Source organism: Podarcis cretensis, assembly GCF_951804945.1.
Source record: "Podarcis cretensis genome assembly, chromosome: 13".
Taxonomy (NCBI): Eukaryota; Metazoa; Chordata; class Lepidosauria; order Squamata; family Lacertidae; genus Podarcis; species Podarcis cretensis.
The window spans coordinates 20,929,194-21,073,372 of NC_137182.1; the positions used below are offsets into that span (position 1 = coordinate 20,929,194).

Genomic DNA, 144,179 nt, shown 5'->3' on the forward strand with positions numbered 1-144,179 from the left:
CAACATCAGGGTCTTTTCCAGCGAGTCTTCTCTTCTCATGAGGTGGCCAAAGTATTGGAGCCTCAGCTTCAGGATCTATCCTTCCAGTGAGCACTCAGGGCTGATTTCCTTCAGAATGGATGCGTTTGATCTTCTTGCAGTCCATGAGAGTCTCCTCCAGCACCATAATTCAAAAGCATCAATTCTTCAGCGATCAGCCTTCTTTATGGTCCAGCTCTCACTTCCATACATCACTACTGGGAAAACATAGCTTTAACTATACGGACCTTCGTTGACTTTGTTGGCAAGGTGATGTCTCTGCTTTAACCCAAACCCTGCTTTTGCACAAATAAAGGCTGGTGGGACCCAGAGAAATCACGTTTGCCGGGAGCGTCGCCCTTTTAAGGAGGCGCTGCCCCCTAGAGGCCACTCCGAGGAGCGACGCGAGACAGTCCTGTCCCTCGCCTCGCCAGATCCAGAGCCGCGGGAATTCGCAGCGGCTTCGGAGCGCAGCGACTCCATCCATTCATCCATCCATCCATCCATCGCATCCCAGCCTCGCTCGCTCCTCCGGCGTCTCCGTCGTCTGTGCACCGAAGCAGGTGAGCGGCGGCCGCGTTCCTTTCCCTCTTTGCCTCCATTCACGCCGTTTCCCCTTCCTACACGCCATGGAGCGTGTTTAATCACAGCGCGCCTAACAACGTGGGAGTTCCCCCCCCCCCGCCGGGTCTTTGATCTTCCTCCTCCCCTCTTCTCCATTCTACCCCCGCCGCCTCCTCCTCTAAACATACGGGTCAGTTCCAACGCTATCAATCCCAGGCTTGCATTACGCGACCCCGACACCCAAGTCGGATTTTAACACCCCCCTCTTCTTGCGTGAAATAGAGACCTTCGTCTTTGATGGCGAAGACGCGCCTCTTCATTTTCAAGCTCTCGCCGACCACCCCACCCCCTAATTCTTGCCGCTAGGTCGCAGGGGCGCCTTTCACACAGCCCCCCCAACCCCTTTATGATCTGAATATTTGCAGTGGGTCCCTTTCCTCTTCATTGCATCCTCCCCTCCGCCCCCTACTCTTGCCTTACTCCTTTGCTTTTGATGATGGCTGCTTCGCGCGTGGAAATCCGGCGTTGCAATTCATTCCCCACCCCGGAACAGGAGGAGGGTGATGCCCTGGGTGCTACTGTCGGCTTTTAATTCGGTTTCTCTTTAATGATTTTTATTTTAACTATTTAATTAATTTTTATTTTAATTATTTAATTATTTTTATTTTTAATTAAATTTGTATACTGCCCTATACCCCACCCCCCACCCCACGGGTCATATTGATTGATGGATTGCATTTGATCCCATCCTTTTTCTCTCCACGGAGCTCAAAGGGGGCATACATGGTTCTTCTGTCTCCCCTCATTTAATCCCCACAACAACCATGCGAGGGAGGCTGCCAGTGAGCGAGTTTCACGGCCGAGTGGGGATTATAAACCTGGCCTCCTAGTCCAACGCTCTTAACCCATTTTAATGTATTTTTAATCTTTTTTGGAAGCCGCCCAGAGTGGTTGGGGAAACCCAGCCAGAAGGGCGGGGTGCAAATAATAAATTACTATCACTGTGCCACGCTGGCTCCTAGTGCCATAGACCTGCCCTTACCCCAGAAGTAAGTCCCACATGGTTTACTCCCAAGCAAGCTGGTAGAGCATTGCAGCCTCCGTTTTTCGGTTTCCTTCTATCTTCCAATCACGTTTTTTATTTTGGTTGCTTTTGGGTGAGGCTTGCAAAGTGGGGTCCCTCTTCTCATTCTGTTCTGGCAGAGAGGAAGGGGATAATTGTCACAGACATTGTACAGTGGAACCTCGGGTTAAGTGTTTAATTTGTTCCGGAGGTCCGTACTTAACCTGAAACTGTTCTTAACCTGAAGCACCACTTTAGCTAATGGGGCCTCCTGCTGCTGCTGCGCCTCCAGAGCACGATTTCTGTTCTCATCCTGAAGCAAAGTTCCTAACCTGAAGCACTATTTCTGGGTTAGCGGAGTCTGTAACCTGAAGCGTATGTAACTTGAAGCGTCGTAACCTGAGGTACCACTGTAGAGTTAAAAGGGACCACAAGGGTCATCTGAGGGATGTGGGTGGCGCTGTGGGTTAAACCACAGAGCCCAGGACTTGCCGATCAGAAGGTCAGTGGTTCGAATCCCCGCAACGGGGTGAGGTCCCGTTGCTCGGTCCCTGCTCCTGCCAACCTAGCAGTTCAAAAGCATGTCAAAGTGCAAGTAGATAAATAGGTACCGCTCCGGCGGGAAGGTAAACGGCGTTTCTGTGCGCTCTCTGGTTTGCCAGAAGCGGCTTAGTCATGCTGGCCACATGACCTGGAAGCTGTACGCCGGCTCCCTTGGCCAATAAAGCGAGATGAGCGCCGCAACCCCAGAGTCGGCCACGACTGGACCTAATGGTCAGGGGTCCCTTTACCTTTACAAGGGTCATCTAGTCCAGCCCCTGCAATGCAGGACTACTTTTGCCCTATGTGGGACTTGAACCCGCAACCCTGAGATGAAGAGTCTCATGCTTTACCAGCCGAGCTATCCCAGGGTATATACATCACCACAGCCTGTTGGTTTAGAGTTGTACACCCTGGAATATCAAAGGACCTGAAATGCTATACAACCCTAAACCAGGCGGGGCAATAAATATATATATTAAATATATATTAATATATATATTAAAAGCCCTACCCTGTCTTGGGAGATGTGGAAGGTTAAAGGTCAACCATTTTAGGAAACGGAGTACCACTTGAGAGCCATAATGCCTAAGAGTGCTCCTTTTTATCCCCCCCCCCCGATTAATGTTATTGTCATCGTAACAGTTACAATAAAGAAACATGTTATCTGTCATCTTTAGCTGAGATTCCTGCATTGTAGGGGGTTGGGCTAGATGACCTCTGAGGTCCCTTCCAGCTTTATAATTCTATGTCCAATGTGACATTCTGGTGAGTCTTTCAGCTCAGAAACTGTTCTATAGAATACAGTTCCGTTGAGTTCAGTTGTGCTCCTTTTAATTTTTAATCCTATCCTTATCCAATGAAATTATTATTATTATTATTATTATTATTATTATTATTATTATTCGTTTCATTTCTATACCATCATGTATTTTAAAGAAAAAAGGGTGATGTATTCAGTTCTCTCCTCCCTGGTTTATCCTTGCAACAACCCTGGGAGGTAGGTTAGGCAGAGAGAAAGGGAGGGACAAAGAGGCAGAAAGAGATACTGGCCCAGGAATGTGGATGCTGTTGGGTTGGAGCTTCCCCGAGATCTGGCTCTTAATACTAAAGACTATCAAAAAGACTGGCAGAGGGGACACGAAAGAGATTTAAGAGCCTCGGATTTAAGATCTCCGGGTTGATGGTTTTATGAGATTGATGGACTTATGCTGGGGACCGAAACCGGGGAGGGGGTCTGGTGGAATGGAAATTGGGAACTCAAAGTGTATATAACAAAATTTGTTTTTTGTTTTTTTAATGAGAGTTGGGAAATTCGTGGAATGGAGTCTTTTTTGACCTTAGGGAAACGTCTTAAGAACAAGTACAGATATTTAGGCTTGGATGAGAGTTAAGATTGGATAAAGTAAAAGTGGTCTTTAAAAACATTGTAAAATTAAGGATTTTGTTAGAAAGATGTTTGAAAAAGAAAATTATGTGGTTTGGCAGAAATGACATAAAGGATTAAGTAAAAATGAATTGATGAAAGAGAGAATGTAAAATTACAGTATTTTAAAACAAACTAATTAAGATAAAAACAAGGTTGGAAGGATTTGCTGAATTAACAATTTGAATTAGAATACAAAAACGGGAGGTGTGAGGAGGTCAAGGAAATAAGTTAAAGAAAGAAAAATATGTAAAGGTTTGATTTGTTCTTTTTTAAATCTTTTTTTAAATGATTGTATTTTTTTTTGTCTTCTTTATTTTTCTTTTTTCTCTTTTTTCTTTTTGTAACCTTTAAAATTCTGAATAAATATTATTAAAAAATAAATAAATACTGGCCCAATGTCTCCTAGTGAACTTAAATGACTGAATGAGGATTTGAACCCAGGTCTTGCCAGTCCTAGGGCAGATTCACACCATGCATCAGGATAATCATAAAACAAAACAGGAATACCATGAATTGCAATTGGGTATAACAGAGACAATACAGATATAGCGGCAGTTAAAAATATATATTAAATCCTGATCACTAAAATATAACCTAAAATTGTCATTTAAAACCTTAATCATTTTGGTAGTACAGCTTGTTCACAAAGTTTTATGGCACCATACATCTAAAGCCCATGAACAACCCTCCACCCCCCCCCAAAAAAAATCTTAGGAACGGGGCGGGTGTGTGTGTGAAACTTTTTTTTTTTTTTAAAAAAATAATATTTATTAAGTTTTCAACAAGAAAAAGGTTACAAGACAATAAAAGACAAACACAAAAAGTACAAAAACCAAAAGTAGACATAAAAAGAAAGAAAAGAAAAGAAAAGAAAAAAAATCCCTCTTTCTGATATCTTACCACTCATTTACTTATTTTCATGACTTCCTCACACCTCCCTTTTTTGTATTCCATTTAAAAAATTTGTTCAGCAAATCCGTACCCTCTTAGTTTACCCTTAATTGTTTATCCTCACATATTATAATTTCAAATTTTCATCTAATCAATCGATTCTTACATATTCTTATTTTGCCTTATTGCTAGAACCACTTCGTTTCATTCCAACGTCATTAACATTCATTAATTTTACAATATTTCTGTAGATAGATTTTAAATTTCTTCCAATCTTCTTCCACCGACTCTTCTCCCTGGTCTCGTGTGTGGAACTTTGGTAACACAACATCCTGAGCAAGGACACAATTTGGTGCCCTCCCCTCTCTCACCTTCCATTCTGCGCATGCTCTCAGTGCCCTGTGCGGGTGAACTGAATCCGGCACTGCTGAGAACTACAGTTCCCTGAATTCTTGAGGGGTAGCCATCTGCTTTAAACGTGTGTTGGATGTGCTTTAAGTGCAAGGTGTAAATCGGCCTCTAGTCTGTCACCCAAACCACTCTGCTGCCCTGGTTCTTGCTGGTGAGGGTGCCATCATATCAGTATCATACTTACTATCTGGGTCTCGACAGGAACCTGTTGTCCACTAGATGCCCTTATTCTGCAACTCCAGGGGTCAGCAAACTTTTTCAGCAGGGGGCTGGTCCACTGTCCCTCAGACCTTGTGGGGGGCCGGACTATATTTTGAAAAAAATAAAATAAAAATGAATGAATTCCTATGCCCCACAAATAACCCAGAGATGCATTTTAAATAAAAGGGCACATTCTACTCATGTAAAAACACGCTGATTCCTGGACTGTCCATGGGCTGGATTTAGAAGGCGATAGGGCCAGATCCAGCCCCCAGATTTGCTTACCCATGTCCAATTCCCATCTGCCCCAGTGAGCATGCTCATTGGTCAGGGATGACTGAAAACAATAGTGTGCGGACATATGGGTGAATTAGCACACCTTCGCCAGGTAGATGCAAGAGAGGCAAAGAGGGATAATAATAATAATAATAATAATAATAATAATAATAATAATAATAATAATATATTTATACCCCGCCCATCTGGCTGGGTTTCCCCAGCCACTCTGGGCGGCTTCCAACAGAACACTAAAATACAATAACCTTTTAACCATTAAAAGCTTCCCTAAACAGGGCTGCCTTCAGATGTCTTCTAAAAGTCAGGTAGTTGTTTATCTCTTTGACAACTGATGGGAGGGCGTTCCACAGGGTGGGTGCCACTACCGAGAAGGCCCTCTGCCTGGTTCCCCGTAACCTGGCTTCTTGTAGGTAGTGAGGGAACCGCCAGAAGGCCCTTGGCGCTGGACCTCAGTGTCCGGGCAGAACGATGGGGGTGGAGATGCTCCTTCAGGTATACTGGACCGAGGCCGTTTAGGGCTTTAAAGGTCAGCACCAACACTTTGAATTGTGCTCGGAAACGTACTGGGAGCCAATGTAGGTCTTTCAAGACCGGTGTTATGTGGTCCCGGCGGCCACTCCCAGTCACCAGTCTAGCTGCCGCATTCTGGATTAGTTGTAGTTTCCGGGTCACCTTCAAAGGTAGCCCCACATAGAGCGCATTGCAGTAGTCCAAGCGGGAGATAACTAGAACATGCACCACTCTGGCGAGACAGTCCGTGGGCAGGTAGGGTCTCAGCCTGCGTACCAGATGGAGCTGATAAACAGCTGCCCTGGACACAGAATGGACCTGCGCCTCCATGGACAGCTGTGAGTCCAGAATGACTCCCAGGCTGCGCACCTGGTCCTTCAGGGGCACAGTTACCCCATTCCGGACCAGGAAACTGGATTGGTGCTACTCTATAGCAGGAGAGGGGAACCTGTGGCCCACCAGCGCTCTCTAGGTGGCCCTCAGATCTCCCCCCCCTCAGGTTACACCCATCACTGGTCCTGATTTGCACCCCCAAATATTTTTGCCTAGTTAGTATGAAAGAGGTGCATGCGAAGATGTGTAGAAATAAGCCTACTTACATGAGTAAAATTTGCAATTATTACTCCACCCACTTTTGGCCCTGGCCCCGCCCACCACTGACAACGTGGCCCTCAAACGGTTGCCCAGAAGAGGCACATGGCCCTTCAGCTGAAATCGGTTCCCCACCTCTGGCCTTGACACAACAAGTTTCACCTGCCAATATTCCCTCTTCTGCACAATTTTCAAAGTTGCAGATCCAGGCACAGACATTGTGTACTTTTAGAAAGTTGATTAGCGAAACGCGGTGTTACTAGGAACCACCCTCAGTATTTCGTGTCTATTTTTTATTTGTTGGGGTTCTAATACGGTAGAAAATAAAGTGCCTTTTGGCTTGCCTTGTGGGCCGAAAGTCTTTAGTTTTTAAGCAAAAAAAGGTAAAGGACCCCTGACAGTTAAGTCCAGTCACAGATGACTCTGGGGTTGCAGCGTTCATCTTGCTTTAAAGGCCGAGGAAGCTGGCGTTTGTCTGCAGACAGTTTTTCCGGGTCATGTGGCCAGCATGACTAAGCCGCTTCTGGCGAAACCAGAGCAGCACACGGAAACGCTGTTTACCTTCCCGCCAGAGAGGTACCTATTTATCCACTTGCACTGGCATGCTTTCGAACTGCTAGGTTGGCAGGAGCTGAGACCGAGCAATGGGAGCTCACCCCATCACAGGGATTTGAACCACCGACCTTCTGATCGGCAAGCCCAAGAGGCTCAGTGGTTTAGACCACAGCGCCATCCGCGTCCCATGCTTTTAAATAAATAGTTTTTAAGAACTATTATTTAATTCATAATAGCTTATATAGCTTCGTATATAACTCAGTTGGTAAAACATGGGACTCTTAATTTCAGGGTTGTGGGTTTGAGAACCATGTTGGGGTTGGACTAGATGACTCCAATTTTACAATTCTATGATTCTATAATAAACAAAAGTGATTTACCATGATTTCGGCATTCTAGAGGTGAAAATGGTTGGAGCGGGGCAGCGGCAGTGGCGGCACAAACTCCCCTCCCCTCCAGGTTTCTTGCAAATCAAAGCTCATATTCTAATTGCAGTTTCAAGATTTATAGTTCTAGGAATGGTTGGACTGGATGGGGGGTTGTGGCGGGGGAGGGATGAGTTGCACGCTGACACCTAAAACGATTACTTAAGAATTCCCAAGGACAAGAGGACTTTAAAAAGAGAAAAAAAGCAACCATTTAAATGTGGTGTTGACAAAAGTGGAAAAATAATGGAAACTAAATCTCATTGCTTCTTTTAAAAATGCGTATGAAATTTTATTTCAGCTGCTCTCTGCTCACCCTCAAAATGGCTCTCTCCGTGGTACCGCTTCGGCCTGTTTCGAAAACCGCTGACAATAAAGAGGGCATTTGTGTGTTTTCTTTGAAAACAAAGAGCTGCAAACATTGGAGCTTTCCATCAGCCTGAGTGGAGCAGGGTCTTACATAAGGGGGAATGTGGTGATAGGCTGGCAGCACAGAGCAGCTCAGCAGCCTACGATTTCCCCCTTTCCCCTCCCTCAGCCCCATGGCAGGTCCTAGCTTGTCACGTGAAATCAGGCTCCTATAATCCAGAACACTTCTGCTTTTGAATGGATGATGTCGGAATCCTTTTCAGCTGCTGGGGAGGGGAAAAAAGGCTGGAGGAGGATGCTGAGTGCGTAGGTAGGATTTGTATCTGTCTCTCTGTGAGAGAGAGAGCTGTTTTACGATGAGATTGATGCTTCCCTAGAGACTATGGCGGTGTAGGCACTAACCTGCTTGCAGCACAAAAATGTCATTTCCCCCTCAATCTGGAATCATGCATGCTCATCCTGAGTGCACTGCTTTCAGCCTAGATTGAGTCTGGATCATAGCTGTCAACTTTCCCCTTTTTTAAAGGGAAGTTCCCTTCTTCCGAATAGGATTCCTCGCAAGAAAAGGGAAAAGCTATGGTCTGGATCCTGCCATCCCCAACGGTTGGGGTGGATTCAAGTTTCAAGAAAGGGGATTTTTGACTAACCACAGAGCCTAGGACTTGCTGATCAGAAGGTCGGCGGTTTGAATCCCCGCAATGGGGTGAGCTTCCGTTGCTCGGTCCCTGCTCCTGCCAGCCTAGCAGTTCGAAAGCACGTCAAAGTGCAAGTAGATAAACAGGTACAGCTCCGGCGGGAAGGTAAACGGCGTTTCCGTGCGCTGCTCTGGTTCGCCAGAAGCGGCTTAGTCATGCTGGCCACATGACCCGGAAGCTGTACGCCTCGGCCAGTAAAGCGAGATGAGCGCCACAACCCCAGAGTCGGTCACGACTGGACCTAATGGTCAGGGGTCCCTTTACCTTTACCAGGATGAACTTTTTGGTGGTGGAAGCTGTTGGGTAGTGGAACGGACTCCCTCAAAAACTGGTGGGCTTCACTGGTTTGTTTTTTATATCAGAGGTTGGACGACCATCTGTCATGGATGCTTAAGTTTGAGATTCCTGCATTGCCAGGGCTTGGACTGGATGACCCTGAGGAACCCTTGCAACTCGATAGTTCTGTGATTCGATGGTTCCTTTGTACGTGCTTGAAAATCCACTCTTAGATGAGGTTTTCCTTTCCCCCCCTTCTCGTGCCCCAGGTGAACAGAAGAGGAGGAAGCGGTGATCAGGGTGGATAAAAATCAATGATATTTTTTAAATAAATAAATCAGATTTTAAAAATTTAAATCGGATTTTTTTAAAAAAAAAATCAGATTTTTAAAATTAAATGCTTTTGGAGGAAAAATCTTTCTAAAGATAGTTTAAGTTTCTGTTTCTGTTTCTGTTTAAGTTACATTATAGTCCAAAGGCTATTCATCAGGAAATAAGGATTTGTTTAAAGTTTTTCATGTGTGCTAAAACTCAGTCTAAGTTTTTTAAAAAATTGTTTAACCACAACAGTTAACAAACATGGATACATATGCTATACTGTTACTGTTTTAGTTAAATAAATTGATTAAATTGTTATGAAGAAATGATTATTTTTCTCCTTCCAATAAAGTACAGCAGAAATGTTAAAAGAGTTAACTTATTAAACCTAGCAATAATTTTATAATTATCGGTCTATGTATTTCTAACAGTATAACCAAGTCGGTAATTTTTGATATAACTTGTAAAAACTACTCTGAAAATTTATTAGTCCAAAAATGAAACCTTCATCTGGTTGTAAATATTAAGATTATACCAGCAAGAATGAGTCTTTCTGTAAAAACAAACAAACAAACAGATTTAAATCAAGTCTTACTGACTAGTGATTTAAATTGTGATTTAAATCAATTTGATTTAAATCAAATCCACCCTGGCGGTGCACACCCAGCCACAACATCATGGGGCAGGTATGGATACACACACAAACACAAACACACCACACACAATGCACAGACCACCTTCATCTGTTTTCCAATGAACACATTGTGGGGTACAGCAGAATCAATCTTTGGTTTTTGGAACGGAACCAGTTCCCCAAGAAGCACTTTTCAGGGACTAAAAATACGCAAGATCTCGATGGTGTTTGGACTATGTGGAATAAACAAGTACTCAATCACCATTGATTCTAAAATAAAACATCGCAGCCTTCAACAAATCTCTCACCAAGCCTGGACTGCTTGTATGTATGCAGACAGGCAGGTGGCAACTGGCTGACCATTAGATCCAGTGGTGGCCAACTCTGGGGTTGCGGCGCTCATCTCGCTTTATTGGCCGAGGGAGCCGGCGTACAGCTTCCAGGTCATGTGGCCAGCATGACTAAGCTGCTTCTGGCGAACCAGAGCAGTGCACGGAAACGCTGTTTACCTTCCCGCTGGAGCGGTACCTGTTTATCTACTTGCACTTTGACGTGCTTTTGAACTGCTAGGTTGGCAGGAGCAGGAACCGAGCAACAGGAGCTCACCCCATCGTGGGAGGGAACCGCCAGAAGGCCCTCGGAGCTGGACATCAGTGTCTGGGCTGAACGAAGGGGGTGGAGACGCTCCTTCAGGTATACTGGGCTGAGGTCCCTGCCTTTCACACTGTGTTTCACTACTCTGATTTCCAGTTAGCCTCCCTGCCAGCTCAGAAACCCTCTGGCTCTCTCTCCATGCTCTCATCCCAACAATAAATTCCATTTCTTGTTAGACCAGAGATGGGGAATCTTTGGTCCTGGAAGCTGAATGTGACCCTCAGGTCTCTCTGTCTGGCCCTTGGGAAATACCCCGGGCGATATTTTCCCCAGTGTTGCTCCACACCCTCTTTGAGTGCTTTTGCCTGGCTAGCAGAATGCACCTTTGACCTGCTGTAAAGAGTACTTCTTGCTCTGCTGGCTAGAAGATGGAAAGATGGTGTGAGCTGATGTGTACTGTATGTAGAAACCTTTCGATTCTGCGTGTGCCTGTCACATAGCCTACTTTACAAAGGTACTTCCTGCAGCCAACCTGTTTCTTTCTGTCCCTTCCTCCAGGGATGCCTTGCCACTGATCATAAATAGCCAATTGATTTTATTTATACGCTTGCAAGAATTTTAGAAGAAAGTTGACCTTCATTTTCAGCTCCAGACTGATTAAAACATTCTATTGCAGGCAACTTCTATAATTGGACTACAGTCGTACCTTGGTTCTTGAACGCCTTGGTACTCAGATGTTTTTGTTCCCAAACGCTGCAAACCCGGAAGTGAGTGTTCTGGTTTGCAAATATTTATCGGAAGCCAAAAATCCACGTGGCTTCCACAGCTTCCAATTGAGTGCAGGAAATTCCTGCAGCCAATCAGAAGCTGTGCCTTAGGTTTTTGAATGTTTTTGGACGTCAAATGGACTTCCGGAACAGATTACGTTCGAGAACCAAGGTACGGCTGTATTTATGTGTAGCCCAGATCATCAAATCAGTGCAGAAAAAGTGTTCTAGAAGTTTCCTGGCTGCCTCTGCTGCCAGAAAAACTTTTGCACTTTGCTTTACAGTTTTTCCCATTGGGATTTTAAGATTTTATAAAAGTGGCATCTTTAAAATGCTTACAAAACATTTGCAAAATGCTGTAACGTTTTTAGCTGCTTAGTTCAGGCAGCTAAAAGGATGGAAAAATATCTGCTCAAGATATTTACGCAGTCTTTAGACTACAGATCCATGATGCAGCGGAGCTGGAGACAGAATATGCATGTGTGATTATATCTGAGGCCCCACTGGAACGGAAGCAATCCTCTGATAATTCAAGGCCAAAGATCAAAAAGGGTTTCCCAAAAGAAATCCATTGTGCTTCCCATCCCCACTAGATTGAAAGACAAAAATCTTCCTTGCGGGTTTCAATATCCCTAATTTAAGCGGCTGAGGGTAGCATTCAGGAAATATTCATCAGGGTCCTGCCTTGGAATCTGCTAGCCTAGGAAGCTGTGAGTAAGGAGGTGATATAGGTGCCTCTGGGCATGTGCAGAAGGCCAGCTCCAGAAGGGGGGCATTTGCCAGAGCTCAGTCGGTAGAGTATGAATCTCAAGGTTGTGGGTTCGAGCCCCATGTTGGGCAAAAGCTTCCTGCATGGCAGGGGGTTAGACTAGATGATTCTTTTGGTCCCTTCCAAATCTGCAATATGGAGAAGCTCCAAAATGAGTGGGGCTCCTGAAAGCAGCTCAGCATTTCAACTTTGCACAGAGTATCCCAATCAGATAAGACGCAGCCCGAGAGAATTCTCATTTTGTTTTTTTTGTTTTTTTATAATAATTTTTATTAATTTTCCACACATAAAATAAAGAACAATGTAACACAATATAACTTCATACTCATCGGTTCATAGCCTTTTTTCTTTGACTTCCCCATACCTCCCCATCCCTGCATCCTTGTTTAATAATTCTTTAGCAACCCTTAAGTCCATTGTCTTAATTCCTTTTCGTAAATATTTCTTAAGTTTTTTTGTTTACTGCTGCAATTCTTTACTTCTTACCCCCTGACATCTTAACATTCCTCAATTTTACAATTATTTTTAAGATATATTTTGAAATTCTTCCAGTCCTCTTCCACTGTCTCTTTCCCCTGGTCCCGGATTCTGCCCGTCATCTCAGCCAGTCCCATAAAGTCAATCACCTTTGTTTGCCATTCTTCCAGAGTAGGTAGTTCTTGCGTCTTCCAATACTTTGCCAGTAGAATTCTTGCTGCTGTAGTGGCATACATAAAGAAAGTCCTATCCTTCCTTAACACCACTTGGCCCACCATACCCAAGAGGAAAGCCTCTGGTTTCTTAGGAAAAGTCCACTTAAGGACCTTCTTAATTTCATTATAGATCATTTCCCAGAAAGCTTTAACCTTTGGGCAGGTCCACCAAAGGTGGTAGAAAGTGCCTTCAGTCTCATTACATTTCCAACACTTATTATTAGGCAAATGATAAATTTTTGCTAGCTTGACTGGGGTCATGTACCACCGGTAGATCATTTTCATAATATTTTCTTTCAAAGCATTACATGCAGTAAATTTAATACCGGTGGTCCATAACTGTTCCCAGTCAGCAAACATAATATCATGACCTATATCTTGTGCCCATTTAATCATAGCTGATTTCACCGTTTCATCCTGTGTATTCCATTTTAACAGCAAGTTATACATTCTTGATAAATTCTTAGTATTGGGTTCCAACAATTCTGTTTCTAATTTTGACTTCTCTTTCTGAAATCCTATTTTCCTGTCCTGTTTAAACGTCTCATTTATCTGATGGTAATGCAACCAATCTCGAACCTTAGGTTTTAGTTTCTCATAACTCTGAAGTTTCACCCTTTCACCATCGTATTCTATAATCTCATGATATTTTGGCCATTTAGAATCCATATTAAGCTTTTTTACTTCCCTAGCTTCCATTGGTGACACCCACCTAGGGGTTTTACTTTCCAACAAATCTTTGTATCTAGTCCAAACGTTATACAATGCTTTCCTTACAATATGGTTTTTAAAACTTTTATACACCTTTACCTTGTCGTACCATAAATATGCATGCCAACCAAAACTATTGTCATACCCTTCCAGATCCAAAATGTCAGTATTCTCAAGAAGTAGCCAGTGTTTCAACCAGCAAAAAGCTGCTGATTCATAGTAGAGTCTTAAGTCCGGCAGGGCAAACCCCCCTCTATCCTTTGCATCAGTTAAAATCTTAAATTTAATTCTGGGCTTTTTGCCCTGCCAGACAAATTTTGATATGTCTTTCTGCCACTTCTTGAAACAGTCCATCTTGTCCACAATCTGCAGCGTCTGGAATAAAAACAGCATTCTAGGCAATACATTCATCTTAATAGTAGCGATTCGGCCTAACAAGGAAAGTTTCAGCCTTGACCATATTTCCAAATCCTTTTTAACTTCTGACCAACCTTTTTCATAATTATCCTTAAATAAATTCACATTCTTAGATGTTAAGTTTACCCCCAGGTATTTTACCCTTTTTGTTATTTCCAAGCCTGTTTCATTCTGAAGACTCTCTCTTTCTTCCATTGTTAAATTTTTTTCCAACACTTTCGTTTTTTGTCTGTTCAATTTAAAACCTGCTACTCGACCAAATATTTCAATTAGTTCTAGCACTCTTTTAGTACTAGTGTCTGGCTGTTGCAAGGTCAATACTAGATCATCTGCAAATGCTCTTAATTTATACTGTCTAACTCCGACCTGAACTCCTTTAACCAACTGGTCCTTTCTGATCATATTTAACAAAACCTCCAGGACTGATATAAAAAGTAAAGGGGATATTGGGCAACCCTGTCGTGTACCTTTTTCTATAGGTATTTCTTCTGTTACCACATTATTTACAATTAATTTGGCTTTTTGTTGAGAATATATTGCACCTATACCGTTTTCAAAACCTTGGCCTACCCCCATCCCTTGGAGATTCTTTTTCATAAAAGTCCAACAAATGTTGTCAAAGGCTTTCTCCGCATCCACAAAAATCAAAACTGCTTTCCTATTAATGTCAACGTCCAGCAGCTCCAAAATATCTATAATATTTCTCACATTGTCTGACATATGTCTACCTGGGAGAAAGCCTGTTTGGTCCTTATGAATCTCTTCTGCCAAAACTCTCTTTAATCTTTTTGCCAAAATGTCTGCAAAAATTTTGTAATCCACATTAAGTAAAGATATGGGGCGGTAGTTTTTGACCTGGTTCTTTTCAGTCTCTGTTTTCGGTATAAGTGAGATGAAAGCCTCTTTCCACGATTCAGGTGCCTTTTTCCCCTTCAAAATTTCATTGCAAACTTCCTTCAATGGTTGTATCAGCCATTCTTTCAGCATTTTGTAGTATTTGGCCGTCAGGCCATCTGGTCCTGGTGATTTTCCCAATTTCATATTTTGAATGGCACCCTCTATTTCTTGTTCTGTTATTTCCTCGTTTAAGATCCTTTTACTTTGTTCTGAGATTTTTGGTAAACCGTATTTTCTGATGAATTCTTCTATTTCTTGCTCGTTGGTTGGCCCTTGTGCATACAATTTCTTAAAAAAGCTTTGGAAACAATTGTTGATCTCATTGGGTTTGTGGATAATCTTTCCATCCATTTCTAAACTTGTTACCGTATTCATTTTCTGCCTTTTTTTCAATTGCCATGACAGAAGTTTCCCACATTTATCCGCTGATTCAAAAGTTCTTTGTCTCATTTGCTTTATCTTCCATTCTATTTGTTGGTTCATGAGCTCCATGTATTGCATCTGATGAAACTTTATTTCTCTCAAAATCTCATGGGACTTTGGTTTGGACCTCAACTTCTTCTCTCCTTCTTTTATTTTTTCTAAATTTTTTTCCTTCTTTTCATTTTGTTGCTTCCTCTTAATAGAATTTTGTTGAATTAGGAAACCTCGCATCACGGCTTTGCTTGCGTCCCAAATTATTCTTTTTTCCACATCTGTTTTCCTGTTGATCTCAAAGTAATCTTTTAATGTTTTAAGGGCCTTCTTATGGATCTCTTCATCCTTGAATAGGGTGTCATTCATTCTCCATCTAAAGGAACCAGTTGTTGTTAGTTTCATCTCCATCTTGACCGCATTATGGTCGGAGCACGTTTTTGGGCATATTTCTACTTTTTTTGTTCTTGACGCCAGACTGCTAGAAATCCAAATTTGGTCTATTCTTGTCCATGTCATTTTTGCTTCTGAGAAGAAAGTTCCCTCTCTCTCTAAAGGATTCTTTGTTCTCCAGATGTCAATCAAGTCCATTGTTTCAGTCATTTCAAAAAAGATCTTTGGTAGTCTCCCTTCTTTCGAAATCACTTGTCTCTGTGCTTTATCCATGTTTGTTGAGACAACTCCATTCATGTCTCCCATCATTAGGATTTTATAATCTAAAAAGTCAACTAATGTCTCATGCAACTTCCTAAAGAATTCAGCCTTCCCTTCATTTGGGGCATAAACTCCCACAATTAATATCTTTTCTCCTTGAATTTGTATTTCAATTGCCAGGTATCTTCCTTGTTCATCTTTAAATATCAATTTTGGAGCCAACTTTTCCTTTGCATAGATCACCACACCTCTTTTCTTTACTTTATCTGATGAGATAAATTCTTGACCGAGTCTCTTATTTATCAGTAATTTCCTATGTATCCTGGCAATATGGGTTTCTTGCAAACATATTATGTCTAATTGCTCTTTCTTCAAAATGTGAAAAACCTGTCTTCTTTTCCGAGGAAGGTTCAAACCGTTACAGTTCCAGCTAAGGAGTTGCAGAGACATTTTGTATTTAGGTAGCTGTTCCTCCAACTGCTCCAAGCTTCTGCTCTTCCTCCGATGGTGGTAGTGGAAGTCCAAATGACAAATTTGCTATATCAGGTGGTTCCCTCTCCTCCACGGTTCCTTTCTGCAGATCCTCCAGGTACTTCTCCAAAAATTGTTCTTTGTCCTGAATTGTTTTTATTTTAATCTTCCTTCCTTTGAAGTTAAAGGACAGTCCTTGTGGAAACTCCCATCTGAATGGTATAGTGTTTTTCTTCAGCAGGTCTACTAAACCTTTGTAATATGTTCTCACCTCTAAAATGTATTTAGGAATGTCCTTAAAAATCTGTATCTGACAATTTTGGATCACCAATGCCTTTTGATAATGCAAATTCAATATTCTATCTCTTTCTTCTTTTGATCTCAGTGTAATTAGACAGTCCCTTGGGCCTATTATTAAAAAAGTGAATGAGCATGATGCAGCCCTCTCCTTACTGGAACTTCAACGTAAAGAGAAGAATTTAAAATTTAGATTGGTGCCTGAAGGGGAAGGGGACAACCTTGTGAAATTTCTTACAGAGAACATCATAACTTTTTGGCAGGAGGAATGGGAGGAAGATGAGGAACTTGAGATAATATCAGCCTTTCGACTGGGTAGAAGGCAGGATAAAAAACCAAGAGAATTCTCATTTTGCACATTCAACCTATTCCAGTTTAGCCGGGTCGCTTGACTCCCTCTCTCCCAGATTCTGGATCTGGGTCTGCCTTGGGGCCCCACCAAACATCTGCGAGTCCATTAGCAAAAGGGATGTGACTCCTCCGTCCCCAGAGTACTATTGATCCCTCAGTTATTGATGGAGCCCCTGCTCGTGGGCATGTTAGCTGTGTGATGGATTATTTCCTTCTGCTGCTGCCAGAAGACCAGGTTGAGATTTCTCTTGCAAGCTGGCAGCGAGGGCTGCATTAATAATGGAGTGTCTTAGGTGTGACCGGCCAGGGCAATTTCCTTGGCTTGTGTTTTTATTTATTTTTTAAGTGGCTTGCTTGGAAAGAGAAGCCTGCAAATTGCGTGGCTTCTGTTTGCTGAAACCCTGGAAGGTGTAGAAGTGAAACCTGAAGCTCAGGAGAAGCTCATCATTGCAGCCCCCATAGTCCCCAAATACCAGCAACTATGTTGAATTATGGTGCTGGAGGAGAGTCCCATGGACTGCAAGAAGATCAGACCTCTCCCTTCTTAAGGAAATCAGCCCTGAGTGCTCATTAGAAGGACAGATCCTGAAGCTGAGGCTCCAATACTTTGGCCACCTCATGAGAAAAGAAGACTCCTTGGAAAAGACCCTGATGTTGGGAAAGATGGAGGGCGCAAGGAGAAGGGGACGACAGAGGATGAGATGGTTGGATGGTGTTCTTGAAGCTACCAGCATGAGTCTGACCAAACTGTGGGAGGCAGTGGAAGACAGGAGTGCCTGGCGTGCTTTGGTCCATGGGGTCACGAAGAGTCGGATACGACTAAACGACTAAACAACAACAACATGTTGATCATATGTAATACAAAATAAAAAAATTCCTTCCAGTAGCACCTTAGAGACCAGCTAAGTTTGTTATTGGTATGAGCTTTCGTGTGCATGCACACTTCTTCAGATACCTTCATGCATGCACACGAAAGCTCATACCAATAACAAACTTAGCTGGTCTCTAAGGTGCTACTGGAAAGAATTTTTTTATTTTGTTTTGACTACGGCAGACCAACACGGCCACCTACCTTTAACTAGAAATATGTAATACAAATAGGGATGTTCAGATGTTGTTGTACTACAACATTCATCATCCCTGACCATTGGCTGTGCTGACTGGGGCTGATGGGAGTTGGAATGCAATGACAGCAGGCGGGCCACAGGTTCCCCTTTCCACATATAATTCTGAAAGAGTAGTACCTGCTCCCCAGTTTATTATGTTCCACTAACAGTTACAAGATGGCGAGCTGGCAAAGGGCAATGCAGTGGTTAACATGTGTCACTTTGGGGAGAGCTGGGCTCATGTGCCTTGATCAGCCCTAGTTGTGGAATATTATCCTGACAGAGAAGGGGTTGGGAATCTTTTTAGGTTCCCTCATGGTCTTCCCGGGACCGCAATACCTCAAGGACCTCCTCCCCCATATGAACCGACTTGGACTCTGCAACCATCCTCTGAGACCCCTCTTTGTGTGCCGCCTCCACGAGAGGTTCAGAGGGCGGCAACACAAGAGCAGGGCCTTTTCTGCAGTGGCTCCCAATTTGTGGAATGCTCTCCACAGGGAGGCCTCTTTGCTGTTGGGAATGGGGCGAGATTAAATTCAGTTTGCATTTAAATGCAAACAACTTGAATAATTTGCAAACTGATGCAGAAATGTGGAGAACTGAATTTGAGATCAGAGGAAAAAAAGAGAGAGAAACCAAGTTGACAGATTCGTCTATCCCTTGCCTGGAGATGGCGTGTGGTCCCCTCTGGGGGTGGGCCTTTGCCCGACAGACGCAGTGTCCTCAGCGTTATACTCCCAAAGGATGTGTAAGTCTAGAAATAGATTTTTGCTGTTCATATTTTAATCAAAGTGGGAAGACTATCTTGGAGGGCATCTAATGCTCACCTCTTCTTCTAGGTGGCAAGCATTGCCAAGCCCACAACACTCATTTCTGGAACTGAGCCCAGAGAACACAAGCATCTCATTTGAACCATGGGCCTCCCTGATCCAAATCCAGCACTGTTATTGTACCCCAGCCTCCCCACTCTGGTGCCTTCTGTATTCTGTCAGACTACAACTCCATCATCCCTGACCACTGGCCAGCTGGGAGCTGGAATCCAAGAATATTTTGAGGGCAGCATGTTGGTGCAGGCTGCTCAACCCCTTGTAGCAACCTGGTTTTAAATAGGTAAAGCTGCACGAGGTTTCAAAAGCCGCTTTGCCTGCTTATGGTTAGTAGCTAGCTTAGAACTATTTTTATGCTTTGAGTGTGAGCATCTGTTGAGCTGTTCAGCTCCAGTTTCGAGAAGGGAGAGGATGCAACGAATAAAGCCCATCCGGTACAGGGAAAGCACAGGGAGCAGTCCAAAATCTGCCAAGAGATGCAAAAAGAAAACAATCCAAAAATCATAAGCAGTATAGTGAGAAGCGCTGCTGCAGGCAAATCCCCCGCAATGGAGTCGAATGCCTTATCCCGAGCATCCTGAGTCTACTGCTTCCGTCAGAAGCGTCTCCATAGGCTTGCAAGCAGCAATCACAACTCTGCAAATGGAATAAACCCAAAAGGACAGCATCCCAAAGCTGAATCAAATGGGAGGGGGGGAGATGCAGGAGGCAGACTTATGAACTCATGTCTTATTACCCCCATCCGTGTGTTTTGAACTATTAGGTCCCCATAAGATGATTGTCTCTGTTGAGATTTCTTAGCCGACTAGTTTCTAAGGAGCTACAGATTCCGATGATTGTAGAGCTTAGAAAGGTTAAGGGAAGAAAGTGTTCACTCCCTTTCCTGGAGTGCTGATCTTCAAAACATAGGTAGGGGGTCCACTGGGAGGGTTTTTTTGCCTGAAACCTAGGCTTGGTCCTGTTAGCAGTGTGGGTAGACAATCTCATTCTGCTTTTTAATGCTTTTAAAAAGCTCTTAAAGAGAAGCTTTCCAACACCAAAGCTTAAGCAGAGAGCGCAGAGAGACCCACCTGTCTTTAGTTCTGGCTCTGCCCACCACTGACATTGGCTCCGCCCATTATGGACATTAGGTCCTCAACCAATTACCAGTAAGGGGAAGTGGTCCTCAACAATGAAAGCTCAGAGACCAGGGCATGGTCAGGGAGTCAGCCAGCAATAAATCACACAGAGTAAGTGAACAAGGAACAGGGCCTGCTCTGGGACACAAGGCCTAATGAGCACAGCAGCTCTTCTCAAGATAGGGCTTGCTCCAATGAGGCAGTTGTGGGAGCAGAAGGTCCCCGGCTGCCTAAATCTCCTCCCCCCCCATGGTCCTTCCCAAGCAATCTGAGACCACGATGATGTGACTGTCTCTGCTCCTCTCTCTTCATACCTCTTCTGGTTCTGGGAGACTTGGTGGGAGGGGAGCTTCTTCGACAGTCTGACTCATCTCTGCCTCTTGCTGCCCTACTCTCTCTGCCACAGACTCTCCCTGCTCACTATGCCCTGTCACCTCTTCATCTTCTGACACTTCTTCCTCCCAATCTCCTCCCTCTGACCATTCATCGTCATCCCACTACCACTCTCCAGTCTCTGAGCCTTCTTCCCTTGGGGTTTCCCCAGCTGGTGCCTCCCACCATTCCTCTGTGTCCAGCCAGCCCATGACAGGTGTTTGCTGTCTCTGGGTTCAGTACAGTAGACCCTCTGAATGCGCCTCTTGGTGGCCTCGACTGACTCCTCCCCAGCTCTCTGGAAATGAGAGCGGGTTTTGTAAGCTCAGCTCCATTCTGGTCCTAGATTCAAAACATGTCAGGAGTTCCCTGTTCTCTAATTCTAGGTGCGTTTCTGCAGTTGGCAGATCTTGTGGTTGTAGGCACAGAGAAAACAGGCTGGAAACAGTCAGGTTTTTTTATACTGTGAGTAGATCGCAATCTCTTGGGAGTTGGATGTGCCGTGTCTGCCCTAGATCATCTATCAGTTGTTCCATTTCTCTCCTCTTCACAGTACCGCCAAGAAGACTCATCAGAAGGAACGCCAGCCACTGGAACTTCTGACACTGCGCAAACACCCCCAGTTGCTGAGATGCCTGTTGCTTCCACCGACTCAGAGACAGGTAAAGATTTGCTCCTATCTCAGCATCCCCAAACCTGCTCCACTCCAAGTACAGTCGTAGCTTGGTTTTCAAGCAGCTTAGTTATCGAACATTTTGGCTTCCGAATGCCGCAAACCCGGAAGCGACTGTTCCGATTTGCGAACTGCTTTTGGAAGCTGAACGTCCATCGGGGCTTCCGATTGGCTGCAGGAGCTTCCTGCAGCCGATCGGAAGCCGCACTTTGGTTTCTGAACATTATGGAAGTTGAAGGGACTTCCGGAACGGATTCCGTTCGACTTCCAAGGTACGACTGTGCTACGGATTATTCCCCAAATACCTGCTTTGTACCGTTTTATGACTGTGCCTGCAAGTATGCGGGGCTACAGCTGGGACCAAACACCTTGACAGACAAATCCAGGTGGGAAAAGTTTCCTTGATGATTTGGGGGGGGGGGGCTCACAAAAGCAGCTATAGAAAACAAATGTGCCTATACGTAAAGGTATATAAGAAAATTCTAAAATCCATGGTAGGGTGGTACCTTCAATTAGGCCAACCAAAATATCACAAAACAGTGGGAAAGCTGTTGAGTTCTCCAGAGCTCTTCATCTGATCAGGTGTGGGGAAGCCCTCAAGATGTTGCTGGACTCCAGCTCCCATCAGACCCAGAAAGCATGACCAATGGCCAGGGATGATGGGAGTTATAGTTCAGCCATATCTGGAGGGCCACAGGTTTCCTGCCCCTGGGCTAGATAGCAAATGGAGCAATGTGAGGTGGAAGACTCCATTGTTGTTGTTTTTTGGGGCTGATGTTGAAGCCAAGGAGTCTGCCTCTAGGGCTGGGCAATATACCGTCCAAAACTGTTTTGAAGTCCATATCAAGATATTGGTTTCATAATTTTTGACCTGGCGATATATATCCCCAATCGTGATGTTTGTTTGCTATGCAAAAATCACCATGTGGGAGAGGGTGATCCAGCCACGCTTCCGAAGGGTCCTGCCGACTCCTCCAGTCATGAGCATCCCGCTGGCCCTCAATGCCTCTTACCGGATCTACCCTGCAGGGGTGGCGGCGGCGGCGGCTGGCACGGGCTACGATGGTTACTACTGCCCTCGGTGAAGGAGGAGATGGAGCCGGGGGGTTCCCTGCCCCCGAGGCTGTTAGCGGCCCGGAAGGGAAGGGCCCCAGCAATACCCCAGATCTCTCCCCATGGTCCTGCAGCTCTGGGGTATTCATTTATTATACACCAGATTCTGCAAACAGACCCAACAAGCTGCCCCCTCCCCAGATCTGACTTCTACTCCCCAGCAGTGCAAGGAGGAAAGTAAAGGAGGCAAGAAGAGCAAAACTCGCACCGCTTTCTCTTAAAAGCAGCTGCAGATCTTGCACCACCGATTCCAGATGCAGAAATATCTGAGTCCACAACAGATCCGAGAACTGGCCTCAGCCTTGGGACTCACCGTGTGGGAGAAAGCGTGATAGCTCCATCCTTATTCCAGACATTGTGATTTATCAGTATATTGTGATATTTGGTTGGTGATACATTGTGATGTTGAAAACCATGTACCACCCAGCCCTGGTGATTCAATGGGGGGAGAAGGTAACACACATCAAAATGTGGTCCTGTGCAGGTATTTGGTTTCCTTTGCCCTCGCTTTTGTTGCTGCGGAGCCGAGTGCACTTTCCCATGGCGTAACATGATCCTGACTCATTCTGCTTTTTGTATCAGGGTTTGCATGGTCTTCCTTTTCCACGGTGTTTTGCATCAAAAGTTCTTATTGTTGCTGGGAAATATAAGCAGGAGCTGAGTGAACAGTGCTGAGTATCTTAATTTCCCCCCAGCTTCTTTGAGGTGTTTAGTCTAAGCGGGGCTCTCAGAGTTTGTTGTCATTCCTACAAGTTTCTCATAAACTATCCTTTGTGCTTTTGTTTTCTTGGCGCTGAGGACAAAATTATAACGTTTTGGAAGTACTTGATAGGACGCTGTGTATATGGCACAGACTTCTTGTCAATAACTTTTGGGATTTTCACCATTCCAAATATTCCGACACTCATCTTGACTCAAAAAGGTGCATATTTTGAGAGAAACTGCAACTCCATTCACACAGCAGTTTGTTCCATGCGGTCTTTGTTTCAGAAATGCTGTTCGGCTACTTCAGTTGCTTTTGTTTGATTTGGAAACAGCCCAAAGTCTGTGAATTTTGATAACAAACGTAGTTTGCAACGGGGGTTGAATAACTTCGAACGCCGCTGTACATCTTAACGTGGTTTGTCGCTTGACGGAGGTCGCCTTTGTTCTTTCAAATTTCAGTGGTGCCTACAAGAAATATGCAAAATAACTAAGCAAATATTAGAAGTCACCCCAGAACTGGCCCTTCTAAACATCTTCCAAGATAAAAATGCCCACTCACACCATAAAGAGGTCATAACCAACCTACTCTCAGCAGCCAGAAACATCATAGCCAGACACTGGAGAGACCGGTCAGGAGTAAGCATGGATCATGGATAGGTAAACTAAGGCATGGGGGCCAGATCCGGCCCAATCACCTTCTAAATCTGGCCCATGGATGGTCTGGGAATCAGTGTGTTTTTACATGAGTAGAATGTGAGCTTTTATTTAAAATGCATCTCTGGGTTATTTGTGGGGCATAGGAATTTGTTCATTTCCCCCCAGAAAATATAGTCTGGCCCCACACATGGTCTGAGGCACGATGGACCGGCCCCCGGCTGAAAAAGGTTGGTGACCCCTGATGGATCAATGGTATCAAATAGTATGAGAAACAGCCTTATTAGAAAAACTAACCATGGAAACTGACATGGGGACAAATAGAAGAAGACGCCTTCACCCCGGTATGGTTCCCCTTTATCACATACATAGTCCAACAAGACAACAACAAGAATCCCCTGACAGCAGACGGATCAATCTGGCTAACCTGATCCAAACACCCACCCACACACCCTACTCACACACAAAAACAAATCTCACTACAGCAAACCAAAGACAACCAACCACATCCTAAGCCACCACTAACCTCTCTCACCGTTTAGTTTAGTTAAAGTTATGGTTTTCCCAGTAGTGATGTATGGAAGTGAGAGCTGGACCATAAAGAAGGCTGATTGCTGAAGAATTGATGCTTTTGAATTATGGTGCTGGAGGAGACTCTTGAGAGTCCCATGGACTGCAAGAAGATCAAACCTCTCCATTCTGAAGGAAATCAGCCCTGAGTGCTCACTGGAAGGACAGATCCTGAAGCTGAGGCTCCAATACTTTGGCCACCTCATGAGAAGAGAAGACTCCCTGGAAAAGACCCTGATGTGGGGAAAGATGGAGGGCACAAGGAGAAGGGGACGACAGAGGACAAGATGGTTGGACAGAGGATGAGATGGTTGGACGACTAAACAACAACAACCACTCTCACCACCAAGGAAATACAACAAGCCAATAGTAAGAGAACCCACACAAGTGACGCTGACACAAAAACCAAGGAAAAAGAGGAACTTTCACGCAGCTTTGGGTACATGTGTGAGCCAGAGGTGCAGTGATGAGCCGCTGTGCATGGGGGTGGTGAGGTGAGCCCCCCACGGTGTGCCTTTTTGTCACCCACCCTCAGGGCTGGCACCCGGGCCACGCCACCCCTGCCCCCCTTCGTATGCCTCTGCTCCCAGGGTGCACATCTCTGCACTCATCCTCAGCATCTACCTGCTAGCTCTTGTCTCGATTTCTAAGCTCCTGCCTGTCCAATTATATCTCCTCTCTGAATCTTCCGATTACACAGGGAGCGCAGCCTGTAATCCTCGCAGCTCCGCATAAGCCGGTTAACCACACACGGTAGTGAAAGTGTCAGGTCTTGCCCTGAGCTGAGAGCTACCACAACTGTGGATGAAGTTTGCAGGCTAGAATTCCAAACAGCCTTAATACATACCCACAGCCCCTATTAGACTGGATATTAAAGGTAAAGGTAAAGGACCCCTGACCATTAGGTCCAGTCGTGGCCGACTCTGGGGTTGCGGCGCTCATCTCGCTTTATTGGCCGAGGGAGCCGGCGTGCAGCTTCCGGATCATGTGGCCAACATGACTAAGTCGCTTCTGTCGAACCAGAGCAGCACATGGAAACGCCGTTTACCTTCCCGCCAGAGCGGTACCTATTTATCTACTTGCACTTTGATGTGCTTTCGAACTGCTAGGTGGACAGGAGCTCACCCTGTCGCGGGGATTCAAACCGCCGACCTTCTGATCGGCATGTCCTAGGCTCTGTGGTTTAACCCACAGCGCCACCCACATCCCAGTCTGGATATTAGGCAGCCCCTATTTCCTCTCTCCTTTCCTTTTCTCTAGCCAAGTACAAAAACCCATCTGCTAGAGTAAAGTGTGTCTTTGTGTGCATATAATAGGGGTACAAGAATGTTTTCTATTAGGGAACGTGGGTGGCGCTGTGTTCTAAACCACTGAGCCTCTAGGGCTTGCCGATCAGAAGGTCAGTGGTTCGAATTCCCACAACAGGGTGAGCTCCCGTTTCTCTGTCCCAGCTCCTGCCAACCTAGCAGTTTGAAAGCACACCAGTGCAGGTAGATAAATAGGTACAGCTGCAGCAGGAAGGTAAACGGCGTTTCCGTGTGCTCTGGTTTCTGTCACTGTGTTCCGTTGTGCCAGAAGCGGTTTAGTCCTGCTGGCCACGTGACCCAGAAAGTTGTCTGTGGACAAACGCCGGCTCCCTCAGCCTGAAAGTGAAATGAGTGCTGCAACCCCATATTCACCTTTGACTGGACTTAACTGTCCAGGGGTCCTTTACCTTTTGCCTTACCTTATATTAGGGGAAATTGCTTTGCAAAAAATGTGTGCAACAGGCAAAATTGCATATTTTAAAAATATATATATTTGGAGAACTTCGCACTAAAATGCTGATGAATTGTCATGAGGGTGCTTTTATTTTTAAGTAACACATTGCAAAACTGACATGGACATGCCGAGAACTGAATTCAGTATTGGATAAATGAGAAATTGGGTTTATTTGCCCCTTCCTGTTTGTGACTTCTCCCATTCTGAGAGATTTGATGTGCTGGTGGGATTTGGGTTCAGGGCTGCAGCCAGAGTTGTGCTCTCTCTGCTTCTCTCTTTAAATCTTTCTTTCATCCATCCCTAGTTTTAGCGTAACCTTGGATGCAAATCTCTTCCCCCCGTTGCCACAGAAACGAGGATGTAATAGAGCAGGCGCCGGGGAAGGGGAGGAATAGGGGAAAATCAGGGAGCATCTTAAAGAGATTAGAAAACTGATGGCTTCCTGTGCAAAAACCCTGCATCAGGTGGAGCTCATGAGGGAGGCAAGGGGGGGAATGAACAAACACATCCCCCCTCCCAAGCATCTTGGCCTCTTTCCAAAGCCTCAACAAGTACAGTGATTCAAATGATTGCCATGCTTCAGTGAAAATGTTTGAATATATATACAGGTGTACCTTGTTTCTTGAACGGAATCCATTCCAGAAGTCCATTCGACTTCCAAAATGTCTGGAAACCAAAGGGCCGGACGTTCGGCTTCCAAAAATTGTTTGAAAACCGGAACAGTCACTTCAGGGGTTTGATTGTCTGGGAGTCGATATTTTCGGGAGCCAAGTTATTCGAGATTCAAGATACCCCGTCTCTCTCTCTCTCTCTCTCTCTCTCTCTCTCTCTCTCCCCCCCCTCTCTCTCTCTCTCTCTCCCCCCCTCTCTCTCTCTCTCTCTCTCTCCCTCTCTCTCTCTCTCTCTCTCTCTCTCTCTCTCTCTCTCAGAGTATCCTATTCTTCCTCCCAAAGGAGCCCAAGGTGGAAGACAACAGAAGAGCAAAACAATAGAATACAACACAAACACACAATGTTTTAAACCATTTCAGAATATTGGAAAACACTTCAAAATAACCTATTTTCACAGCTAACAATTTCAGGCTTGTCAGAAATTGAATATTTTAGACATTTGACGTCTGGATGAGGAGCAATGCTGATAATAATAATAATAATATGAACAATAATAATATCCTCCAGTTGGTTAATATGAGGGAGACACTGTAGATGATGCTGAACTTGGCAGGATGGTTTTCAGGTTCTCAAGGTTTGGTTGTCTTTTCAGCACCTGCAGTTGAAAGAAGTTGGTCTTGGGGTAATTGGTTAGACTTAGAGCACGGGTAGGCAATCTGAGGCCCGGGGGCAGGATCTGGCCCAATCACCTTCTAAATCTAGCTTACAGACAGTCTGGGAATCAGCGTGTTTTTACACGAGTAGAATGTGTGCTTTTATTTAAAATGCATCTCTGGGTTATTTGTGGGGCATAGGAATTCGTTCACCCCCCCCCCCAAATATAGGCTGGGCCCCACATGGTCTGAGGGACAGTGGACTGGCTCCCTGCTGAAAAAGTTTGCTGACCCCTGAGTTAGTGGCGGTGGCGAAGCTGTTATCTGATTGGCTTCAGCCCTTTTGTCCTTAGCTCCGCCCATGCTAATCAAGCCTTGCCTCTGAGCCTTCAGGCTCTAATCCCCACTCCAAACCATAGCTGTCAAGCGTCCCTTATTTGGCGGGACAGTCCCTTATCCCAGCGCTATGTCCCGCTGCTGTCCCTTATTGATAATGTCCCTTAAATAAGCTACTGAAGGTAATGGGGCCCTTTCTGTGTCCAGCTGTGCTTTGTCAACAACAAATTGTTGCTGCTTTTTGTGTTGAATATATGCTATATGGTAATTTATGGACCTAATAGGTATCTAAAGCCATTTGCACGCAACAAAATATGTATTTTATCAAAGTAATTGTTGATCCCTTATTTTGGCTGCTGATCCCTTATTTTCTTATGCCCTGCTCCATATTTGAATGCTAACCAGGCTTTGCCCCAACCTCACCAGGCTCCACCCTTTAAATTTCAGAATCTGAGCCTCTAGAGTCCTAGCAAACTGGCTTGGGAGGTGGCAGGAATCAAGACCACTCCTTTCTTCAACAGTCAAGATAAATTTGTGTTGCATCCGTAGTTGGCACCTAGAATTCTCCATCCCATCCAGCAACTGTTAAAATAGAAGCCTGGCTAGCTTTCTGGCAAGGCGATAGCCTGGGTGATGGGCCATTAAGGAAACAAAGGAAGTGGGTCTGTGTCAGATGACAAATGGGTGGGGTTCCTCCCTCAACTCTCGAATAGTGAGAAGGACAAAGGGCAGAGTGGAGAGAGTTGGGTGGTGTGAACTAAAAGCTGGAAGGAAAGTGGTAGATTGGGAAGTCAGAGGGATGCTTGATTTCTGTTTGAATCCAAGGCTGTGACTATGAGGGAAGCAAGTTATTAGGTAAAGGTAAAGGGACCCCTGACCATTAGGTCCAGTCGTGGCCGACTCTGGGGTTGCGGCGCTCATCTCGCTTTATTGGCCGAGGGAGCCGGTGCACAGCTTCCGGGTCATGTGGCCAGCATGACTAAGTCGCTTCTGTCGAACCAGAGCAGCACATGGAAACGCCGTTTACCTTCCCGCCAGAGTGGTACCTATTTATCTACTTGCACTTTGATGTGCTTTCGAACTGCTAGGTGGACAGGAGCTCACCCTGTCGTGGGGATTCAAACCGCCGACCTTCTGATCGGCAAGTTCTAGGCTCTGTGGTTTAACCCACAGCGCCACCCATGTCCCAAAGTAAGTTATTACTGGGGTGTTAATGCCCCCGGTTGTAGGCTCAGGTTGTGTGTGTGTGTGTGTACAGGCTGGGGGAGGCATTTTGCCAAATTTCCCCCTGGGTCTGCTGATACTTTCCAACAGTTTGAGGGGAGACTGAAAGTTCTCTGGTAACTTTTGCTGATAAAGTTTGGCTCAACTCCAGCCTGAACAGGCTTGATGAATTTAAGTACCCTTATAAGATTTAAGTACCCTGTAGCTGGAAGTGGCACCCAGTTCCTAAAAAACACTGGCAGCAATCTTTTAAAGAGACAACATTATAATTTTGAGAACCAAGCTGAATAGATAATTATTCAATTTCTGGCCACTTTGGGAGGGTTTGTAGCCTAAAAGTGGGATTTATGTACATAAAAATAGATTCCTAGGTGTCTGGGCTGCAAGTATTTGGGAAGGTTCCATATTTGGTTTAAAAGCTAAGCGACCTTTTTAGCTAGACCTTCAGGGTGTTGAAAGCCCATTTTTAATGCACAGTAGTAGTGAGGGTTCATGGCAGCAAAGCACATTTACATCCGGCCCAATCGCCGTCTAAGTCCGGCCCACGGATGGTCTGGGAATCAGCGTGCTTTTACCTGAGTAGAACGTGTGCTTTTATTTAAAATGCATCTCTGGGTTATTTGTGGGGCCGGCCTGGTGTTTTTACATGAGTAGAATGTATGCTTTTATTTAAAATGCATCTCTGGGTTATTTGTGGGGCCTGCCTGGTGTTTTTACATGAGTAGAATGTGTGCTTTTATTTAAAATGCATCTCTGGGTTATTTGTGGGGCATAGGCATTTGTTCCTCCTTCTTTTTTTCAAAATATAGTCTGGCCCCCCAAAGATCTGAGGGACAGTGGACCAGCCCCCTGCTGAAAATGTTTGCTGACCCCTGGATAAGAGAGCCAGTTTAAGCCTGCTGTACAGTGGTACCTCGGGTTACATATGCTTCAGGTTACATACGCTTCAGGTTACAAACTCCGCTAACCCAGAAATAGTACCTCAGGTTAAGAACTTTGCTGCAGGATGAGAACAGAAATCGCGTGGCAGCAGCGGGAAGCCCCATTAGCTAAAGTGGTGCTTCAGGTTAAGAACAGTTTCAGGTTAAGTACAGACCTCCGGAACGAATTAAGTACTTAACCCGAGGTACCACTGTATATCACATTTAAAGGGCGGTAGCTGCTGGTCCAAATCCATTAATCTGCCAGTTTCACTTGTTGCCCCATCAGAGTTCAGTCCAAATTTGCTGGCAGTACAAGAGAGAACACAATTCACAATGCCAACCTCCTTTACAAGTGTTACTTGCCCTCGTAAGCAGGCACAAATGCATGCGCACACACACAGAGTTTATATATTTTGCATCTCATTGTCTGGCCATTTTTTTCTGCCTCATTTGAGACTGTTAGAAAAGAGGTGGGGAAGAACTGCCTCCCCTTGCCTTTGGTTCCGCTGCAAAACTGAGCTGAGAGCAATCTTAACAGGGCTGTGGTACCCTGAGACGGTTGCCACGGCAGCAGGAAGAAGTGCCCTCAGCATCCTTCCAGAAGACAGCTGTGAATGGCAACCCAGTGAGTGACCTCTTTTCGGAAGAGAGGTTCTTCGTTTCCTCTCTGAAATCGGAGCTTCATAGAGGAGGTAGAAGATAGCTGTCCCTGAGGCAAGGGACTGTGGGGATGATAATGCTGCCCACTTCCCTGGTGTTCCAGATTAAGGCTCCATCCTAGATATGTGTGAAATATTTAGTAGGGTTAATTCTGTGGAAGCTGCTTTCTGTCTACCCAAGCGTGGAAGCAACAGCAGCCAGTTGAGAGACAGAAAGAGAGAGGTGTAAAGCCAAGCCACACATTCTGCTGTAGCAAAGATGACCTGGATAGCTCAGTTGGTTAGAGTGTGGTGATGATAGTGCCAAGGTTGTAGGTTCGATCCTTGCATGGGACAAAATGCATATTTCTGTCAGTTTGCATTTCTTAGTACAGAAAGTGTTGATCTTATGTGTAGAGATCTTTCCTATTCTACTTAATTCAGGAAGGTTCTGGGAGCTTCTCTGTGTGACAGAAACAAGCAGAAGGTTCGTGAAGTTTGGGTTATTCCTTCAGAGAAGCAGAGTACAGTTGTACCTCAGGTTAAGTACTTAATTCATTCCGGAGGTCCGTTCTTAACCTGAAACTGTTCTTAACCTGAAGCACCACTTTAGCTAATGGGGCCTCCTGCTGCCGCGCCGCCGGAGCCCGATTTCTGTTCTCATCCTGAAGCAAAGTTCTTAACCTGAAGCACTATTTCTGGGTTAGAGGAGTGTGTAACCTGAAGCGTATGTAACCTGAAGCGTATGTAACCCGAGGTACCACTGTACAGCAGGCTTAAACTGGCTCTCTTATCCAGGGGTCAGCAAACATTTTCAGCAGGGGGCTGGTACACTGTCCCTCAGATCTTTGGGGGGCCAGACTATATTTTGAAAAAAAAGAAGGAGGAACGAATGCCTATGCCCCACAAATAACCCAGAGATGCATTTTAAATAAAAGCACACATTCTACTCATGTAAAAACACCAGACAGGCCCCACAAATAACACAGAGATGCATTTTAAATAAAAGCACATGTCCTACTCATGTAAAAACACGCTGATTCCTGGACCGTCCATGGGCCGGACTTAGAAGGCGATTGGGCCGGATCCTGCCCCCAGGCCTTAGTTTTCCTACCCATGTTCTTATCTATATCTCTCAAGGTCATGCTGACTATAATATTAAGGCCAAAAGGAGCTTGGGTTTCACTTTCTCTTTCTGTCTCTCTTCCTTCTGGTGTGGTGGTCTGCATGCTTAGTGTTAACGTTTCGACTTCTTATAAGTTATTGGAAGTTTAAGATGAGCCTGCTACAACTGGATTTCTTATGGACTGTGCCAATCCTGAATGTATTGAATTTGTGACCATAATGCTCATATGCCTTCAGTAGCGGTAAAGCTCTGCTGGAGGGAATACAGTTGCCTCTGGTCTATATTTTGGAGTGGGAATTCTGCAATGTGTTTAAGTTGTTACTCTGCTAACTATACACTGGAATCTACTCTGGATCAATATTGAGTAGAATTCCATGACAATTCCTGCAATGGCAAAAGGTTGGGCTTGCACCTGGAGGGAGGGGCTAGTGTCCCGGGGGCAGTGGTGATGTCACTCCCCCCAGGGATGACACCCAGGGCGGACCACACCCACCACACCCACCTTGCTCTGCCTCTTGGTTGGACTCGATGATCCTCAGGGTCCCTTCTAACTCTACAATTCTGTGATTCTATGTCAGCTTTCAGATGGGCAGCCATAAATGCTGGGGCTTGAACCTAGGAGTTTCTGCATGCAAAACAGATGCAAAACCGCTGAGCTTTGCTTCTTCATCTAGGCTTTGTGCAAGGAAAGAGTTCTGCGTAACCTGGAAGCTTTGTGAATGTTCTGAGTGGCATTCGTGTAAGGAAAGAAGCCATCATGCCTGTTTTGGTTAAACTGAAATAAAAGTCCGCTTTCCCCTCCTTTCTTTGCATTCACGGAGCTGGAAGGGATCCTGAGGATTAATTATGGTTATTCACAGAAGTTTTTAATGACTGACGTTTTAATGTATTTCTAATCTTTTGTTGGAAGCCGCCCAGAGTGGCTGGGGAAACCCAACCAGATGGGTGGGGCAGAAATAATAAATTATTATTATAGAAATAATAAAAAATATTATTATCTAGTTCCGTGGTTCCCAACATGGGGCACATGCCCCACAGGGGGGCAATTTGATTTTTAAGGGGGGGGGGGCAATTTGGAAGCCAATTTGGAAGCCAATTTGGAAGCCAATGGCCTTTTAGGCTTCCTCCATGTGAATAGGAGTTCACTTTTTGAATAATAAGAATTATATGTCACCGGTGGTGGTGGGGTGGGGGTGGGGGCAGTGCATCAGGAATTTAGAGATGCTTAGGTGGGGCATGGCCAAAAGAAGGTTGGGAACCACTGATCTCGTCCGTCCCCCGGCAATGGAGGAATATGCAGCTGTTCCTTACGGGGATCGAACCTGCAACCTTGGTGTCATCAGCACCACGCCGCTCTAAGCAACTTAGCTTTCCAAATACCTTTTCTGACTCTGGCTGAACTAACAGTTCAGCCAACTGGACAATAGGGGTCCAGCCCCCTGGTTAGGATGTGCTAATGCATACCTATCTACACTTCCCATTTGAAACTGGGTTGACCCCAACCCCTCATCCCCGGCATCTCCCCACACATCCATGATTGGACCTGGTTAATATGTACCTTCTTTTGTCACTAAGTGCTGCTTACTGGTGGCAGCTAAATTCCTTCACAAATGCTGCTACCCACCAGCTGCCTGTTGAGCTATTGCAGGCGGCACATTCCTATCTTGGCAACAGACTCTGACAGGTCAGCCTTCTTTAAGTTATCGGGAGTGTGTGTTGACAACGACAAAGAAGTGGTAATTCATAGCTTCTGGTTGTGGCAAAAGGGGGGGGTGGCTTTCTGCGTTTTAGGGTAATGTACAATTTCGGGTTGATCTTTCCAAATGTGCCCCTGGACATTTCGAAAATGCATTTGGCTTCTTTGGAACCACGCTTTGAATCCTCTTGTTCACTTAACGCACAATGAAGACTGCCCATTTCCCTCCATCGGATGGGGAGAGGAGTAGATTCAAAAGCATTGGTGGCGGGTTGCGCTGTGGTCTAAACCACTGAACCTCTTGGGCTTGCCCATTAGAAGATTGGCGGTTCGAATCCCTGCAGTGAAGTGAACTCCTGTTGCTCTCTCTCAGCTCCTGCCAGCCTAGCAGTTTGAAAGCAGGCCAGTGCAGGGCTTCCGGTCGGCGCCAGCACTTAATGGCTGCTCTCTCTCTGATCTCCGGAGAGAGGGCTGCTCCACGAGTTTGGGTCTGACCGCTACGGTGAAGCGGGGACCCCTAAAATCACAGGCGCGGAAGCCTGTGAACAAGGAGACTCGGTGGGCACCATTTGCGCCCCCCCCCTTACTGCAAAAGAGCCTTTTTAAAGGCTCCGGAGGAGCATCGGGGGATCGCGCGGTGCTGAGAGTCGCTACCCAGCCCATGGAGTGAAGCCGCGTTGCCATAGGCGGAGAGCGCCGATTCCTTCCTGAAATTTGGACTGAAATTTGAAACCCATAAGTAGGATTGAGAAACCTATCGGGACTATAAAATTTGCTTGAAATTCGGCTGAAAACGGGGACGGTAAATAAAGGAAGTCTGCCTCCCCCCCGGCTGCATGATCTTTAAAGCAACGGAACTTAAAGCTGCAATTGAAGGAGAAGTAACTCTGAACTTTTTAGAGCGGTTTAACCCTGGCATTGAATCTGAACCCCCCCGCCCCCAGCAAGCAGGAGCGAGGGGGGAAGAAAAGGGAACTTGATTTAACCTGCATGAAAGGAAGCAAAGGGAAAAACTTTCCGCTGTCTCTGACTCTGGGAGCGAGCTGCCTGGGTGAAACACTTGACAGGGACTGTCAGAAAAGATAGACTGTGACTTTATTTGATACAATTTTGGACTTTGTGACTTTGGGATTTTACTGAAAGAACAATTTGATAGCTTGTTGCAACTAGAAGACTGGGTGACTGCGGTTAAAAACTTTCCTCTTTGGGGGCTTTTGGCTTCTTTGTTTTTTCCCTGCCTTGTGGATACATTGAATTGCTCCCTCTAGAGGACCTAAAGACAATAGTTGCAACATAGACTGTAAAAAACAAGTCACTGGATTTTTCCATTCAAAGCTGCTCCTGTGGGAACGACCTTGGGACATGAGCGGCTCAGCAGAGGAGATAGCAACAAGGTCTAAAGTTAAAGCCGCACAAAAGAAAAGGGGCTCTACGTCAGGCACATTGTCAACAGGTGCAGCTGGACAGGGAAAAGGGATAGATATATTCATGGATTCAGTGACACAAGCTTTGCTTAAGATAAATGAATCCTTAGAAAACTTGACAAAGCAGAGTACGGAAAATACCAAACAGCTGACAGAACTTACTACAAAATTGGACTTGAACACCAAAAGCATAACATCCAACACAGCAACTATAAATAAATTAATTGAGGAAAATGCAACAATCCGAAAAATAGCGGAAGAAGCGAAATCCACTGCAGACAACACACAGGAAAAATTAGCACCAGTTTGCAAGAGGTTGGACGAACATGAGGCCGCTTTGTCTTTATGGGAGGTGCAGAGGAAAGAGAGGAATTTAAGACTTAGATTGGTCCCAGAAAGTGAAGGGGACAACTTAGTGGACTTTCTCACTAAAGAACTTTCAGAATTTTGGCAGGTAAACACAGAGGAGGAAGAATTTAAGATAACGGCTGCCTTCAGACTGGGGAGAAGGCAAAATAGAAAGATTCCGAGGGATTGCCTGATAACTTTGAGATCAAAGGAGGAAAGGGACAAAATATTAAATCTACACTATCAAAGAACTCTTGAGATTGAAGACATTTTTGTGCAAATTTACAAGGATATCCCGAAATATATTCTGGAGGCTAGAACCCATTACAAGAATCTGGTTTACCTGCTGAAACAGAACAGCATTCCTTTCAGGTGGGAGTTTCCACAAGGCCTGTCCTTTAGCTATAAAGGAAAGAAAGTCAAGATAAGAACAGTACAAGATAAAGAACAATTTTTGGACAGAAATGAAGAGGACCTACAGAAAGGAGTGGTAGAACTGACCTCTGAAACAGATCTTGGAAACCTGACATTCGGACTCAAATCACCAACGGAAGAAGAACAGCAGCAGGGAGCGGCTGGAGGTAACTAATTAACGATGTCTCTGCAATTTTTGACTTGGAACTGTAATGGACTGAACCTTCCCAGAAAAAGGCGTGAAGTTTTTCATATTTTGAAAAGAGAACAATTCGATTTGATTTGTTTACAAGAGACCCACATAACAAGGACACACAGAAAATTGCTTATAAACAAAAGGTTAGGACTGGAATTCATTTCATCGGATAAAGTCAAGAAAAGAGGAGTGGTGATCTATGCAAAGGAGAAATTGGCCCCTAAATTGATTTTTAAAGATGAACAAGGAAGATTTTTGGCAATTGAAATACAAATTCAGGGAGAAAATTTTTTGACAGTTGGCATTTATGCACCTAATGAAGGGAAGGCAGAATTCTTCAAGAAACTGCATGAGACATTAATGGACTATCTGGATTACAATGTAATTTTATTAGGAGATATGAATGGCGTGGTTTCTACAAATATGGACAAAGCACAAAGACAGGTGGTCTCTAAGGACGGGAGATTACCCAAGACTTTTTTTGAAATGACAGAGAATTTGGACTTGATAGATATTTGGAGAACTAGAAACCCTCTCGAGAGAGAGGGAACGTTTTTCTCTGAGGCACAAATGACATGGACAAGAATTGATCAAATTTGGATTACTAGCGGCATGGCTCCAAGGATAAAAAAAGTAGAAATCTGCCCAAAGACATGCTCCGACCATAACGCTGTGAAGATGGAAATGAAACTAACAACAGCTGGTTCCTTCAGATGGAGAATGAATGACATCCTATTTAGAGACGATGAGATTTACAAAAAGGCCCAAAAAACTTTGAAGGACTATTTTGAGATAAATCTGAGGACGGATGTTGAAAAAAGAGTGATTTGGGACGCAAGTAAGGCCGTGATGAGAGGTTTTCTAATACAACAGAATTCTTTAAAGAGGAAGAAACAAAATGAGAGGAAAGATAAGATCCTGGAAAAAATAAAAGAAGGAGAAAAGAAATTGAGATCTAAACCAAAGTCTCATGAGATCTTGAGAGAAATTAAATTTTTTCAGATGCAGTATATGGAACTGATGAACCAAGAGATAGAATGGAAAATCAAGCAAATGAGACAAAGGACATTTGAATCAGCAGATAAATGCGGGAAACTCCTCGCATGGCAATTGAAGAAGAGACAAAAATTGAATACAGTTACAAATTTGGAGGTGGATGGAAAGAATGTTATCAAACCAAATGAGATCAGCAATTGTTTTCAGAGTTATTTCAGAAGACTATATGCACAAGGGCCGGAGAATGAACGAGACATAGAAGATTTTCTTAAGAAATATGGATTACAAAAAATTTCTCAACAAAGTATGTTGGTTTTAAATGAGAAAATAACAGATAAAGAAATAGAGGGTGCCATTCAAAACATTCAACTAGGTAAATCTCCAGGACCAGATGGATTAACCTCCAGATACTACAAAGCACTGAAGGAATGGATAATACAGCCGTTGAAGGAGGTTTGCAATGAAATATTAGAGGGGAAAAAGGCTCCTGAATCGTGGAAAGAAGCTTTCATCACACTTATACCAAAGTCTGAAACTGAAAAAAATCAGATTAAGAACTACCGCCCTATATCATTACTTAATGTGGATTACAAAATATTTGCTGACATTTTAGCAAAAAGACTTAAGAAGATGCTGGTGGAGGAGATTCACAAAGACCAGGCAGGCTTTCTCCCGGGAAGACACTTATCAAACAATGTAAGGAATATAATTGATATTATGGAAATGTTGACAGTAAATATTAACACGAAGGCAGTTTTAATATTTGTGGACGCGGAGAAAGCCTTTGATAATATTTCTTGGAACTTTATGAAGAAGAATCTCCATGGGATGGGGGTAGGCCAAAGGTTATGTACGCTACCACAGCAGCAAGGATACTCCTAGCAAAGTATTGGAAGACGCAAGAATTACCCACACTGGAAGAATGGCAGACGAAAGTGATCGACTTTATGGGATTGGCAGAAATGACCGGCAGAATCCGTGACCAAGAGAAAGAGACGGTGGAGGAAGATTGGAAGAAATTTAAAGTTTATCTTAAGAACTGTTGTAAAATTGATGAGTGCTAAAATGTTAAGGGGAAGGAAGATGCAGAATTGCAGCTGAAATTGTTTGATGAATTAAGATGAAACTGAGAAAAAATAAGTTATAAATATAATTGGACCAAGGGGTTGCTGAAAAACTGTAAAATAAGGAAGCAGAAAGGGTGAGGTATGGGGAAGTCCATGAAAGAAGGTTTATGAAAAGGAGGATATGAAAATATATATGTTTGTATGTGTCTGTTTGTTTTGTTTGTTTTAAAATGAAAAATCAATAAAAAATTTAAAAAAAAAGAAAAAAAGAAAGCAGGCCAGTGCAAGCTGATAAATAGGTACCTCTGCGGCGAGAAGATAAACGGCGTTTCCATGCACTCTGGTTTCTGACACAGTGCCCCACCTCACCAGTAGTGGTTTAGTAGCAGTTTAGTCATGCTGGCCACATGATCTGGAAAGCTGCCTGTGGACAAACGCCGGCTTCCTCAGCCTGCAAGCGAGACAAGCGCCGCAACCCCAGAGTTGGCCACGACTGGACCTAATGATCAGGGGTCCCTTTACCTTTACCTTTATTCCATATCTTCCAACATTTCTCTGATGGAAATAGGGACATCCTATTCCATACCCTCCATCATTTCTCCAATGAAAACAGAGACATCCTAAGGAAAAGTGGGACATTCCTGGATCAGATCAGAAACTTTGATGGCTTCTGTAAATCTGGGACTGTCCCTGGAAAATATGGATACTTTGGGGGCCTGCCATATCCAGGCCTCCTGCCAACAAGGGGGAAGCGGTGGCAACCCAGCCCAAGCCCCCAAACCTGAGCATGCAAGGCAGGCTCTGAAGCCTGGTCTGCTACAGGTGCAGCAGAATATGGCAGTAATATCCCATTGCGGAATAATAATAATAATAATAATAATAATAATAATAATAATAATAATAATTTATTTATACCCCGCCCACTCTGGGCGGAAAGATGGTGCTGTTTCAGAACCTTTCTCCCTGGTGTGATAGTTTTTATTTTCAGGATTTTTTTGTTTTTAATCGAGGGAGCAGAGTTTTAAAATATGCCATGTGAAACCCTGCTGTCTGAAGTACAGTGGAACCTTGGTTCCCAAACATTTTGGCTCCTGAACGCCGAAAACCCGGAAGTAAATGCTTCCGTTTTCGAACGTTTTCCAGAACCCGAACGTCCGACTGAGTGCAAGAAGCTGAGTGCAAGAAGCTCTTGCAACCGGTGGGAAGCCAAGCCTTGGTTTCCAAACGTTTCGGAAGCCGAACGGGCTTCCGGAACAGATTTTGTTCGAGAACCAAGGTTGCCACTGTCATACGGTCTAAGCTGCCCCCTCAGGGTTGAGAGTCCCAAAACTCCCGTCAAGGGCTGGCAGAGACTCCAGCCGAGGCAAAACCCCCTCATGAGGAAAGGGAACTGCTGGCTCGCTTCTCCCTCTCCATCTGCTGTCTCTGCCCTGTCCCCTCATAACTCACAGGGACAATTAGCCACTATAGCGGGGGGTGGGATACACGAGAAGAACAGCCGTCCGTCTCTGGGAGAGCCTCACAATTCTCAGCAGTTAGTGCCTGGCGTTTGTGTGTGGCTATTTCTCTCACAATGTTTTCAACAGCCTCTCAACCATTCGCCCCACAGCGGTCAGTCATCTTCAGAGGCCTCTCTGCCTGCTCTGTGGACTGACAGGCAAGAGAGGAACCCCAGTTATATCCTGTATTAATGAATTTATCATCTGGGGATGAAGCAGATGTCTGTGGCTGTCTGCCAAGACCCACAAACGCTACTTGTTTGTTTGTTTGCGCTCTGTGTGCGCATGTGGACAAAGGCACAGAGGCTGCAGTCTGGTTTTTCCTCCCCCCCCCCCCCCACCGAACACAGCAAACGAAGTAGGATTGGTGATCCAGTCAGTAAATTGATCAACAAAAGCGTCCGTCATTAATGAAACGTTCTCCTGAATTAGCTAGTGGGCCTGGAAATGTAGGGCACACTACTGACTAGTCTGTGCCAAATACCTCCTCATTTGGTTAAATTTTGTGAAGGGAAATGGCTTTTCCCCCTTCCCGTTTGTATTCCGATGAAGCAAGATTCTTTAGTTATTTAGGGTGTTAACGGAAAAATCCGAGGGCTCCCTTCGACAAAAACAAAGACACCAACCAGGATAACTTGGAGCAAAACAGCAGCCTGTAGGCTTGGCCTTTATTGAACTGTTCCAACAGGGTGCTCCCCTCACTTGCAGGAGAGAGGAAGGACCCACAAAAATCGTGTGCAAGACCTTATAAAGACTTTTGAAATTGCCACCCTGTAGATCAAGACCACCCCCAGAAACATACATCACAGAAAGGAGGGGTTGAGGGAGGAGTTGTGGTGGTAACCTGAATGTCCTGTCACCTGGCTGGTTCCCCCTTTCCCCCTCCCCATGAGTACTTTCCAGGTGACAGAGGGGAGTTTGCAGTTTCCTGCCCCCAGAGGGAAGAACTGATTATTGTCCTTTGTTCCAGTCCATGCTGAATCCACTCCCATATGCAAGTTCTTTGTGATCTTGATTGTCTTCTGTCTAGGACCATCAGGATTGGCATAGCAAATGGGCAGGGCTCCTGTGGATAGGCTGTGTAATGGGAATTGGGGTTGCTTGTGCGTAAGCCGCAACCGCTCCAAGCTGGGTTGTCTGGCTAAAACTTTTCCCAGGCTGGACAGCCCTTACACCGTGGCTGTCTTAATCACTAGCAGAATCCGTCAGTGGGCGTTTCCTGAACTTCTTCCAACATAAAAGCTCTTTGACACCAAGTCTCCGCCTAGCCTCCCTGCGCAGAAGCTTTCTGCGCAGAGTGGGCGTGCCCAGCGGAGGTCCTGCGCTCTCCCTGCTGGTGGAAGAGTCTTGGAGCCCTCCCTCCGAAGCCCTCTCAGCCTCCCCTTTCTTCCTGGCGTCACGCTGATTTCCTTCCCCAGAGGAAGCTCTACCTCTCTCCTTGCTGGTTCCCTCTCCGGCGTCATTGGGGAGCCATACCTCCACCCTTGGCTCCGATGGCAGTTCCCTGACAGGCTGGTATGCTGAAGGGATTATGGCTGGCCTGTATCAAACCTTCCTCATTTTGTAGTCCTTCCTTCATGGAGTAAAATTAAAGTGGAACAGTGCAAATCCGATGTACAGTGGTGCCTCGCAAGACAAAAAGAATCCGTTCTGCGAGTCTCTTCGTCTAGCGGTTTTTTCGTCTTGCGAAGCAAGCCCATTAGCGGCTTAGCGGATTAGCGCTATTAGCGGCTTAGCGGCTTTTAGCGGCTTAGCGGATAAGCGGCTTAGAAAAAGGGGGGGGGGAGGTAAAAAAAGTCGGAAAAACTCGCAAGACATTTTCCTTTTTGGAGGTGCTTCGCAAGCCTATAGGGAAATTCGTCTTGCGAAGCACCTCCAAAATGGAAAACCCTTTCGTCTAGCGGGTTTTTCGTCTTGCGAGGCATTCGTCTTGTGGGGCACCACTGTATGGTTGATTTTCTATGAATTTGTAACAGAAGTGTAGCGTATGTAGTGTGTGAGTGTGAGTGTGTGTGAAGTTTGTACAAACTGAATGATGGGGGGGGGGGGGGGTTCCTGCGACAAGGGCATTTGTCTAAGATAAAAAGCCCCCCAGAGCAGCTGAAAACAGGCCCTATTTTCCAGGGACAGTTCCAGATTTACAAAAGCCTCCCTAGTTTCTGATTTGATCCCGGAATGTCCCACTTTTCCTTAGGACATCCCTATTTTCTTCAGAGAAATGTTGGAAGGTATGGAGTTATCTGACCGTGGGCGGAGCCAAGGAGATAAGTACAGTAACTATACAACCATTAGAAGACATCTGAAGGCAGCGCTTTATAGAGAAATTTAAAAAATAAAAATAAAAATTAATGTTTTATTATGTTTGTATATATGCCAGAACCAAGGCAACCAAGTGAGATGGGCAGGGCAGGAATAGTAAAATTATTATTATTATGGGATAGGATGTCCCTATTTTCATCAGAGAAATGTTGGAGGCTATGGTGGGGAGGTAGGTTTCATTTTGTGGCCTGCCTCAGGTGCCAGAATGTCTTGGGCTGGCCCTGATCACACCTGTTTTGTTATGATTTCTGTCCCCGCCGCAATAAAAAATGAAATAACATCCCTAATTGCAATAGGTAAAAGTAAAGGGACCCCTGACCATTAGGTCCAGTTGTGACCGACTCTGGGGTTGCGACGCTCATCTCGCTTTATTGGCCGAGGGAGCCGGCGTACAGCTTCCGGGTTGTGTGGCCAGCATGACTAAGCCACTTCTGGCGAACCAGAGCAGCACGCGGAAATGCCGTTTACCTTCTCGCCTATTTATCTACTTGCACTTTGACGTGCTTTCGAACTGCTAGGTTGGCAGGAGCAGGGACCGAGCAACGGGAGCTCACCCTGTTGCGGGGATTTGAACCGCCGACCTTCTAATCGGCAAGTCCTAGGCTCTGTGGTTTAACCCACAGCCTCACCCAGGTCCCTAACTACAATACCTAATTGCAAATGCAAATGTATCCCTATCGTGTTATATGACTTCCTTGATATTGTATGTGGGCTGGAACTAGTCTGTGACCGAAATAATAAATTCATTCATCCCTGTTGTTTTCTCTACACAGCAATGCAGCAGGTCTTGGACAACCTCAGTGACCTCCCGAACTCTATGGGAGCCGGAGACCTGGACCTCATCTTTCTCCGTGGCCTCATGGAGAGTCCAATAGTAAGATCATTGGCTAAGGTACAGTTACATGGGGTAGTTGGGAGAAGGGCAGTTTGCTGCAACAGATCCTGCTTCTCCAGTTCCACCCACTTCCGCTGCATCACTTACTCCTTCTTAATCTTGCTCTTAACGCATTTGCCGAATAGATTAGCTGACAACCTATTCTCTGCTCGCTTTATTTCCCCCTTAACTGGATACACAATCTGGCCTTCACACTGCACTGCACACACATAATACAAATGCACACACACACACACTAATGCACACACATATATGACTTCTTCCGTGTTTTTTAGCTGAATGGGTCCCATGTGGTGTGACAGAATGGATGGTGGTATCCAGCCAAGTGCTAGGTGGTTCTTTTAAAATGAGATTCAGGAGGAATACAAAACAGAAGTGGGTGAGAAGATTAAAGATTCCATTCTAAACTGGTTACGACACGTCCAGATAAATGAATGATTTAAAAATGATAAGGGGAAAAAAGATTTGCTCACGAAATCTCAAAATTCCAAAGAGAAATAATACAATGTGATATTAAAGTAAACGGCCTGGGTCCAGTATACCTGAAGGAGCGTCTCCACCGCCATTGTTCAACCTGGACACTGAGGTCCAGCTCCAAGGGCCTTCTGGCGGTTCCCTCACTGCGAGAAGCCAAGTTACAGGGAAGCAGGCAGAGGGCCTTCTCGGTGGTGTTGCCTGCCCTGTGGAACACCCTCGCACCAGATGTCAAGGAAATAAACAACTATCTGGCTTTTAGAAGACATCTGAAGGCAGCCCTGTTTAGGGAAGCTTTTAATGTTTAACAGACCACTGTATTTTAATATTTTGTTGGGCTATAATGTAACTTAAACAGAAAACTATCTTTAGAAAGACTTTTCCTCCAAAAGCATTTTATTTAAAAATCCAATTTAAAAAAATAATAATCTGATTTAATTTTTTATATATATATCTTATTTTTTTAAAAAAAAATCATTGATTTTTATCCACCCTGTTGGGGGCCATCCCCCCTGCCCAGCCTATTTCTGCTATTACAGACAACTTCATTTTAGCCATAGTTCATCACAGCACAGCTCCAGCTTTGGATTATACAGGACACAGGCCTGAGACACATGAACTGCCAAATGCAGGTTCAAGATTTCTTTCTTTCTTTCTTTCTTTCTTTCTTTCTTTCTTTCTTTCTTTCTTTTTCCAGGAGAGAGGTGGTGGTCAGAATCTGCAGAAATATAAAACTCTGGCAATTTTGGGACAAGACATTTTAAGTTTAAAAGTGCCATTTTAAGCAGGAAAAACTTCCTCCTCAAAATTCAACCGCTTTAAGCCGCGAGTGTCTCTCAGGGTAGTTTTTCAAAAAACAAACCTCTTAAGTTGTCCAGCTGTCTAACGCTGTCAAGTACTAACTACCATTGCATGCTGTCTGTCATGTGGGCTGGCTGGTATTTTTGTTTGTTTTAAAAGCCATTGCATATCAGCTGGGGACCTTTGCCTGATTCCCCGCTGCTAAGTAGTTTTGTGTATTATTTACTCTCCTCTGCTTGTTCATATTCTTTGTTTTTGTTGATGTTTATTGATCCGACTTATTGATTTTGCTGCAAGCTGCCTCAAGTTGAGGCAGAAAGGCCCGGTTATAAATGGGTTTTTCATTTAGTGTTTTTATAAGAAAAAATGTTACAAACAAGATGTAACACAGTTAGGATAAACTGCGGGGTGGGGGTGGGGGCAATGCTAGTCTTACTCAAGAGTAGACCCATTATAGCTAATGGACACGACTAACAAAATTCGTATTTTATTTTGTCTACTTTGTGTACGACTTACCGTATTTTTCTGTGTATAAGATGCCCCCAGGTATAAGACGACCTCTATTTTTTGAACCCAAAATTAAGAAATAATGAATTGCAACATTCTGTGTATAAGACGACCCCCAATTTTAAACTTAAAAAAAATTGGGGGGAAATATAGTCTTATACGGGACGCAGGTGGCGCTGTGGGTTAAAGCCTCAGCGCCTAGGACTTGCCGATCGAAAGGTCGGCGGTTCGAATCCCTGCGGCGGGGTGCGCTCCCGCTGCTCGGTCCCAGCGCCTGCCAACCTAGCAGTTCGAAAGCACCTCCGGGTGCAAGTAGATAAATAGGGACCGCTTACCAGCGGGAAGGTAAACGGCGTTTCCGTGTGCGGCTCTGGCTCGCCAGAGCAGCGATGTCACGCTGGCCACGTGACCCGGAAGTGTCTCCGGACAGCGCTGGCCCCTGGCCTCTTAAGTGAGATGGGCGCACAACCCCAGAGTCTGTCAAGACTGGCCCGTACGGGCAGGGGTACCTTTACCTTTACCTTATAGTCTTATACATGGAAAAATACAGTAATTGAATAGAGCCCAAACATGTTTACCCCCAGTTTTAGAATGAGCTTTCAACTCTTGTTTAGCATAGGGTGGGATACTATCCCCCAATTCTATTATTCCAAAAATGTATAAATAAACCCCACATTTCAAGAAATTTGCTTTCTTGAACATTTATTCCAGCTGTTGCTTTTTGTGCCAGTTTAAATACCAATGCTGATTCCCACGTTTTTTTTCTTAACTACTCTGGGATGGAAAGTGGTTTTTTATTTTTCCAGTATAAAATGTTTTCATTTACTTTTTCTTATTTAAAATATTTATGGATCACCCTTCAGTGGGGCTTTCCCAAAAGAAGATAATAACCATCTTATTAGTAGATATAATTAGCCGTAATCTGAGTGTGGTTTTTGGTTTGAAGCTCAATAATACAATTTGTGTACTTGCTATCTGTCCAGCCTGCACTATCAAACACAATTGCTAACATCAACCAATAAATTATTGTCAAAACCTGTCAGGCATCAAACAACAAAATTCAGTGTAGCTGGATGTCAAAAGCAGCCATCAAATATTCAGCCACTTAGAGAATAGCGGGAGAGTATTTGAGAAAAGCATTCACTAGTTAGAATTTGGGACGCAGGTGGCGCTGTGGGTTAAAGCCTCAGCGCCTAGGGCTTGCCGATCGAAAGGTCGGCGGTTCGAATCCCTGCGGCGGGGTGCGCTCCCGCTGCTCGGTCCCAGCGCCTGCCAACCTAGCAGTTCGAAAGCACCTCCGGGTGCAAGTAGATAAATAGGGACCGCTTACCAGCGGGAAGGTAAACGGCGTTTCCGTGTGTGGCTCTGGCTCTGGCTCTGGCCAGAGCAGCGATGTCACGCTGGCCACGTGACCCGGAAGTGTCTCCGGACAGCGCTGGCCCCTGGCCTCTTAAGTGAGATGGGCGCACAACCCCAGAGTCTGTCAAGACTGGCCCGTACGGGCAGGGGTACCTTTACCCTTACCTTTAGTTAGAATTTGGAGGGGATAATTTTGTCTCAGCACACATTGCTGTGCAGAGAACTCCTTTTCAGGCTTCCAGCCAGCGATGTGCTTTTCCAGAATAATTCATTCCATCCTCCCTGTCCATAGTTTTCCATTTTCTTCCCTGAACAGTCAGGCAGTATTCTGCACCTACCGTATTTTTCGCCCCATAGGACGCACCGCCCTATAGGACGCACCTAGTTTTTTTTTTTTTTTGGGGGGGGGAAATAAAGAAAAAAAATTATCCCCCCCCCCAGGCATGGGGCTGGCGCGGGGGAAGCCCAAGCTTCCCCTGACCCCAGCCCCCAGAACAGCCTGCTATCCACAAGCCTAGGGAGCCGCGCCGGTCTCCCCAGGCTTGTGGACAGCTGTGCAAAGACCGGGCGCACTCTTCAGCGCGCCCGAGGCTTTGGAATGCAGGCAGCTCTGTGCGACCCTCCGGAGCCTTGGCGCCAGGCTCCGGAGGGTCGTGCAGAGCTGCGCGGACCCCGGGAGGGCAGGCAGTTCTGCACGACCCTCCGGAGGCCGGCGCGGCTTCGCTGGGCTCCGGAGGGTTGCGCAGAGCTTCCTGAAGCCTGGAGAGTGAGAGCCTCTCGCTCTCCAGGCTTCAGCGAAAGCCTGTATTCGCCCCATAGGACGCACACACATTTCCCCTTCATTTTTGGAGGGGAAAAAGTGCGTCCTATAGGGCAAAAAATACGGTACTTAGCATGCTTATTCCTCCTCATTGGGCTGTTTTGGGTACTTCTGCAAATCTTGAGTCCCCACACTCCATTGATCCATCCCTCTTCTGATTGGATGGCATTGTTTTGGCTGCACAAGAATGCACACTTGAAGAATGAGTTCCCTGTTAGAATATGGGATACCATGGAAATAGCCTGATGAACCTGCAAGGGCTTATATATCCATAATGGGAACGGGTGGCGCTGTGGTCTAAACCATTGAGCCTCTTGGGCCTGCCAATCGGAAGGTCGGCGGTTCAAATCCCCGCGACGGAATGAGCTCCTGTTGCTCTGTCCCAGCTCCTGCCAACCTAGCAGTTCGAAAGCACATCAGTGCAAGTACAGTGGTAGCTCAGGTTACAGACGCTTCAGGTTACAGACGCTTCAGGTTACAGAGGCAGTTCCCCTAGAGGCAGGCAGAGGAAGATGGGGTGTGAGAGAAATGCTCACAGTTGCGGGTGCACACACACTCTCAGAGACATTAATCCCTGGCCACCTTTCTGTTGTTTACCTCTGCTTATCTTTCTTCTGGCAGCTAATTGTCCCTCATTCTCTCCACTGCAGCCACTTGGGAAAATTAGCCATTAAAATGAAAGATAATATAAGCAAACAACCCAGGAAGGGTAGAAAGCCAACAGCGCCTGCTCTCAAGTGTGTGCAGTCGTTATTGTCATGGAATTCTACTCAATATTGATCCAGAGCAGAACTCCAACGTATAGTTAGCAGAGTAAAAACTTAACAGACCAAAGGCAGAGCTTTACTGCTGCTGAAGGCAAATGAGAACAATGGTCACAAATCCAATACATTCAGGATTGGCACCGTCCGTAAGGAATCCAGTTCCGAGACAAAACCTACAAAAGATGACTGGCTACACAAATTAAGTGAATTTCTAGAAATGGCAAGCTAACTGCAAATATAAAAATGCAGTCAAATCAAAAACTTAGACAAGAATGGCAATGTTTTGAAGAATATATGGATAAACACTGTTCAGAAAAGAATATGCTGATATGTTTAGATTAAAGGAGTAAAGTGGAACAGAAACCATTAATAAGTCATGTCATAGCAAGATCAAAATATAAAACTTAAAATATTGCAAAGTTTTATACGAAATTCAAAATAAATGGTAGTTGAGGTGTGGTGGATGGAAGCGGTGGGGTGGGGTGATGGGTAGTCACGGGGTGGGAATGACTTTTGTTTGTGTAAATAGTAATTTATTTTTGTCTTATCTATGTATTTCCTTTTCTCTCTTTTTTGTTTTGTTTTATTATTCCCCCCCGTACCAATAAATTCAATAAAATTAAAAAAGAAATTAAAATAAAGAAAGAAATCAAGTTGCAGTAGACTTAATTTAAACTTACAATAACTTACAGTGGTACCTCGTAAGACGAATGCCTCGCAAGACGAAAAACACGCAAGACGAAAGAGTTTTTTTGAGTCATTTCGCAAGACGAATTTCCCTATGGGCTTGCTTCGCAAGACGAAATGTCTTGTGAGTTCTTGCGAGTTTGTTTCCTTTTTCTTAAAGCCGCTAAGCCGTTAATAGCCGCTAAGCCGCTTATCCGCTTAGCCGTTAATAGCCGCTAAGCCACTAATAGCCGTGCTTCACAAGACGAAAAAACCGCAAGACGAAGAGACTCGCGGAACGGATTAATTTCGTCTTGCGAGGCACCACTGTATAAGAAGTCTAAACCTTAACACTCAGCATACTATGTACAGAACACCACACCAGAAGGGAGCGAGACAGAAAGAGAAAGTGAAACCCAGGCTCCTTCTGGCCTATTATTTTAGTCAGCATGATCTTGGCAGAAAGAGATAACAGAGCCAGTTTTAACCAGCTGTATTCAGCTTCTCTGAAGGAATAACCCAAACTTCAGACACTTTCTGCTTGCTTCTTTCACACAGAGAAGCTTCCAGAACTCTCTTGAATGAATTAGAATAGGAAATATTTCTATACATCAGATCAATGCTTTCTGCGCTAAGAAATGCAAAGAGGGAAGAACGGAGGCAGAATTAAGCACGCTCTGCCGACAGGTGTGGGGACCCAGAAACAGACCCCTGTGCGAAATGGTTGTCACCTAGATCATTAATACACCACCCTCCATCTGAAGATGGCAGGGCAGTTCACAGCAAACCTGTTTCTGGCTTGGGAATTTTTAGTCATTTGGAGCTTTTGAAATGGGGAATGCATCAGCAGGATCTGAAACACATATTTTATTTCAACCAAGTTCAGATAATATTTATATTATTTATAATCAAGTAACAATAACTGAAATAGTAATTGAAAATGAAATGGGCAGCATCTCTCTGAAATGCTGAATTCATTTCTAACTAAGCCAGTGGTAACACATAGTCTTTCAATTCTCTTGATTTCTCGCTTTTCAAATCTTAATTTTAGTCCTTCACATTTCCACCTCAGTTTGATTTTTTAAAACGTCCTCATTAAAATTCACCAGCATTTAAAATACACATTTTTAAATGTGATATACCCATTTCTGTAAAACATTTTTGTCTTCATTTGTATGCTTTAACAGTTAATATGCATTTTTACGCACATTTTACCTCAGTTGTATGCATTTTTGTACACATTACTCGGCTGGAGAATGGCAAAATTCAGAGAATCTCGAAGAATTGTTGCGTTTCCGTTTACATGCAGTTTCAGGAAACTGCACATTAGGTAGATCTGCCTTTTGATGTGAATAGAATCAAATTTCTCTCTCTCCTCTCCTGCCACATCCCTACCCCAAACAGCTTTTCTCCTTGAGGGGGGAAAAGATACAGAGACCACATATCTTCCAGCCACAGGCTGAAAAAAGAGCTTGGGGAGTGATTTTGAGCAGGGAAATGGCAGGAAGGATAAGGGTTAAGCGGACCCTCCCTCATGCTGTACCTCTGATCCCAATCACTGTATCTCCCTTTTAATAATAGTAGAAATAATAATAATAATAATAATAATAATAATAATAATAATAATAATAAAATTTATTATTTATACCCTGCCCATCTGGGCAACTCCCAACAGAATAATAATAATAATAATAATAATAATAATAATAAAGTGATTATAAAAACAAACATTAAAAACTTCCCTAAACAGGGCTGCTTTCAGATACTGTAAGAAAACTGGACATCTCCTGTTTCTCCTTTAGTTGGGCCCTGAGCTGGCCGCAGAAACCTAGCGAAACTTGTATGTTAATGTTTCCTGGATTGAGGGTCCAAATGCATTCTCCCTTCTCACCTAATCCCCTGTCAAGTAGTGGAGTGTGGGAAAGTTGCTCCTGAGAGGGCTAGAATCAGGATTTTTTGTCCCATTTTCCAGCTAAAGCTATCCAGAAACATCCCACCTCACTATCCAGTCCTGGATTCCAGAACTGGCTCATATTAAGCTCTCCTTCCCACCCCCCTCCTGCTGACTTCAGGCAGGCAACGCTAAGCTTCTCCTTGAGAGCCTTCTTATTTTTAGTTCCTTCTCTTTTGTGTCTGCCTCCCTTTTGACAGCCTTTCTCAAGGCTCCTTCAGAGCCAGCGATTCATCCCTTTTGCAGCAAAGACCTGCCTGATTTCTGGCTGTGCTCCCTGTCAAAGGCTGGAGAGGCTCTGATCTTTCTGGGGGTGCTGCTCTGAGCAAGTGGGCTGTGTATTTGTGTGAGAGCGGCATGTGTGAGTAATTCTTCCAATCCCCTTTCCTTTACACAGTTCACAACACACACCCTCCCCCCCCACCTTACCCTTTTGGCTCTGGAAAGTGCTGATGAGTTTTCCCAAACTCCGCAGGCACCCATATTTAAAATTTGGAGAGCTCTATCAACCACACACACATGCTTTTGGTTTAATTTGAGGGACAGGGCCGTGGGTTTTTCAGGCATGCACAGAAACATAACCCCGTAGGTCTCCAGCATCCACAGTGTCGGAAGGACAAAGGGTTCGCAGGGCTTTGTTGGTTTATTTACATGTGCCTCTCTAATCCACCCCCCTCCTTCACCCTTTTGCCACCCGCCCACTGTACAGGCTCACGAGCGACTGGAGGAGACAAAGCTGGAAGCCGTGAGGGACAACAATCTGGAGCTGGTCCAGGAGATACTCAAAGACATCACTCGCATCGCTCAGCAAGACAGCACGGCCGCCGAACTGGCTCGCATTCTCCAGGAGCCTCACTTCCAGGTAGGAAGCAGCTCTCTCTCAAGATCCGGGGAAATGGTGAAACTTACCAGAAGACTAAGAAATCAAGATAACTAAACTTTTTTTTTATAAAAGAATGGAAATGGTTTCTCGAATATTTACAGATAAATTGTAAACCAAAACATGAGCAGGATCATTGTAATAACCTGCAGTTTTATAAGAGTGTGTATTTACAGTAGACAATTAAATGAATTTGGATATGCAGAAGATCTTACAAAATTAATTTTAGGAACCGTAGAAAGGGGGAAGGAAGTCAAATTTTCAAGTGTTAGATTGATTGTAAAACTAATGAAATGTATAAATTTGAAAAGTATAAATAAAAAATTAAAATCAACAACAACAACAGCTTCCTGATACAAGGCTGCCTTCAGATGTCTTCTAAAAGTTGTGAAGTTTTTTATCTGAAGGGAGCCTCACTTCCAGGTGAGAGGCAGCTGTCTCTCAAGATCCGGGGAGTGAGAAAAAGGTGTTATTTCCAGACCTGAACTGGGATCTTTGATGCCACATGGACCCTGGAGCCCGGGGCTCATTGCAAGTCGCCCTGGAAAGAGGACAGACAATTTACTAAGGGCTCATTTCTCATAAGGAGGTGTTAGCAGGAATCCCAGCGCATATCAGCTTGGTCTGTGTGTGACACACACAGAGAGAAAAGTGTCGGGAGAAGTGCCCTTTCGCACAAAGACCCACAGGGCCAGGATATTAATAAGGGACATCTGTGGATGTGCCCTGTTTGGCAGCTGCAGTTGGGGGAAGGGTTCCGACTTGGCGATGGATAAAGCTTTCTGCTTCATGCCAGGCTGAGAGATGAGGTGCCTTGTTAAAGCCTTTGCTGACGACTTAGTTTTGATGGTGGAAGAACCGATGGGGACTGCAGCCGAGATACTGGAGGAAATTGAAAAATTTGGAGAGGTGGCAGGTTTTATAATAAACAGGAAGAAAACCAAAATTATAGCCAAAAATATGGAAAAAACAACGATGGAAGTATTGCAACAGCAAACGGGTATTGAAATTGCCAAAAAGGTGAAATATTTGGGAATATGGTTAACTCCAAAAAATATCGATCTGTTCCAAAACAACTACGTCCCGGTGTGGAATGGAATTAAGAAGGACCTGGAAGTATGGAGAAGACTAAAACTATCCCTTTGGGGTAGAATCTCAATGATTAAGATGCTAGTGCTACCAAAGATGCTATTTTTATTTCAGATGATACCAATACTAAAAGGAACGGCGATTTTTAAAGATTGGCAAAGGATGATTTCAAGATATATCTGGCAGGGCAAAAAGCCGAGAATTAAATATAAATTACTAACAGATGCAAAAGAAAGAGGAGGCTTTGCCCTGCCAGATTTGAAGTTATATTATGAAGCATCATGTCTTTGCTGGTTAAAAGAATGGATTAAACTTAAAAACACAAAGCTCCTGGATTTGGAAGGATTCGATAGCAGATTTGGATGGCACGCGCACCTTTGGAAAGAAAAGAAAAAGGGTTATAAATCATTTGAAAATCATATCTTCCGGAGATCGCTATTGGAAGTTTGGGACAGATACAAAAATATACTAGAAATGGGGGTCCCACATTGGTTATCCCCATTAGAGGTTATAGGTGTCAAAAAAATTAATATGAGAAGTGATTGGATCACCTATGGAGACTTGGTGGTGAAGGAAGGGGGGAAGTGGAGATTAAAACCATACGAACAAGTAAAAGAACATGTCTATGACTGGTTGCACTATTATCAAATAAGTGAAATGTTTAAAAAGGATGTGAAAGAAAAAGGGTACAAAGAAAAGGATTCAAAATTTCAAACAGAAATTGTTAATAATGATTGCAAGATAATTTCTAAAATGTACAAAATTCTGTTGGAATGGCATACAATGGATGAGGAAGTAAAAGTGGTTATGATTCAATGGGCCAAAGATTTAGGATATAACATAGAAATAGATGATTGGCAAAGAATATGGAATGAAAATCTGAAGTTTACAGCATGTATCACATTGAAAGAAAATGTAATGAAGATGGTATACAGGTGGTATATGACACCAGTAAAATTAGCAAAAATGTACAAAACTTGTAATAAGTGTTGGAAGTGCAAGGAGAAAGAAGGTACATTCATGCATATGTGGTGGGATTGTAAGAAAGTAAGGGGGTTCTGGGAGATGATACATAATGAATTAAAGAAAATGCTAAAATATAGCTTTGTTAAGAAACCAGAAACCTTTTTGCTGGGAATAACAAGAATGGACATAAATAGGAGAGACAGTAAACTTTTTCAGTATGCAATCACCGCAGCAAGAATACTGTTGGCCCAAAAATGGAAACAAGAAGAAGTGCCGACTTTGGAAGAATGGAGGACAAAACTAACAGATTATGCAGAACTGGATAAATTAACTGGGAAAATCAGATTTCAAAAGGATCACAGGTTCTTTGAGGACTGGGGGAAATTTACGGAGTATTTGAAAACTGTTTGTGAGGACTGTACAACGCTAGTGTGCTTTAAAGAAGCTTTGTGAAAATACAAGGAATATTGCTAGTAAGCAAACAAGGTTAGAAATATAGTGTTTAATGGCAATATTAAAATTAAGGAATGTGAAGATAGGATTTGAATTACGAAAGATTGTCAGAGAAGTTGAGGGAGGTCCAATAAGCTAAAATATGTGATGTGCAATTTGATATGACTGGAGTTTTTCATGAAAAATTTTATAATAAAAAATTTAAAACCGGAGAGATGAGGTGCCTTTGGTCAGCAATGTGCGACAGCGAGATGTATTTTATTTCCCCCCGTGTGTATAAGAAAGACGTGGTTTATGTCCTCTTTTTTTGCAGAGACACCTGAGGCATCTGGCTTAATGCTGTTGGTTTATTTGCTTGTTTCCTTATTGCATTTGCATCTGGTCTTTCTTCTGTATGGGCTGTGTGGCGACACACCAGGAGTTCCCAGGTGTTTTCCCACTTAGGAACTGACCAGATGAATACCTGCTTAGCTTCGGCAAATTTGCTGGATCGTGTAACTTCAGACTGTTGATGTATATACGCAAAGTGTAGATTCTCTGTGCTAGTGTTGCCTCTCTGTGTCTGTGTCTAAGGTGGCATGAGGGAGGGGTTTAAATTCTCAAAAGGATTTGCCTGTCTTGTTTTAACTGGTAGGTTTATGCATCATCTTCATCATCATCATCATCATCATCATCATTTATTTATACCTGCCCATCTGGCTGGGTTTTCCCAGCCACTCTGAGTGGCTCCCAACAGAATATTAAAAACACAATAAAACATCAAAGATTAAGAACTTCCCTAAACAGGGCTGCCTTCAGTTTTCACAGGAAACTGAAGTAGAAGCTTTTTAACAGTGAAAGCTTGATTTATTGCCTAGTTAAAAGCTTAAGACTATATTTAAACAATATTTAAACGGCCTTGGCCCAGTATACCTGAAGGAGCATCTCCACCCCCATCGTTCAGGCTAGACACTGAGGTCCAGCTCCGAGGGCCTTCTGGCGGTTCCCTCCCTGCGAGAAGTGAGGTTACAGGGAACCAGGCCGAGGGCCTTCTCGGTAGTGGCCCCCGCCCTGTGGAAAACCCTCCCATCAGATGTTAGGGAAATAAACAACTATCTGACTTTTAGATGACATCTGGAGGCAGCCCTGTTTAGAAGTTTTTAATGTTTGATGTTTTAACGTGTTTTTAATATTCTGTTGGGAGCTGCCCAGAGTGGCTGGGGAAACCCAGCCAGATGGGCGGGGTAATAATAATAATAATAATAATAATAATAATAATAATAATAATTTAATAGTCAGGTATCAGAAGCCAAGTTGTAATACACTTGGAATGCTGCTCTTTAGATTCCGTCCGCCTCCCAATGTCATTCAGATGTTGTGATCCCACATCCCTCTAAAGAGTTCAAGGTGACACACATGATATTATCTCTGCAATAATCCTATGGGCTCAGAGAGAATGAATGATCCACAATTACCCAGTGACTGTCATGGCTAAGTGGGGACTTGAAGCCTGGTCCACTCCCTAGTCCCAGCTTGATAGGCTCCTCTACACCTGTTGTGCTATATATCTAACCATTGATATATGGCTTAATAGTTCCCCAGGGCACTGTGCGTTTGTGTATGTTCTTGCTGGGCTTAATCTAGCGATTTCGTAAATCACCGTGGAAGAGAGCCTCTTCTGATCAAGAACATACCGTATTTTTCTGTCTATAAGACGCCCCCATGTATAAGACTTCTCCTATTTTGGGGGACTCAGATTTAAGAAAATGGGGGGGGGGATGTATCCGTATATAAGACACCACTTTATTTTTGACATTATTTTAAAGGAAAAAAACCTAGTCTTATACATGGAAAAATACGGTATTTATTTTATTTTTAATTGCATTGTTTCGCTTCTGTTGTTTGCCACCCTGGGCTTATTTGGGAGGAAGAGTGGGATAGAAGTAAGACTACAGCAGCAGTTGGTCCTTCCAGGAGGCTGGGGAAGGGAATGACCACCATTGCCCTCCCCAACATTTGCCGTTCGCTGCTTCCAGCCTCCTCTAGGAACCAGTTGTTTGTTGTCCAGCTTGGTGAGAGTCCCCCACCCACTCTGAACCATATTTAAGCCAGCCTCCTTGGAGTCCAGGAAGACCAGTGCCAGGAACTGCATTGTTAGTTAACTCTTGTTTTGCTTTGTATTTATGTATTTAAACCTGGATTTATTATTTATTTATTTATTTATTTATTTATTTATTTATTTATTTATTCTGTGCATTTTAAATGGTTGATTGTTGCCATTATGTGCTCTGCATTCTATATATATTTGTATTTTGATGTTTCGAACGTTTACTGTAAGCCACTTTGGGCCCAGCTCATTGTGAAACAGTGGCATATAAGTACAGTGGTACCTTGGTTCTTGAAGTCTGTTCCAAAACCAAAGCGTTCCAAAACCAAGGCTCACTTTCCCACAGAAAGTAATGCAAAACAGATTAATCCGTTCCAGACTTTCAAAAACAACCCCATGGGGAGCTCATGGCGGGGATTCAAACCGCCAACCTTCCGATTGGCAATCCCTAGGCTCTGTGGTTTAGACCACAGCACCACCCACGTCCCGTTGTTGTTAGTACTGTATTGTTATTGTTACTAATAATAATCTCCAGGGGATCCCATTCTGCGTATGACTTGGAAGCCTTGCCCCTGCTTCCAGAATTGTAACTAGAGACTTTAAGGTCTCTGGACACAGGCCCATGGCACAAATTTGCACAAATATGCATATTAGCTGCAGAAGGGCTGTAGCTCAGTAGTCGAGCACCTGTTTATGTGCACACAGAAGGTTCTAGGTTCATTCATGGGCATATCCCAGTGGGAATGTATGAATCCCTGGAGAGTTGCTACCAGTCAGTGTAGGCAGTGCTGATGGACCAAGGGTTTGACTCAGCATAGGGCAGTTTCTTAGGCTTCCTATATGAATGGATGCCTCTAGGCAAGCCATCACTTTGCTTTCTGGGGTATCATGAGTGTGCTGTTTGGAGAGCAAGGCCTGGAGATCCAGGACCTAGTGCAAAAGACTTGATCCTCATGACCCCCCGTAACGAGGCCCGTTCCCCTCCTTTACGTTTTGCTTAATCTGTCTCTGGTCTCAGCTGAGCGGGTCTTTCTGCTGTCTCCTTTTTCCCACCCCTGCCACCCCCTTTCTCAGTCCCTCTTGGAAACCCACGATTCCGTTGCCTCCAAGAGCTACGAGACGCCACCACCCAGTCCAGTCCTGGACCCCATGTTCAACAACCAGCCGGTGCCACCAGATGCCGTGCGCATGGTGGGGATTCGTAAGACTGCTGGGGAGCACCTGGTGAGTAAAGTCTTTTCCCACTGTCATTGGCCTTGCCATATTTTAGTTTAAAGGCCAGTGTACTGAGCAGACCTGTAACAAACCAACTAACTAACCAACTAACCAACTAACCAACTAACCAACTAACCAACTAACCAACTAACCAACTAACCAACTAACCAACCAACCAATTAACCAATTAACCAACCAACCAACCAACCAACCAACCAACCAACCAACCAACTAACTAACCAGTGCTGGATTTATATATAAGCTAAATAAGCTGTAGCTTAGGGCCAACTAATCAACTAACCAACCAACCTGTCACTTACCGTATTTTACGCTCTATAAGACACACCCGACCATAAGACGCACCTAGTTTTTAGAGGAGGAAAACAAGAAAAAAAATATTCTGAATCAAATGTTGTTGAAGAGGCTTCGCAGCAATCCCTCTTGCTGTTCTGGCTTCAGCAATAGCTGTGCAGCCTGCATTCACTCCATAAGACGCACACACATTTCCCCTTACATTTTAGGAGGGGAAAGGTGCGTCTTATAGAGCGAAAAATACGGTGCATAGCAATAGGGTAGCCCAGGTGGAACAGCTGCTTCAGCCTGCCTCATAGTAGGGCTGGACCTGCCCCCATTACCCATAGCTGCTTTGCATTGACCCTGCGCTCTTGCTGGTTTCTTTTCCCTCAGGGTGTGACGTTCCGGGTGGAGCGCGGCGAGCTTGTCATTGCCCGCATCCTGCACGGTGGCATGATTGACCAGCAGGGGCTGCTGCATGTGGGTGACATCATCAAGGAGGTGAACGGGCAGGAGGTGGGCAGTGACCCACGGGCATTGCAAGAGGTGCTGAAAAATGCCAGCGGAAGCGTGGTGCTCAAGATCCTGCCCAGTTACCAGGAGCCACACCCACCTCGCCAGGTAGGAGGCGCCATCATTTAGTTACTTGTCTCCCCTGTGCTAAATAAGGTCTTGCTAATTGCCCCCCCCCACCTCTGCCTGGAACAAAGATAAAATGTGATCGTCATCTCTTGACTGAAACAGGCAGGCTTTCCACATTATTCTTTCATTTCTTTCCCCACTCCTTTCTTTCTTCTCTCTTCCTTTCAGAAAGATTCCCCGTCCTAAAATAATCATGATTACGCTGTCGGCTGATTAAAGATTTCATCAATTATTTATCTATTTTCTTTTTTTGGATATTATCAGAACATCCGTACTGGTGCCTTTCTGAGCTGCTGGGGGGAAGTCTATGATAACGTCCCAAAGCTCTTTTTCCAAAAAGGAAAGGCTGTCCGCAGTATTTTCTTCTGCATTCCCTGTGGCAGGAGGAGCACACTGAGAACTAAAATAGCCCATGAAAACAAAAAAGTTACGTGCTCTTAACTTGCAGGGCCACCAATTTAAATTTGGCCACCACCACTAGCTAATCAACAAAACGTTGAGTCAGTACCGATTAAACATTTGAAAGCTCAAAGTGCTTTTAAAAGCCCCCCTGTTTTCGGTAGCTGCATGTTTGGCATAGGCTGATAATTATTTAGGTCATTGGAAATTGCCGGATAAGAAGACTCTGTAAGAGCTGAGCATGGAGACTTTCTTGGCATTTGCAAGTGTTGCTCAGATGCTCTCGTGTTCATAGCTGGCACCTACAAGGGAGCCACGAAGGACCCTTTATGGCCCTCCAGCAATATCTGCAGCCTTATAGCATGAATATCCCCTGCCCCGAGTGACTGTTTTGAACGCTGTGATGCTGTTAACTACTGTGATATTTTTTTTGCTGAAAGTTTCAGAACAGATAAAAGAAAGTACTTCTCCATGCAGCACATAGGAAGCAGTGATGGCCACCAACTTGGATGGATGGTTTTGAAAGAGGATTAGACAAAATCATGGAGGAGAGGGCTATCGATGGCTACTAACGGGTGGCACTATTGTCTAAACCACTAAGCCTCTTGGGCTTGCCAATCAGAAGGTCAGTGGTTCGAATCCCCACAATGGGGTGAGCTTCCAGTGCTCTGGCCCAGCTCTTGTCAACCTAGCAGTTCGAAAGCACACCAGTGCAAGTAGATAAATAGGTACTGCTCTGGCGGGAAGGTAAATGGTGTTTCCTTGCGCTCTGGCTTCTGTCACAGTGTCCCGTTGTGCAGAAGTGGTTTAGTCATGCTGGCCACATGACCTGGAAAGCTGTCTGTGGACAGACACCGGCTCCCTTGGCCTAAAAGCGAGATGGACTACTGCAATGCGCTCTACGTGGGGCTACCTTTGAAGGTGACCCGGAAACTGCAATTAATCCAGAATGCGGCAGCTAGACTGGTGACTGGGAGTGGCCGCCGGGACCACATAACACCGGTCCTGAGAGATATGCATTGGCTCACAGTACGTTTCTGAGCACAATTCAAAGTGTTGGTGCTGACTTTTAAAGCCCTAAATGGCCTCGGTCCTGTATACCTGAAGGAGCGTCTCCACTCCCATCGTTCAGCCTGCACACTGAGGTCCAGCTCCGAGGGCCTTCTGGCGGTTCCCTCATTGCGAGAAGTAAGGTTACAGGGAACCAGGCAGAGTGCCTTCTCGGTAGTGGTGCCTGCCCTGTGGAAAACCCTCCCATCACATGTGAAGAAAATAAGCAGCTTTCTTATCTTTAAAAGACATCCCTGTTTAGGGGAGTTTTTAATATTTAATGCTGTATTGTTTTTAAAACTCAATTGGGAGCCGCCCAGAGTGGCTGGGGAAACTCGGCCAGATGGGCGGGCTATAAATAATAAATTATTATTATTATTATTATTATTATTATTATTATTATTATTAGCAGTGCTGCAAGTCCCCTAGTTGCCTTTGACTGGACTTAACCATCCAGGGGTCCTTTACCTTTTACCTTTTTACTAGCCCCAATGGCTATGCTGTGCCACCACAGTTGGAGGCAACCATGTTTCCAAATACCGGCTGCTGGAAACGGCAGGAGGGAAGAGCTGCGTTCTTGTGCTTGCATCCTGCTTGCTGGTTTCCCACAGGCATCTGGTTGGCCATGGTGAGAACAGGATGCCGGACCAGATGGGCCTGATCCTGCAGGCTCTTCTTAATGTTCTTACACTAACCTCCACAAGCTGCCCAGCTTTCTGTTTGCAGCTGTTGCCAGTGATTTCTTCATCTTGTTTTATGTAATACTGTATTGGGAAAGTTGGCCAAACTTTCTATATGCTGTATCTAAAACAAGCCGTCGCGAGGCGGGTCATCTGGGGAACAACCATCAGTCTCAACCGAGGATGGGTAATAGATTCTGACAGGCAGGCAACAGAGTGGAATGAAATTCAGCACCTTGGTCAGCGCACTTTGGAGTCAGAGACAAGATTTTGCATTTGCAAGCAGTGCTCGCTCAGCAAACTGAAGTCTTGCCCCAACACCAGTCTGAAGCCTAATAACAACTGATATAGTCTTGTTTTTTAGTCAGGGGTGCAAAAATCCAAGGTTTCACCTCCCTGGAGGAACTCCGTCTTCAACCAAAGGGGCCACAGGCTGCAGTGTCTCTTGTCTCCCTGGAACTTGCACACTTTGTCATCATTTTTTAATTTGTATACCGTCTTTCTATCTTGCAATACTCAAGGTGGTTTACAAGCTGAAGAAACAGAAAATGTACATCTTATAACAATCTAATGCAATACAAAAATGTGATAATAAAACTTTAAAATAGGCAACCTACGTCAAAAAAGTAATAGTCAATCGTATTATATAATAATAACATATTATTAAACAGTTAAACAGTTACACTAAATAATTTCTAAACTATAATCAGTAAAACAACGGCAAGCCACAGTACATAAAATAGGTAAAGGGACCCCTGAGCATTAGGTCCAGTCATGGCCAGCTCTGGGGTTGTAGCGCTCATCTTGCTTTATTGGCTGAGGGAGCCAGCGTACAGCTTCTGGGTCATGTGGCCAGCATGACTAAGCCGCTTCTGGCAAACCAGGGCAGCACAGGGAAACGCCGTTTACCTTCCCGCTGGAGCGGTACCTATTTATCTACTTGCACTTTGACGTGCTTTCGAACTGCTAGGTTGGCAGGAGCAGGGACCGAGCAACATGACTCACCCCGTCACGCGGATTCGAACCGCTGACCTTCTGATCAGCAAGTCCTAGGTTCTGTGGTTTAACCCACAGTGCCACCCGTGTCCCAATAGTACATAAAATAATACAATACAAATTGAGAAGCAGAGACTAGAGGGTGGGACAAGGCAGGTGGAAGGAGGCCTTGCCTGATGGAGTCTCTCCCCTCACAGTTCTTCCTCCAGGCACAGCTTCCTTATGAGGAGACCCAGGGCCGGAGGGTGGGGCAAGGCAGGTGGAAGGAGGCCTTGCCTGATGGAGTCTCCCCCCTCACAGTTCTTCCTCCAAGCACAGCTCCCTTATGAGGAGACCCAGGGCCGGAGGGTGGGGCAAGGCAGGTGGAAGGAGGCCTTGCCTGATGGAGTCTCTCCCCTCACAGTTCTTCCTCCAGGCACAGCTCCCTTATGAGGAGACCCAGGGCCGGAGGGTGGGGCAAGGTAGGTGGACGGAGGCCTTGCCTGATGGAGTCTCTCCCCTCACAGTCATGGAAGGCCGAGTGTCCAGAGGGAGTTCTTTTGGAGAAGAGCTCTTAGTGTCACAGGATATAGGCAAGGAAACCTTAGGAGCAGGAAACCACATCGCAGATTTCTCCTCCTGGAAGTACATGCCAAAGTATTTGACACTCTGGCTGCTTCCTGAGATTGTCCAAGGAGAGGATCGCTCCATCTTCCATGACTCTTGGTGCATAAAGCATTTCTCGTGTGTCCTGAGTTATGACAGATGGCCTTGCTCAGAGGCTCCTGCTGTCAATCTCACAATGGACTCAGGAGAAGATTTCTTCATAACCAATGCATTGTTGTGTTTGCATCTCAGATTTTCAGCTCGCCTGAGGTGGTGTGCAGATTCCAACTTAAAATAAAATAAAATATGTGAATCTAAGGAACCCTATAGAAACCATCCCCATTCCAACCACAGTTGAGTACATGGCTCTTCCCTGTATACTCTCTCCCTGTTCCTCACTTTTCTTTGAATTATGATCTGGCAACCATTACTTCTGGCAGCGTTCTTACACAGTTGGACATACCACCTCCTGGTATATCTTCTTAGATGTTCCTAATCCCTATCTATATTTATTTTTTGATGGCCACAGGGGTCGCCAGCCTTTTTGGACCAGGGGGCACATTTTGAATATTGAGAGTTCTGAGGGCACAAGTCACAAAGTGACTGCTGTGGGGGCACAAAATTAGAAAGTGTGCAGTCAAGGAAATGCTTTCCTCATAACTGTATTTCCATATGAGAGCAAGCATAAACTGTTGAATTTCTGCCTGGAAAATAAGGCAGAAGCAGGGGAAAAAATTCATTAAAAAGGAGAAAACAGCAGGCCTTTAAGACCCCAGGAATTACTCTTGCCTGTTGGCTCAACAATTCACTTATCAACCACAGCTCTGACTTCACTCATTGGTTAAAAACACTAGCAAGCTAGATCAGCCGGGCTTGCTCATTTCACAAAAAATGCTTGAAAGGGTATCTGCATATTTTTGTTTCAAAATTTTCTTTCTAGGAGAAAGCTCAAAAGACCGAGGCCGCTGTGCAGGGGTGCAAATGAAGACCCTCATGGGCGCAATGGCTCCTACAGGCATGAGATTGGCAGCCCTTGAATTGCTGCATTGACTAGAACCCTAAATCTTTGCAGATTCCTGTACAAAAATAACACCTCTTGGTTTGATTTCTATCTCTTGGACAAGTGTGCAGATTGCATCTACCCAACAGATTTCATACTTCTCATAATGTTTGTGCATTTATTAAAACAACTCATTCGCCACCTTTAAACCAGAAGTTATAATGTTGCGACATAAACATATCAAAATACAGCCATACCTTGGTTTTTTGAACTGATTAGTTCTTGAATGTTTCGGCTCCCGAATGATCGAAACCCAGAAGTGACAGTTCTGGTTTGCAAACTATTTTTGGAAGCCGAAGGTCCGATGGGGCTTCCGCAGTTTCCGATTGGCTGCAGGAGCCATGCTTTGGTTTCCAAATGTTTTGGAAATCAAACGGACTTCCGGAACGGATTCTGTTTGACTTCCAAGGTACAACTGTACATATTTAAATGCTTTATTGGAGATAAAAAAATATGCATTTTTGAATATTAAAGGAAGTAGAAATTTAAATGAATACTTACATGGAGAGTTTTTGGTTTTTTTAAATCACAGATTAATTCACAAATGGCACAAACAGATTTAATGGGTAAAAACAGAAATACCGATTTGTCCCTCCCAGGCTGAGGGCTGTAACTCCTCATCTCTCACAACCCTTTGGGAAGGAAAGAGAGAGAAATCTGCTGCCTCAGCCAATGTCTGTGTCCCTCTCTGTTCCATCCCTCCTTTGCCAAGTGACTTTTCCATTCTGCTCTGTCACGCGTCCCCTCTCTTTGTCTCATGCGGCGGAGTTCAGAAGTGACTTAATGCTTGGGTGCTTTGGGTATAGTGGCGTAAGAATTTAATGAGCAGGTGTCAAATCAATTACACATAGCCGTCTCAGGCTCCGAGCATGGGAAGCTGTGTAGGTGTGTCACACAGCCCTTTTTTTTTGGCAACCTGGTTCTGGGTGAGGCCTAAGTCGACGCGAGCAAATTTCTCCTCAGGAGGTAGCGCTTTTCTACCTCAGGCATTCGTCTCTGGCCTAAACCAACCTGGACTTCACACCTTGGAGGGAACCCTGGCACAGCCATTAGTCCTTCGGGGTGCAAGAAAAGGATGGGTAAAGGCTTTCTGCTTCCTAAGACCACCCCATCTCTGCTTCTCACATAAGATTTGTTGCCTGAGACATCCTCTCCAGGCGTCCTGCTACGGTGTATAACAGGAACGCCTGAGGCAGGGGGACCAGGGGCGAACAAGCTTCTCCCACCTCTCCTCAGTGTCGTTCTTGCCATCTTCCATGAGTCGGAAGGTGCCTTCATGAAGTGCAGTCACTCCCCGTGCAAGGTACTGAATGAATTGTGGAATTCCCATCTGCAGTTACAGAAGATTCCCCACTTCACTGTCTCGCCAGAGTGGTGCATGCTCTAGTTATCTCCCGCTTGGACTACTGCAATGCACTCTACGTGGGGCTACCTTTGAAGGTGACCCGGAAACTACAACTAATCCAGAATGTGGCAGTTGCTCTGGGGGGCTCCCAACAGAATATTAAAAATATGATAAAACATCAAATGTTAAGAACTTCCTTAAACAGGGCTGCCTTCAGATGTCTTCTAAAAGCCAGATACAGTGGTACCTCGGGTTACAAACGCTTGAGGTTACATATGCTTCAGGTTACAGGCTCCATTAACCCAGAAATAGTACCTTGGGTTAAGAACTTTGCTTCAGGATGAGAACAGAAATCGTGCTCTGGCAGCAGTGGGAGGCCCCATTAGCTAAAGTGATTATTCAGAACAGTTTCAGGTTAAGAACGGACCTCTGGAACGAATTAAGTTCTTAACCCGAGGTACCACTGTAGTTGTTTATTTCCTTGACATCTGATGGGAGGGTGTTCCACAGGGCGGGCGCCGCTACCAAGAAGGCCCTCTGCCTGGTTCCCTGTAACCTCAGTTATTGCAGTGAGGGAACCGCCAGAAGCCCCTCGGAGCTGGACCTCAGGTGGAGACGCTCTTTCAGATATATTGGGCCGAGGCCCTTTAGGGCTTTAAAGGTCAGCACCAACACTTTGAATCATTCATATATACAGACACCGCTGAGAAGTAAGGTCCATTGCGCTGAACGAACGGGAGTTAACTCCTAACTCCTAAGCAGGTATTGTTTTTCAGCCAAAGTCGGGGCTGCACTCTGCATCAAATTGCAACCAGCTGCAGAACACTTAAGTTTATGGTGGGCAGGGTAAATGGAAGCCAAACAATCTTCACAGTAAGCAGAGTGGAGCTGCTGCTTCTGTAGCCTCCTGCATTTTACTGGAAATGCCTCAAAGGACTCCTGATCTTTGCAAGTTTTGATGGGAATCAACCTGCTCTGTACCTCTTAGACTAATGTTCACTTTGGAACATGGCAGATATCAAAATACCTTTAGAAAACCATATGGAATTGTGCATGTCGAGTGAAAATACATACAGGGATGTGTCTTTTGAGAGGAAATGTGTGTGCTGCAAGGGGAAAGATGTTTAGTATTGCATATTTAAATGCTGGTTTTTGTGCAGTTTTTTCAAAAATGCAGTTTAATGCAGGAATGGGGTAGAGTGGAATTATGGATTAAGAGAAGTGAAAGTGACACGGAGCAGAAGTAAACTGATACTCTTACCCTTATCTCCAACATCCTTATTCTCATTCCCCTTCAGATGTCAAGGAAATAAACAACTATCTGTTTTATGTCTTTTAGAAGACATTTGAAGGCAGCCCTGTTTAGGGAAGTTTTTGATGTTTGATGTTTTATTGTGCTTTTAATATTCTGTTGGGAGCCACCCAGACTGGCTGGGGAAACCCAGCCAGATGGGCGGCATATAATTTTTTATTTTTTATTTTTTATTTATTTTTATTTTTATTTTTATTTTTATTTTTATTTTTATTTTTATTTTTATTTTTATTTTTATTTTTATTTTTATTTTTATTTCAGGACCAGTTAGGCCTGGCATGCATCCCCGTTTGGCCCATGTGGTTATTTTTCCGAAATCAGACCCATCTGCCCCTCACCTGATATCATACATGAGGTGGGGAGACATATAAGAATGTAGCTGCAACTGAGAGCTTTAAACGAGCTCCCAATTATTTCCAATAGGAACTCCCCAGTGCAGCTGAGTGAGGCACAACCCTTTGCAAGTCCCGACAATCCGCTGATCCTCAGTGCCTGCAGGGCCCTGTGCTGTGCAAGTGGGGGGCTTGCAAAGTGCTGTATCTTTGCCTACAGCTGTTTTGATTTCAGACTGCGCAGCCAAAGGAAAATGGGTCACCCAATGTCATGGTGACATCAGGTGATTGACAGGTGGCTGGCCCTGCAAGGGGAGAGGGGGGTGGAGATAAGAATCCACCCCCCCCCACCAGCTGCATCCAGTTCCTTACCCCTTCTTTATTCCATAGAATCTATGCTGTGTTTTGCAGCCTTTTAAAAGCAGCCTTAGCACCTGATGGTTGTTCTTTTGGCTAAACTAAAGCTGTACAAGGAAACATCATTTCCCTACAGTGATGCAGTTCTTCTTTAATACATATAATAATATTGTATTCTTCTTCCGTACAGAAAGTTACATTTGCTGCTCTGTATTAAAAAATACTATTGATTTCCCGCTCGTCCAGCATCAATGCTTATAATCCAAATCACATACAATTGCATTTTAGGTTTCCTCTTTATCTGATTCCATCCTCTGTGACATATTTCTCAATATGTTCTGCTGTTTTCTTACACTTCAGACACCGCTGTGGTCCTCATGTGTGGAAAATAACTTTTTATATAGACTAGGAAAAGTTTCCAGTCTTCTTTAAAAGATTCTAAATTTAGACAGCATCTTAAGAAGCAGAGACATCACCTTGCCAACAAAGGTCCATATAGTTAAAGCTTTGGTTTTCCCAGTAGTGATGTATGGAAGTGAGAGCTGGACCATAAAGAAGGCTGATGGCCGAAGAATTGATGCTTTTGAATTATGGTGCTGGAGGAGACTCTTGAGAGTCCCATGGACTGCAAGAAGATCAAACCTATCCATTCTGAAGGAAATCAGCCCTGAGTGCTCACTGGAAGGACAGATCCTGAAGTTGAGGCTCCAATACTTTGGCCACCTCATGAGAAGAGAAGACTCCCTGGGAAAGACCCTGATGTTGGGAAAGATGGAGGGCACAAGGAGAAGGGGATGACAGAGGGTGAGATGGTTGGACAGTGTTCTCGAAGCTACCAGCATGAGTTTGACCAAACTGCGGGAGGCAGTGGAAGACAGGAGTGCCTGGCGTGCTCTGGTCCATGGGGGCACGAAGAGTCGGACTAAATGACTAAACAGCAACAACAAAAATTTGTATCTTTCATCAGTGCCGTCAGTTTTGCCATCTCTGCCTGTTCCAAGATTTTCATCAAACGTTCTTCCTTGGAGGGTGTTCTCTCTTCCTTCCATTTAGAATCCTTGCTGCTGTAGTCACATGTGCACATAAAATACTGTTGAGGCTTCTTTTGGGATTTCACCGTCTACTCTCCCAGTGATGCAGTTTTCACGTAATGCTAAGCCAAACCGTAGCTTAGCCAAACCAAAAATTGTGGCTGTCCTCAGTCCTGCTGTGCCAACTAAGCTATGGTTTGGCTTAGCATGTCGTCCGGGCCCAGTTTCATGGTTCTGCTCGCTGCAGACAAAGATTTCTTCTCGGTTTCCTGCCTATGGATTTGTCTTGCAGATGCAAGCCCAGGTTTAGATGTAGGGCTCAGTGGTGGACTTGTAAAAGGATAAAATGCTTCTTAGGCATTTAAGTAAGCAAAAGAAACAACATTTTCCTGCTCCTAGCAGACTTGTTAAAATATATAAGTCTAAATCAGATAAGTGCTAGAGATGTAACAAGGTTGAGGGTACATTTTATCATATGTGGTGGACTTGTAAAAGGGTAAAAGAGTATTGGGTAATTATATATAATGAATTGAAAAAAATAACGTTTAAATGTACCTTTCCAAAACAAACTAGAGTCTTTTTTGTTAGGAATAATTCAGAGGGAAATTCCCAGGTGTCAAAAAAGACTACAGTGGTACCTCGGGTTACAGACGCTTCAGGTTACAGACTCCGGTAACCCAGAAATAGTACCTTGGGTTAAAAACTCTGCTTCAGGATGAGAACAGAAATCGTGCAGCAGCAGCAGGAGGCCCCATTAGCTAAAGTGGTGCTTCAGGTTAAGAACAGTTTCAGGTTAAGAACAGACCTCCAGAACAAATTAAGTTCTTAACCTGAGGTACCACTCTATTTATGTATGCTATAACCGCGGCCCGTGTTTTGTTACCCCCAAAATGGAAAACGAGCGAGGTCCCAACCAAAGAAGAATGGCAACTTAAAAACTGAGGGAATACACACAACTTGCAGATTTAACATATAAGAATAAGAGAACAAGAAGAATGTATGTTTAAAGAAAACTGGAAAATGTTTACTGAATATATGGGTGAAAATTGTGTTCATTTAAAAATGCTGGTAGCAGTAAGATAAATTCAACAGTGAAAGCAAGTTTTAATGGATGTAACAATGGATTACTGAATGGTTTAGTTCATGTAAAATATCCAGGGATGTGTGGTATGCAAAATGAACCACGGAAAGGGAAGAAAGGAAGTCATGGATTTAAGGTTGTTTAAATGAATATTTTGAAAAACGATAGATAGATATATAGATAGATAGATAGATAGATAGATAGATGATAGATAGATAGATAGATAGATAGATAGATAGATAGATAGATAGATAGATGATAGATAGATAGATGTAGTGCTCAGCCAGAGCATGGCATAGCCCTGGGTAGCACAGATCATGCTAAACCATGTTTTGGCATGGTATATCACATCCAAACATATGTAAAAACCAGTGCATGGCCCTGTGCTCTCCCACTATAGGATGATATGCATTGACTCATCCACTGGGAGCTTGAATTTCTAGATGCCACTGGCGAGGAACTAAACTCTGAAGAACGATGCCGACGCCTCACCCTTACAAAATGTACTGAATAGAGATCTATTTACAGGGGAACTGTTCCTGGTAAACATGGACACTTGATTCTTCCTTAAAGTCTGGAGCAAATTTCAAGCCCTGCTTGCAGGCCGCTGTGTCAGAGATGTTATCTTCCGAACACGGGTAGCAGAATGCTTGCAGCATCCCTCTGCTATCCACCAGTCTTCGGAGTACATCTGGGATCACTCAGTGGAAACACTTCAGCATGAAACGTGAAACGCAGGGAATAAAAAGTAGGGGGGAACGATTTGAGGGCATACGTGCATTCTGTATGGAATACTCGAGTGTTCTCCCTGTTGCGATGGTGCAGGCGGGGATTTGAGAGTAACGTCTGGCGATGCTAGAAGCATTCCAGAGGGAGGGACTGTGTAATGAGTTAGCAACAGCTCCTTGTCACAAAGCCCATGCTGATTCCAAAGCGAGCGGCAGAGGGGTGGGGGAAGTATGACGTGACTGGTGGTGATGGAGACGAGCACTGATTGTTTTCATGTGAATATAATCCTGCTGCTTTGTGGAAGCAAAGAGGATTATTTCACACCAACAAGCCCAAATAGCGGCCTAAAAAACGACAGCAGGGGCATGTGTGTATGTGTGTGTGTGTGTGTGTGTGTGTGTGTGTGTGTGTGCGCGCGCCTGGGAAGACATGTTAACTTATTACACAATCCTCCTCTGCTTCCCCACCTCAATCTTTCCCTCTGTCTGGAGAGATAATATATAACTTGCTCAAGGGCTTTGGGAGGGAACAACTTAGAGCAACAGGGGAAGGATGTATTCAGGGCCGGCCCTGCTGTTAGGTAGAATGAGGAGGCTGCTTCAGAAGGCAAATGCTGGGAGGGAGGGGGGAAGAACAGCATTCTGCCCTCAGGTGCCAGTGGAAGACACAGTCCACCATCACCTGTCAGGTTTCCTTGTGCTCCCTTCCAACTCTAGGACTCTATGATCCTAGACTGCATTTATGCACATTTGCAGGACTGTACTGCAACGTTCGGGACTCGGGTGGCGCTGTGAGTTAGACCACAGAGCCTAGGGATTGCCGATCAGAAGGTCGGCGGTTTGAATCCCCGTGACAGGGTGAGCTCCCGTTGCTCGGTCCCTGCTCCTGCCAAACTAGCAGTTCAAAAGCACATCAAAGTGCAAGTAGATAAATAGGTACCACTCCGGCGGGAAGGTAAACGGCATTTCCGTGCACTGCTCTCGTTTGCCAGAAGCAGCTTAGTTATGCTGGCCACATGACCCGGAAGCTGTATGCCAGCTCCCTCAGCCAATAAAGCGAGATGAGCGCTGCAACCCCAGAGTCGTCCATGACTGGACCTAATGGTCAAGGGTCCCTTTACCTTTTACTGCAACATTCAGGGACACAGGTGATGCTGTGGTCTAAACCTCAGAGCCACTTGGGTTTGCTGATCAGAAGGTCAGTGGTTTGAATCTGCTTGACAGTGGTGAGTTCCCATTGCTCTGTCCCAGCTTCTGCCAACCTGGCAGTTCAAAAGCACACTAGTGCAAGTAGATAAATAGGTACCGCTGCGGCGGGAAGGTAAACGGCATTTCCATGCACTCTGGTTTCTGTCACTGTGTCCCGTTGTGTGAGAAGCGGTTTAGTCATGCTGGCCACCTGACCCGGAATGCTGTCTGTGGAGAAACGCCGGCTCCCTTGGCCTGAAAGCGAAATGAGCGCCGCAACCCCATAGTTGCCTTTGACTGGACTTAACCATCCAGGGGTACTTTACTGCAACATTCAGAGCAGTGCACATTTTAAAGGACAGCTGGGTTTCACTTTGCGTATTGCTTCCTGAAAGTGCAAGTGATTTAAGTTCTCCAGACTCACAATGCCTACGATAGCAATTTCTCGCTCCAAATGTAACTGAGCTGTAGAAAAAGTCTCTATGAACTGAAAGCAGAGATGCTCTATGTGGCTTTGTTATCCATTAAAACGTTTCAAGGAAAACATTTTTAATGGAATCACATTTCTCCCACATCCCCGGCCAGCCAGTGCCTTAGCCCATTTCCCTTGATCTGTGAGAAGTAGAGCCGAGTTTGATCTTCGACAACATTTCATTTTTGAGATTCAATGGGGGGCTGCAAGGGTGGGGATCGAGAGAGCCTGAACTGAGGTTCTCTTCTCCCTTTTCTACTGCTCAAGCGCTGAGCCCCTGAGTTTCTTTGCAAACATCCTTCTGTATTTTCGTCCCCACAAGCGTTCAGATTGGGCAGGGAGGGGGACGAGTGAAAGGTCTCGACAGACAGGCTCAGATATGATCTGTTTCCTGGGAGACGTCAGCAGTGTGTGTCTCCTGCGAATGCAAATAAAAGGAGTCTATAATGAAGAGAGAGAGAGGCTAGTGTTTTTTCCTCGCTGCCTTCCACCACCAGGATTTATTGTTTGAAGATAACAGGGCAAAATGAGTACTGTACTGGCCATGCTCTTGCTCTGCAGTCTCTCTGGCAAATTGCTGGATTCGTCTCCTGACTACCGGATTGTTCTTTTCAGTCCACAAGGAGGGAGGAGGTGTTTGCAGTTAGAGCGTTACAATGAAAACCAGCAATTTATTGCTAAAGAAAAGGGTACCAAGCTTCAGTTCGGCTAGGAAGCCTCATGTTGCCAACTCCCCACCTCCCCCAAGTTTCTGAGCTGTGGTTTAATTTGCAAAAATGGGCAGGCTAAGTTTGCTCATCTCTGTGCTGCAAGTTATTTATTTCACTGGTTTCTGCAGGTCAAGCTGTGTGTGTATGTGTGTGTGTGTGTGTGTGTGTGTGTTGTTGTTTGTAGCTAGTCCTAGATGGAATTGCACTCCTGAAGGACCATGCCGGCTGTTTGGGAGTTCAGCTGATACCTGATGCTACCACTTCTTCTTTTGCCCTGCTATAAGTTTTCTGGGAAGGTTTAGGGGTTGGTGGTATGGGGCTACCTTTGAAGGTGACCCAGAAACTACAACTAATCCAGAATGCGGCAACTAGACTGGTGACTGGAAGCGGCCGCCAAGACCACATAACACCGATCCTAAAAGACCTACATTGACTCCCAGTACGTTTCCAAGCACAATTCCAAGTGTTAGTGCTGACCTTTAAAGCCCTGAACAGCCTCGGCCCAGTATACCTGAAGGAGCGTCTCCACCCCCCGTCGTTCAGCCTGGACACTGATGTCCAGCTCTGAGGGCCTTCTGGAGGTTCCCTCACTGTGAGAAGTGAGGTTGCAGGGAACCAGGCAGAGGGCCTTCTCGGTAGTGGTGCCCGCTCTGTGGAACGCACTCCCATCAGATGTCAAGGAAGTAAACAACTGTCTGACTTTTAGAAGAAATCTGAAGGCAGCCCTGTTTAGGGAAGTTTTGAATGTATGATGTTTTATTGTGTTTTTAGTATTCTGCTAGGAGCTGCTCAGAGTGGCTGGGAAAACCCAGCCAGATGGGTGGAGTATAAATAACAAATAATAACAAATTATAATCATAATTATTACTATTTTATTATTGCAGGATTGGGACAGGCATAGCTATCTCTCGCAGAACTGGAGACTTGAGATGGGTAGAACTGTCCTGTTCACATTTCCCTGTAATACGTATCTTTCATCCCTTCCTGTTTTCAGTTCCATGGTTTCTGGTGTCAATGCCACATTCTACCGTGACCTGCAAGCCCACTTTGTTTCAATCTTGGCTGGCTCGTGATGTCAACCCCCCTCGGATCGGTCCTTCTGAGTCTCCTCTCTCACTCCAGAGCCTCCCTGCTCATCTCACCTTGCTTCCCCTTCCATAGGTGTTTGTGAAGGCCCACTTTGACTATGACCCAGCCTCTGACAACCTCATTCCATGTAAGGAAGCCGGGCTGAAATTCATTGCTGGAGACCTCCTCCAGATCGTCAACCAAGATGACCCCAACTGGTGGCAGGTATGGACCTTGTGTCAAATAAATGAGCCATGGGCAGGATCAGGCCCGGGTGCATGTTCATGGGATAAGGCATGGGTGGTGTTCAGGGAGAGCTGTTTGCCGCCAAGAAGTCAGTTTGTAGGGAGCTAGGCCAGAACTAACCAGGAAAATCAGAGTGGCTCCATGCAAGACAGAATAGGACATCTGCACATTTAGGTGTCCTGGAAAGGAATGCAATTCCTAGGCAAAAAAGAAGAAGTCTGTATGAGGGGGTCTCCACCTCTACTTTACTGCAGTTCTTTTATTAATACTGCAACTGCTAAAAATGTCAGAATGAAGAAAATGGGTTGCGTGTCTTTGTGGGAGGGGGAAAGGTTTTTCCGTGATCTCGGGTCCCGCAATTTACCTCCCCACCCAGGTGCTCAGAACTAACCTTTGGTTGTTTCAGGCCTGCCATGTGGAAGGTGGCAGTGCTGGTCTGATCCCAAGCCAGCTGCTGGAGGAGAAACGCAAGGCCTTTGTGAAGCGAGACCTCGAAGTCACCCCCTCGTCAGGTAAAAGGCACAACCCCTCCCAGAGCCTCAGTTCTCAGAGTTCACTGGGAAGAGAGACATAGGTTTGAGGGGGGAAATGGGACTCCCCTAACAACTCTCAGCACATTGGACAGTCGTGACTTCTTCCCCCAAGGCAGCCTTTCTCAACCTGTGGGTCCCCAGATGTTGTTGAACTACAACTCCCATCACCCCTAGCTAGCAAGACCAGAGCTCAGGGATGATGGGAGTTGTAGTCCAACAATATCTGGGGACCCACAGGTTGAGAACCACTGCCCCAAGGAATTCTGGGAGCTGCCGTTTGTCAAGGACGCTGAGAATTCTTACAAGACCCTCTGTTCCCCTCCCTGAGCAACAATTCTCAGAGTGGTTTAACAGTCAATCTGTCTTCCTGGGGAACTCTGGGAGATAGCTCTGAGAGGAGAATACAGTGGTGTATTGGTTCTCGAATGGCTTAATTGTCAAACAACTTGAAACCCGAATGCTGCAAACCCAGAAGAAAGTGTTCCAGTTTGCGAACTTTTATCAGGAGCCGAACATGCTCCAATTTGAGGGCCACGCTTCTTTTCTGAGTGCTACATTCAGGTCTGTCTGTTTTTGCCATTTATTTTAGGGGTTTTTTTAAAAAAAGTGTGGAACGGATTAATCCATTTTGCATTACTTTCTATGGGAAAGCGCACCTTGGTTTTGGAACGCTTTGGTTTTGGAATGGACTTCCGGAACGGATTAAATTTGAGAACCAAGGTGCCACTGTAAAGGGTCTTCTAAGAACTGTTGACAATCTGCGGCTCCCAGAATTCCCTGGGGGAAGCGATGGCTGTTTAAAGTGGCATTGTGGTGCTTTCAAGGTGTGTCGTGTGAATGTGCCCCTACTCGCACCTTCTTCCACATGTGCAATAGCTTTCTCTCTCCGCAGCTTTGCTTAGTGCCTCCTTTTCCCCCTCCTGGCAGGTGCCTTGTGTGGAAGCCTCAGTGGCAAGAAGAAGAAGAGGATGATGTATCTGACCACTAAAAATGCAGGCAAGGGATCTCAGTGTGCCTTCACATTTCTCCATCGCCTGACCGCGCTTCCTCTGCATTAATGGCTGATGGCGATTTCTTTCCCTCCCACTTCAGAGTTTGACCGGCACGAGCTGCTGATCTATGAGGAAGTGGCTCGCATGCCTCCGTTCCGCAGAAAAACCTTGGTGCTGATCGGGGCTCAGGGAGTTGGCCGGCGCAGTCTTAAGAACAAGCTCATCATGTCTGACCAGTCACAGTACGGAACCACCATCCCGTGTGAGTCTTGCTGATTGCAGACGGGGTGTCAGGAATGAGCCAGCTCCAAGCGAAGGTTTGCAGCCAACTGCAGAAAGCAGCCAGGAACAGAGAGGCTTAGATGTTAGTCAAGGCAGGGGAGAGCCAGCAGCTCCAGACTTCGGCTCTTCCTGACCTTGACAGGTTGGCTGATAAGGCCGTAGCTAAGAGCAGCCTAAGCCAAAGCTCTCAGGAAGCACAAATAGGCATGAATAGACTCAGCCTCTCAGACCAGGAAGAGGTTGGAGCTGACCCACTAAGTCCAAGGAGTCTGCGAATGGGAGGGTTGCTAGACATGAAGCAAAACAAGAGGCGTAAGAGCCGTAAGTTCAATATCTTCTGTCGTGGCCGGAAGCACTCTTCAGAAGGGTCATCTTGAGTAATGATGCAGGAGCCGTCCGGAGCTATCTGTTTGTTTTTGCAATAAATCCTCCTTTTTCATTACCTACCCTTACTGTGTTATCAAGCTGGGAACCTGGACTCCTGACATGGGGGCATGGAGGGCATCTTAATATCCTGGCAGATCCTAGTCCTGTTCTTGCACTCTGCCCTGGGTCTGTGTGTGTATGCGAAGGAGAGTCCTGCATCTTGTGTTAGGAATGGATGAATCGGTCTACTTCTGGGTCCGTTTCACATTCACACACCTTGATTTATTTGTAAAATAATATTTGTGGTTGTGTGTGTACACACACACACACACACACACACACACACACACATTGTTTTTTTGGTTTCTCAGATTAAAGTTTTACAGCCACATATCCAACATACAACATAAAAACAAGATTCAAAAGAATCTCCTGGACTTCCCTCCTCCCCTTTGCAGTTCCTATTATTAATCATTTCTTCCTACCATCTTTTACGATAATCCAAATCTTATACCTCTCCATTGTGTCCAAACTGGAGATCCCATCTCCAGTTTCAGTTTCCAGGTGATCTTTCTTTGTTCATCTGTGCTTCTGCAGATACTTCGCGGAGACCCAAGGAGCACGAGAAGACCGGGCAGGTGTACTGCTTTGTGACCAGGAGTGAGATGGAGGGAGACATCAAAGCAGGCCGCTACCTGGAACACGGCGAGTATGAAGGGAACCTCTATGGGACCAAGATTGACTCCATCCATGAAGTCGTAGAGTCAGGCAAGATGTGCATTCTGGATGTGAACCCCCAGGTACTGCTTCTTTTCTGGCTCCAAGGGTTGGGATCGAGGGAGGAGTGGGAGAGAGTCTTCCCTTGGTTGGCTGTGCCAGGAAGCTTTCCTGGTTGCAATGCTAGGTCTTGGATTGCATAATTTATTCAGGTCACATAATTTGTAAGTACAGAATTGCAACTCGACTCTCATCAGTGTTGCAGTACTGGAAGTCTTTCTTTCTTTCTTTCTTTCTTTCTTTCTTTCTTTCTTTCTTTCTTTCTTCCTTCCTTCCTTCCTTCCTTCCCTCCCTCCCTCCCTCCCTCCCTCCCTCTTTCTTTTTCTCTTTCTTTCTTTCTTTCTTTCTTTCTTTCTTTCCCTCCCTCCCTTCCTTCCTTCCTTCCTTCCTTCCTTCCTCCCTCCCTCCCTCCCTCCCTCCCTCCCTCCCTCCTCTCCTCCCTCCTATCTCTCTTTCTTTCTTCTCTCTTCTCTCTCTCTTCCTCTCTCTCGTTCTTTCCTCTCTCTTCTCTCTCTTCTCTCTCTTTCTTTCCTCTTTCTTTCCTCTCTCTCTCTCTCTCTCTCTCTCTCTCCCTCTCTCTCCCTCTCTTCTCTCTTCTTTCTCTTTCTTTCTTCTTTCTTTGCCCCCCCTCTTTTGGATGCGTCAAAAGGCTGTGAAAGTTTTGAGGACAGCGGAGTTCGTCCCGTACGTGGTGTTCATTGAGGCACCAGATTTTGAAACCCTTCGAGCCATGAACAAGGCAGCGCTGGAGAACGGTGTGGCAACCAAGCAGCTTGCGGTGAGTCCCCTCAGCGCCCACATGGCAAGCAAGGAGGCAGAAGCAGTGGCGAGGAAGAGGGGTAGCAGCAGCAGCTGGGGCTAGCGGCAGCAAGGAAGGAGTCCTCTGGTGGCGGCCTTGCCAAGCACACCTCCTGCACAGAACTTGGCCTGGCCTGGCCTGGCCTGGTGGGGAGCAAGTCCCCCCCACAATAACCCCTAGCGTAACACAGAAGCGTTGTTAGAATCTAAGCTAAATACCATCATTTTGATATAAGGTGTGGTCCTCATAAATATATCAGCTATGTTAATGGAAATGCTGTTAATGGGAGACCTCCAGCCATCCACTTAGGGGGAGAGACTATGGCATGGAAATCTTGCTGATGTATTCAATGGTCCAGTTATTTGACAGTGTTCCTGCTCAATTTCCCTTTCTTCTTCTTCTTTGTCTTTAATAATAATAATAATTCAATTTACAGTCATACCTCAGGTTACAGCCTGAGGTACAGGTTGCGTTTGTTTTGGGATACGGACCTGCCAAAACCCGGAAGTACCGGAACGGGTTACTTCCGGGTTTTGGCGGTCGTGTATGCGCCAAAGCATTAAATCGCTCTTTGCGCATGCACAGAAGCGTCAAATCGCAACCCACGCATGAGCAGACGCGTCGCTGCAGGTTGCGGACGCTGTGGGTTGCGAACGTGCATCCCGCATGGATCACGTTCGCAACCCGAGCGTCCACTGTATATACCACCCTTTATCAAAAGACCCCAGGGTGATGTAGCTTATTATTATTATTATTATTATTATTATTATTATTATTATTATTATTTAATAACCTCTCTATTCTTTGTATTCTAATAAATTTTTTTCAAAAAACCCACACGGAGCATAAAAACAAAAACATAATAATGGACAGCATAATAATAAAATAATCATAATAACAGCTCTCCGCTGCACAACTTTAACAGGCCATAGGTTATGTAATGGCCAAAGGGATGGGTTAAGAGGAATGTTTTTGCCTGGCTCCTAAAGACATGTAATGATGGTACCAGGCGAGCCTCTCTGGGGAGAGCATTCCACAGATGGGGAGCCACCACAGAGAAGGCCCGTTCTCTTATTGCCACCCTTCAAAACTCTCTGGGATGGGGGGCATAGAGAAAGGCCTCAGGTGACAAGCACAGGGTCCGGGTCAGTTTGGATGAGGAGGGGCGGACCCTAAGGTATCAAGGTCCTGAGCCGTGGAAGGTTTGTTGGTTTGTTTTATTACGAAGCAATAACAAATTTTGCACAGTAAGAGAAGAAACATGACAGCTTGCACTTTTGATATCGACAAGCTAGAACATGTGCAAAAGAGGGCAACTAATATGGTCAAGGGTCTGGAAACCAAGCCTTATGAGGAGTGGTTGAGGGAGCTGGTTACGTTTAGCCTGGATAAGAGGAGATTGAGAGGAGATAAGATAGCCATCTTCAAATATCTAAAAGACTCGTTGTCACGTGGAAAATGGAGCAAGCTTCTTTTCTCATGCTCTGGAGCACGCACCCCCAACCTTCGGCCCTCCAGATGTTTTGGACTACAATTCCCATCATCCCAGACCACTGGTCCTGTTAAGCTAGGGATCGTGGGAGTTGTAGGTCAAAACATCTGGAGGGCCGCTGGTTGGGGATGCCTGCTCTGGAGGGTAGGACCTGAACCAACGCCTTCAAGTTAAAAGAAAGGAGACTTTTCGGGTTACAGTGGATATTCGCATCTGCACACGCGCAGGTTGCAACCCGGCGCTTCTGCGCATGCGCAAAGCGCGATTTAGTGCTTCTGCACATGCATGGCCGTCGAAACCTGGACGTAACCCGTTCTGGTACTTCCGGGTTTCGGCGGTCCGTAACTCGAAAAAACGCAACCTAAAGTGTCTGTAACCCGAGGTATGACTGTATTGGGTTATTGCTTTTATTTTGAGGTTTTGTATTTTGAGGTTTTATATACAGTGGTACCTCGGGTTACATACGCTTCAGGTTACATACGCTGCATGTTACAGACTCTGCTAACCCAGAAATAGTGCTTCAGGTTAAGAACTTTGCTTCAGGATGAGAACAGAAACTGTGCTCTGGTGGCGCAGCGGCAGCAGGAGGCCCCATTAGCTAAAGTGGTGCTTCAGGTTAAGAACAGTTTCAGGTTAAGAACGGACCTCCGGAACGAATTAAGTACTTAACCCGAGGTACCACTGTTTTGAGTTTGTTCTTTGAACCGCCCTGAGACCTCCGGGTATAAATTCAATTAATAATAATACTACTAATAATAATAATAATTTGCATGTCCTGCCAGGATGCTGACCTGAAGCGGACAGTTGACGAGAGCTGCCGGATCCAGCGGGGCTACGGTCACTACTTTGACCTCTGCTTGGTCAACGACAACATGGAGCAGACATTCCAGCAGCTGCAGGAAGCCTTGGAGAAGTTGCACAACGAACCACAATGGGTCCCCGTCAGCTGGGTCTACTAGAGGGACGCCCTGCCTCTCCTCCTCCTCCTCCTCCTCTTCCCCACAGCCTCACGAGTGTCGGCTTTGTCCTCCTCACTTGGCCAAGAATCCCAGATTTCTTAACCTGCAGCACCCAGCACATGCCCCCCCCCCCGACGTCTTTCTCCTTTCCCCAACCACCGGGCACCACCTGAATAGCCCAGGCAAATCAGGCGCAGCAAAAAAGTTGGCTTTATTAGATTCGAAAAGCAAAGGTGCTTCCTTGATGGTCCGGCCCCAGATCACCTCCAACCAGCCAAGAACTCTGCCACAGATGTGGGGGGGGGCGGCTGCTCTCTCCCACCCTCAGAGGGGTCGAGCCAGGCTACCAGTTACCCACAATGCCTTGCCCCGTCGGCTCCACCCAATTGTGTCCAACTCCTCTGATTGGGTCAGGCGGAAGACGGGTGGGCGGGAACACAACGCCTCTCCAGTCACAGCTAACTCACTGCCAAAATCACAGCTTTGTCGATGGACCACAATCTCAATATTGCCAAAAGAACTGGTAGCCTGGGGTGTTGCCCCCTCCCGCCCCCCCCGAACATACCACGCTGAGTAGATTGGAGGAGGGGAGGGGCGAATGCCTTGCCCACCTTGGTCAGCACGAGATTTTGCGGGGTGTTGAAAAAGAACAGAGGAACGCCTGAAAGGTTTGTAAGCGAGGCAAGGAAGAATGTGATGCAAGATAGCCTGGTGGTAACGGACTGGGGACTTTGCACTTGGACTTGTTCCCCTGGGCCGTGGTAGCTGGCAGCTGAATGAGATCCTTCGGCCTCAGTTTAGCTGTCTGTAAAATGGGGCTATTTAATATGGTTTGTTTTTGTTTTACGCTGTTTGCAGAGGCGGGCTCCTTCTCCGCAAATATCCCCAAAGTGCTGTTGGGCGCATTGTGTCTGGTACAACCTGGGTCTCCCTTGGCCTCCCCATAGACCCAAAGACCTCTCTCCCTGCCCCAAGCTCTTTCAACTCTCCTAGGCAACACTGGGCAAAGTGGGCTTATGGTTCAACACTGCAAAAGGCAGCGTTGTATCAGCTAGGAAGTCGTTCTTCTCCAGCCTCCGGGAAGCTGACCCGCTAGTAGGAAAGCAGCGTAGGGAGGCTGCGAGGGAAACCCAGGGCTGGCATCAGGGATCAGCATCGGTGGGCACCTGCCAAGGCCCACACCTTTGCAAGGGGGGCACCACAACCTCCCTGCTCCTCACCTGACTGCTTGCCTCCAAGCATGTAAACATTAAGAGCATAGAGCTATAGCATGCTGCTCCACCTGCCTTATGTTCTCCCTGTAGGTGGATACATGGATCTAGCCTGGGGGAGAGTGGGCATCTTAGAGGGGAAGTGGGGGGGGGCACCATGAGCACCCATTGTCCAAGGTGCCCCACCCTTTGCAAACAAACCCCTAAAAGCGCCACCAGAGAAAGCAATAGCAATTACAGTCATCTTTGATCCTAATCCTTGCTGTTCCTGCTCACAGCCCTCTTTGTCCCTTTTTACAACATCAAAAAGCAAAACAGATTATCAGGCATTTAAAATCCATAGTGCATAAATACGGACTCCCCTTGCAGATTCCCCTTCATGGATTTTCCGTTACCTGCAGTTGCTTCCCTCGAGTTCCAGGGTTCTCCTTTTCTCCTGCCAAGGACCAACAATCACTACCTCACAACTCTATGGCAGCTGTTAACTGGCGGGACTACCCGCTGCAGGGCAAGGGCAGAACCTTGGACTTGGGGAGTTTTTTTATTGCCAGGTAAAGAAAAGAAGCTTTTCTGCAGTGCTTCTCCCACATGCCAATTTCTTTCTCCCCCGCTTAAAAAAAAACAAACCCGATTTCCTCCCACCCATCACCCACCTCTGAGATGATGCTGAATCTGTGGGGAGCTGGTCAGCAGGGCAATGTGGGGCAGAGCCCAACCAGTATATTTGCCACCGTATCTTTGCAAGGGAGGAGGATGGAGAGAAACCCAGAACAAAACAGCCCCATCTCAGGCAGACCCACACTTATGCATCGGGTCTAGCGGTTATCAGGCTACAGAGCCAGTGTGGTGTAGTGGTTAAGAGCAATAGACTCGTAATCTGGTGAACCGGGTTCGCTTCCCTGCTCCTCCACATGCAGCTGCTGGGTGACCTTGGGCTAGTCACACTTCTCTGAAGTCTCTCAGCCCCACTCACCTCACAGAGTGTTTGTTGTGGGGAAGGAAGGGAAAGGAGAATGTTAGCCGCTTTGAGACTCCTTTGGGTAGTGATAAAGCGGGATATCAAATCCAAACTCTTCTTTCATGGGGTCAGGAGAGGGAGGAGGTTACAGAGCTGGGATATTTTCCTTTATAAGTCAGGAGAGAGGATAGCAGAGTAACTGCCCCAACTTTCTCCCCCCACTGTATTATGAACATTCCTCCTGATTCGTTCACAGAACGTTTGTGGAGAAAGGTAGACACTGTTAGTTATTTATGGAGCATTTTTTGTTTGTGGAAAGGTTAGGCCACGTTTCTTGTGCATTTCCCTATCCTGGTTGCAAGAAGTCCAGTTTTGGGGAGAGGGAAGAGGCAGTAGGTTTGCTGTGCAAGAGCACGAATCAACTGTAAGGGTGTGCTACCTGAATTTGCCAGGGGCAGCCTAGTAGCTCCTGAAGTTCCTGGCCAGGTTTCCTGTTTCTTGCAAAACCTAGCGTTAATTTGAAAAGAAAAAAATAGCAATAACTCCACCTGCTGGTGATCAAGTGTGTGCTTTCCCAGTAACTATAAAACCCACTTGCTCATGGACAAAACTGCAAGGAGAAGGCAGTGCATTGATACTGTTGGGGGAAATATTGGGGTTCAGTACCCAAGACCCTGGACAGCCAGTAAGATGCAGAGTCCAATTGTCCGTCAAACAGAATATTTATTAAATCACCGCAATGTGTTCTGGCTTACTCTCACCGTGCTGATGGGGCAAGTGGGACCCCAAAAGCTGAAACACACTGCTATTTCTACCAAACATATATTAAGATGTATTTCAGATGTGGCGAGAGTCAGGCTTTTCCACTCCACAATAGCAAGGCTGCGAAACAGGATCTTCTGATCTTCGTTGTCCCCTCATGGTTTGCTCAACAACCTTCCTTGGGAGATAAGCAGGTCTGGAGATAAGGGCTACGTGAGGAGGACATCTGCGGTTATCAGTTTATGCAGAACTGACATTCTACCCAGCCCAGAGTTGCAGGCACCCCCTTGCTCACAAACACGTTTCTGTTTCTTACATCTGTTGATAACTTCAGATTTTCAATTCCCACCCACCCAGTGCCCGGCAATACTCTGTGAGTGGTTGCTGTTGATGTGGGGACTGTCAGGAGCTTGTCCTACTCTCGAGTAGGACCCTGGCAGAGACACATGCCCGACTGGCATGTTCCTTCCCTCCTGGTCGATCGGGAGCTTCAAAAGCTTTCTTCTGCCCAAACATCACAGCGACTGATGCCAACAGACATTGGCACAATTAGGGATCCGCAGTCTTCGCAGCTTGCGTAACAGACCTCAGCAACTCAACATTTTGGCTAATCTACTTTATTTACATATAAACACACGTGGAGCACTGCAACATGGCTCCCTCTCTTTCCAGCATCAGACAGCAAAGAGAAAAAGAACAAAGGACAATAGTCCCACTTCACGGAACACAGTAATACAAACATCCTGTCTCCGTCACTTCCCACTTTGTGGAGTCAAAACATACACTGTCATGTGATAGACAAAAATCCCATGACTGCAATCATGGAGCAGGAATTCTAACAGGGACTGCTTCTTCTGCTCCACAAATATAAGGAGGGGACGATGCAGAAAGCTGCTGCAGACTGCACACCCAGTAACCCCCCCCCCCAAGTAGGGGTCTAGATAAATTGAAATGGAGAAGTTGTGGAACAAGGAGGCAAAGCAACCCCCCCCCCACACCACCCAGAACAATAACAGGGACATTTCAGAAGAAACCTGCACAACTCTGGCTTTGGAATATTGGTAGGCATCTGCTAATCTGCTTTGAAACTGCCATTATATACCACAGGAATGAGGAAGCCGTGGGTTCTCTGGATGTTGTCAGAACCCAACTCCCAATGGTTCCGGCCACCATGACCCACGCTGAGCACTGATGGAAGCTGAAATCCACCAATATTTGGGAAGGCCAAGCCTTCCGCCTTCCATCCTTGGATCCCGAACGCCTTGCAAGTCAAACGTTTTGGCTCCTGAATGCCGCAAACCCGGAAGTGAGTGTTCCAGTTGGCGAACGTCCTTTGGAACTCGAAAGTCTGATGCGGCTTCCAGTTGGCTGCAGGAGCTTCCCGCAGCCAATTGGAAGCTGCGCCTTGGTTTTGAAGGGGAACGGACTTCTGGAACGGACTCCATTCGGCTTCCGAGGTACCACTGTATTTGCTTATCCAGAAAGAAGGCTGAACATGGCGGGACTTCTCAGTAGACATATTCAGGATTGTGCTGCAGCGTGGATGCAAATCTGGCAAGATAAAATCAGTGCCGGATTACCAAACGGGTATACTAGACACCGGCCCCATGCCTTTTAGGGTCAATGGATCAAAATAATATTGATTTGATCTTGAAAGAAAATTCCAATCAAACTTTCTCAGTTCCGTGTCGTCCCTCTAAAATCAGAAACGTGTTAGGAGATAATTTGCAAGGGGGACCCTGAGATTTCAATGCCCTAGAGGCCTCCATAGGGTTTAATCCGGCATGGGCTAAAATCCTCATTTGAATTTGCCTTATGGCAATGCCTTCTCTCCAGACACAGTGGGAATGGTTTGATTTGCGGCCCTTACCTTCTTGCCACCCTCCCAAGAACCACGCCTTATTTATTAGCTTCTCAAATAACCACTCTTTGGGATCTTAACTCTCTCGTGATCAGTGGCTTCCAAATCTTTCTCATGTGCTTTTTATATCCCACAAAATGTATGTGTGCATGAGTTTTTAATTTTGTACAGATAGCTAAAATAAAGGAGAGATTTATGTACCTTTATTTGGGGCGGGGGAAAACATGTATATTTAAAGAGAGAGAAATCTATATAAATTGGTAGCAGTTACGGGTGCGCTAAGAGGAATCGAGTATTATTAACTGTAGCACCCTGGCTAGAAATGGCCAAAAGGACACGCCTGATGTTATAGCAAAACAGGCATTAAAAATCAAAGCAGATTTTTTTTTTTGGGGGGGGAGGCAGTAATTTAAAAGCAGTTATGCTGTTGTTTACATGAATTAAGTCACAGAGCGGGGGGGGGGGCTGTCTCTTTTCCTCGGAGGCCCAGCTGACACACACACGTAGGTACGTAGTGGTCACTCAGAATCCAGACATGGGTTTTGTAGAGGGTGTCCGGCAGAAACTTGCCAATTATTACACTGCCTTGTGGCTGCAGTGGCATTGCAGAATCGCTGAATTTACAGTGGGGCCGTGGCACCCACTGAACTTAGTGGGACTTAATTCAAAGTAGATACATGCGCAGGGTCGAGCTGTTGGTGACATTAATTGTGCGCATTCCCACCAATGACTCCTAGGTTCATTCTGAATGGGGTTTTGCTTATATTTGCATTTCTGCTCGGAATCATTTAAATTATTATTTTTTTTACTGCAAATGCTCCTGCGGTTTTGTCCTGTCACCCACTTCTCATGGTTTTGATCTTTGTACCTGCCCATCTCTCCATAGTAGTTCTGTGCCTCTGTTTCTTTCTTTCTTTCTTTTACGCATGTTTCTTAGCTGGGAGAAAGATAAAGTCAGGGACTTGCATCTAAATGGGGCCACAAATACTGGTATTTTAAAGCTTTGGGCTTAGTGGGGATGGGGCACCTTTGGGGTTCTGCTTCAGGCAGCGAAATGTCTTGGACAAGCACTGACCCTGTTTTATTCCTTTTTGGCCACATTCACGCCATACTTTTAAAGCACTGTGTTGCCACGTTAAACAGTCATGGCTTTTCCCAAAGAATCCTGGGAACTGTAGTTTATCAACAGTGGTTAGAAGATTCCCTCAACTACAGTTCCCAGAATTCCCTGGGAAGAGGGATGGACTGTTAAGCCACTCTGGGAAGGGAACTGGGGTTCTCCTATCAATTCTCAGTGTCCTTGACAAATGTCAGCTCCCAGAATTCCTCGGGGGAAGCCACAACTATTTAAAGTGGAATCCTAATGCTTTTAAATGTATGACATGAATGTGTTCTTGGCCTCCTCCATCACTTTTTTTTAATCTTTCCCCTGTTTCCGGTTGAGCTAACATCCCCCCTAACTCATTCTCTCCATCTGTCTCTGTTTTTAAAATAATAACTGCGGGTTTTGCCTGGGGCTCCACTCACAAGTCTTGCTTCCAGTATTATATCAACGACTAAAGGGCTAAAAATGTTATTAAAGTGGAACTTTAGGCATAAAGAACACCACACGCTTAAAATGCACGATGAAATCGCAAGAAGTGGAAAGTCCGGAGAACAACCCCACTTCACGGACCTGGCAGCATATAGTGGCTTTCTTTCCCCTTATTTATTTTTATAAAATGTTTATACTGTGCAACAGAGTCTCATACTGGAAATGTCACATTCTTAATTTCTATCTTTCTCCCTCTCTTTTGGAAAGGAGTGCAGTCTGCTGTCATGTATTTTTACCGTTACCTTTACTTTAAAGAAGATGAACAGTTCAGTATCTTGTCTATTGTGTGTGCGTGTGTGATAGAAAAGTCGTCTCTCTTGAGAGTGTCGTGCTATTTTCAGTAGCGCCACATTTTAGATGGTGTTTTTGTCCTGGATGTTTCGAAAGCTCGGTAGGTTCTCTTCTAACTAATTTGGTGGGTCCTTTCCTGTTGTCATTGCTATAGGGTGGGGGAGAGAAGCATTGTACACGTTTTCCTGTTCTGAATTTTTATTATGGTTATTATAGTTATCTATTTATTTATTTATAAAGAACGTTAAGAAGGACACTTTCCGATTAAGAGCGTTCGGATTTTTCCCTTGCAGTTGCTGCAGGCAAACTCAAGAGGGTGCTGCGGCCAGAACAATACCTAGGTACAAACGGGACCAATACAGAAGCTTAGATTTCAATACAGTGGAACCTTGGTTTTTGAACATAATCCATTCCAGAAGACTGCTCGACTTCCAAAACATTTGAAAATTGAAAGAGGAAGCCTCAATTCAATAGGGAAACTCAAAACAGAAGCCGCTTCTGACATTCGGGTTCGAAAACCGGAGCATTTACTTCCGGGTTTTCGGCGTTCAGGAGCTGAAACGTTTGAAAACGGAGCCGTTTGAGAACCGAGGTTTGACTGTACCTATTTTATTTTACTTTATTTTATTTCAAAGCATTTCTACAGCTCTCGCTTGCAAAAGCAAACAAGCCTCAAAGCAGTTAACGAAAAGATAAAAACAAGAAAACCAGGGGGGAAACACGACACTTTAAAAGATACAAAACATTAAAATGCTAAAGCAGATGAAACTTCATGTCGCCTATGGGCTATGGCAGCTACCTTGCCACCCTAGTTCTGGTGTTGGTGTTCAAGTTATTGCTGTGCTGCGAACCCCTTGGTGGTTGTTTTTTTAGCAGGTCGCCAAGGAGAACTTTGAAGGAAAGCTTCACATCTGAGGTGGCCAGGGGGTTGTAACTCTTACTCTTCTGCTGCACTCCTGAGGAGATGAGTGCTGCAACCCCAGAGTCGTTCGCGACTGGACTTAACAGTCAGCGGTCCTTTACCTTTTTAAACGTCACAATATATCAATATGATTCCTGAAATAAGTATGGCTCTGTGTTGCATTGGCTGGCTTCACGGCTTTCCCCACATTTTTGCACAGTGCACACACATACACACCATGATTTGCGATATATCGCCAGGTCAAAAATTATGACACTGATATGACGGTATGGACTGGTTTTGGACTATAGAGTGTTACCTTGGTTCCCGAACTTCATTCGTTCCAGGAGTCCATTCGACTCCCGAAAATGTTCGAAAACCAAGGCGCGGCTTCCGATTGGCTGCAGGAGCCTCCTGCACTCAAGCGGAAGCCATGTCAGTCAGACGTGAAGCATCATCACGACACGTTTCTCCCTGGAATGGCAGTGTTTCACCACCTCAGCAGTGTCAGGTGCCAGTCACAGTGCCCTCTTGGCAGCTGGCCTGATGTAGTTGATGACAAGCTTGCTGCCGTCGCCACTGTGCAGTCCAAAGAGCAAAACATCACTGGCTGTGAAGCCGGGAAGGAAAGGACTCCAATCGAAATCAGGGTGTGGCGGAGCCAGACATTGGGCCCAGGTATTCCATGCGGCTGAAAACACAGGAGATGATGACCTATTTATTGACACCCGACCTTTTTCCCTGAAAGAGACTCAAAGTGGCTTACAGTCAAATTAAGAAGTGCTGAAACCACACACACACAGAGAATCATTAAAAAAATAATAATAGAATTGTTATGTATAATGTATATGAAAGGCTTTTTTTTCAGCCAGAGCTGAGCTCCTGTCTCAGGTGGGTGCCGTTGCCATTCTAAGAGCTGCTGCACCTCTTTTCCTAGAAAAATGGCATCGGAAACACAAGGACCAATCTAACTGAGTTTGAGAAATAAGTACATGAATTTTAAAAAATAGGGAAGGATTTGTGTGTGTAACACTGAAGGAAATGGACCGACACAGCAGAAGTTTTAATATCAGAACAGACATGGAAGTTCATATTTGCACAGAGGTTTAAATGTACCATATTATGTGACATTAGTTGTGCAGACTGTATATTTCACAGAATTGCAGTGCCATTGCTTCTCAAAAGAGGCACTGCAGCCCCCAAATAAGACACACATTTGCGTAAAATTTGCATTTGCTAATTCATGCAGAATTGCTGTATTTCAAAAAGTGAAAATCCAGACACACAGGTTGCTGAGCTTTGTTTGGCAAAGTTTGTGGCTGGTTTTTTCCCCATTTTATTTCAGGTGGAATAAAGGCGAAAGTGGTGCTGTTGGATACAGTGGTTGCTGCAGCGACAATGCACCCTGTTGGAGGGCAAGAGATTTGGTTTCTTTTGCATTTTAATGCAAACCAACCAAGCTGGCACTTCCCCGATACAATTCTTCGATGGAAATGCAGCATATTATTCAGAAACTGCACTTCCTTGAATGAGCGATACAGCTCTCCAACACAAGAGTACATATACAAAAAGGCATCTTACAGGGGAAAGTATTTGCGAAAATGCATGAATTAGTGAAAGCAGCATACAGAAATGCGTTATCTTAGGGGAAATTGTGCCCATCAGTAGGTGCACTGCTTTATGGTAGGCGAGAGCCATGTTTATATTATGTGCTCACATGCAACGAAATGTGGGAAGAGCAACCTATGGAAGAATGGTTTCTTACCATGAAACAAAGGACTGAAACACCCCAAAACTTAAAAGATTTTGATAGATCGGAGCAAAATTCAGCTTTGTGTTCTCGCTAGATATGGCCTGAGAGCCCCGCTTTCAGAGCATGTAGACAAGAGCTCTAGTAAAATGAGAGGTTTTTTTAATGCTAGGAAGCATCCTTGGTCTCAACAACATCCTTGGCCTCAGCAGCAGTCAGAGGAATAATAATAATATAATAACAACATCATCAACAACAACAACAACGAGATGGCAGTGGCTGGGCAAGAGGATAGGATAGGATTCAACTGGACTGTAAACCCCAACCCCTGAAAGTATCCATTCCAAACTAAAAAAACACGTGCTCTCATTTTAACACTTTGATCTATATGTCTGAGACATTTGGAATTAATCTGGGTCCGGCCCTGCTGTTAGGCAGAGTGAGGAGGATGCCTCGCGTGAAGATGCTCATGGGCAGCAGAGGGCAGCAGCGAGCAAGTTGTTGGAAGACCTGTTGCCAATGCGGATGTAATATTTAGGAACCAATCTGGTTGGCTTCTGTATCAAATTCAGACTGCCGGGGTGGGGGCAGAGGCAGGGGGAGAGATGATAACCTCATTAAATAAACTGCCCTTTTAAAGAAGCCCATCCCTCTAGCGGTGTAACTGCCCAAGGATAAAGCATGGACACTGCCAAACATTTACCAGCTTGGGGGAAGACTTGGATCTCAGTGGAATCATTTATCTGTGATTCCGGCATTGCAGAGGGTTGGACTAGATGACCACTCGGGTCCCTTCCAAGTCTACAATGATTCCATGAGAACAGGTGTGGGGAAGCTTAGGCCCTCCAGATGTTGCAAGCATGGCCAATGGCCGGGGATGATGTTGTTGTTTAGTCGTTTAGTCGTGTCCGACTCTTCGTGACCCCATGGACCAGAGAACGCCAGGCACTCCTGTCCTCCACTGCCCCCCGCAGCTTGGTCAGACTCATGCTGGTAACCTCGAAAACACTATCCAACCATCTCGTCCTCTGTCGCCCCCTTCTCCTTGTGCCCTCCATCTTTCCCAACATCAGGGTCTTCTCCAGGGAGTCTTCTCTTCTCATGAGGTGGCCAAAGTACTGGAGCCTCAGCTTCACAATCTGTCCTTCCAGTGAGCACTCAGGGCTGATTTCCTTCAGAATGGAGAGGTTTGATCTTCTTGCAGTCCATGGGACTCTCAAGAGTCTCCTCCAGCACCATAATTCAAAAGCATCAATTCTTCGGCGATCAGCCTTCTTGATGGTCCAGCTCTCACTTCCATACATCACTACTGGGAAAACCATAGCTTTAACTATACGGACCTTTGTTGGCAAGGTGATGTCTCTACTTCTCAAGATGCTGTCTAGGCCTGTCATTGCCCTTCTCCCAAGAAGCAGGCGTCTTTTAATTTCGTGGCTGCTGTCACCATCTGCAGTGATCATGGAGCCCAAGAAAGTGGGATGATAGGAGCTGTCATTCAGCAAGATCTGGGAGGCTTAAACCTTCCCCTGCAATAGACAATAAGAACGTTACCTTTGCCTCTCTTTCTAAAAATCTGTTTCTACCTCTCCAACTGTTTGTCTGGCATCGGTGGCTGTCCTGGTTGTTTTTATGTTTACACTTTCCTCACTTTCCCTTTTCTTCGTGCTGTTTTACACTCCTAATTAATAGGAGAAAGAAGTAGCTGCTTTTGAGAACCCAGGATGCTGTTGTAACTTATTTTCTTCTCTCTGGTGCACGTTGTGCCCCTGTAGCCACTACTGAAACGGACCCCTTTTGTTACACATTTCTGTTGACTTTTATTAAATTTCAAAGAAAGAACACACAAAATTTGAAACTCTTGTCATCTTGTGTCTTCTTCCGGGTTCTCGGGCTGAAACTCGTTGCATTTTGGGGAAATTTGGAATGCCGGGGTTTTCTGTGCTTGTTAGCAAGACAGAGCGTGCATGATAACAACTCGTTTGATTGCCCCACTCTTGAGAAATGCAGGTGATGGGCGATGTTCAAGCTTTACTCAAGAGTAGACCCATTGGGATTTAAGAACACTGCAAAGGGTCCCAGTGGTTTTCTCATGGCCCCGTGCTTTCTAGGCTTGGGCCTGAGTGGTTTTGGCCTTGGCCTGCTGTTTTCCTCAGGAAAAGGTATTCTTTAGCAATAAATTGGAGCAAACATCTATCTGGAGTAAATCTGGCTGAGGTTTGCTCCAGTTCAGTGGTAAATATTGGGTTTCCCTGGGGGAAAGGGGCAGGGCAAGGGCAAGTCTGGATGAACCATATGTCTAGGGTTGCCATATGTCCGGTTACCATCTTTTGGGGCAATTTCTCCCAAAAAAACTTTCCCCCAAAAAGCTCAACTTTTTGTGTCCAGATTTTTACTTCTTGAAATATGGGGAACCCTACACAAGTCAGGCCCAAGTACTGCTGGTGAATTAGGACCTCAGTAACTGCCCACAGAAAGGATGCGGGTGGCGCTGTGGGTTAAACCACAGAGCCTAGGACTTGCTGATCAGAAGGTCAGCGGTTCGAATCCCCACGACAGGGTGAGCTCCCGTTGCTCGGTCCCTGCTCCTGCCAACCTAGCAGTTTGAAAGCACATCAAAGTGCTTCCAGCGGGAAGGTAAACGGCATTTCCGTGCGCTGCTCTGGTTCACCAGAAGCGGCTTAGTCATGCTGCCCACATGACCAGGAAGCTGTACGCCGGCTCCCTCGGCCAATAAAGCGAGATGAGCGTTGCAACCCCAGAGTCGGCCACGACTGGACCTAATGGTAAGGGGTCCCTTTACCTTTACCTAACTGCCCACAGACGCCGGGTGTTGGTGCCAAGCCTGCCTCCAATTTATGAGCTTTGAAACCTTGCATTGTGAAGATTTTGGTTTGTCTTCCAGTGTAAGTCCGCAGAGCACTTCAGTCAGTCGTGAAGCACCGTCGCGACACTTTTCTCCCTGGAATGGCAGTGTTTCACCACCTCAGCAGTGTCAGGCGCCAGTCATGGTGCCCTCTTGGCATCTGGCCTGATGTAGTTGGTGACAAACTTGTTGCCATTGCCACAGTGCAGTCCAAAGAGCAAAACATCGCTGGCTGTGAAGCCGGGAAGGAAAGGACTCCAAGCGAAATCAGGGTGTGACGGAGCCAGACAGTGGGCCCAGGAATTCCATGTGGCTGAAAACACAGGAGGTTATGACCTATTTATTGACCTTTTCCCCACCTTTTTCCCTGACAGAGACTCAACGCGGCTTACAGTCAAATTAAGAAGTGCTGAAACCACACACAGAGAGAGAATCATTAAAAAAAATCAATAGAATTGTTATGCATATGTATAATGTATATGCAAGGCTTTTTTTCAGCTGGAGCTGAGCTCAGGTATTTGCCGTTGCCATTCTAAGAGCTGCTGCACCTCTTTTCCTAGAAAAATAGGATTGGAAACACAAGGACTAATCTAACTGAGTTTGAGAAATAAGTACATGAATTTTAAAAAATAGGGAAGGATTTGTGTGTGTAACACTGAAGGAAATGGACAGACACAGCAGAATTTTTAATATCAGAACAGACATGGAAGTTCATATTTATACAGAAGTTCAAATGTACCATATTATGTAATGTTGTGACATTAGTTGTGCAGACTGTATATTTCACAGAATTGCAATGCCATTGCTCTTCAAAAGAGGAGCTGCACCCCCCAAATAAGATACACATTTGCGTAAAATTTGCATTTGCTAATTTATATAGGGTTGGCATTGTTACTTCTGATCAGTGCTCCCCCCCCCCTAAAAAGACTATTTTCAAAATATTCTCATTTTCAAAAAGTGAAAATCCAGACACAAAAGTTGTTGAGTTGTGTTTAGCAAAGTTGTTGAGCTTTTTTGGCAAAATCTCCAAGAAAATGGAATTTTTAAGGGAAAAAATCATCACTCCTGACATTGCCAAATCCCAGTAATGTCTGGGAGATCCCGGGTGTATGGCAACCCTAAATTTATAGTAATTGAGGAACAAGAGCAGGAGAAGGCTATCTGCTTAGTCTCTGTGGAAAACTGTGTGTTGGATTAAAGTCATTTCATTTCCTTTATTATATTTCTGTGGTGGTTTTCACTTAACATGAGTCAAAAAGCAGCTTACATACAATAAATAATAACATGGCAGAACATCACAATTATGACATATATCAAATAAATCATAAGCCTTTGGTTCTCATCCAGCAGGGCTAGATGTTCAGCAAAGTAGAGCTGAAAACAAAAAAAGCAAAGTAATCTGGAAGCCGAAGTGTGTGTGTGTGTGATTTGTACAGATCCCTTACCTACAAGTGACAGTAGCATTGCTTTGGAAACCGCAAGTAAGGTGATATGCCAGATAACATTTCAGATGAACACAACCATAGCAAGAACCAGGGGAAGGAGTGAGGAGACATTCAAAGATTTGGTTCTAGTCAGTCCCTGGGAATCCACTAATATGCAAGAAATGAATGTGTGCAGATCTTCTGCTTGGAAATCCCACACGGTAACCACTTTTTCAATCTCAGACCTGCCCCGTTTAAGGTTCCTGGTCGCCTTGCATGCTGGGCATTAGTACTTCTGAGCAGTGCTTTTTTCTAAAAAGAATGTTTAGGGGGTACAGTGGTACCTTGGGTTACAAACGCTTCGGGTTACAAACTCCGCTAACCCGGAAGTAGTTGCTCTGAGTTGCGAACTTTGCCCCAGGATGAGAATGGAAATCGCGCACCGGCGGCAGCGGGAGGTCCCATTAGCGAAAGCGCGCCTCAGGTTACAAACGGTTTTGGGTTAAGAACGGGCCTCCGGAACGAATTAAGTTCGTAACCCGAGGTACCACTGTATTCTCATTTTGACTCAAGAAAGACCACCATTTTATAGTTCAAATCGGGGGAAATAAATACAGTAAATGGACAAAAGTACAAAGGTTCACAAAATGTTTAGGGGTATGCGTTACCCCTGCATCCCCCCAGAAAAAAAGCACTGCTTCTGAGCAACATACTCACTGGTGCTGCGAAAGGGAGGTTGCTATGAGGTGGATTTTGTAGAACCTTATAAATGAAGGGAAAGAGCCATATATTCTCCTGGAGGAGTTCTTGCAGAGGGTATGCCTACTGTTAAGTTGTGGGTAGACATAGCAGACGACCCAGCGATTCTCCCAAAGCAGCTCTTTATTTGTAAGCTGGAACAGAACTGACTGAGGAGCTCAGTCAGCCTGTTTATATAGAGCTCCAGAACAATGTAACTGTTGCCATTTTCTAAAACTATCCAATCACTGAACGTCACTTTCGATCCTTCATTTGCATAACTATCTACAGTATCCCCCTGCTGGCCCAGGGTGAGAACTTCAGTACATAACACCTACAAGCCAGGGTAGTATAGTGATGGACTAGGATCCAGGAGACCCGGGTCCACATCCCCACTTGGCTAAGAAACCCACTTGGGGGGCCTTGGGCCAGTCACTGTCTCTCCAGCCTCATCTCAGCCTTGTTTTGTTCTCCCAATAACCTTGTTATGTTGTTTAGTCTGAGGGGAGGTGGGTGAGCTGGAGGGGGTGGGCAGGGAGAACCACGTTTGCCATCTTGAGGTCCGTGGAGGAAAGATCAATAAACAAACAAACAGACATACCAGAGAACATCCCCCATATAATTCAACATGTGTTGATTTCTATACAGTCGTACCTTGGTTCTCTTTTTTTTATAATATTTTTTATTAACAGGCCAATCAAATCACATTATTTCCAAATCACATTAGTTCCAAATTATACAGCCAAATTTTTAAATTTTATTGGGGGTACCCATACTTCAAGCTCCAAACGGGGGTCCAAGCATCACTTATATTGCTGCTTTAATTAGACAATTCTATCCAGTTCTGTCCAGATAGTCTCTTTATTACTTTCTTCATCTTCTTGTTGTTATCATATAATCCTTTCTTTGCAATCTCTGATAATCTTCACAAGCGGATTAGAAACAAACATCTTCTGCGTGGGTTTTACACTCTCCAAGAATTATCACTTAGGAACAGACACCAGTCCACACTTCCGTAAAAAAATTATCCTCAGTCTGTCCTTTAATTCTCCAGGCTTGCCAAGTATATCAGAATATCAGGGGGGCTCTGCCAGGCTTAGATCGTATTTCAGTCATGATTCACATTCCAATAATCCTGGTCCTCCTCCCCCCGTCTTTCTTTGGCAAGCCTGTCCCAGCGAGGTGCCATTTAAAACTGCATCATAAAAATTTCCTCCGTTCTCCTTTGTTTACAAATCATCTCCTTGATCTATAATTCATCCCACACAGTTCTTGAATTCCTGCTTGTGTTTAATAAAATGCCACGAACTTCTTTCTGAGGTGGAGGGTTATTAATAATCACATAAGACATAGAAAAGAAAAGTTTTTTCCTCCACCCCCCTTCATTTCACTCCAAACGTACCAGTCTCTTGATGGTGGTTCATCACTTGATTTATTTGTCCCATCTGTCGCTCCGGTCACAGAGATCCATTAATCAGCAGCCTTATCTCCCGAATTTCGCTTGATGTATGTGCTTTAGCTTCTTTCCAATTATATGTTTCCAATTATATTTCCAAGCTAAAGCGAACCCGGGCGCTGATTGGAGACGGCGTCAGGAAGAGCCGACTTCACCGAGGGCTCGTGCCAAGTGGCCGGCACCCCCTTCTTTCGAATCCGGGGGTGCATTGTGGCCACCGCTGGCAAGGCAGCCCCCCCATCTCCTTGGGGGGGGTGTGGGAAGGCTGCATACTTCCCATAGCAGCCTCTTAATTACCTCGTGTGGGTCGGAGAGATGTTATTGTCGGCCATCTTCCAATGCACCACCTGGTGGCCCCCCCGTACCTTGGTTCTCAAATGCCTTGCGATGAATGTTTTGGCTCCCGAACAGCACAAACCTGGAAGTGAGTGTACCGGTTTGCGGACGTTTTTTGGAAGCCGGCTTCCACAGCTTCTGATTGGCTGCAGGAAGCTCCTGCAGCCAACTGGAACCAAGCCTTGGTTTTTAGAATGTTTTCAGAAGTTGAACGGATTCTGTCCGAGAACCAAAGTACGACTGTATTGGTTAGTCACACAACCCTTTGACCTGGAAGTCCTAGGAACCAAATTTCAGAAGTGTGTAGTGCAGACAGTTCTCCGTCTGATCACACACAGAGTTCAAGAATGTAAAGAAGATGAGATACCGATGAAAGACGGATGGTTTATAAGAATGATGGAGAAATGGGCAGAAATGGCAAGGTTAGCAGCCAAAATTAGAGATAAAAAATGAAGGAACGTTTCTGAAGGAATGGAAGTATTTCATAGCATATCTAGAGAAACAGTATTATGAAAACACGAACAGGATTTGAAATATGAGTAACAGCTTAGAAATAGTAAAATGAATAATTTAGGATGATACCGTATTTTTCGCCCCATAGGACGCACCTAGTTTTTTTGGGAGGGAAATAAAGAAAAAAAAATTTATTCCCCCCCCCAGGCGCGGGGGAAGCCCAAGCTTCCCCCGACCCCAGCCCCCAGAACAGCCTGCTATCCGCAAGCCTAGGGAACCTGGTGCGAAGTCGTGCCGGGCTCCGGAGGGCTGCGCAGAGCTGCGCGAAGCCCGGGGCTGCAGGCAGCTCTGCGCAGCGTTCGGGAGCCTGGCGCGACTCCGCGCTGGGACCCAGAGGGCTGCGCAGAGCTTCCTGAAGCCTGGAGAGCGAGAGGGGTTGGTGCACACCGACACCTCTCGCTCTCCAGGCTTCAGCGAAAGCCTGCATTCGCCCCATAGGACGCACACACATTTCCCCTTCATTTTTGGAGGGGAAAAAGTGCGTCCTATAGGGCGAAAAATACGGTAATTATAATGATAATATGCAACACAAGGGAAACCACAGAACATAGAAGGGTGGATGAGAAGTCACAAGGAGAGTCCAAGGTCTAGGGGGAAATGTGCAAAATTTGAAAATTCAATAAATATTTTTTTTTAAACAACAACAACAGGGAGGTTTCCTCAGCTGACGAGAGAATTAAAAGGAGTGGGGGGAACTGTGGCTGAGGTTTGTAGCTTAGAATTAAGACCCTTGTGGAGGCAATGAGTATGGAGACACTTTCTTCTGTATCTGATGAACCAAAGTAGGTGCTTCTTCAACACATAACTGCTGAGACCTCCAGGTATAGGGCTGTGTATAAGTTCAATAAATAATAACAACAACAACAATAATATACTTACTAGCCTGATTAGTTAATAACTGATAAGCATGGAGTAAGTCCCACAAGATGTGAAGGTGGCCACAAGCTCGGAGAGATTTTTAACAGGGGTTAGGCAAAGTAATAATAAAGCACAGATCTGTCAACAGCTATTCAGCATAATGTCTAATGGAACCTTCATGAGGCAGTATATCTGTGAATACCAAATGTTCGTGGAAGGGAAAGGCCATCATCTATATTCCCCGCTTTTGTGCTTCATAAGGACACCTTGCAGACTGGGAAGGGAATGCGATCCACCCATTATTATTATTTTTATGTTCTTCTCACAGTTCTGGTTGTAATAGCAGCAGAAACACGGCGCTCTTCAGCTGTCATCTTTCGGTTATGTATGCAGGAGGCTCGGAGATATCCAGAGCTATGTTGTCATAAGCAGGCGGCTGTCCCTCAGGAGTTGGGTAGCAGGGTAGCTTCCAAGCAACCTGGAGAGAATGATAGGAACGGCGTCAATGTCAAAACACGAAGAATTCGGGGGGGGGGGGGGTCTTAAAGACACACATCTACCCTACCCAACCATCGGGAATGAAAAGGGAAGGAGATTTTCTACAGGGTAGAAAGAAGGTTGCGTGGCTAGTTCCCGACCCCCCCAGGTGGAAATAATGACACATGACACAATTATTAAGGTTAGTGGGTTAAAAAATGGTCACAACTTTATTGATTACTGGTGATGAGCGGTATTGGCTTAGGCATTGGACCTAACCAATGACATCTGACTCCAGCCTGTCTGCTTGAAGTCCAGGAAGGGTTAACCACCAGTCGGGGGAGTCCAGCTGATGCACATCAACTAGGAACTCCCCCAGGGTCACCGATAGGGGGTGTGCCTTAGGCCCTCACCTCCCTAGGCTTCAGTCAGGGCCATGCCCCCCGGAATCCTTTATCGGACTACCCTTCAATATGTGGGGCAGGTGATGGCGCTTCCTCCCCTCTTCCATCTACAGAACTATACCAATGCCTAACCGCCAATACCCAGAAACTTGTGGCGATTTGCTACGAGGTAGGCGAAAACCAAGTGGCTGGTGCCAATTTGCCAAGTGGAAAAATTCCTACCAGGCCCCTCAACGGCGACCAACCAAGGTCCATAGCAAGGTCAAAGAAAGCAAACCTTAGAGGGAGGGAGATTCCTAGCTGCGTTCTGCCATTAAGGGCCAGGCCACACCCCCAGACCAACCCGATTGGCTGGCTAGGGGGTGACACAGCCGGGAACTCCCCAGTTGTGCAGGGGCTGCCCTCCCACCCCCTGAGCATGTGGAGGGGCCGTGAAGCCCACGACCCCACCTCCTCCTTAAGGCAGACGTGGCTTTCTCAGAAGACAACGGCCATCTGCAAAAAGTGAGTTCCAGCCAGGAGGGACTCAGTGGACAAACACCGTGCTTTGCCTGCAGAAAGCCTCAGGCTCCATCTCTGGTGCCTCCATGTAAATGAAGGCGGCAGATGGTGGGAAAGGACCCTGCCTGAGGCCACGGAGAGCTGCTGCCTGTCAGTGCAGGCTATACTAGATTGACAAATGTTGTGAAGCTCCCCACCACAAAGCGGTGGAACTCCCTCTTCAACACCACTGTGAAGCTCACCGGAAGCAGGCTATCTGTCGTCATTGCAGGAATACCTGCCGTATCTCACGAGCAGAAGAAAGAGTCACATGAAATGGTTACCTCACTGTAGGGAGGAGGATCCATGCTCTCTTGCTGTGGAGGAGCTGTGGGCACAGGTGGGGCAAAGGCAGGCGGCAAGGTGGGCATGTGTATTGCCACTTCTTCTCGGTCGGTCTCCTCCGGGTCCTTGCAAATTGCGCAGCAGCACTTAAAAAGCACCGTCAGGCAGCCCACGCCCACGCCGATCCCAATGACCGTGACAAGACCTCTGCATGGAGACAAAGGAGAGGCATAGCATAAGTCTAGCTCCTGGATCTACCAAACCCCATCAAGGAAACGTTTTATCTTTTTTAAAAAGTTAAAGGGACCCCTGACCAATAGGTCCAGTCACGGACGACTCTGGGGTTGTGGCGCTCATCTCGCTTTACTGGCCGAGGGAGCTGGCATACAGCTTCCGGGTCATGTGGCCAGCATGACTAAGCAGCCTCTGGCAAACCAGAGCAGCGCATGGAAACGCCGTTTGCCTTCCCGCCGGAGCGGTACCTATTTATCTACTTGCACTTTGACGTCTTTTGAACTGCTAGATTGGCAGGAGCAGGGACCGAGCAACGGGAGCTCACCCTGTCGCAGGGATTTGAATCGCCGACCTTCTGATCGGCAAGTCCTAGGCTCTGTGGTTTAACCCACAGCACCACCTGCATCCTTATCTTTTACCATGCTGCTAATACAGAATATCTGAAACCCACCACCAAGAAGACATTCCTTCTCTAGGCTGCATTCTGTTCCAGGGCATTGTTTTTCTCCCAGCCCCCCCCCCTGCAAGTTGAGCATACAAATTTGCATTGTATCAGGAATAAAATGCTTGCAAAAAAGAAAAACTGTATAGCAGTGGAAGATTAGACTACGACAATGCACTCTCTGTGGGGCTTCCCTCACGCTTGATCTGGAAGCAGCTGAGAGGGCAGAATGTGGCAGCACAACTGCTGAGAGGAATGAGATCCTTTCAGTGTACAATACTCATGACTTTTAATGTTTTTAAGGAAGGCTTAAGGAATTGTTATATAATGCAGATGGGCACATGACCAGGGCCGGATTTAGGTTTGATGAGGCCCTAAGCAACTGAAGGTAATGGGGCCCTTTATATGTCCAGCTGTCCTTTGTCAACAACAAATTGTCGCTGGTTTTTTTGTGTTGAATATATGCTCTATGGTAATTTATGGACCTAATAGGTATCTATAGCCATTTGCACATAACAAAATAGGTATTTTATCAAAGTAATTAATGAACTGAAATACAATTAAGAAGAAGTATATTAAGAGTGAAATAATTATTAAGCTCTAACTTAAAATAATTTTTTATTCATAACAAACTTAATAATGCAAACACACTGGTGTTTGGTAATAACAAAAGTTCATTTAGAAACGCAATGTACAAAGACTCATAATCTCGTCTCTAGAAACTTGCTATAACATGAAATAATAATAGGTGTAAATATATGATGCAAACTACTAATAATTATAAATTGCAGAATGTAGGCACCCTATATATAGAAATGAGCAAACCAGTGATATTTTAGGGAGCAGACTGGCAGACTTACATCAAAGGAGCCTACACAACACAAAACACTGTTGCTGTATGTAGGCTTTATTTTATTTGTTTTTTAGCTTATATTTTGGAAATGTACATCCATATTTTTTTTCTTTAATTATTTTTTGGGGGCCCAAGAGAGTGAGGCCCTAAGCTATAGCTGGTTTAGCTGATATGTAAATCTGGCACTGGGTGTGGCTTCAGGAGAGGGGGTGTGGCTGGGAAGGGGGCATAGCCTGGACCACATTTGGTTCCCAACCCCTGGCAGCACACAAACGGATTCCTCCAGTCCATCGATGTGATATTGGACCAGTCTCAACACTGGTGTGATCACGGACAAACCAAAGTCTTCTCCTGCCAGTTCACAAGCAGTGATTCCCCCACCTAATCCACTCTCCAGGGAGGGGGTCCCACACTCGCTCCATACGTACATGGACCAGCCAGGCATTGTCCATTCAACGCAGGTGCAGTAGCTGCCAATACACCTTGAAGAAGGAGAGAGGCAAAAGTTTAGAAAAACAAAAGCTATTATTATTATTATTATTATTATTATTATTATTATTATTTCTGTTTAATATACCACCCTTTATCAAAAGATCCCAGGGCGGTGTACCCCGTTAAAAACACATTGTAGTAATCAGTAATAAATCAGTAATAAATAATAATAAAACAGAAAAAGGCCACTCTCGCTTTGCCCGCCACTCCTCTCTACCAGCTGCTCCTGGATTTTCCCTAACTTTGTGGGTAGAGGCTGCATCTCAGTGACACAGCATGTGTTTTGCATGCAAGTTTCTAGCTCTCTGCAGCGAGAGCTGGAGAAGGAAACCCTGGAGAGGGTTTGGATTTCTTCTCAAGCCTAGTTTTTTCGGCCATGCCAATTGTTTTTGCTTGGGCTTTCCTCACCTCCACCCCTGTTGTCTTAAAGGTAAAGGGACCCCTGACCATTAGGTCCAGTCATGACCGACTCTGGGGTTGCGACGCTCATCTCGTTTTATTGGCCGAGGGAGCCGGCGTACAGCTTCCGGGTCATGTGGCCAGCAGGACTAAGCCGCTTCTGGTGAACCAGAGCAGTGCATGGAAACACTGTCTACCTCCCCACTGGAGTGGTACCTATTTATCTCTTGCACTTTGACGTGCTATCGAACTGCTAGGTTGGCAGGAGCAGGGACAGAGCAAAGGGAGCTCACCCCGTCGCGGGGATACGAACCGTCAACCTTCTGATCAGCAAGTCCTAGGCTCTGTAGTTTAACACACAGCGCCACCCGCGTTGCACCAATTTCTACCCAATTTTTTTATCTACCCAATTTTCCCATGCCCAGGTTGGACGCTCGTCCATTTAAGGCCTGAGCCAGTCCTTCTAGCATATTCAGTACAGGAGAACAGGCCAGAGGAAAAAACTGGAGCTGTAACTTACGAGTAATCCATACAGTTTCCTTTGAACGTCGAAACCTAGAAAGAGAACGAATCTGGAAGTGAACGACTGGAAAGGAATATGTCTTTATTTAAAGAGCATTTATTTATTTAGTTTATATCCCACCCTTCCTTCAGCGAGATATTTTTATCTTGATCTTCACGGGTAGGAAAAGTTGCCAGTGAAGGTTGTGGACCAATTATTTAAAAAAACAAGTTCCCTACCTTGAGCTAAAAGACACAACATGAAAGGAGGAGAAGTTGGGGATGGAGGAGGAAAAAGCAAATTCGGGTACTATTGTATTTTTCCGTGTATAAGATGCCCCCATGTATAAGACGACCCCTATTTTTTTCACCCAAAATTAAGAAATTAAGTTGTTTAGCTTTTGGGTGGGGGTGAGGGAGGTCACTTCCGTCAATCGCTCACCCGCCTGCCCGCCACTGCCGATCGCTTGCCACAGCCACTGCCAATCGCACACCTCACCGCAGCCACCAATTTTCTGCCTGCTCACCTCCACCAACAGTCCACCCGCCCACTTTTCGCAGCTGCCAATCGCCTGCCCAATTGCCGCAGCCACATCCAATCACCAGCAGGCCTTGCCGCAGCCGCTAATCAACCGCCCAATCACCGCTGCCAATCTTCTGCTTGCTGCTGCCACTAATCGCATGTCCCCCCTCTGCATTCATATCCTTGTATGAGACCCAATTTTTGCCTAGCTTTTTTTTTTTAGCGAAAAGCATAGTCTTATACACAGAAAAATACGGTAGTTTCCAAAGTTGTGAAGTTCTTGTAATGAGCTGGTCTCACAGCAAATCCACTTCTGCTTCCCTTGTCTTCCTCTAATGATGGAATATTAATGAGAAATATGTTGCTTTTATCTGCTTGATAAACACCTTTAGTTGGCAAGCAAGGAAGAAATGAGGCTGAGTGACAAAATATATGCTTGCAAATTTCCCACCTAGGGTCAATGTGCATGCTGAGAAGCCACTTCTGGTTTATTCCAAAGAGGAAGTGGAAGTCTTGGTGTGATTCCCTGGCGTACTGCAAGAAGCTTAGGGGACCATGGGACCAAGAGTTCAGGGACGCTTTGTGCACCAAACACTCTCAGTGAGAGTCTGACTAAATGTTTGTGAGACACTGGAGTGATGTAGTGCTTAGAGGATGGGTAGGCAAATTAAGGCCCGGGGGCTGGATCTGGCCCAATCGCCTTCTCAATCTGGCCCACGGACGGTCCGGGAATCAGCGTGTTTTTACATGAGTAGAATGTGTGCTTCTATTTAAAATGCATCTCTGGGTTATTTGTGGGCTATAGGAATTCGTTCTCCCCCCCCCCTTCAAAATATAGTCCAACCCCAGGGCCCCCTGCTGAAAAAGTTTGCTGACCCCTGGCTTAGAATGATGCCCTGGGCAGAACCAGGTTCACATACCCACTCAGCCACTGGGTGATTTAGTCACCCTCTCTCTGCCTAACCTACCTCACAGGATTGTTGTGCAGATTAAGCATGGGAGGGGAAGCAGGTATGCCAGAGATGGGGAGCCCATGGCCAGGCAGCAAGTTATCAGGCAGCTCCCATCAGCCTTAGACAGTATGGCAAATGGTCAGAGATGATGGCAGGTTAGTCAGTGATGGCAGTGGCAGAGCTAGCCGTTCAGGTACCCGGAGTGGTCACATGACATGCACCTGGGGGCGGGGTCATCCTTCCGGCAGGGGTCCGATTGCGGCACGGCAGCATGATTCTCCTAGTGGGGGTCTGATCACGGCGCGATCTGCCATGGGGGGATTTTGTCACCCCCCGGATGACACCCAGAGTGGACCACCCCCACCGCCCCCTCTTCCTACGCCCCTGAATGATGGTGTTAGGCTATTCTGTGCCCTAGGAAAGACTAACTGCTTGCACTCCCCACACAATGAAAAAGAAATATTGCTAACTTCGACGTTCAAAAACAGATGCCTTGTAGGGTAAAAAATGAAAAGGACTTGAAACTGCTAACTTTATTTTAATTGCGAGGATAAGTAATACGACGATCTTTGGTCACCTTTCTTAAATAGAAAAGAAAATGTTTTATAGCTCACAAATTATTTTGAACAACCTTGCGAATTGTAATTAAAAAATGTCTCTTAAAAGTTTCAGTTTGAGGCACATCTCCTTTTCAGTTGCAAATTTTGACACCAATTCCTTCAGACCAAGTGCACACGTTTAATCGGATTAGTTGCTGAGCCAGCTAGTCCCTTTTGCAACGTTGTTGAGTATATGTAAATTGATAAAATCAACCATTTTACATGTATTTTTCCCTTGTTTCTATAGATGCAATTATTTCCACTGTTTTTATATCTGTAATTGGTTCATTCTTGTTGGCATCCGTCTGTCATGAGAGACAATGGCCATTGTATTGCATCCCCTCCAATATTTCTCAAAGTAAAATGGGAATATGTTTCAAAAAGGACAAGCAGTACAGTCTGGAAACAAATAAGAAAGTGGAATAGTTTCTGTAATTCGGGGGCTATCCCTGTGAAATCAGGGCACTTGGAGGGTCTGGCTGTCCAGGCAACAAGACTGCGCACTCTCAGTAATTGATAGATCACATGCAATGATAATACTTAGTATTTGACAGCCCACGAGATTTCATATTTGAAACCTGCCAAAATCAAAAGTATTGTGAGGGAGCATGAGCCTAAATTTTGAAACCAGCATTTGCCATCCAATGCCCCCTGCCAAATTTAAATAATTAATTCAAGCTTTCTCACGGAAAAAATTACAGGGCAAATAGGGAAAGTATTCATTTCAGCATCAGTAGAACTTGTCTATCCCTTTCTGAACTATTTCTGAGGATGGAGATGTCCTATCCTCCCTCAGTTGCAGACTGCCATTCAGTCATTTATTACAAACCAACGTCCCTTTTCTTTTTTCATACTTCTTTCTGAATGTTAAAAGGACAGATTAGGAAGGGGAAATCTATTTCCCTGCCTTTAAGAGTCAAAGAGATCTCACCATCTTACACTCTTCACACCATTAATTCGCAGAAATATAAAAAGGGCCATGCTGAATCAGACTGGATTTGCAAAAAAACCAAAACCCTTCATGTCCATCTAAACTAAGAGGCACCACCGTATCTTGTGGCAAGGAGTTCTGTAAACCACTTAATGTGCCAAGTGAAGAAGTACTGCTTTTCTTTTGTTCCGAATTTGACTGCCCATCGGTTCCGCTGGGGGAGACACAATACTGGGGGAGAAGAATAACAGCTTCTCTCTATGGCATGTCTCGCCTCTCGGCAACTTAGTTCCCCACCCACTCAAAAGCTAAAATATCCCCAAGGTCGGAGCCTTTCATGACAGATGAGGTTCCCTCCCTTCCACAGCTCATTGGGGCTGCCTCTTCCAGCAATGTTCCCAGCTCTGTGCTAAGAGTCCCACGGCATCCGGCAAACTCACCTCCCGGTAAACAGCGAAGAGGCAAGTCAAGAGCCTTGCTGCTCGGTTTGGCCATGTCGCCATCCTCTTGCCTTGCAGTTCAGTGCCCTGTGCACGACTCGGATCGCTCAGAGACAGTCTTATCTCGCTCACCGCCCTGTGGACTTTGCCTGAGGGTGGGGAACGGGGTCATTGCCACCGGGTGCAAGAAACTGCCTTGTGCTGTGCTGAGCACACAGCAAGGTGCGGAGAAGGAGATCAGGCATTTGCCTGGGCTCCCCAGACCAGCAGAGGGTTCCCCCGCACCACCAGGGCCACCATTTCTGAAACTGTGTATGGAATATCCAAGGAGATCAGGTGAGGCATAAGAGAATTGTGCGTCTTGCCTCTCCTAAGTTAGGAGGAGCATGGATTCCATGTGAAACAGCAAGGCAGGAGTTTACAACCCACTGGACGTGGCGTATTACGATACGATAATCTTTATTGTCATTGTCCCATACAGAACAACAAAATTGGGGGGGGGGGAATCTACATAAGACACTCAAAACCAACAAGCCTGCTATCCCAGCTATCCCAACCTGGTTAGCCCCATAAAAACTCTGATACCCCATTTTTAAAATACATTACACTCCCATAGAGACTCCTTATAGAAAATCGCATTTGGATAGAAACTGTTTCTCAGGCGGCTAGTTTTTAAGATCTTCTGCATGTTCAAATCCATTTTACTTGCTCGTTTAACTGTCTGCTGTAAATACACACTCTTATAAAACTGCAGGTTATTACAATAATCCTGCTAATGTTTTTGTTTACAATTTATCTGTAAATATTCAATAAACCATTTCCATTCGTTTATAAAAAGTTTGTTATCTTGATTTCTTAGTCTTCTGGTAAGTTTCGCCATTTCTGCATAGGTTTTTGTATCCATTCTTCCTTTACTGCAATTGTATCGGGAAGTTTTTAATGCTTGATGTTTTACTATGTTTTTATATGTGCTTTAAGCCAGCCAGAGCAGCTGGGGAAGAATTGTTGTTGTTGTTTAGGGGTAAGCACCATTGTTTTTAACAGAACTTACTCCCAATTAAGGGACACGGGTGGCACTGTGGGTTAAACCACAGAGCCTAGGACTTGCTGATCAGAAGGTCGGTGGTTCGAATCCCCACGACGGGGTGAGCTCCCATTGCTCGGTCCCTGCTCCTGCCAACCTAGCAGTTGGAAAGCACCTCAAATTGCAAGTAGATAAATAGGTACCGCTCCGGCGAGCAGGTAAACGGCGCTTCCGTGTGCTGCTGTGGTTCGCCAGAAGCAGCTTAGTCATGCTGGCCACATGACCCGGAAGCTGTACGCCGGCTCCCTCGGCCAATAAAGCGAGATGAGCATCGCAACCCCAGAGTCGGTCACGACTGGACCTAATGGTCAGGGGTCCCTTTACTTTTACTCCCAGTTAAGTGTATATAGGGTTTCAGTTGCTATCAATCGTCCTGAGTCACTTAATTTTTTTCCTAGATGCTTTCATTTTTATTGTTATTGTTATTGTTGTTGTTGTTGTTGTTGTTGTTGTTGTTGTTATTTGACTTCCTTCCCGCTCTTCCTTTCCCCCTTTATTACATTTCTATCACCTGAAGATCACAGGGTGCTTTACGATATAAATTGTGTAACCAGCTGATCCCTGATTTGCCTGTCACCACGAGGCAATGACTCATCCTTAGCCATGGCAGGAGCCACTCAAACTACTGGTGTGTCCTTCAGCGTCACAGAAACGGCTTGAGGCATCATGTGCTTTGTGATATTGAACTTTAGAAGGGGAATCCCATGTAGTCTGATATCTTGCTGGTGACACGGGTACCTGTGGAGAAAACTGTGTGTCCTCCTGAAATGTGAGATTACTTCCTGTTTTAGAGGGAAACTGAGGCCGGAGGGGGAAGGCAAATCAACTCTCCAGGACATGACTCTTACCATAGGAGCCAATTTCTAGGAGGCGAGGTTCCTTCAGGCCCCTGCCCGAATAAAATATTTGAGGGGGCCAGATTCCTCCCCAAATCCATGGGCATTGCCATTCACATGGTATCCGTGTGTCTCATCTTGCAATTGATTATGTGGAATAAAATATTTTGTTCAAGTTGGCACCCCTGACTGCTATCTTGAGCAGGAGGCAGCTGAATTCATAAGGAATGGGTTGTGTTAATTTTTTATTTTAATTTTTTTAAAAACCATTTTAAAGACTCAGTGCTATTTGGTTACTCTCAACGTTCAAGGCAAGCATTCAAATGTAGGTTATTTTAAGGGCAGACAATATCTTACCACCCGGGAAGATCTGTAGGGAAGGAGGTAGTCTTTCATATATCTGAGGCCCAAGTCATGTAGGGCTTATACAAGTGCAATAAAATGGAATGCTGACTGTTGCAAGTGAATGGAAAACTGGAATGGGGCAATGGAATGGAATATCCTGGAATAGGGCATAGGGACCATGAATAGGAGCCACACTCCATGCTGCAACATCCTGTTGCACCGCCGTGTGAAACTTCCTGTGATGTCGATGCCATTTTGCAAATGTTGTGCAGAAGATTTCAGAACCTATGGACCATTTTAAAGACTCAGTGCTATTTGGTTACTCTCAACTTTCAAGGCAAGCATTCAAATGTATATTATTTTAAGGGGAGACAATATCTTAACAACCGGGAAAATCTGTAAGGAAGGAGGCGGTCTTTCAGATATCCGAGGCCTAAGTCATGTAGGGCTTATACAAGGGCAGACATTGATGCCGAAATCCAGCATCGCCTGAGGTTTGCGAGTGCAGCTTTCTCCCGATTGAAGTGCAGTGTGTTTGAGGACCGGGACATTCGCAGGGGAACAAAAATGCTTGTTTACAAAGCTATTGTACTACCAAGCTTACTGTATGCTTGCGAAACGTGGACCACTTATAAATGCCATCTCCAACTCCTCGAAGGATTCCATCAACGGTGTATCAAAAATTTTTTACATATCACTTGGGAAGACAGGTGAACTAATACCAATGTACCAGAAGATGCAAAGATCACCAGTGTCAAAGCTATGATTCTTCAACATCAACTTTGTTGGAATGTTCATGTTGTGAGTATGCCTGATTACCGTCTTCCAAATCAACTACTCTATTCCAAACTTAAAAATGGAAAGCGTAATGCGAGTAGTCAACAAAAGAGGTTCAAAGATTCTCTCAAGGCAAATCTTTAAAAATGTAGTATAAACAATGACAACTGGGAAACACTGGCCTGCGAGCGCTCCATTTGGAGAACAGCCTTTACCAAAGGTGTCAAGGGCTTTCAAGACGCTCAAACTCAGGACACAAGGGAGAAATGTGCTGAGAGGAAGGCATGCTTGGCAAATCCACACCATGATCAACTCCGGCCAAGAAACTTATGTCCCCACTGTGGAAGGATGTGTGGATCCAGAATTGGCCTCCACAGCCACATATGGACACACTGTTAAAACCGTGTTTATGGAAGACAATCTTACTTGGCTACGAGTGATCGTCAAAGAAGAACATACGGAGAACTGAATCCAAGGCTAGAAAAATGAGACAGTGGGAGAAATAAAACGGACAGATTCACCCACCCTGAAGTAAAGCAGAGCCCACCAAATAGACAGCGGTTATTATGGGTTTCAGCCACAAGGTGTCAGTCCAAGCCTGGTGATGGAAGGTCACCTTGGCTGTTAATGGTCTTTCCTGATGGTTAACCAAGATGCTAGGAGTGTGACCCACCTGAGTTCAGAGCTGTTGTGCAGGTCTTCTGCCAGCCTCTTTTCAATGCCAAGCACAGCAAATAACTTTTGGATCCTTAAAGGTAAAGGGACCCCTGACCATTAGATCCAGTCATGGCCAACTCTGGGGTTGTGGCGCTCATCTCGCTTTATTTGCCGAGGGAGCCGGTGTACAGCTTCCGGGTCATGTGGCCAGCATGACTAAGCCGCTTCTGGCAAACCAGAGCAGCGCACGGGAACACCATTTACCTTCCCACCAGAGCGGTACCTATTTATCTACTTGCACTTTGACGTGCTTTCGTACTGCTAGCTGGGCAGAAGCAGGGACTGAGCAACAGGAGCTCACCCTGTCGCGGAGATTTGAACCACCGACCTTCTGATCGGCAAGTCCTATGCTCTGTGGTTTAACCCACAGTGTCACCTGTGTCCCTTTGGATCCTTACGATCTATGTATCCTCCCTTTGGTACAAAAAGCATTTCCCACCTATTCATTCCATAATCCCAATTACAGCATTATATCCTGGGCCGATATTATTACTCCCCCCCAACCACACACATTATAAATTCTGGGGTGTGACACCAAGAGGCTTGCTTAATTTTAATACATGCCTGTCCTGAAGCTGGAAGAGGAAAAATCCCCAGCTCAGAGCTCCTAGTTTTCATCACTATACTACAGAAGCTTTTCAACCTGGGCATGTAACTGCTTGCATCTTATCCTTTAAAAGGAACAAGAGAGAGAGAGAGAGAGAGACTAGCTGAGCATTCCTATATAGGCTTTGCCTCCAGCAAAGGAATCCATAGGTTCTGACATCTTCTGTACAACATTTGCAAAATGGCATCGACATCACAGGAAGTTTCACATGCCAGTGCAACAGAATGTTGCAGCGTGGAGTGCAGCTCCTGTTCAGGGTTCCTAAGCCATATATCAGGATATTCCATTCCATTGCCCCATCCCAGTTTTCCATTCACTTGCAACAGTCAGCATTCCATTTTACTCGGGCATTTTATTGCCCTTGTATAAGCCCTACATGACTTGGGCCTCAGATATATGAAAGACTACCTCCTTCCCTACAGATCTTCCCGGGTGTTAAGATATTGTCTCCCCTTAAAATAATCTACATTTGAATGCTTGCCTTGAAAGTTGAGAGTAACCAAATAGCACTGAGTCTTTAAAATGTTTTTTTAAAAAATTAAAATAAAAAATTAACACAACCCATTCCTTATGAATTCAGCTGCCTCCTGCTCAAGATAGCAGTCAGGGGTGCCAACTTGAATAAAATATTTTATTCCACATAATCAATTGCAAGATGAGACACACGGATACCATGTGAATGGCAATGCCCATGGATTTGGGGAGGAATCTGGCCCCCTCAAATATTTTATTCGGGCAGGGGCCTGAAGGAACCTCGCCTCCTAGAAATTGGCTCCTAAGGTAAAAGTCATGTCCTGGAGAGTTGATTTGCCTTCCCCCTCCGGCCTCAGTTTCCCTCTAAAACAGGAAGTAATCTCACATTTCAGGAGGACACACAGTTTTCGCCACAGGTACCCGTGTCACCAGCAAGATATCAGACTACACGGGATTCCCCTTCTAAAGTTCAATATCACAAAGCACATGACGTCTCAAGCCGTTTCCGTGACGCTGAAGGACACACCAGTAGTTTGAGTGGCTCCTGCCATGGCTAAGGATGAGTCATTGCCTCGTGGTGACAGGCAAATCAGGGATCAGCTGGTTACACAATTTATACTGTAAAGCACCCTGTGATCTTCAGGTGATAGAAATGTAATAAATAATAAGAATAAAAATGCAAGCATCTAGAAAAAAAATGAAGTGGCACAGGACAATTGATAGCAGCTGAAATCCTATATACACTGAACTGGGAATAAAGGTAAAGGTAAAGGGACCCCTGACCATTAGGTCCAGTTGTGGCCGACTCTGGGGTTGCGGTGCTCATCTCGCTTTATTGGCCGAGGGAGCTGGCGTACAGCTTCCCGGTCATGTGGCCAGCATGACTAAGCTGCTTCTGGCGAACCAGAGCAGCGCACGGAAACACCGTTTACCTTCCCACCAGAGCGGCACCTATTTATCTACTTGCACTTTGACGTGCTTTCAAACTGCTAGGTTGGCAGGAGCAGGGACCAAGCAACGGGAGCTCACCCCGTCGCGGGCATTCAAACCGCCGACCTTCTGATCGGCACGTCCTAGGCTCTGCGCCAACCACGTCCCTTGCTATCTCAGGTACTTTCCCTTAAAGATTTGTGTTTGTTTCCACTCCTGCAAACCTTAGCATTCCCCTGAGCTTGCCGATACCTTTCTCTAATGAATAGATAGTGCCATTTGGGCTACAGAAGGACAGACACTTCAAGGCCAACTTTGCCATTCACATCTAAGGATGGATGTCTGTGGCACTTGCACGTTTCCGAGCACAATTCAAGTGTTGGTGCTGACCTTTAAAGCCTCAAATGGTCTCAGCCCAGTATACCTGAAGGAGCGTCTCCACCCCCATTGTTCAGCCTGGAAACTGAGGTCCAGCTCCGAGGGCTTTCTGGTAGTTCCCTCCCTGCAAGAAGTGAGGATACAGGGAACCAGGCAGAGGGCCTTCTCGGTAGTGGTGCCCGCCCTGTGGAATGCCCTCCCATTAGATGTCAAGGAAATAAACAACTATCTGACTTTTAGAAGACATCTGAAAGCAGCCTGTTTAGGGAAGTTTTTAACGTTTGACATTTTATGTTTTTATATTCTGCTGGAATATAAAGGTGGCTGGGCAAACCTAGCCAGATGGGAGGGGTATAATTATTATTATTATTATTATTATTATTATTATTATTATTATTATTTCCAGGAATTCTGCTTTCCATTTCTGTGTGTGTGTGTACATTTGCACCAAGGATATCCAAGAAGACACAAAGTGAGGATGGACTGGGCCACTTCAGCAAGATGTCATTCATTTAAAACTTTTATAAGGCTAACGGATTGTGAGTGCCAATATGTTTCTGCACTTGAAGGTGATTTGCACAGCCATTTAAAGGAGGCCAAGCAGCCAAGATAACAATGCATAAATGATGAGCTATACTGGACTTCCTGAGTGACAAAAAAAATATGAATTATGGGTGCCTGGGAAGAAAATTTGGGATTACCAGAATGGGGAAAAGGTGGATATTTCTGGAGTGTATGTGGTAAATATTTCAAATAATTGATATATAGATGATAGGCAGATAGGGAAGCGGAAACCTCTTTTTTCTTTTAAACTTCTTGCCCCCCCCCTTTTATTCTGTTTTCTCAGGTTGCTTGGGGAAAAACTTTGGAGAAGAGGGGATTTAGGCAGCTTTGGGAAAGCAGGAACCATCAATCACAACTGCCTCATAGGGGCAAGACCTACCCAACCAGAGTTGCTGTGCTCATTAGGCCAGACATTCCTGTGCAGTTCCTGTTTTTGCTAACAAAGAGATGACCGCTGGCTCACTCCTGTCACCTTAGCAGGTCAGTTATGTTAGGGTTGCCATATTTCAAAAGTTAAGGTAAGGGATGCAGGTGGCGCTGTGGTCTAAACCACTGAGCCTCTTGGGCTTGCCGATCAGAAGGTCGGTGGTTTGAATCTCTGCAATGGAGTGAGCTCCCATTGCTCTGTCCCAGCTCCTGCCGACCTAGCAGTTTGAAAGCTCACCAGTGCAAGTAGATAAATAGGTACCGCTGTGGCAGGAAGGTAAACGGTGTTTCCATGCGCTCTGGTTTCCGTCACAGTGTTCCGTTGTGCCAGAAGCTGTTTAGTCATGCTGGCCACACACCCCGGAAAGTGAGATGAGCGCTGCAACCCCATAGTCGCCTTTGACTAGACTTAACCACCAGGGGGTCCTTTACCTTTTTACCTATTTCAAAAGGCGAAAACCTGGACACAAAAATTGTTGAGCTTTTGCCCAAAACTGTTGAGCCTTTTTCTGCAGAATCTCAAACAAAAATGAGTTTCTGAGCTATGGTGGGCTGCCAGATGCCCGGATTTTCCCAGATGCTTTTAGCTGTTTATGAGGGTCGAAAACCAGGTGTATCTGGGAGATTCCAGATGTATGGCAACACTAGTTAAGTATTGCTATTTACCTATAATATCAGGTAGCCATAGAGACAAATGAGAGGGCCTTTTCACACCCCTCCTGGCTGGACACCACATCATCATAAGATGGGGAACAGTAGGTCAAGGAGTGGGCTTCATGTGTGAGAGTTTTGGTTGATACGGAAGCAGGAGACAAAGAGACATGTCTGCTCTGCACTGAACCCAAAACCAAGTCTGGGGCTTCTCTATCAAGGAGGCCACAAGCCCTTCCACCCTGTCCTCAGGTTGCACATATGTGCAGATAAATTCATAAACAGTCATACCCTGGAAGTCAAATGCCTTGGGAGTCAAACATTTTGGCTCCCAAACGCTACAAACCCAGAAGTGACTGTTCTGGTTTGAGAATGTTGTTTGGAACCCAAATGTCCAGCATAGCTTCCAATTGGCTGCAGGAACTTCCTGCAGCCAATCGGAAGCCACGCCTTGGTTTCCAAACATTTTGGAAGTAGAATGGAGTTCCGGAACGGGTTCCGTTCGACTTCCGAGGTACGGCTGTATCCCAAAGACATCATAGTCTTTGTTTACCTTCATTCCGGGGAAGCCAAACCCTGGGTAAGTGTTGGGACGCCCCGGAAGTCTCTCAAAGCTCAGAGGCTGAGGTGTATGCAACAGTGCTTTGAAAACAAACCTTTGCTTTCTGTCTTCAAAAAATACAGTGCTACCTCGGGTTACAGACGCTTCAGGTTACAGACTCCGCTAACCCAGAAATAGTACCTCAGGTTAAGAACTTTGCTTCAGGATGAGAACAGAAATCATGTGGCGGCAGCGGGAGGCGACATTAGCTAAAATGGTACCTCAGGTTAAGAACAGTTTCAGGTTAAGAACAGACCTCCAGAATGAATTAAGTTCTTAACCTGAGGTACCACTGTATATTAAAATTGTCCCGCCCCCCCTTCTCCCTCTCCCTCTCTCCTGAAATTTTACAGCAAAGGGAAGATTCTTTTTTAAAAATTTTATTTCCACAAAACTCCATCTGGCCTGACTTGCCCCCTTTCCTTTCTCATTTCTGGAATGTAACAACGGCAGGGATCTCCTCCACCTCAGCTTCTTTTTCTTTTTTAAAATAATACAAATAAAAAAATCCTCATGAAGTTGCAGCTGCCACGTACACCAGTGGTTGGAAGTCTGGAAGAGGCTTAAGCTGATGGCTTTCCCAGGCTGGTGGCAGCTGGGATATGTATTTATTTATTTATTTTCCACCCCGCTGTGGCCGCTGGCAAGCTGGCTTTTCCATGAAGAGGCCCCTGGAAAAGAAGGCTTGGTTTAGGAGGGTGTTCCTTGCTCTTTCTATCCCCGCCCCCCCAACATACACACTTTCTGTAGTCGGGAGACAGCAAACCCCGTTTTGAACGGAGAAAGAGTCTGAATCAGATGGCAGCACAATCTGAGAAGTGTCAAAGGGACAATCATAAAATTGGCTCCAGCTCTGTCGCAGCAGATTTTTGGTTGGCCTCCCCCTTCCCCATTCTGCTGGAACTCATCCCTTCCTGGAAGCCACACCTTCCTCTGACCTGGAAATGCTTCCTCCAGATCAGGCATGGCCAAACAATCCCCACTGTCCCTGACCACTGGTCCTGTTAGGTAGGGATCATGGGAGCTGTAGTCCCAAAACATCTGGAGGGCCAAGTTTGGCCATGCCTGCTCTAGATCTTCAGGTGCTGGAACCCATTGAAACCTGACTGAAGTCCATTTCCAGCTCCCATGCAGAAAAGAAAACCGCACAGGGCCTTCAAGCAGTGGTGTAGTGTGGGGAAGGGGCGTGGCCCCGGTGCAAATTTCTGAGGGGGCACCCCCAGGGGTCCCCAGGCAGGCTCCCTCACTGTGAGGCGGCAAGTCGCACCTGGTGTGCTGGTCCTGTGGGTTACCTGAGGCGAGGTCCAAGTCTGGGCCGTGGTCAAAGGTGCAACATGGAGGCAGTCTGTAGTAGCTGAAGCTGGGTGCAGGGCAGGGAGACAGGTGAAGTCAGGAACGGGCATGCAAGCAGGGAGCCAGGGCGGGTCAGGAGTTCTGACAGAAAAGCAGGACAGGGTTCAGGCAAGAACTAGCTACCAACAATGTTGCTCCCACAACTTGGGACTGGGGCTGGCCGGCTTTTATCTGCCCCAAGGCATAGGGTGGCCCCGATCCTCTGGTGACTCGCCTGTCCTGGCTTGGAGGCGAGCACTCCTCCTGCGGGAACTTAGTTCCCTCCGCCTCTCTGCCCTGAGCCTCTGCAGCTCAGGAGAGGCTGGAGGGTTACCGGACCCAGAGGCAACCTCAGCTTCCTCTGACGGGGCTGAGAGTGGAGCATCTGCAGGCAATGGGTCCTCCATCACCTCAGGAGCCAGAGCAGGCTCAGCTGATGCCTGCACCTGAGGATCCAGCACAGGCTCAGGCCCCAGCCCCAGCTCAGCTGGTTCTGGAGGTGGGGAATTCTGTGCAGGCTGGGATCCCTCAGGTTCAGCATCCGAGTCCAAATCCCAGGCCATCACACCTAGGCTGGGCCTTCAGACCTGTGGTGGCATTGACACCTCCCTCTCCTCGTGGCCAGCGAAGGGACACCTGTTTGCACTCCACCCCTGAACCAGCCAAGAGGGAGGGATGGGGAGGGTATTGCCACCGCCCACCAAGGAGGGAGGAAGAAGATGAAGGTTGGAAAGCATTGCTGCAGCCCAGAGCACATCACTGCAAGGACAGGAGGGCAGGCCGACACAGCCTGGCTTCCACATTTCTTGCCTTATTTCTGCTCCCAAGTTGGGGCTAGTTTGCAAGAGGAGACTCCCTTGGTTAGATGCTGGCCAAAGAAGGGACTGACCATTGCCCAGCCCACCAGGGTGTGTGTGTGTGCAACATTTGCCCTGCCCCGGGCACCAGCAACCCACGCTATGCCCCTGCCTTCAAGGAGTCCAGCTATCAACAGGGTCTGGGATCTACAGTACCTTCAGTCATCAGAAATCTCCCTAATGAACATCGGCTGCACCATGGAACTCAGTGGGGCTTACTTCTAAGTAGACCTGTGTGGGATTCTGTTGTAAGGGCATGGACCCGTTCCGTTAATGTTTGGAATCCAGGAAGCTGAGGGTGGAATTTAATGTAGTATTTAGGAGACTGTTATGTTAGGGTAAGCCCAGTAGAACAATCTCCCTTCTCTCCGCCCCCCTCCCCGAGGGCTGTTCTGGGGGTTCTCCTGACCCTCCAGATCAGATTTGGGGTTGGTGTGGGGTGAGGGTGGAGGAAGGTTTGGGAGAGTCCTGTTGCAATACTGGGAGGTCTTGTACAGGTTTCCATTAGTGGAACCAGGTAGTTGAAACCAGCTCTGACCTTAGGAGCTATTTCCTAGTGTCTGAGGTCCCTTCAGCCCCCCACAATACTTGAGTGGACCAGGGCCCTGCAAAGTTGATGGGCACTATCATTCAAATGGTGTGTGTGAGCAACGTCATGTGATCAGTTATGTGGGGTGGGGCTTACCTGGCCCCTCTAATATTTTATTCAAGTTGGCACACCTGGCCCTGACATTTTTTAAATTATACGTACATGTACACACACACATTTATGAAGTAAAAACCAGAAAATCAACACTGGAATCCAAACAAAATACAAATCAAGATTCATTGGATAAAAATTATGAACCAAAATCTCAAAACCAAAATACTGAACAATTCAATTGAAAAAAATATTAGGGCAAATAAGGTTTTAATGGGCATCTAGAGGGACGCGGGTGGTGCTGTGGGTTAAACCACAGAGCCTAGGACTTGCAGATCAGAAGGTTGGTGGTTCGAATCCCTGCAACGGGGGTGAGCTCCTGTTGCTCAGTCCCTGCTCCTGCCAACCTAGCAGTTCGAAATCACGTGAAAGTGTAAGTAGATAAATAGGTACCGCTCTGGCAGGAAGGTAAACGGCGTTTCCGTGTGCTGCTCTGGTTCGCCAGAAGCGGCTTAGTCATGCTGGCCACATGACCCAGAAGCTGTACGCCGGCTCCCTCGGCCAATAAAGCGAGATGAGCGCCGCAACCCCAGAGTCGGCCACGACTGGACCTAACAGTCAGGGGTTAATTTATCTTTACCTTTAAAACATAGTTGATGCCTCTCAGTAAAACGGAGTCATGGACAGCCATAGGTAGCAATCTTGTTTACTTCTGATGTTCCTGTTCAGCGGTGTCAGAGGCTAAGGATGGGTGAGAATTTCTATTCATTTTTATTTAAAGGCAAACTTACCGAATTTGCACCTTTTTGGGAAGCAATGCAAAAACCAAAACACAGCTATCCTTGAAAATTCTCCAAATCTTATGCAGTAGTTTTCCAGCCAACTAATCTGTACAAAATGTGTATTTTATTGTAAATGACATACAGAAATTCATTTGATTAGGTTGAATTGCTGTGCAAAAATTGTATATCTGCTATCAAAATGTGTGCATTAGAATAAATCTGCACTAAAATGCTGCCTGAATTTTATGAATTCAGATGCTTAGATACAGTTTAGCTACAGCAGGATCCAAATTTGCAGAATGAGTTCTCCATGCATGTATAAGAATGGATGCAAATGGACTGAACTTGGAACTGGAATACAGATAGATCAATAGATCAATTGATAGGTAGGTAGGTAGGTATAGCTTTAGGAGCGGGATAGTTAAGGGATCATTTTCTTCCATATGAATTTGTCTTCTCATTAAGATCTGTTGAAGCTGCTCTACTCCTCACCCCACCTAGGGTGACCATGTGTGTCCTGGTTTTCAGAGGACAGTTTTTAAGAAATTCCTAAAGAAGGGAGAAAATAGGAGAGACCTTAAAGTTACCCATCAATAGTTAGCAGTACCTGGGCAGCAAATTCAGCAAGCGCCGATGGGTCTTTTAAAATATTTTTGTTTTGCCTTCATTTGGTCTGCTGAACTGAAACTATTTTTATTGATCCACATTTTCCCCAATCTTGAGTTCATGTCTCAGCTATTCCACATCTGTTCACTTTATTTTAAAGTCATCATGAAAATTCATCAGTGACCTGTTCCTAATATAAACATCTTTGCATGCAATTCTGCCCAATTTACACATTTCTGTAGAACGATTCCCCCTAATGTAAAGCGCCTTTGTATGGTTTTATTTTACCAATACGTGCCTGTTTAGGCCCACTTTACCCCTAAATATGCATTTGTATTTTACTTGCCTGGAGAACCACATTGCAAAATTCAGAGAACTGTGAATTGTGAAAGATGGCTCTGCTTGCTTTCTTGTTGTCTTTTGGAAAGTGAAGGTTATGTCGGTTCACCTTTAGATGCAAACTGAATTGCATTTCTCCTCCATCCCTACTCAGAAATTGTTGTTTAGTCGTTTAGTCATGTCCGACTGTTCGAGACTCCATGGACCAGAGCACGCCAGGCACTCCTGTCTTCCACTGCCTCCCGCAGTTTGGTCAAACTCATGCTGGTAGCTTTGAGAACACTGTCCAGCCATCTCGTCCTCTGTCGTCCCCTTCTCCTTGTGCCCTCCATCTTTCCCAACATCAGGGTCTTTTCCAGGGAGTCTTCTCTTCTCATGAGGTGGCCAAAGTATTGGAGCCTCAGCTTCACGATCTGTCCTTCCAGTGAGCACTCAGGGCTGATTTCCTTCAGAATGGATAGGTTTGATCTTCTTGCAGTCCATGGGATTCTCAAGAGTCTCCTCCAGCACCATAATTCAAAAGTAGGTCCAAGTGAATTCAATGGGACTTGCTTTTAGTTACGTGGTCATTGATTGCAACCTTAGTAAATTATGATGAATTAAATGAATCAAGGCTACAATATTATGGTCACGGCAAAAGGTGTCAAAGGCTGCGCATGATTTCCTGGATCTTCTTCTTCAGCAGTGAAGAGATTTGTCTGCCCTTGGAGAAGGTGATTCAGTTTTAGATGGCTCCATGTAGGGGTGGGGGCGAAATTTCTCAGTTCTCATTCAAAGGCAAATTGTGAACCAGAACACAGCTGTCTTCTGAAATTTGCATTTCTCTGAATTTTGCAATGTCATTCTCCAGCCAAGGAACCAGCACAAAAAAAGCATATACTAATATGTGCATATAAGTGCATCTATTAATGAAAATAACATATGATGATGCACTATGTCAGCAGGAATTCCTTGCAAAAATGGCTATATTACTCAAAACTACATAGAAAGATGTGCCTATTCGCTCCAAAATTTGCTCTAAAATGCTGGTGAGTTTTTATTTTAACTCAGATCTGCAGATGGCTGCAGAAATTTAAGAGCTGCAGATTGTGGAAATGAGTTGCTGAAAGAACCAAAACTGACCTATTTGCACATCTTGTTTCTATGGGACTGCAGAAAGGCCACTATCTTTAAAGTGCTGGACAGGAAAATTGGGGGGGGGGCATGCCATGTGTGTATTTATTGTTATTTGTAGTGTACTTAGAAAATTTTTACACCACTCTTCAGCTTCAAAGGCTCCCAGGGCATAACAATAAATTAAAACAAGCCAGTCACTTTCCACAGGCTTACAATTAAAAAAAGCAAAAAACACTGACACAAAACGAAATAGAGACAGAGAGGAAAGAGATGGAGGGGAAAAAACCTATACAGTATTCATAGAAAGTGCCCCCCCAACATATCCATGAAGTGAAGGACAAAGTATGCTGGCCCTGGAGCTGACATAGTTTATTTTGCACCCTAGATGGGAGGAAAAGAGTAGATTTGAGCATGTGCAGAATGCTTTCTCCAAAATACATGGGGAACCATAGCCAGCCCTGCCCATATCCCTCTACAAGTAGGGCAAAGAATTACTAGGAAAGAACCACGTCCTTTAGGCCCCACCAACTTTCCTTTTCAAAATCAAAAACACACTAATTTACTTAACATGAAAAAGCTTTCTCCCGATCCAGCCCTGGAGGGATTTGGAACGAGAAACTGACATGGCGTTGCAGGGCGGGGTGTTGGAGGGGGGGAACTAATGCAAGGAACAGGAAGCAACAGTAGCCTAGATCACGGGGATAGAGTTACCTATCAAGAATGTGAGAAGGAGGGAGGAACGAGCAAGGAGATGCTCTGAGCCAAATTGGTTCCATCATCTCTCCTCGCGCCGGTTTGCATCTCCTGGATTCCACAATTCGCTGGTGTCGCTGGGTGGAAGATGGAGAGCCAAGCAAAGACGAGGGAAAGCAAAAGAATTTTCATTTCCTGGCTGTTCCTCCTGCCCGAGGGCAGATATTGCAAGCCTTGTTGTTGTTGTTTAGTCATTTAGTTGTGTCCGACTCTTCGTGACCCCACGGACCAGAGCACGCCAGGCACTCCTGTCTTCCACTGCCTCCCGCAGTTTGGTCAGACTCATGTTTGTAGCTTCGAGAACACTGTCCAACCATCTCGTCCTCTGTCGCCCCCTTCTCCTTGTGCCCTCCATCTTTCCCAGCATCAGGGTCTTCTCCAGGGAGTCTTCTCTTCTCATGAGGTGGCCAAAGTATTGGAGCCTCAGCTTCACGATCTGTCCTTCCAGTGAGCACTCAGGGCTGATTTCCTTCAGAATGGAGAGGTTTGATCTTCTTGCAGTCCATGGGAGCCTGCAAGCCTACCGTCACGCAAACGAGTGGAAGGAGTTGGGAGGGAGGGGAAAGGTGACCGGGGAGAACGTTTCCACCATGTTGGGATGAGAAGACGTGTTCCTGTGTGCAAGGAAGATTGGCTCCTAGCAAGGGGCTGGCATATTGGAAAACCCTGAGGTGGCAAAGAGCTGCCTCCCCAGTTGCAAAATCTTCAAGTATACGAATGACAAATTCTGCTCCTCAAGAAAGATAGTATCACGCCACTGGTATAAACAGGGGAGTTCTGTCTTTTCCCCCTCCCCAAGATTTATTTTGGAAATCATTTTTATTTGATTTGACAGATTTATAACAATACCAAATACAGTGGTACCTCAGGTTACAGACGCTTCAGGTTACATATGCTTCAGGTTACAGACTCCACTAACCCAGAAATAGTACCTCAGGTTAAGAACTTGGCTTCAGGATGAGAACAGAAATCGTGCTCCAGCGGTGCGGCAGCAGCAGGAGGCCCCATTAGCTAAAGTGGTACCTCAGGTTAAGAACAGTTTCAGGTTAAGAACAGACCTCTAGAACGAATTAAGTTCTTAACCCGAGGTACCACTATGCATATCCCTATTTAGAGATTTCTATGAATCTTGAAGCTTCCCCCATCCCCTCCATGGGTCCCATTGTCAACATTTTCAACTGCATATTATTTCATAATCTATGTTTTGTATCTATCCATATTGTCCATAGTGTTTGCTACATTGCAAGTGAGATTAAAATCCTGCTAATGTTTTCATCTGTTTACAGTGGCCTCCTAAATAAATTATATTCCCCCCCCCATTCTTTTTAAAGCATTTTGCCCTCTTGGTTCCTGATCTTTCCAATCAGCTTTGCCATTTCGGCGTAGTCCATCAGCTTGGTTTGCCATTCCTCTCTGTTAGGGACTCTTTCTTCTTTCTATCTCTCGGCTCGTAGCATCCGTGTGTCAACATGCAGAGGGCCGGGAGGCCAGGTGGCAAGCGCCAGCTGTGCCATCTCCATCCATCGGCCCATGCTCCGACATAAATCAGCGACCCGGGCTTCAAAGTCAGGGCGTGCTATCAGCAGAGAGAACTGCACACACAGAATAGGTGTGAGGTTTGTGGCAGCATACTACAACTACATATTTATTAATCATAAATCAGGACAAAGAAACATGTCGTCTCTCTCTGGTGTCATCTCAGAGAGAACGGGAAAAGCAAAAGCTATACACAAACGGAAGTTCCCAGCATACTGTGCTGGAATGTAAACAGACATGTGACACATAACAATCCCATGTCTGTTCCTTAAGGTGGAATGGAAATGTCAACACCGTGAGGCTGTTGTCGCAGACATTAAAAGTCTTTTCTGCTCCTTTGGAATGTCGGCACCTATAATTCCTAATAAAAAGGCTTCTGGTTTTTTAAACAAAAGTTATTTTAAACATTTTTTTCAATTCATTATACCTCATCTCCCAGAAAGCTTTTATTACCTTACATGACCACCACATGTAATAAAAGGTACCTTCTGTCTCTTTACATTTCCAGAAGGTGTTTGCAAGGTCTTTCTTGTGCCAAATTATCATATGCGGGTTAATTTGCATGGGCACAAAATGCCAAGCCGGGCCAGGGAAACGGGCCCACATGATGCTGCTGGACTCCAGCTCCTATCAACCTCGACCAGCATCAGTCAGTATCCAAGGGATTATGGGAGTTGTAGTCCAGCAATGTCTGGGTAGCTCAGTTGGTTAGAGCGTGGTGCTGACAATGCCAAGGTTGCAGGTTCGATTCCCATACGGGACAGCTGCATATTCCTGCATAGCAGGGGGTTGGACTTAGATGATCCTCATGATCCCTTCCGACTCTACGATTCTGTGATTTCCCCTCCTTGGTGCAGAGCATCCACCCCCCATCCTCCCAGCACTGCCTCTCCAGATGGACAGAATCCCTGCTTCGAACATCCATCCAGGAGGAGGGACCGACTACTGCAAAATAAAACATCTGCAGGCAGACAAGTGCCTTGAGCAATAGTTGTAAGGTGTCAGGGTGAGGGTCTCGGCAAAGGGATCTGAAATGCAAAAATGGTGTTACAAGTACAGTGGTGCCTTGGTTCTCAAATGCCTTGGTACTTAAACAACTTGGAACCCAAACACTGCAAACCCGGAAGTGAGTGTTCCGATTTGCGAACTTTTTTCAGAAGCCAAACGTGCTCCGTTTTGAGTGTTACGCTTCCGATTTGAGTGCCACACTTCCGTTTTGAGTGTTACGCTGAGGTCTATCTGTTTTTGCTATTTATTTTGCGTTCCTGTTGTTTTTTGTGGCTCTTTTGTGTGTTTGTGTGTATGTGACTGTGTGGAACCCAGTTCAGCTCCTGTTTGATTGACTGTGTGACCGTAGTACATTGTTTATTACTTTCATTTTATGGATCAGTGGTCTCGTTAGATAGTAAAATTCATCTTAAATTGCTGTTTTAGGGGTTGTTTTAAAAACCTGGAATGGATAAATCCAGTTTGCATTACTTTCTATGGGAAAGCAGTTCTTGGTTTTGGAACGCTTTGGTTTTGGAGCGGACTTCCGGAATGGGTTAAGTTTAAGAACCAAGGTACCACTGTATACAAGAATGCACACATTTCCCTGTGTGAAATGCTAGACACAAACACACACTAAACCCCGCCAAAATAAAAAATGCCAGATGAATGCAAGTTTCAAAAATCCAAATTCTTCCTTGTCCCTTCTCGTACGTAACCTCTCTCTGATGCTGTGCAGATGTGCATCCACAGACAGCAAAGTTCCCAAGAAGAAAGCACTCTTTTTGCCTGCCAGTAGGTGGCAAAAGACAGAAGAGAAGGCCGCTTTCTCTGAGCATGGACTTGTGGGGAAGGTGTAACTCAGTCTTGGGTACAGTGCTTGGCATCTCCTGGCTGGGCTGCTGGGAAATTCCTGCCTGAACCCCTGGAGACCAGTGCCCATCCACGCAAAGGTAAAAGGTAAAGGTAAAGGACCCCCGGGCGGTTAAGTCCAGTCAAAGGCGACAATGGGGTTGCGGCGCTCATCTCGCTTTCAGCCTGAGGGAGCCGGAGTTGGCCACAGACAGCTTTCCGGGTCATGTAGCCAATAGGACTAAACCGCTTCTTGCTCAACGGGACACTGTGATGGAAACCAGGGTGAACGGAAATGCCGTTTACCTTCCCACCGGAGTGGTACCTATTTATCTACTTGCAGTGGCGTGCTTTCAAGCTGCTAGGTTGGCAGGAGCTGGGACAGAGCAACAGGAGCTCGCTCTGTTGCGGGGATTTGAACTGCCAACCTTTGGATCAGCAAGTCCAAGAGGCTCAGTGGTTGAGACCACAGCGCCACCCGTATCCCATCCATGTAGATAGTACTGGGTTCCATGGACCATGGGTCTGACTTGTCGTAAGACAGCATCCTTTGCTCCTAAACCCAAACCTGGATGACTATTGTAATGCTGAAAGAATGGCAACCAAGGCTGCACTCCTTCAACAGAAGTGTTATAAGAATTCTAAAGTCTCAAACATAAATTAAATGTTCACAAATGTACAAGGCAACCACATACATAAGTATGTGAACCATTTGTCTGAAATAGTTCAGGAGAGCAATCATGAAGCCCTTTTGACTCTCCCAATGACCTCAAATATTCCTCTGCAGTAAGGGAGGAAAATGGGGAAAGTCTTCCCATTGTCTTTTGCTCGCAAATCCTGTCTTAAGGGTGCATTTGTGTATGAATAGGGTGAGCCTGTGATCTGGATTCTGGAACTAAAGTATTAGCCATCACAAAAGAAGGACAAGGCTGCCCAGGTAATGCAATCAGTGACCAGTATAAGGTATCCTGGCAGACTTCTGTGATGTATGTATTATGTTTTTGGGGGTGGTCTTGGGCTACTGGGTGGGCAATTTCAAAAGTCTATATAAGGGCTTGCGCACCATTGTTCAGGGTTCCTCCTCCCTTCTGCGTGTGGGGAGTGGGGACCCTGTTGCAACAGTTTAGTAAAGATCAGGCTTACTACCTGTTTTGCTTCTCAATATACTCTGCTTAGCCTCTCTTATTTTCTCCTACTGATAGGGAATCCACTTAGGGACTCTATATGGGCTCTTGAATACCCCATAAGGGAAAAGGAGCAGTTTTTTCTTATAAAAGAGGCAAGCCCTTACTGAGCAGAGTAAGGCTGGCTTCTCTCACTTAGTAGAGCCGGAGACTCTTAATCTCAGGGTCGTGAGCAAAAGATTCCAGCATGCTAAGATGTACCTCAACATCGCTGTCTGTATTTTTGTGGTGATCGATGGATTTTAGGAAATATATTTAACTGGGTGCATGAGGTCATGTTACTAATTTCAAAACTAAATGTCCAGCCCGTTCCACAGACTCCCCACCTTCATTCGTTTAGAACCTGCAGGGGCAGACTTGGTAATATAGTGTCCTGAGCAAGGACAAAATTTGGGCCCTCTCTCAATATTTCTTAGGTTCACAATAATTTCTTTCTTTCTTTCTTTCTTTCTTTCTTTCTTTCTTTCTCTCTCTCTCTCTCTCTCTCTCTCTCTCTCTCTCTCTCTCTCTCTCTTTCTCTCTTTCTCTCTTTCTCCCTTCCTTCCTTCCTTCCTTCCTTCCTTCTTTTCCTCCTCCCCTCCCCCCTCCTCCTCCTCCTCCTTTTGCACACCTTTGGCTAGGCACCCTGTGTGTGGGGAAACCTAAATCTGAGAATCTGGAAAACCTGTTATCATGCAGGAGGCATCAAGGGATCCTATGCTCAGAGGCACTCTTTGTTTGAACATAACTTGTTTGAACATAACGAGAGCCAGTGTGGTGTAGTGGTTAAGAGCGGTAGTCTCGTAATCTGGTGAACTGGGTTCACGTCTCCGCTCCTCGACATGCAGCTGCTGGGTGACCTTGGGCTAGTCACACTTCTCTGAAGTCTCTCAGCCCCACTCACCTCACAGAGTGATTGTTGTGGGGGAGGGAGGGAAAGGAGAATGTTAGCCGCTTTGAGACTCCTGAAGAGGAGTGAAAGGCGGGATATCAAATCCAAACTCTTCTTCTTCTTCTTCTTCTTCTATCTATCTATATATCTATCATCTATCTATCTATCATCTATCTATCATCTATCTATCATCTATCTATCATCTATCTATCTATCATCTATCTATACTGTATCTATCTATCTATCTATCTATCTATCTATCTATCTATCTATCTATCATCTATATCATCTATCATCTATCTATCTATCTATCTATCTATCTATCTATCTATCTATATCATCTATCTATCTATCTATCTATCTATCTATCTATCTATCTATCTATCTATCATCTATCATCTATCTATCTATCATCTACTATCTATCTACCCTAGGAGCTTTCTGCTAACTTGCAGTCTGGTGCTGTCCCTTGGCAAATTCTTTCAAGCACTTGGCCCAGGTGGGAAGAGTTTAAACTTGTTCCACAGTTGCTCAGCTGAGACCGGCTTTAATTCCCAATAATTAATGTTATCAGAGAAAAACAAAGGCGAAGGGAGGAAGACCCAACAATTTGGTTCCATTTTCAGGGCCTCCTAGTGCCTGGAAATATGGCTAAGCACTTTGGATACCCGCTAATTATAGCCTCTCCCTTCCACTGAGACGGAATGGCAGGACTGGAAAATGTTTCCAAAAAGGACTTATTTGGGGCCACAAGCCAACCAATAGCCAGTGTTTTCAAGTTCTGTTGGCTTGATTTTGACTGGGTCATGCTAATTTTTCCTAATCCTTTTGTTCTGTTTTGTGTAAGCTGGTAAGAAGAAGAACATAAAAAATAGGAAAAAATTATCATGAGCCCACATGCAGGCATGATAATGGATCAAAACAGCTCCCTACATTTTGGGGCTTTCCTTGGTGGCATGGCTATTGTCACTCTGAGCTCCTGCACCTTAAATTTGCCATGACATTACTGTTAGCAAGTGGTATGGTTGCCAAAGCGTGTTCTCATTAATAGAGAGCATGTTTTGTGGTTGGGGCCAGGCAAGACACCCCGCTGTTGCCAGGCAGTTTGGGTTAGATGGGCCTGGCAAGGATTGGTTGCCCAAGTTGCTGGGGTAAAACTGATGTTGCCAATTTGGGGGTGGGAACAGAGATTATTTAAGCAGTGCTCACAGCGATCTGCTTTCTCTTTCGCTGTGGGCACCAGATCACCCTCCCTCCCTCCCTTGTTTTGGGCTTGTGCTTTGACATTGCTATGCCTGTCATAGGGTCGTCTGCCATTGGGGCGGGGGCCTGGTAGGAATTTTGTCCATCTGGATGATTGGCTGGTGCCATTTGGTTTTTGCCTACTGCGTAGCAAATCGTCACAACTTGTAAGGTTGTGGTTAGGCATTGGTTAAAATTGGTTGGTGGAGGGGTAAGGATTGGCTGGGCCTGCCCCTCCAATGCTGCTGCTGCTGCAAGGGAATTCCGTTAAAGGAATTCAGGGGCTTGCCATCCTTTCGTCCAAACCCCTGGAATCGGGTTTGGGCCATGTACGACCCTGGGAGCATGCAGTGACAAGCTGAGGGCCTGTGTCGCAGCTCCAGTTCTCCCCAATATTGTTTCCCCTCAGTGACTTTCGCTGGAATCCGGGAGTCAGTTATGGTGGGGGGACAGATAGTCCTAACCAATGCCTAAGCAACCACTCACATCTATGTATGTTAATAAAGTTGTGGCCAAAATTATGCCAAAAACCTTAAATAAAAATTCTGTGTGAGGTGTGAGTTATTGGGGTAGGGGTGTTTTGGGGGACCTCAGCATGCAAACACGGATGTAAGTGACGCATGCACAGTTTATTAAAAATCCTTTCTGCAGTAGCAAAGGCACAACTCCTGTTGTCTGACTGCACTCTATCTCTGTTTGCGGTTCTCTGGGGAAGGCAAGAGGCAGTTGTTGTTTTTTAATTGAGCCACACACAGGAGAGACCCGAGGCTGCAAGGTGTTTCATTATCCTTAATGACCGTGCAGGGCTGGAACCTAATGTTCGCCCTCACCGCATCTTAATCCCACTAAATGCGCAGAGATCCAAGTGGTGGTTTGAAAGCCACTATCTTCCTAAAATGCAGGAAGGGGAGTGTTCGTTTAGCATAGGCTGGCATAGAGCTGCACCCACCGAAACGGCTATTTAGGGAAAGAACGTGCTTAAGGAGTTCAGCAAAGCATGTGGAAAGGGCTGCGAAAGTGCAGGTGCTTCCTTTTGCAAAGAAATGGGGGTTTATTTGGTCAAACGCAACCCTCCTCTTCACCTTCCATTCCATATTAATGTCACAATCACAGGGTGAAATGAATAGTGGCATGATAGGGGTGATCATGACACCTGACACCTCTGGAAGTCTGTCTGTAGGGATGGAAAATAATGATGATGATGATGATGATGATGATGATGATGATTTTATATCCCACCCATCTGGTTGGGTTTCCCCAGCCACTCTGGGCAATAAAACGTCAAACATTGTTTGTTTGTTTAGTCGTTTAGTCGTATCCGACTCTTTGTGACCCAATGGACCAGAGCACTCCAGGCACTCCTGTCTTCCACTGCCTCCCGCAGTTTGGTCAAGCTCATGCTGGTAGCTTCGAGAACACTGTCCAACCATCTCGTCCCACTTTCCCAACATCAGGGTCTTTTCCAGGGAGTCTTCTCTTCTCATGAAGTGGCCAAAGTATTGGAGTCTCAGCTTCAGGATCTGTCCTTCCAGTGAGCACTCAGGGCTGATTTCCTTCAGAATGGATACGTTTGATCTGGAAGTCTGTCTGTAGGGATGGAAAATAATGATGATGATGATGATGATAATGATGATGATGATGATTTTATATCCCACCTATCTGGCTGTGTTTCCCCAGCCACTCTGGGCAATAAAACGTCAAGCATTAAAAACTTCAAAAACTTGTCAAACTCAGTTCCTGCTTCTTATTTTCCCATTTCCACATTAGCTTGGTTTTGGATTTTCTAAGCACTCACAGAAGAACTGTCACTGTTTTAGTGTGCGTTTGCCCCCACCCCCAATATACACATTACGGTAAGCTCTTCTCCCTAATATAATGCATCTCTTGTAAGCTATATTCATGAATCCATGCATTTTTTTATGAACACTTTTTACTCCGGCACACATTTTTTGAACCCTCCATTTTTATTATTGCGTTGCAAAATCCAGCAAGGTGAGAATTGCAAAGGATTTCAGTCTGCCTATTGTCTCTGGAAGTGCAACTTAGACATTTCCACTTTCAGGCCGAAGCAGCTCACCAGGTGGGGCAGAGACACTAGTTAGCTGCTAGGCAGGAAGTTTGTGGTTGCATTAGCAGGGCACAGAGGGACAATGCAGCAGGGAGGCTGAATTGGTTCTGCATGTGATGTAGTGGTTAAGAGCGGTGGACTCGTAATCTGGTGAACCGGATTCGATTCCCCGCTCCTCCATATGCAGCTGCTGGGTGACCTTGGGCCAGTCACACTTCTCTGAAGTCTCTCAGCCTCACCTCATTCACTTCACAGAGTGTTTGTTGTGGGGGAGGAAGGGAAAGGAGATTGTTAGCTGCTTTGAGACTCCTTAGGGTAGTAATAAGGCGGGATATCAAATCCAAACTCCTCCTCGTCCTCCTCTTCTTCTTCTTCTTCGACCAGCACTGGGCAGTGGTGATTGGTGCCCACTGGAACTGGGAGGGTAAAAAGCAGGGAGGCAACTGTAGATGGCACCAGAGCCAATGGCAGAGCCCAATAGTTCTACTTTTGTTCCCATCATCCTCCCTGCTGAGTTCTACAAATTCAATGTTGAGACTGAGGAGGAGGCAATTGTCACAGAGTGAGCCAGCTGTAAATCACACTGTTCAAGTTGGAGTTCTCCTTATTAGCAAGAATGTGATCTTCACAGACTTGGCTGAGGGTAAGGACTAATGAGCACAGCAGCACATCCCCGGCAGGTCTTAGCCCATGATGCAGTTGCTGAAATGGAAGGTCTCGCCTTCCCACAGACAGAAATGAGCACTAAACTTCTGAAGTGGGCAGCGTTTACGTCATGTGGAAGTAAACATGAAAGTTAACGCATATGGAAACATTAGGAAGATGGAATAAAGTGCAATACAGCTGAGGACTTGGGAACACGTGACCCCCCTCCAGATTTTGTTGGACTCCAACTCCCATCAGCATCAGTCAGCATGATTGGTGTCAGAGGTTATGGGAATTACAGTCCAGCAACACCTGGGGTGCCCCAGATTCCCAACTCCTTCAGCAGATCATTCTGAACTTAAAAGACATCTGAAGGCAGCCCTGTTCAGGGAAGTTTTTAGTGTGTGTGAATTTGTGTTGTGTTTTTATTGTCTTTTGTTGGGAGCTTCCCAGAGTGGTTGGGGCAACCCAGTCAGATGGGGGACATACAAATATAATAAGTTGTTGTTGTTGTTGTTGTTGTCATCGTCATCATCATCAACATTATGGCAGTGTACTCTGAAAAGCTGCCGACAAAGGTCCGTATAGTTAAAGCTATGGTTTTCCATTACATATGGTTAGTAATGGTTAGTAATGTATGGAAGTGAGAGCTGGACCATAAAGAAGGCTGATTGCCGAAGAATTGATGCTTTTGAGTTATGGTCTGGAGGAGACTCTTGAGAGTTCCATGGACTGCAAGAAGATCAAACCTCTCCATTCTTAAGGAAATCAGCCCTGAGGGCTCACTGGAAGGACAGATCCTGAAGCTGAGGCTCCAATACTTTGGCCACCTCATGAGAAGAGAAGACTCCCAGGAAAAGACCCTGATGTTCGGGAAGATGGAGGGCACAAGGAGAAGGGGACGACAGAGGACAAGATGGTTGGACAGTGTTCTCGAAACTACCAGCATGAGTTTGACCAAACTGAGGGAAGCAGTGGAAGACAGGAGTGCCTGGCGTGCTCTGGTCCATGGGGTCACGAAGAGACGGACACGACTAAATGACTAAACAACAACTCTGAAAATCAGGCTTATAACCCAAAAAACACTCTCGTAAGAAGTACTGATACGGCCATCGTAGATGCAGTGGCATAGCATGGGTTGCCAGTGCCCTGGGCTGGGCAGAGGAGTGGGAGTGAGGGAAATGGAAGGAATACGCATGGTCGCTCTGGCAGGAAGGTAAACGGTGTTTGGTTGCACTGCTCTGGTTCTCCAGAAGCGGCTTAGTCATGCTGGCCACATGACCCGGAAGCTGTCTGCGGACAAATGCCCGCTCCCTCGGCCTATAGAGCGAGATGAGCGTGCAACCCCAGAGTTGTCCACGACCGGACCTAACGGTCAGGGTTACCTTTACCTTTATTCAAGCATCTGTGTCACCCAGGAGATTGCAGCCACAGACATAAGAAAAGAAGAGTCATTCTGTTGTCTGGAGAGGTCAGCTGGCCGATGGTCATACTCAGCATAAAGCTGTTTTGACACAAACACTACAGTGGTACCTCTGGTTACGTACTTAATTTGTTCTGGAGGTCCGTTCTTAACCTGAAACTGTTCTAAATCTGAAGCACCACTTTAGCTAATGGAGCCTCCCGCTGCTGTCACGCCACCACCGTGTGATTTCTGTTCTCATCCTGAAGCAAAGTTCTTAACCCGAGGTACTTTTTCTGGGTTAGCTGAGTCTGTAACCTGAAGCGCCTGTAACCTGAAGCGTATGTAACCCAAGGTACCACTGTATATGCATTGACAGGAGGCAGGGTGCAGAGAATATCACCACTTGTGCTCAGATCATGACCTCCCTTGCGTCAAATGCGGACGGTCAGGGACTGGGTGGAATAGGATGTACGTGAGGACTCTGTTCATCCACCCTGAACACGTCTCTAACCTGATAGGCGTCAAACTCGTGAGAACTGATACATAGGCATACAAACAGGGTGGTCAGTTAGGAACAGGAAGGAAATGACCACTTGAAGATGCTGCAGAGGAATGCGGCTCCTTTGCGAAGCAGAAGGGAACAGACTTCAGCTGCCCTGAACTCAAGAGGAAAGGAGGCGGGTGGACAGAGCGATGGAAGGAAAGAATGTGGAGCAGAGGTGGATGCAGTGTCTGGGCAGGGAGCCATCTCCTGCTCTGCTGTCCTTTTGTACATGAAAATCAGGGGCGACAACTGAACGAAAGGGTAAAAAATAACAAGAAGCGCAGGTGCTAACAAGATCACAGGGAGGGCATGATCACAAGGATGGAAGAGGAGAACTGGATCCATCGCTGCCAATTTTCTCTCTCCTTTTTTTTTAAGGACAGCTCTTCTCGTTGGGAGAGAATGAGATTCTTTCTAGGCTAGAGTATCTCTCGCTGCCACATCAGCAGGAACCCAGCCCGACTCTACATGCATCAAACTTCAGGGGGAAAAAACAACAAGAAGCTTTAAAGGAAGGCAACCGCAAGGAGAGAATGCGAGCCAGCGCCTCAGCAAGCAGCTGGGAACCAGATGAGGTGGACACTGAGGAGAGAACAATTTAAGATGAAAAAGGATCTGCGAATGTGTGTTAGGGATGGGGGCGGGCGGGAGAGTAATCAGCTTGATGCGTTGCGTTCGCAACCCCCAATCCCCCGGGCACAAAAATTAAATAAATACAAAATAAAAGAAAGCTGTCTGCAATGGTTTCCTCTTCTTGTTTAGGAGGGAGGGAGGGAGAAAACTTCAAAACAATACGTACCTCCTTTTGATTCCAATACGCTGACATGGTGAAGCCCATCAAATTGACCTTCGCACATTTAAAAATTCTACAGCAGGTAGGTAAAGGTAAAGGACCCCTGGATGGTTAAGTCCAGTCAAAGGTGACTATGTGGTTGCGGTGCTTATCTCGCTTTCAGGCTGAGGGAGCCGGTGTTTGTCCACAGACAGCTTTCCGGGTCATGTGGCCAGCAGGACTAAACCGCTTCTGGTGCAACTGGAGACCGTGATGGAAACCAGAGCGCACGGAAACGCCGTTTACCTTCCCTCTGCAGCGGTACCTATTTATCTACTTGCACTGGCGTGCTTTCGAACTGCTAGGTTGGCAGGAGCTGGGGCAGGACACCAGGAGCTCACCCTGTCACAGTGATTCAAACCGCCAACCTTCTGATCAGCAAGCCCAAGAGGCTCAGTGGATCAGACCACAGCACCACCTGCATCCCCATTACCTTTAGAATGTACCTTTACTTCTACGGCACCCTTTGGCGATATGGAGAAGAGTCCTGTCGTCCAATCACAATGTACAAACTTACCATAGTGTAAGTTTTGAGGGATGGGACGTGGGTGGCGCTGTGGGTTAAACCACAGAGCCTAGGACTTGTCGATCGGAAGGTCGGCGATTCGAATCCCCGCGACGGGGTGAGCTTCCGTTGCTTGGTCCCTGCTCCTGCCAACCTAGCAGTTCGAAAGCACGTCAAAGTGCAAATAGATAAATAGGTACCGCTCCGGCAGAAAGGTAAACGGTGTTTCCGTGCGCTGCTCTGGTTCACCAGAAGCGGCTTAGTCATGCTGGACACATGAACCGGAAGCTGTACACCAGCTCCCTCGGCCAATAAACCGAGATGAGCGATGCAACTCCAGAGTCGGCCATGACTGGACCTAATGCTCAGGGGTCCTTCTACCTTTACCTTTAAGTTTTGAGGGGTTTTTAGATCTACCCCCATTGGGTGCATTGTAAAGTATGAGCTCTTTTTGGGCATCCATAGGATGCTTTGGAAGGCTTTGCTCCCCCAGGAGATAGTGATGGCCCCTAACTTGGATGGCTTTTAAAAAATGGATTAGACAAATTCATGGAGGATAAGGCTGTATGCAGATACTAGAGATGATGGCAGTCATACGGAGGCAGTATAACTCTGAATGCTGGTTGCTGAGGAATCCAGATGGGGACAGCACTGTTTTGTGCTCAGGATCTGTGAGAACAGAGACTAGATGGCCTACTGGCCCAACCCGGCAGGACTCTCCTTATCTTCTTAAGGTGTGTGGGAATAAAGTGCTGGAGCTTGCCAACCCTGCTCCAACCCCAGTGGTGTAGCGTGGGTTGCCAGAGGGGCAAGATAAGTTTTGCACCTCCCAGCAAGTGCCAGCTGAGGAAAAGCTCTGTCCAATCGTTTTGGTGCACATGGCATTCACCTCCCTCTCTCATTCCTCATATCCGCACACACAGGTAGAGTGCCCCTGAGAGTGGAAGCTCCATTAAACTCTCCCTACACCCTTCTCAACATGTGTTTGAGGAGCCCCCTTTGGAGTTCAGTTTGGTTAGGCTGACCTTGGTCCCTTTTTCTAAGGAGAGCCCAGCCAGCAAACTCTAGACAGTGGCTTTCAACTCTTGCGAGAGCAGCCCTATCTCTGTTACCATCTCTGTGTTGTTTCGGACTACAATTCTCTGTGTGAGGGGGAGGGCACACTATTTGGGTATTTATTATTATTTCTATTCTCTTCTTCTTCTTCTTTTGAAATATTGCATCCTTTAGAAATGTGTGCCTGGGGCAGCGCCACCCCTCATTGCCCACCCCCATGCTACACCACTGCCGCATTCCTACAACCTCTACCCTGACCTGCATGTTTACTCAGAAATAAATCCCGCAGAGCGCAACAGAGCTTTCTTACTAGTAAATGCATTAATACTTTGTGCAGCAATTTCTTCCTACACGTGGCACCCCTGCCATTCCTTGGGCACAAGGCACTTAATTTTCTAAACTTATTACGGACGCAACCTGATGAAATAAATTTTAGTCCGTTCATTAATCGTTAAAAGTTACATCCAGGTAGAAATAATATTTCTGAATTGAGGTGGCTTTTTCTTTGTTTCTAGATGACACAAATATGTTGCGGCAGGAGCCATCTTGGAAGAGACATCTTGTGTGTGAGAAAAGTGAGGGGATGGCCTTCAAAATAGGGATTGCCATCTCCACACTTTACAGTCACTTGTATTAAAAATTATATATGTCTTCTGCTCAGGGATACTTTGTTTGTTTGTTTGTTTGTTTGTTTGTTTGTTTGTGTTTGTTTGTTTGTTTGTTTGCTTGCTTGCTTGCTTTTTAAATCAATTGATTTAACTGATGACTCAATTAATTGTTGTAGCAGGACAATTTGAAGCTCATGCCTGCTTGGAAAAACTTGTGGAGAACCTTGTCTATAATCTATAATCCAAGGCGTATAGAGGCCAGTTATGATCTTCGGTTGTGTGAAGCGATACAAACGAGACACACATTAATGTTATGCATTATTTTGGAAAATTGCACCTTATAGTCAGATACATCTTATGCTCAGAAGTGTGAAGGTTACCAGAGGCTACCTAGTCATTAATGTTCAAACACACTCTGAGGCACACCTTTTATATCTTTGCAAAACAAAACTGGAAACCAGCCAGACATTTTAAATCTGAATCCTGGCTGAGCCTGAGCCTAGTTTCAGTAGCAAAGAGCCCTGTGGCACCTTAAAGACTAACACATTTATTGTAAGTTGTGGTGAATGCGGTGGAATCCTAAATTGGCAAACACATACACTCCTGGCTGAGGAATGTAGAGAAGTCAGATAAGAGAGGAAAGCAGAGCAAAAAAGAACTGACTGCAACTCTTCTCTGAAAGCAAAATAATTACAGGGATCAATCAACGTGGCAGTGCTAGTGGCTGGGAAAAGTAATTCACGCCCATATTAAAAAAATCCATAATCTAAGCCACAAATTGCCTGCAAAATTGCCCCCAGCTCATTTTTTAAAAGTGCTTTCCTGTAAATAAAAAAACCAGCTAAATCACCCAGCTTCTCCGACACTATATAGAAGAGATGTCAAAAGCCATCCCAAAGCATCCTAGTCCGTCAAGAGCAGCTTTGAGCCCGATTTCGACACATCTTTGTGCCAGAAACCTATCGTTCTATTTCTTTTGTTTTCCCTTATATGGACTCCAGCTTTCCTGACCTGCTACTCTTTTCTTGGTGGTGAGGGGAAACAGCTCCGGGGAGGGGCGAGTGGGTTTTTATTATTATTATCCAATGGCAAAAAAGGAGGCAGGGGTTAGTCAGCAAGAAGGGAATGGCGGGAGCTGATTTGGCCCTGAGAGAAGTCTCGACCAATCAGGAAGGCTCTGGGTGTAACTGGAAAGATGCAGAGGAGAGCAACAAGACCTTGGACCACAGGGCTTGGTCGGACTGCAAAGCGAGAGGCACTGCTTGGGGTGTTGCTGGCTTTGCTTTGTGTTGCAGTTTTTCCAGATGTTTGGATGACTCATTCGGCGAGTCTTTGTTGTTCGTCTCCTGAAGACAGAGAAGCTTGGATCTAGGAAGATGGCTACGAGAAGCAAGGGGAGGGGGGGGAGACAACCCTTCTTTTCACTGTTCCCAATTATTCTAGGGCAAACACTGGGTCCTGGGTTTCTCTCGGGGTCTCTCCACCCACCCCAAAGCTCATGGTTTTCTAATGATGCTAGAGCTGCTCCAAATTTACCACCCTATCTGCGGACAGAAAAACGGGGGATTTCAGCAAATTTCTGTCTGGGGGGGGGGAGAATTTCCCCAAGAGTTTCATGGGGGTGGCCTCGCCATTGGCAGCTTCTCCTTCTCACCCCCCCCCCCGTATAAAAAATTATTTCGACTTCCACTGCAGTTAGCACGATAAGCAGGTGTGTTAGCAGTCTAGCTGCCATTTTGCATCCTTCACAAAGCCCTGGTCCTAGAGTCCGTCTAAGGCAATGTGGCTACTACAAAAGAAACAACAACAACAACAACAATCTGGCTGGGTTTCCCCAGCCACTCTGGCGGCTTCCAACAAAGATTAAAAATACATTAAAATGTCACACATTAAAAACTTCCCTGAACGGGGCTGCCTTCAGATGTCTTCTAAATGTCAGGTAGTTGTTTATCTCTTTGACATCTGGTGGGAGGGCGTTCCACAGGGCGGGCGCCACTACCAAGAAGGCCCTCTGCCTGGTTCCCTGTAGCTTTGCTTCTCGCAATGAGGGAACCGCCAGAAGGCCCTCGGCGCTGGACCTCAGCATCTGGGAAGACCAATGGGGTGGAGACGCTCCTTCAGGTATACTGGGCTGAGGCTGTTTAGGGCTTTAAAGGTCAGCACCAGCACTTTGAACTGTGCTCGGAAACGTACTGGGAGCCAATGTAGGTCTTTCAGGACCAGTGTTATATGGTCTCGGTGGCCGCTCCCAGTCACCAGTCTAGTTGCCACATTCTGGATTAGTTGCAGTTTCCTGGTCACCTTCCAAGATAGCCCCACGTAGAGCGCATTGCAGTAGTCCTTATAGAAACACAGAGCTGGAAGGGACCATGAGGGTTATCTAGTCCACCCCCCCCCCCCACAATGCAGGAATCTTTTGCCCAGTGCGGGGCTCAAACCCACACCCTGAAGATTAAGTCTCACGCTCTGGAAAATGTTCAGAGAAAATTCCTCTGAGAGATTTGACTCGGCTCCACATTATGCTCAATGATTTTTAGTATGCAGTTTTTTAATGGACTGTTCCTCCTGCAGGTATCTTGTGAAAAATGAACCTGCCTGTTGAGTCTTTCCTGAAGTGTTTGACCCAGGAGATCAGGGTCCAAACTCTAGTGCTGTGGACTGATCACGAGATCACGTTTGATTCAGCACTTTGGAACATAGTCTAGGTGTTTTGGAATAAGTCCAATTTGGCTCACAGTCAAAATCTGAATCCTTATTTGAAAATGAAAATAAACATTGATGCCCCCCCCCCTGCTGTTATGGAGAAATAAAGCTGCCATAACATCTTTCTTTGTGACACAATTAGATGAAATTTGCAGCCATATTAGCCCCTCCAAATTACGAAAAAATAGGTTGATGGATTTTGTGCTAGGCACTTTTCAGATTAAGTCCTTTGTCAAAAAGGAACAATTATAAGTGGTGTGGGTTTTTTTTTTTTTTTGTAATTCTTGGCAGAATCAAATAATAAATTTGCTATTGCTTTTATTATAGTCACCTTGAGCTCAAAGATGGATTTTTAAGGGCTCGAGCTCTTGAAGATGGATTTTTGAGCTCAAAGATGGATTTTTTAAGGACCAGCTTTATCCTGCTCTCCTGTGTGGTTCTAATTTGTGAGTACTTCTCTTTTGTTTCTCTATTAATTCCTTTCAGCATCCTGTGTGGAGCTTGCTGGCTTTGTCTTCCATTGCAAAGGCCTCAAGAATTCACTTGGCTACCATGTGTGACCAATATTCAAAACTTCAAAAAAAGAAAAAAGAAAAAAGAGAGAGAGAGAGAGAGAGAACCCTGTCTGGATAGATGGAGGATGTGTGTAAGTCTGCATGCGAAGTAGAGTTTTGTGCAAATGGTTGCTTGAAATTCCTCACCCTATTAGACACCAAAACAGAAGCGGGTGAGGATGAATTTCTCAGCTCATGGGAGAAATTTGCCAACAGTTGCTCTCTAGTGGGGCGCCTGCTAACTTCTTTTCCCCAAAGTTTTTTTTTTCCTGGGCGACTGTGAGCAGCCATAGCAGCAATTATGTTGGCACCCTGGCCACCATTTTGTGTGGAGGGGAGGAGGGGAGCCACCACCAAAAAGGTAATGTAAATTCAATTTATTACTTTACACGACCACTACATATGGCAATAGGTACCTTCTTTTCCTTTTCATTTCCCACTTCTCATCATCCTATGGCCGTGAGCAATGTGGGGTGGGTGGGAACTGAAACCCCACAATATTTGGGGGACTCCCAGTGCCCCACTCCTGGTTATACAGGCTCCAATCTCCCCTGCCTTTCTCCTACTTGCAACTTGGTGAAACCTTGTGGGGGGGGGGAGGTTGTACAGTAGTACCTCTGGTTAAGAACTTATTTCGTTCTGGGAGTCCCTTCTTTACCTGAAACTGTTCTTAACCTGTGGTACCACTTTAGCTAATGGGGCCTCCCGCTGCCCTGCTGCATGATTTCTGTTCTATCCTGAAGTAAAGTTCTTAACCTGAGGTACTATTTCTGGGTTAGCGGAGTCTGTAACCTGAAGCATCTGTAACCCAAGGTACCGCTGTAATAGGTAGCATGAGGGGCTTTCAACATCCTGCCCTGCTTCCTTGTCGCTCATGCTCATATAGACAGTGGTACCTCTGGTTAAGAACTTGGCCAAAACGGGGTGGTCCTGTTTTTCTAGGGATGAGTGGCGAACCTACTGAGCTCCTTGCCACATGGTCTAAGAGTGGTGCAGGCCAGTCTAGAGCAGTACAGGACAGACACAAGTTTACACTGGTACCTCGCGTTAAGAATTTAATTCATTCTGGAGGTCCGTTCTTAACCTGAAACTGTTCTTAACCTGAAGCACCACTTTAGCTAATGGGGCCTCCTGCTGCTTCTGCGCCGCTGGAGCACAATTTCTGTTCTCATCCTGAAGCCAGTTCTTAACCCGAGGTACTATTTCTGGGTTAGCGGAGTCGGTAACCTGAAGCGCCTGTAACCTGAAGCGCCTGTAAACCAAAGTACCACTGTATAACCATATCAGCATGCAAGGCAGCACAGGATAACATTGCCTTCTCCACTTTAAGACATGCCTGCCTGCCTTCCCTCCCCACCCCACCCCCCACCTTGCAGAACCAACACTGCGCTCCTTCGTAGGTTCATCTGGCTGTGATCAACCACCTTCCATCATCGCCGGGCAGCTCTGCGGTTTCGCTGAGAGCTGCCACATCCCAGCTCTTGAGCTGGCCGAGTTCCTGTGGCTTTCCGAGCTTTGCAAAAAATAAAACAAAACCTAGGCTTGGTATGTCAGAGAGGGGCTGGAGGACCTCTGGTTGACAGCGTTGCGCTTAACCCTCTGCGTGCCGGGAGGAGCGGGGCTGACATTGCCGGGCCGGAGAGCAGAGGGCAAGGGGGTTGGCTTGAGAGGAGAAAGGTTCGCATCTCGCCTTTCGCTCCCACCGCTCCCGGAGCTCGCAGGCTTCCAGATGGTGCAGTGCTTCTGCTTTGTGTTTGCTTTGGCAGCGGTGCAGTGGGGGGGGGGGAGGAGGAGGGTGTATGACATCACAAGTATGTATGTGTGGCACAGGGTGGAATGGAACCCCAGTCCCGGCTGAGTCATAGCCAGCAGCCCGTGCTGCAAGGGGACCAGAAGATGGAGCTTGAGGCGAGGAGAAACTCTAGAACGGGAGAGGTGGGAATGTGGAAATGCGGGGGGGGGGGGGGGAGCAGAAAATGGGATGCCTTGGATGAGAGTGGAACCAGAGACATTTAAAAGGCTGGAATGAACAGCCTTGGAAAATACGTCTTCCCACCCAGAGAGCACGGTCCAAGTTTCTGCATATGCAGCAGCTATATGAGCTACAGAATCGCTTGCTGCTGGGTGTGTGTGTGTGTGTGTGTGTGTGTGTGTGTGTGTGTGTGTGCAGAGAGCAGATCCACCCATCCTGTGGCAGACGGGTATCCACATATTGATGGACTATAACTCTTCCCTTCCCCAGGGCTACAACTGTTTTGCACAACGATAAGGCAACTCCGGCTTTCAGAGGATCTCCTGGGTGCTGTGGCTTTCCCAATCGCCAAGGCCATGTTAAAAACTAGGCTGTGGGACATTAGACGGCCAGGAACTAATCTCAGCTGTGGAAAAAACACATCCCCCTCTTTATTTTCGACTCTCTAGGGCACAGGATTTTAACCTTAATTATTTACAATTTGTGTTTAACCCACAAGGAAGAAGGGCTTTTTCACTGGCTAGGTTCAATTCTAATCCTTCTAACCTCCTTTGGGGTAGGTTTGCGGGTATGGTGGAAGGAGATAGGATCTGCCCAATGAGATGCCCACCTCTCACTCACATGGCCCTTAAATGTAAAATGTATGATGATCTCTGCCAACAATTTCTAGACCATCTATGTATTCCATCTATTTGGGACGTGGGTGGTGCTGTGGGTTAAACCACAGAGCCTAGGACTTGACGATCAGAAGATCGGCGGTTCGAATCCCACGACAGGGTGAGCTCCCGTTGCTCCGTCCCTGCTCCTGCCAACCTAGCAGTTCGAAAGCACTTCAAAGTACAAGTAGATAAATAGGTACCGCTCCGGCAGGAAGGTAAACAGCGTTTCCGTGCACTCCTCTGGTTCGCCAGACGCGGCTTAGTCATGCTGGCACATGACCCGGAAGCTGTCTACGGACAAATGCTCGCTCCCTCGGCCAATACAGTGAGATGAGCGCTGCAACCCCAGAGTCAGTCACGACTGGACCTAATGGTCAGGGGTCCCTTTACCTTTACCTTTTTATGTATTCCAGCATGGAAACCAGAGACAGCGGTTATATTCTTCTTATTACAGGGGAGAGACCAGGAGCTCACCAGGACAGTAGCAAAGTTCCTCTATTTGATTTTTTGTCACCACAGTACGCTACAGGATCCTGCCCTTGCTGGAGACCCACAGAGATGAAATAGATTGCTCACCTCTTATTCCCTTTGAGACTCCTTCGGGTAGTGATAAAGCGGGATATCAAATCCAAATGACTGTACTGTTGAAATGGCAACGAGATCGCACTGGCCTATTTATTCTGAATGTTTGAATGTGGTGCCAATAAAGGTTTGGTGAGAATGAGACTATTAACTCCCAGCATCCTTGACCAGTGGCCATGCTGGCAAGGGCTGATGGGAGTTGCGGTCCTGAAACATCTGGCGTAGAGGGACCCCGGTGGCTTGCCCATGCTCTAATGTGGATGTGAGCCCATGGATATTCCTCTTTGGATATTCCTTAGGCAGCCACAACACAACTTGGAAGTGTTAGTCTTTGGCTGCAGCAGTGCATCGCTTCGGGCTTCCTGGATTGGGGCCAGCATTTGCGGCCGCTCTCCTGAAGCTGAAGCCTTTTGAGGCGCAAAATAGTCCATCAAATAAATAACTCGAGGTCATTCCACAGATGTGAGGACAAGGGGATGTGGCGCCGCCGTGTTTGAACACTACAGAATGAGTTCTTGGCAGAGCCCTGGAGCACCAGGGTTGAATTTCCTGAACCTGAACCTCCTTTGTGTGTACACACCATATACTTGCAGGTTAAGGTGTGCCCACTGCCCCTGCTCTGAGAATGAGGTGAAACTTCTCAAGGTTCTAGAGCAGGCCTCTCCAATCTGATGCCCTCCACATGTTGTGCTGTGCTGGCTGAGATTGGTGGAGATGCAAAGAGGTGGAGCGAATGTACTTTCCTATGTGGTGGACTTGTAAAAGGGTAAAAGCGTATTGGGGAACAATCCATAATGAACTGAAAAAAATGTTTTAAAGTACTTTCCCTCCAAAACCAGAGTCCTTTCTTTTTTTAAAAAAAAAAATATATATATTTATTAAGAGTTTAAAGATTACAAAAAGAAAGAAAGAAAATTAAAACAAATCAATATAATACAATACAAAAACAAAAACACTACGTAAAACATTGAATTAACAAAACAAAACAAAAACAATTAAAAACACTTCCAATATTTTCAATCTTAGCTTTCATTCACTTGTTTCATTGGCTTCCTCACGCCCAAAACCAGAGTCCTTTCTTTTGGGGATAATTCAGTCTGAAATTCTCAGGAGTCAAAAAATGTTATTTATGTATGCTACAGTTGCGACCCATGTTTCGTTAGTCCCAAAATGGAAAACGAGTGAGGTCCCAACTAAAGAAGAATGGCAACTTAAGTTGACAGAATATACCCAGCTTGCAGACTTAACATATAGAATAAGAGAACATATGTTTAGAGAAGATTGGAAAACGTTTATTGAATATTTGGGAAATAATTGTGTACAGCTGAAAACTTTGGTAGCATTAAGACATATTCAACGGTGTAAATAAGTTTTGATGGATGCAATAATGGAATGTTGACTGGTGTAGTGTTTGTAAAATATGCAGGCATTTATTATATGTAAAATGAAACATGGGAAGAGAAGAAGAGCATTGATATCTTAAGCATGTAAAAATGAGTATTTTAAATTGTAAACAAAACATTTAATAAAAATGATATACCAAGAGAGAGAGAGTGAGAGATTGGTGGAAGTTGTGGTCCAAAACTATCTGGTGGGTCCCAGGTTGGGGGGGAAGCTGTTCTTGAATGATGAGGTGAATTCAGTTGGCTTGCAGAACTAGAGCAAAACCCACAATTTTTTGGATGGAATGACTCTCCTGCCCACCCACCCATGGATTTCCTCAACTGCTGGAGGAGAAAATGGATGGGAGCAGATAAATAAATCATTGTCTCTCCCCTCCTCACTGAAGCTAGAAATGGAGCAGAAAAAGGCACAAGCTCCTGCCAAAAGAGTCAAGTGAGCACTGCAACATAGAAGGTGGAAGAAGTCCACATCTAGGCATGTATCAACAATGTAGTTTAATTGGGAGCTGATGTGGTGGCCTCCGGATATTATTGGACTACAACTCCCATCAACCCCAGCCAGCATGGCTAGTAGTCAGGGATGATGGGAGTTGTAGTCCAGCAGCTTCCGGCAGACCTCCGGTTCCTCATTCCCAGTGCTTTCTTTCCAGAAAAATAGATGCCAGAGCTCAGCATGAAGTTGTTAGAGCAAAGCCACTTCGGCCCTACGGAGGAGATGGGGTTGCGGGCTTCACGCCCCCTCCACTCGCACAGAGGCTGGAGCCCAGCCCCCGTGCGATTGGGGGGAGGTTCCCGGCCATGTCACTCACTGGCTGGCCAATCGGCTGGCACAGGGGGCGTGGCCTGCCCTATTTAAGGCAGGATGCAGCCGGGGATCTCCCTCTTTGTCACCCGTCAGCTGTTCCTGCTTTTCCCACCCTCCCACCCTATAAGGTTTTCGTTCCTTGACCTTGCTATGGACCTTGGTTGGTCGCCGTTGAGGGGCCTGATAGGAATTTTTCCACTTGACAAATTGGCAGCTGCCACTTGGTTTTCGCCTACTCCGTAGCAAATCGTCACAACTTCCTGGGTATTGGCAGTTAGGCATTGGTATAGTTCTGTAGATGGAAGAGGGGAGGAAGCGCCATCACCTGCCCCGCATATTGAAGGGTAGTCCGATAAAGGATTCCGGGGGGCGTGGCTCTGTCTGAAGCCTAGGGAGGGCCTAAGGCACGCCCCCTATTGGTGACCCCGGGGGGGAGTTCCTAGTTGATGTGCATCAGCAGGACTCCCCCAACTGGTGGTTAACCCTTCCTGGACTTCAAGAGGACGGGCTGAAGTCGGATATAGTCGGTTAGGACCAATGCCTAAGCTAATACCACTCATCACCTGTAACCAATAAAGTTGTGGCCTTTTTAAGCCCATTAACCTTAATAATTGTGTCATGTGTCATTATTTCCACTGGGGGGGGGGCGGGAACTTGCCACGCAAGTCACCGGCCCATAATGGTGCCCATAATGCTCCGGTTGGAAAAAAAACACTGCTCATCCCTGCTACACTCATTTATTCTGTAGTAATTCCCATGTACGTTCTGTAGATGCAAGGAGAGGAATAAAAATAATTAAAAAATTAAAATAGCAGAATAAAATAATCCTAATTCCACACCAATGAGCAATGCAGAACACACATAATTACTTCAGGAAGAAATAGTTCAGTCGTAGTTCAGAAACATTTCAGAGATTGAAGATGATAGTGAGGGAAACTAGAAGCAACCTTGAATGAAAGCTCTGGCTGGGTGGATGCATATTAACTGTCATAGGCATGTAGCTTCTGCCTCATATGTGGTTTGATGATTAGCCAGGCTGACTTGGGTGAGAAATTTGATTCAGTTTGCATTTTGAAGGCATACCTACCTAACCCAAGACATGAAGAGAAGCACAGCTATCCTTCCAAATCCACACATCCAGATTTTGTAATGGGACGTGGGTGACGCTGTGGGTTAAACCACAAAGCCTAGGACTTGCCGATCAGAAGGTCGGCAGTTCGAATCCCTGTGATGGGGTGAGCTCCCGTTGCTCGGCCCCTGCTCCTGCCAACCTAGCAGTTCAAAAGCACGTCAAAGTGCAAGTAGATAAATAGGTACCTCTCTGGCGGGAAGGTAAACGGCGTTTCCGTGCGCTGCTCTGGTTCGCCAGAAGCGGCTCAGTCATGCTGGCCACATGACCTGGAAGCTGTACGCCGGCTCCCTCAGCCAATAAAGCGAGATGAGCGCCGCAACCCCAGAGTCGTCCACAACTAGACCTAATGGTCAGGGGTCCCTTTACCTTTAATGTGCAAATAGATGAGTGAAGATTATGCAGAAATGTGCATTATATTAAGGGGAAGCTGCTTTGCAAAAACTGTGTATTAGGCAAAGCTGCATACAAAATTTTGCAGATTGGAAGAAAGCCACAAAAAATGCCATTACATTTTCATGAGGATTAATATATATATATATATATATATATATATATATATATATATATATACCTGGGACGCAGGTGGCACTGTGGGTTAAAGCCTCAGCGCCTAGGGCTTGCCGATCGAAAGGTCGGCGGTTCGAATCCCTGCGGCGGGCTGCGCTCCCGCTGCTCGGTCCCAGCGCCTGCCAACCTAGCAGTTCGAAAGCACCTCCGGGTGCAAGTAGATAAATAGGGACCGCTTACCAGCGGGAAGGTAAACGGCGTTTCCGTGTGCGGCTCTGGCTCGCCAGAGCAGCGATGTCACGCTGGCCACGTGACCCGGAAGTGTCTCCGGACAGCGCTGGCCCCTGGCCTCTTGAGTGAGATGGGCGCACAACCCCAGAGTCTGTCAAGACTGGCCCGTACGGGCAGGGGTACCTTTACCTTTATATATATATATATATGCAAACTATTGTGGGAATGTGAAGAACTGAACTTGGAAAAATGAGCAACGGAGAGAAACCAAAATTGAACTATTTGTCTCCAAGGACTTTCCTGCTTGGAGTACAGTGGTGCCTCGCAAGACGAAATTAATCCGTTCCGCGAGTCTCTTCGTCTTCCGTTTTTTTCGTCTTGCAAAGCATGGCTATTAGCGGCTTAGTGGCTTAGAAAAAGGGGGGGAAAGGGGAAAAACTCGCAAGAACTCGCCCGATGTTTCGTCTTGCGAAGCAAGCCCATAGGGAAATTCGTCTTGCGAAGCACCTCAAAAGATGGAAAACTCTTTCGTCTAGCGAGTTTTTCGTCTTGCGAGGCATTCGTCATGCGGGGCACCACTGTATTAGTGAAGGGTCTGAGCATTGGCTCAAAGCCTCGCAGACACACATTCAATCCAGTTTTGTGTTCTGAAAGGACTGGCACTTTTTAAGATTAAAAAATGAGAAGGGTGTGGATCAGGGGTCAGCAAACTTTTTCAGCAGGGAGCCGGTCCACTGCCCCTCAGACCTTGTAGGGGGCCGGACTATATTTTTTGGGAAAAAATATGAACAAATTCCTATGCCCCAACAATAACCCAGAGATGCATTTTAAATAAAAGCACACATTCCGCTTTGCAGGTATGATTCACCTTCTGTTATGTGGGCAGGATGGTCCCTTCCCTTACCTGGCCAATCCCCTGGCAACGCCTCCCCAGGTGGGATTGGGCGACTGGCTGAGGTAGGCGGAGACCTCCAGGTATCCAGCCTGGGGAGGATGAAGC

The 144,179-nt window shown here is 45.7% G+C and overlaps 2 protein-coding genes and 1 long non-coding RNA gene across 3 annotated transcripts; 1 reads left to right on the forward strand and 2 right to left on the reverse strand.

Annotated features, from left to right (window-relative positions):
* The first annotated feature begins 8,117 nt into the window (after positions 1 to 8,117).
* On the forward strand, positions 8,118 to 78,188 carry MPP2 (MAGUK p55 scaffold protein 2). The gene is made up of 13 exons (XM_079950204.1): positions 8,118 to 8,170; positions 20,798 to 20,906; positions 41,964 to 42,064; positions 50,137 to 50,289; positions 55,976 to 56,125; positions 56,804 to 57,031; positions 71,540 to 71,671; positions 72,099 to 72,204; positions 73,153 to 73,221; positions 73,318 to 73,479; positions 74,463 to 74,665; positions 75,292 to 75,420; positions 77,716 to 78,188. Exons 2-13 carry the CDS (start codon positions 20,876 to 20,878, stop codon positions 77,890 to 77,892), a joined length of 1,641 nt encoding a protein of 546 aa, XP_079806330.1. The 5' UTR covers positions 8,118 to 8,170; positions 20,798 to 20,875; the 3' UTR covers positions 77,893 to 78,188.
* A 13,311-nt stretch (positions 78,189 to 91,499) lies between these two features.
* LOC307201113 lies at positions 91,500 to 94,247 on the reverse strand. Its single transcript, XR_013832551.1, has 3 exons — positions 94,067 to 94,247; positions 92,580 to 92,899; positions 91,500 to 92,329 (listed from the first exon to the last, which is right to left on the reverse strand). It is a non-coding gene; the product is annotated as an uncharacterized lncRNA (long non-coding RNA).
* An 814-nt stretch (positions 94,248 to 95,061) lies between these two features.
* Positions 95,062 to 104,098, reverse strand: TMEM92 (transmembrane protein 92). The gene is made up of 5 exons (XM_079950208.1): positions 103,482 to 104,098; positions 100,055 to 100,089; positions 99,072 to 99,125; positions 97,114 to 97,321; positions 95,062 to 95,886 (listed from the first exon to the last, which is right to left on the reverse strand). Exons 1-5 carry the CDS (start codon positions 103,542 to 103,544, stop codon positions 95,779 to 95,781), a joined length of 468 nt encoding a protein of 155 aa, XP_079806334.1. The 5' UTR covers positions 103,545 to 104,098; the 3' UTR covers positions 95,062 to 95,778.
* Between the last annotated feature and the right edge of the window lie 40,081 nt (positions 104,099 to 144,179).

Coding starts and splice junctions, on each gene's coding strand:
- MPP2 (XM_079950204.1), top strand. CDS start 20,876: ATGCCTGTTGCTTCCACCGACTCAGAGACAG. Junction 50,290..55,975: donor TCCAGGAGCCTCACTTCCAG/GTAGGAAGCAGC, acceptor CCCCTTTCTCAG/TCCCTCTTGGAAACCCACGA. Junction 57,032..71,539: donor AGCCACACCCACCTCGCCAG/GTAGGAGGCGCC, acceptor CCCCTTCCATAG/GTGTTTGTGAAGGCCCACTT.
- TMEM92 (XM_079950208.1), bottom strand. CDS start 103,544: ATGGCGACATGGCCAAACCGAGCAGCAAGGCTCTTGACTTGCCTCTTC. Junction 97,322..99,071: donor ACAATGCCTGGCTGGTCCAT/GTACGTATGGAG, acceptor GTCTCCATGCAG/AGGTCTTGTCACGGTCATTG. Junction 95,887..97,113: donor ATCCTCCTCCCTACAGTGAG/GTAACCATTTCA, acceptor CATTCTCTCCAG/GTTGCTTGGAAGCTACCCTG.